At 37.4% G+C, this 119,993-nt stretch overlaps 11 protein-coding genes across 16 annotated transcripts in view; 4 read left to right on the top strand and 7 right to left on the bottom strand.

The window, feature by feature from the left end:
• Positions 1–645, top strand: part of LOC137941045 (lysM domain-containing GPI-anchored protein 1-like) — a 2,860-nt gene extending 2,215 nt beyond the window's left edge. Inside the window, exon 5 of the mRNA XM_068786274.1 lies at positions 194–645. Within this exon, the coding sequence (XP_068642375.1) occupies positions 194–459 (266 nt within the window). The 3' untranslated portion in view covers positions 460–645. The remainder of the gene's footprint in view (positions 1–193) is intronic.
• A 15,072-nt stretch (positions 646–15,717) lies between these two features.
• Positions 15,718–22,063, top strand: LOC137941503 (inositol polyphosphate multikinase beta-like). Of its 5 annotated transcripts, none has more exons than XM_068786947.1 (6): positions 15,718–16,720; positions 17,022–17,160; positions 20,630–20,702; positions 20,895–21,091; positions 21,345–21,524; positions 21,615–22,063. In XM_068786947.1, exon 1 carries the CDS (start codon positions 15,748–15,750, stop codon positions 16,636–16,638), a length of 891 nt encoding a protein of 296 aa, XP_068643048.1. In that variant the 5' UTR covers positions 15,718–15,747; the 3' UTR covers positions 16,639–16,720; positions 17,022–17,160; positions 20,630–20,702; positions 20,895–21,091; positions 21,345–21,524; positions 21,615–22,063. The 5 variants fall into 5 exon arrangements, with proteins under 5 accessions (XP_068643048.1, XP_068643045.1, XP_068643046.1 ...); XM_068786944.1 differs by having other exon boundaries at positions 17,019–17,160; XM_068786945.1 differs by having other exon boundaries at positions 15,718–17,160; positions 20,639–20,702.
• Positions 22,064–28,069: 6,006 nt separating this feature from the next.
• Positions 28,070–29,642, bottom strand: LOC137940444 (aspartic proteinase nepenthesin-2). Its single transcript, XM_068785511.1, has one exon. It carries the CDS (start codon positions 29,479–29,481, stop codon positions 28,141–28,143), a length of 1,341 nt encoding a protein of 446 aa, XP_068641612.1. The 5' UTR covers positions 29,482–29,642; the 3' UTR covers positions 28,070–28,140.
• Positions 29,643–30,812: 1,170 nt separating this feature from the next.
• On the bottom strand, positions 30,813–60,653 carry LOC137941192 (uncharacterized). Its single transcript, XM_068786499.1, has 20 exons — positions 60,510–60,653; positions 59,370–59,492; positions 59,191–59,251; positions 57,857–57,893; positions 57,502–57,632; positions 57,264–57,344; positions 56,803–56,881; positions 52,808–52,941; positions 47,068–47,207; positions 46,864–46,914; positions 46,640–46,722; positions 46,201–46,255; positions 45,995–46,109; positions 43,699–44,194; positions 42,481–42,694; positions 42,042–42,112; positions 32,871–33,039; positions 32,669–32,798; positions 31,665–32,068; positions 30,813–31,440 (listed from the first exon to the last, which is right to left on the bottom strand). Exons 2-20 carry the CDS (start codon positions 59,481–59,483, stop codon positions 31,177–31,179), a joined length of 2,829 nt encoding a protein of 942 aa, XP_068642600.1. The 5' UTR covers positions 59,484–59,492; positions 60,510–60,653; the 3' UTR covers positions 30,813–31,176.
• A 4,034-nt stretch (positions 60,654–64,687) lies between these two features.
• On the bottom strand, positions 64,688–67,973 carry LOC137941899 (pentatricopeptide repeat-containing protein At1g18900-like). Its single transcript, XM_068787512.1, has 4 exons — positions 67,951–67,973; positions 65,174–67,851; positions 64,872–65,027; positions 64,688–64,766 (listed from the first exon to the last, which is right to left on the bottom strand). The coding sequence occupies exons 2-3, from the start codon at positions 67,846–67,848 to the stop codon at positions 64,910–64,912; spliced, it is 2,793 nt and encodes a 930-aa protein (XP_068643613.1). The 5' UTR covers positions 67,849–67,851; positions 67,951–67,973; the 3' UTR covers positions 64,688–64,766; positions 64,872–64,909.
• A 1,721-nt stretch (positions 67,974–69,694) lies between these two features.
• Positions 69,695–78,672, top strand: LOC137941926 (uncharacterized). The gene is made up of 9 exons (XM_068787540.1): positions 69,695–69,833; positions 72,778–72,883; positions 73,671–73,948; positions 74,800–74,905; positions 74,996–75,301; positions 75,469–75,548; positions 76,315–76,439; positions 76,919–77,164; positions 78,317–78,672. The coding sequence occupies exons 1-9, from the start codon at positions 69,754–69,756 to the stop codon at positions 78,337–78,339; spliced, it is 1,350 nt and encodes a 449-aa protein (XP_068643641.1). The 5' UTR covers positions 69,695–69,753; the 3' UTR covers positions 78,340–78,672.
• Positions 78,673–78,835: 163 nt separating this feature from the next.
• On the bottom strand, positions 78,836–91,430 carry LOC137941743 (general transcription and DNA repair factor IIH subunit TFB4). Its single transcript, XM_068787300.1, has 11 exons — positions 91,397–91,430; positions 91,207–91,310; positions 90,826–91,093; positions 90,683–90,729; positions 89,622–89,659; positions 89,498–89,543; positions 88,898–88,951; positions 88,721–88,789; positions 81,493–81,569; positions 80,843–80,938; positions 78,836–79,296 (listed from the first exon to the last, which is right to left on the bottom strand). The coding sequence occupies exons 1-11, from the start codon at positions 91,428–91,430 to the stop codon at positions 79,224–79,226; spliced, it is 906 nt and encodes a 301-aa protein (XP_068643401.1). The 3' UTR covers positions 78,836–79,223.
• A 189-nt stretch (positions 91,431–91,619) lies between these two features.
• Positions 91,620–98,868, top strand: LOC137940415 (uncharacterized protein At1g10890-like). 2 transcript variants are annotated; one of them, XM_068785470.1, is made up of 6 exons: positions 91,620–91,750; positions 91,849–91,915; positions 92,080–92,220; positions 93,739–93,957; positions 97,963–98,182; positions 98,406–98,868. In XM_068785470.1, the coding sequence occupies exons 3-6, from the start codon at positions 92,099–92,101 to the stop codon at positions 98,670–98,672; spliced, it is 828 nt and encodes a 275-aa protein (XP_068641571.1). In that variant the 5' UTR covers positions 91,620–91,750; positions 91,849–91,915; positions 92,080–92,098; the 3' UTR covers positions 98,673–98,868. The 2 variants fall into 2 exon arrangements, with proteins under 2 accessions (XP_068641571.1, XP_068641570.1); XM_068785469.1 differs by having other exon boundaries at positions 92,011–92,220.
• LOC137940416 (uncharacterized) lies at positions 98,849–104,080 on the bottom strand. The gene is made up of 6 exons (XM_068785471.1): positions 103,670–104,080; positions 102,776–102,887; positions 100,828–101,039; positions 100,595–100,622; positions 99,426–99,534; positions 98,849–99,151 (listed from the first exon to the last, which is right to left on the bottom strand). The coding sequence occupies exons 1-6, from the start codon at positions 103,925–103,927 to the stop codon at positions 99,070–99,072; spliced, it is 801 nt and encodes a 266-aa protein (XP_068641572.1). The 5' UTR covers positions 103,928–104,080; the 3' UTR covers positions 98,849–99,069.
• A 3,523-nt stretch (positions 104,081–107,603) lies between these two features.
• LOC137940242 (uncharacterized) lies at positions 107,604–108,059 on the bottom strand. Its single transcript, XM_068785190.1, has one exon. It carries the CDS (start codon positions 108,057–108,059, stop codon positions 107,604–107,606), a length of 456 nt encoding a protein of 151 aa, XP_068641291.1.
• A 9,231-nt stretch (positions 108,060–117,290) lies between these two features.
• On the bottom strand, positions 117,291–119,602 carry LOC137940577 (WAT1-related protein At1g44800-like). The gene is made up of 7 exons (XM_068785720.1): positions 119,379–119,602; positions 118,983–119,045; positions 118,761–118,877; positions 118,413–118,656; positions 118,140–118,298; positions 117,840–117,991; positions 117,291–117,761 (listed from the first exon to the last, which is right to left on the bottom strand). The coding sequence occupies exons 1-7, from the start codon at positions 119,588–119,590 to the stop codon at positions 117,527–117,529; spliced, it is 1,182 nt and encodes a 393-aa protein (XP_068641821.1). The 5' UTR covers positions 119,591–119,602; the 3' UTR covers positions 117,291–117,526.
• Between the last annotated feature and the right edge of the window lie 391 nt (positions 119,603–119,993).

Below are 119,993 nucleotides of genomic sequence, written 5' to 3'. Positions count from 1 at the left end.
AACCCCTTCCTCATGTGGTCATTTGTTTGATTTTGGGCTTGAGTTGCCTTATATGCTAGCTTATAGTGTGCAACTGTTGCTTTTTCCAATAAGTTTTTTTGTTGGGTCGGGTTTAAATCTCACAGGGGGAATGGGTGTAATCAAAGACCTTAAAAAAGACTGATATGTTATCTTCTTCAAATTTCTAATGCAGGTGAACACCAGTTTCCTCCTCTCATGGCCCCTCCATCAGCCCTCAGTGACGTATCTCCTCTTGCTCCTGCACCTTCACCTTCCCAATCAGGTGGTATTGGGACTCCAACACCAAAATCTTCTACTCCCGGATCTTCAAGTTTTTCTGGTTTAGCTCCTGCAAATGGTCCCTCTGGCAGTGCTTCTAATGCACCTTCCTTGGCAAAACAATTACCTGTATTCTCTATTGTGCTGTTTTCTTGTCTGGCGATTGTTCTAGTGTTGTAGTGGCCACATCTAATTGGGCCAATTTGCTCTTCACTAAATTAATTTGGAAAGTGGGGTATTTTTGTAATTGGAATCATCATTTCTGCTTATTCCTTGTTACCCTGTAATTTCAAGTTTGGGCAATTGTCCTTGGTGTAATCGATTGTTTGATCATCAATGAGAATTCGCTTTGTGGATTGAGTGGGATCCTCTTTCCTCAGCCTGTTTATTACAACTCAAAAGTTGAACAACTTTAAAAAAGTCTCTCTGCACTTGAGGACTCGCAGTGAGCCTTGAAAATCTTTGGGATTCGTCTGGTTATGTCTTGTTGACAAAGTTAATATGGCAATCGGTCTTGACGTCCAAGAAGGAGAGAGACAAGAGAGGATGGATTTTAACTAAGGAGATAGGAATTGAAAATAACCTCAATGCAATGGTTTAGTTAATTGAATTGTAAGCCAAGTAACTATGTTTAACCGCTAGTTAATATTACGATAATGCCATTTAACTTCAAATTTGATCAAAAGAGAGTTATCTCCCTTAATCTCCACTATGGAGGAGGTAAAGCCTGGCCCTCTCCACTATCACTATGTAGTGGGGAAGTCAGAGGATCCCTCCCTCATTGTTGAAGTGCAAGGGGGGAGGAGGGGCATTGAGGTTCTCCCTTCCCTACACAATATGTAGAGAGAGGGTAAACATGGCTTAGTCAACCAGGTTCGGGTTTGATTACATTGGGTATAAATCCTGCAAAACAGGGACTAGCCCAACTGTTGCCCTTTCCGTTGGTGAGAATTTTCAAGTATCTTCGCATCAGTAATCCGAACCTGATCCCTGTTCGACTGATTTTGAACCGGTTTGGCCAGAGTTGATCCTATTCAGTTTCAAGGAAAAGGAAGTTACTGGCGGTAAGAGATGCAGCAGAGGCGACTCGCAGCAGGGAGGCCACAAAATTATTTATTTTCAAGTATAATTCATATATTATATTATAATAATTAATATTAGGTATCTAAGTAATAAATCTTAAACTCTCTAACTTAGTTTAGTTTTATATTTTTTTAGATCTAAATAGTCCAATCCTTCATTGTTACTAATTGGATGGTTGTCACTATCTTAGTTTCACAATCTATGCCATCACCTTCTAAGATGTACTCAAAAACACTTGCAGCAAGAGGTTAAATGTAAGAACAAACTATAAAAAAGGAAAATCAATGGCAAATCCACATCCAAGTATAATATAATATAATTACTCAGATCAGATTCCATATCAAAACTGCATAGATTTGGATACAAAATCGGCCAACCTTCTCTTGCTAAATGGCCCTTCCCTCTCCCTTGAGCCCCTCCACACCCAAGCATGCAAACAGGTTTGACACAGATACTTCTTTTAAATACTCAAAAGAGAGACTTGATGGATCCCTTTGAATGCTGAAAGGGGATTTTCCTGTCTTTTAGGTATTCATCCCTTTCAAATTTCTGAGTGGAAATCTCTTTTGTCGTTGTTGTTATCTGAACTGAAAAAGGAATTCAAGCTCCCTTCAGCCATTTTGTCAAACTACACCCGTCTGGTTAATTTTAAAGTGACTCTTGTTGAATTTAGGAATATAGATTGCTGTGATTATTATTGATCAGGTGAATATTATTTATAGAATTACAATAGAAATAATAGGCGATTACAACTCTATAATTTGAGTTTATCTCTGTTTCAATCACCTTTTATTTTTATCTCAATCATTATTAGAAGATTTGACACTCACCCATTGATTATTTCATCTTCCACCTCCAGAAATTTCTGTTCTTACAGAACAATACCCACCCAGTTCGTCACTGTCTTCCTAAAGCTGCAAGACATGATTAATATATCTCAAAGATATCACTTTCTAATGCCACCCTTCCCATGGTTCAGGGACCTTCTTCCTTACACCTCCACTACAGCTGTTGTAATTCAAAAAATGAATTTAGAAAAACCAGTACCTGGAATAGATTAAACTCCGGTCTCCATCACAGTGTGGACATCTCTCCTTTTGCCCATCTGTCCTCCATCACATTTAAATGAATCAACACTGATATCATTTTTTTCCCCCTTCTTGTTGGAATTCGATATCGTACACATCCCCACTATAAGATGTACTCCGTCAGCTTTTTCTGAAGCGAGAGATATCCCATTGTCCTCACCGGGAGAAGCTAGCGGATGAAGGCGAAGAAGGGCTTTTTGGCCGTGAGGGTAGGGTCGGATGAGGAAGACGAGGGAGAGTTTCGAAGGTTTACCATTCCGATATCTTATCTCTACCACCCAGAATTCCAGAAGCTTTTGGAGATGGCGCAGGAGGCTTATGGGTTTCATGTGGCTGGACCGCTGAGGCTCCCTTGCTCGGTAGATGATTTTCTCCATCTCAAGTGGATGATTGAGATAGAAGCCATGGGTCACCACCATCACAGCGATCATCATCTCACTCATGCCTTATTCTTCTGTCCATAGGTTTTTTTCTGTTTTCTTCTCTTGTTTTTGCCAGTTTCAGGATTAACAACCCTTTTTCTTCTGTTTGTAGTGATATTATTAATCTTTGCTGTGAGATCCTTGATGATGTCGATGGGAAATCCATTTGTGCTCTTGAGAACGTTTAACCATTTAGTCGTGAAATTCAAGTTGACTGACTGTATCGTCTCTAAGCTCATTCTAGAGTTCTCATTCTTTACTTTGCTAAACTTGCTGGTGCATGTTTGAAGAAGAAGAAGAAGAGAGGGATTTAAAAAACTCTCCCACCCGTCAAATCTGATTGTTGTGGATTAAGCTGATAGTTGGTCTCGATATTGATTAGTTATTGTGATTTAAATTATCGGTATATTGTTGTGGACATATAAACGGTGTGACCCTTTAAAACACAATAATGCAAAAATAAAAATTACAAGTGATTTTTTAGGCCTATAGACGTCCTCTTCAAGTAGATTGACAAGTCTCAGAGCATTTTTTTTCATTTTTAGTCTTTTTTTACAAAAAAATTGAGATATCCCAACTCTCAAAGTCTAATTCAATTCCCCTTTAAATGACAAAGGGAATGTACTATTTATAGAGGGGTGAGAGGTGGTTCAAACACCCCACATTTCCCAAATTCAATCTCTTTACTAAGTCTCCAAATGGTGAGATTGCGACATGTAATGGAGCCAAGTCTTCACTCCTTGAGATCGTGACGCATGACGTAGGTAACTCTCCATTCCTTGAGATCACGACATATGGCTAGACCAATTTTTTTGCGTATGTCCGATGATGTAGACAATGTTATGCCATGTGGAGCTCTTGTACTATGTGTCACCTATGTGCCAACTTCTCTTCTTGACAGACAATTAAGTTGCATTTTCTTAAAATTTGATTTTGGTGGTGGCCAAGTACAATCTACTTCATCTTGATCGTCAATCTGGTTTTGATCTCGGTAATCGATCTATATTTTTTTTATCAAATGTCCATTTTTAATAATTGATGGACATTTTGACAAAACCTATATGTTTTGACCATCAAGAGCTTCGACTTTGACCATCTTTCAATCGATGATCAAGTTCCTTCAATCTAAATCATCGATTGGGGTTCTAATTTTGGCAATCAAATTTTCATCCCTACAAATAAAAAAGAAAATAAAAGATTTAAGGATGAAAAATACAGTGAGTAGTAAGTTGATTGATACCCAGTCCATTAAAGAAAAATTACTGTTCTTCCAGATGATTAACGGTTGCCAGGTCCATTTCATACAGAAGCTTAAATGTAGAATAATGAAAAAACACCGACATTGATTTTTGATTTAAGAGTACTTTGATATTGACTGTGGAGTGAGAATTGCTCCGTGAAAGAACCCCAAGCTATTATTTTCGATTACTCCACTGAAGCCACCTATGAACAATCCTGTCCATGAGCAGCAGAAAGGACCTTTGAAGCTCTGAGATGGCCGCACACAGGGATTTTGACCACCCCAACTAGAATCTCTTTCCATCATGAGTCAACTTCGATCACCACGGAAATGGAACCAGAAGGAAAATATAAAACAAAGAGAAGCTTCAGAGCTGGAGAGAAGTTTGTCCAGAAAGGTACTTGCGTCTAAAGATATCTTCTCTGCAGTATCGACATGAACATGAACAAGTCGGCCTTTTAATGGCTTGAATTGGGATTTGTGGATGAAACCAATTCCTTCTTCTGATAGTGATTAGATATTTCTTGCGACATCCTCTCCTTCTCATAAAATGACCCAAAACGAACCCAGAAAAAAAAAAAAAAAAAGGTTTTGGTAGGACCTTTCATGGAGAATCTAATATTGCAGAAGAGACAGAAACACCCATGATAAGATTGTTGACCAGAGCACTGTGAAGGAGAGTGGCAGTGACTGGCTGGGTGGGCATAAGAGAGAAGTTAGTTTAATTTGGAGAAGGGTTTGTGGTGGGGTGGAGACTAGAGTCTTCTTGCACTATAAACCAACTGGAAGCAACCTTTGGTACAAAGATAATGCATCTCATCACTTTGATAAAGTGAAGGGACACTAAACATTGCTCTTTCCACTACTCCTTCCCAATCTTTTATGTCTCTTGTTGACCTCTTCCAAATCAACTTGGCCTTACTCCTCTCTTTCTCCTCCACTTTATCTCATTTAACATCTCTTCATCGCGATTACTACTCTTTATCTCGATTATAACTACAAATTTCTTGGTGACTTAGATTTTTTTTTAAAACTTTTATCTAATAATCGGAAGGAGGACCGACAATATCTATCCCTCATGTGAATAGATCACCTTAATGTCCCCCGTCTTATTGATTAATAGCATGACTTCTTACACAATGGAGATGGAGAGCAATAGGCCCCAACTCTTTTTTCTTGTGGTTCAATTTAAAAGCTATACTTGGAAAACAAAAGTTAAAAGTGCCCAACCAATTGAGAGACAAAAGAAAAGGTGGTTCATATATGCATGGTCACAAATCAAAGTAATGTTGTCACATATGAAGGTGGTTCAATTTATTTGCATTCATGAGAAGATAAAATTTTGAACTTGTCTTGGACAAAGGGAAGCCGTCTTCTACAAATAAATGAAAAAGAAAGAAACGGGTGGAGGATCGAGTAATCAGTACGTACGGATGAAGGTACCTCACTGTAAAATTATTCCACAACAACAGCCGGTTGCCTCTGCCATCTATATAAACCTTCGTCACTTGGGTTTTTCTCATTCAATCCAAGAGGAGCCCTGCAACTTTAATTCAGCTTTGGAGAAGAAGATGAAGGCCAAGAAGGGATGGCTGGCTGTGAGGGTAGGGGCGGAAGATGAAGACGAGGGGTACCAGAGGTTCTTGATTCCGATTTCTTACCTGCATCACCCCCAATTCTTGAATCTCCTTGAGAAGGCGCGGGATGTTTATGGGTTTCATTCCGAGGGTCCGCTGAGATTGCCGTGCTCGGTTGATGAGTTTCTGCATATCAAGTCGCTCATAGAGGGGGATGAGATGAATCGCCATCGCAGTCATCATCATCACCACCATCAACACCACCACTACCACCAGCAACTCTCTGAGACTCTGCCCTTTCTCTCTTGTTAGAGAAAGTTGCTATGGTTTTTTTTTTTTTTGTTTTGTTTCTTGGGCATAATCACACCCTTCTTTCTTCTTTTGTACAAGAACTGTAAACAAAGAAAAAGGTTAGAAATGAAATTAGCTGACTGCAAAAGCTTCGTCTGAAAATTTTATTGCATCTTTCATGTTGGTTGTGCTGAATTTAGCTGGTTATGAAATTACTGAAGGCTTTTCATAGAAAAAGAAGAGGCCAATCCATCATCGGTCTGGTTATCATCACCGTCTCCTGTATCATTATCTTTCTCAAACCAAATTGCCGAAGAAAGCTTCTGCCACAGAGGTTTCATTTCCTACCTTCTTTCTGTCATCCACTTGTTTCTATACGCGGTTAATTTGAAGATGCTGAATGAACTGATTACACATTTTCTGCTATGGGGTGATGGGATTTGAAGATTTGGTAGAAAAAAAACATATTCATCTGTGAGTGTCTTTATGTAGATTTTCTCCCCTTCTTGTGGGCTTTAAGTAAAAACAATTTCTTGTGACCTCAAAAGCGAAGAAGAGAAGGTCCTTGTGGCTATTCAGTTGGTGGAAGATGTCTTCGTCTTGATTCCAGTGTGCCCTTTTCGCGAGAAAGCCAGCAAAATGAAATATGCTGAGCTTCTCCCAGGTGGGAATGTAGTACCAGAATAAACGATGGCATATGTCTTTCTGTGCCTGGAGTAGTAAAGGAGAGAATGGAATTAGTTGACTTTATAAAGTTGAGCCAAACTTTGCAGTTCAGGCACAGAAAAGAAATCAGAGATACATTGACAGGATTGATGCTCTCGTATCTAATTCACATCTCTATGGAGATGTTTTCCTAACTCTGGAAAGTCGAAATGCAATGAATGTGAATTCCTTAAATTCTCCACGTTTCATTAACGGGAGCTACGTTTTGATAGACCAATCTTGTTTCTTAGCAACTGAAACACTATAAACGTGACAATGATTTGGTAAGGAGATCAACAAGTTGGTCAACAAAATCAACATGAGCCACACGAAGTAGACCAAATTGAACATGATCACAGATGAAATAGTAGTCAACTGCTACATGTTTCATTCTGGAGTGAAATACGGGATTGGCGCTTAATTGAGTGGCACCAATATTATCACAATAGACAACAAGAGATGACTACACAGTCACACTGAGTTCAACAAGTAGAGAACACACCCACCAAAGTTCTCAAGTAGTAGTCGCAATTAGCGATACTCGACCTCAATAGAAAAACGAGCAACAATATGTTGCTTCTTTGAACTCCAGAAAATGATATTACACCCAAGATAGATCAAGTAAACACTGGTAGAAGAGTAATCATCTTTATTGCCAACCCAGTTGGCATCCGAGAACCCATGAAGTTATATAGGAGACTCATGATGTAGAAGAAGCCTTTTGTCCAATGTACTATATAAATACCGTAAAATTTGTTTAACAAGTACCCAATGTTTGTCAATTTGTTGATGTATAAATTGGGACATCTTATTGATTACAAAGGAAATATCAAGCCAAGTGAGAGAGAGATATTATAGGTTACCAACTACTGCACGAAATTGAAAAGATCAGAAAGAGGAGAGCTTTAGGTCATGGCGAGTGATGCAGAGTTCGGTGGCAATGGGTTGAAAATAGGTTTAGCATCTTCCATATGAGTTCTTTTGAGCAGGTCTTTGATGTATCTTTGTTGAGAGAGTAATATGTCATTGTGATGTGAAACAACTTCAATTCCATGAAAGTAAGAAAAACAGCCAAAATCTTTTAGAGAGAAATGTTGAGTAAGGTAGATAACAATTTGGAAAATAAGATCATCACTATTACTAATAACAATAATATCATCGACATACACAAGAAGAAACAGAACATGCTTGCCAGTGTTGAAAGTAAATACAGAAGTATTAGAGTGAGAATTTTTGAAACCTGAATTCACAATAAATTGACGTAATTCATGATACCAAGCTAGTGGAGCCATTTTGTGACAAAACAGGAGAAGTTCATACATCAGAAAAAATAATTTCAAGTGGTTATGTAGAGATAAGAGATGAAGTAGAGAAAGGTATCTTATAATTTTTATTGCAAAGGACATGCATTACATGAAAACTCTTTTAGCATATGAGGAGAAAATTTTAAATGATAACTAGAAAGAATATATTTCAAAATGAATAATGAAGAATTGACTCGAGAGAAAACATAGATTTACTAGTCGACTACTCATACACTCCATCTCTATTGTTGCCCGATCAAACAAGTTATCTCCGTGCGAATATTCTTCCCATGAAATGACAATAATAAAAATTCAACGGAAATCTCTAGTCTTTAAAAATCTCATGTTTCATAAATTGGTCTTTCTCAACAAGACTACCTCCGTCTGGTCCCCCAAGAAGTAAGAAGAAGAACAATGGAAACTTGAACCACGATGACACAATCATCCATGACTAGGTCTTGATAAAACCAGAAAAAAAAAAAAAAAAAAAGATAGTGGCATAAAGAGTGGTGGAGAAGAGATTTGAGTTGGGCCTAGCCAAGGATGCACGCCTCTGTTTTCCGTGCATTTTGATCAACTTTGGACCTCTTCCGAGACTAGTTTGCATTTGTGCCTTTTAACCAGTCTAGGGTGGTCCAGATATGTAACAGGGTCAACCACAGTGGACCACTGCCGACCTCCTGCCACACCGCCACTCCACCACGTACGGTAAAACGTGCAAACGGATCTGGGTCGTCCTCATTGCTGGCCCCCGAAATGATTCTAGTGTACCGGCGGGGCTGCCGACCAAATCTCCCCCTGCTTACGTGTCCAACCTCAAACCCAAAATTATTTCTTAGCCCAAACCCGGTCCGATGCTTTCTACAATAAAGGAAATATAATTCCCAAAGCTGAGAGTATTAATTCTATGTAGTGGGAAGTGGTGTGTGAATGCACTATCCTTTTTCATAATCTTCCAAGAGACTCACAACAACATACCCATTTCTTAATTAACATCTGATTAGGAGAAGAGAATACCGATTAGTATCAAATAAGGAAGGCAATGACCCAGATCAATTTGTTCGGCAATCGCCACCGCGATGAAATGCCCGCCGATAACCCAATCTTCCAATTGAACCTGGATCAAATTCTTATTTTCTTTTCTTTTCTGTAATATGTCGAACCAGGCTGAACCAAAGTGATGGGTAGGGGTGTGACATGATTACAAGTCAATGGAATCAAACCAGGCCAAGATAAGTACAAGCACGATCTCTGAATCTTTAGGGTGGGGGGAGTCGGCCTGAGCCATCTTGGCATTGAAAAAGTTGAAACCAGATTCCGTATTCAGTACCGATGAAGGTACCACATTATTTTACTCACTGCCACCTTCACTATTCTCTTCTATAAAAGCTCGCTGCTGCTCGCTTACCTTTGTCTCAAACTCTCTACAGTGACCTTCCAAACTATGCAGGAGGAGAAGAAGATGAAGGTGAAGAAGGGTTACCTGGCCGTGAGGGTCGGCCTGGACGACGATGATGCCGGCTTTCGTCGGTTTACGATCCCGATATCCTACCTCCACCATCCTCAATTCAGGAAGCTTCTTGAGAAAGCACAGGAGGTTTATGGGTTTCACACAACAGGGCCACTTAAGTTGCCTTGCTCGGTTGATGATTTTCTGCAGCTTAAGTGGCGGATTGAGAGGGAAGGAGGAGATGGCAGCCATCATCCCCACCATCACCATCTCCACTCTCTGTCACATAGCTTTTCCTTCAACTCTTGTTGAGTAGTCCATTTTTTTTTTTTTTTCTGGCTTGCATGTTTCCCCTTGACAGTCACCCACTGGTTTTTGTTGTTGTGGTGAATGCGATTTGTATGGGTTACAGAGTTTAGACAAATACAAGTGAAAAACACTGCTTTCATCTTGATTTATTTTGCTCTTATGATCTAACTCGAAAACTGCTCCGCTGCAAGAAGGATCAAAATTTAATCTAAACCAGCAATTTGAATGAACTGTCAAGAAGTCTCAGGAGTATAACCAGAAAAACCATTTTGAGTTAGTTTTTTCTCTGAACTTTGCTTCCAGAGAGAGAGAGAGAGAGAGAGAGAGAGAGAGGATTATTGTTCAAAGTGAGAAAGAGAAAGAGAATCGGTTAAAGTTGATTCATGCATTGTAGGCCGTACAGAGCGATGAATCAAAATTGAAAAAGCAAAGATATATAAATGAACAACAAACAGTCATGAAATGATTGGGGTCCACAAAAGTGAAGCACTAAGTTTTCTTTTCTTGAAAAGAAGTGGCTTCTCTCTCCTCTCCTCCATCAGTGCTTCTTGTTGATAATCTCCTAACTTGGATAGACGATCAATGTACTGTGTTCACTAACCTCAGAAATTCAACAAATTTATATAAGAATTGAAGTGTCAACTCATGAGATGCCAAAAGAAATGACAGCTTCTTATCTGTCATGTAGGTGTTCTTCTTAGCCTCTCCTATCTGCTACTGTGAAAACACTTGTGTTGTACAGAAACAGCTTTTTTTCTTTTTGTTTTTTCACAAATCCATCGATGAGGTAACCAGTTCAAACTCTCAATGATTCTGTCTTAGCACCCAGTGATTTGACCCATCTAGAAGAAGAACAGAAACAGAAAGAGAGTAAAATTTGACCCATCTAGAAGAAGAACAAGAAACAGAAAGAGAGTAAAATTTGATCCATCTAGAAGAAGAACAAGAAACAGAAAGAGAGTAAAATTTGACCCTTCTAGAAGAAGAACAAGAAACAGAAAGAGAGTAAAATGTAGATGTTCTGAAACTCAAGCAGAAAAGGAAGAGAGAAGAGTCCCGCAAGCCTGTAGCAGTGACCAGAATCTTGGAAGAATGTTGGAAATCATGTCGAGCTGAGTGGTGAGTGCCCTTTCTTTCGGCTGGTGGGGTTGGTGAAACGGATTGATTCCCTTCAAGGGTAAGGCTACAGATAACCTGACACAGTCATTCACTTTGGTTCTCTATCCCTTTCTGATTCAACTATTGGATGGGCGGTGCCAAACTCTCACTCCCCCACTCGTTTTTTTCTTCCCTTTCTCTGGTTAATGTTTGGTTTTATTCATTTTCTCATGATCTACATTCTGGGTGGCTTTGGCTTAGACCAACTTTTGAATAAAAACGAAAAATCAAAGTTCACCTGCCTCTTATAAGTGTTCTTCAGGCAGGATTCTCTTACACAAGAGAATTCGAAAAATACTAATTTTTTTGATCTCCTATACCATCTGTAGAGTGAAGTTGACTCTGATAAATCAAATTAATTTCTAAACACAATATGAAATTCAAAATCTGCAAATTGAAAGACTTACCTCCAGTTCTAGAAGCAGAGATAGACTCATCTATTCAGAGGTTCCTCTTTTCTCATCAAAAGAGTAAAATTGTAATTGATGGATAGTTACAACTGTCGACTTCACCTATGTCTAAGGGAAACCACTTCCTAAAAGAAATGGCCAAATCTAAAACGTGTCTAACATGCTCCTTTATTTTGACTCCTTTTTTGTTCGACTGGTTTAATATTTATTTACGGCTTGAACATTTAATTTAAATTTGATGATAAAATTAAGAAATGGGTGTTTGAGTCCATTAGAGGTCAATCATCATGTTCTTCCATCCAATGTTTTTGGACTCACTTCCCTTAGTTGGGGAGAGAACTTCAAAGCAACTAAAGCAGCTTTCCAAAGGGAAGATGCAAGATGAGAGAATATGTCGAATGTGCCAAAGTTCACTACAAAGACGTATCATTGAAACTTCACCATGAAACAACTCCCACCACATGGAATCTCTACAGAAGAATATCACTTTCTTTCTCAAATGCGTTTTTTTTTCTTCTTTAAAAAGTTCACATTATTTACAAGAATACCATTTTTTGCATTATACTGACAATAATATTGTAATTTCTATTTTCTTATTAAAATTAATAAAAACAAGAGAAATCTCAAATAAACATCACTTGTGAATGTGTAGGACTATAAATAAATATAGGATAAGTGAGAATCAAGTTTTAAGTCAATCAATTCAAATTTGATGATGAAATTAAAATTTGGGAGAATCTAGTATACATGGACTAAGGTCAATGTCCTCTTTTCCTTAACTAGTGAGATGATCTTGTTGAAGTTATTGAATGTTTTATAGATGCTAAGGAAGTTGATGCCTTTAAGTTTGGCTAAGGTGATAATGATTTTGTCTACGTTGTAATTTAAATGTTTCAAAGAAAAAATTTAGAAAGAATAAGATCGCAAAAGGTGCCACATGCACCCTTAGGCTCTTTTTAGAACCCATATAAAAGAAAAGAAAAGAAAAGAAAAGAAAAGGGGAGAGAAAATCACGCTATTGAGAATCATTGAGAGAAAAGAAAATAAGAGAAAAAATCAATTCCCCTGACATTTTATGTCTTTTTGGCAGCAAACAAGATCTAAGAGATGTCAATGTAAGAAGAGAAACAAGAGGAGAAAGTGGTGAGAAAGTTAGGTCATGCACTTCTCCTTCATTTATAACATGATGAAAAAGTATAAAATAACAATATTACTCTTGAGAGGGATAAGTAAGAAATAAAAGAAATAAAACTAAGAGACTTTAAACAAGAATATATCTTGATTTATGAGGGTATGCAATGACCATGACCCTTTTCGAAGTTTTCACATACTTTGAAAACATCTTTAATGGTTGATTTGGGGTTTACAATCTCATTCCATCTTTCTTTTTTCTACAATTTAGCATTAATTTTTAAATATTTTTATATCTTTTAGCTTAAATTCATGCTAGAGCTGATCCTAGTGATTGTTATCTATTTGAGCTTTGACTTTCAAATCTTGTAACATAAAACTTTTATTTCTAGTTCATTGACTATCTTTAGCTTTTAATTTGTTGAAATTGATGTTCCTAGACTGTAAAATCGTTTCAATCATCCTACAAGATATTTGGAGTTATATTTTTTAACAATTCATATGATTGAGTTGCACTTATAAGGCCAAATACAGTAGTGCATCTATTTCCAAATCCATGATTTTATTTGAATGATCTCTTACTAAACTTGAGCCATTGAATTTTCAAATTCTTAGTTATAGTTTAGCAAATCTACTTCGGGCTTTTGAATTTTAGATCTATTATTTAACTATTTTCCATAGGAGCTTTATTTTCAAATCATTATTTGGCATTGTAAACTGAACTTGGATTTGAAAAATAATTGAATTTTCTTACCATTGAGTTACTATATATTTTGCGGGTGTATAGGTGGAGTGTATTTTTATTTATACTTTTCGTTGTTAGATCAACCAATTTAAGAGGTTTTCGATATTTTGAAATTTTAACCCTTGTATTATATTGGGTCATGCCCTTTTTAAATTAGATCGATTCTTAACTCATATTCTTGCAAAATCTTTTTTTGCAGTGTCGTCGGGGGTGCTAAAAGTCCCTTTGTCGGTCTAAGCTTATGAAGACTACTTGAGTTGCTATAAATCCCCTTTGTGAGTCTATGTTTATGTAGCCTAGTATAACTATTGTAAAGTACTTGTTGTGGACAATTTTTATAACACATTATTGGTCTCTTTGTTATAAGTGTTGTTTGGTAAATTTACATATTAGACATCAAAGAGTGGAGGCACTTTGACATTGGATTAATAACTTGAGTTTGGGTTATGAGCCACTATAAAAATTCAAAAGGAATACTTTAGATTTGGCCTAACAATTTGAAAGAGTTTGAAAATCTAATAGTAGTGCAAATAAACTTATTCGCCCCCCCTCTAGGTTTATACCCTTCAGGATCTAATAAAACACAAGATTATAATATATAAATAACCACCCTAAGTTTCGAGGATCTAATAAAACTCAAGATTATAATATATGAATAACCACCCTAAGTTTCAAGGAAGTAATAAAACTAGGGTTGTTTTTGTTCACTATCTGCAAGTTACTTTGATGCATTAACTAAGGGTATTTTTGTTATTTTTTATTTGAATTATAATGCTAATGTTCTATTTTTATAATAATGAAGTAGATGATGAACATTATTTGTTTACATTGATGTTGTTAGAATATTATAAATAAATAAGTATGTAAAGGAAAGTCTAATTCAAACTTTTAAAGCCTCTTATTTTAGTAAGAATATATAAAAATAAAATAAAACAATAAGAAGAAAATCAAGATTGGAAATGGAGGAGGCTGAACAGTTTCCCCTTCTTTTTAAAATCTAAGCAAGCAAAAGTGTGGACATGTTTCCACCTGCTCCCCTCAATGGAGACCCCTATCACACCACTCTCTGTCTTACTTAAGAATTAAAGAAAAGTTCAGAAGTATAATTAGAAAGCTTGAGAATGATATTTAGTAGGGGTGACATCAAACTAAGCCAATTCGCTAATACCTCGAGCTCAACTCGGTTAGATTCAAATAAACCCGATCTCGAATTGAATTCAAAATCATGTTTTCAACTCGTTTAAGTAAACAAGCCGAACTCGAACGAGAATTGGTTCGGTTAGCAAGCTCGTGAACCATCTCGTTTACTTAAACCTTGGGTCAGGAGTCGAGATCAAACACCAAACTTTCCATCTATGCAATTTTCAACTGTCACAACCCTAGCTTCCATCGTGCCGATGTCGACCTGTCGACAAACCCATCTTCCTGGCACGACTGAGACAGGCGCTGCATTGGTTGAGCACTGGTCGCAATGTCGATGGTGGAAGATTTCACTACACGTCGTCCGTTGTGCATCACGATCAGAGAGATGGTGAACGATGGGGATGAACATAAGGGATATGGGTTCAAATTAATGTTATTGGTAGGCAGAGGACTTGGACTTGTTCGGATTCTTCAAAAACAGAGAAACACCTTTATGGAGAGCACCCATTGGAGTTCGTTGAGGCATCCCAGCAGTGGAGCCTCCGTCATAAGTTCTTAGCTCTGTAGGTTTAAAATTTGTGGAGGAAATTTCTATTTCATAGGTGTGCCATCATTGATTATGACGATGGTCAGCGTCGAGGTGGTGACGAAAGCCGACATAGGGCTTGAGGTTGAAGACGATCTCCAGGGTTCGAACTGAGTTGATTCAGGCTCACCCGTTCGACTCGAAAATCCTAAGAAAAAGCAAAACAAATTTTTTATTGTTGAGTGTGGGATTGACCTCAACTTAAAATTTAAGAAAATGACCTCTAATCCATCTCACCTTGAGTGATATCTTTGGATACATTTAATAGATATTTGAAAAATCAGTATATTTGTGTTGTATGTTATTTCTCATTTACTTCATACTAATTGAATATGAATTTATAAATGCATATTTATGAAAAAAATTATTTAAGCTTTTATCCATACTTAATTTTTTATACATATTTTTGGTTGACCTAAATACAAGGAATTAATAATTGGCATCAATTTTAGTTAATTATCTTGATGTCACATTTTTGTTTACATTTGAATAATTGAGTAATAGCCACAACATTCTTAATTATGAAAATATTTAGTGACATTAAACTTAGTCACATAAAGTTAATGACATAAAATTTTGTGATTAATTATGAAGTTATAATAATTTGACCGGTCCATGACCAAAGAGACCGGATCAATTCTCGTCACATAAATCATGTGTAGCCCCGCTGTTGGAACAAAATCACGAAATCTATGTGGCCCCTGGTAGTGGTCCCGATGTGCAGACATCCCTTTTGCACCTTCATAAATCTCTGTCCTTGCCCGCAATTCAAAGCCAACTTACAGTGCGGCGTCTCCGGCGCGTATCAAACTACTCGCCACCAGCGATGCTGAAAGCCCCAGACCACCAGGTCGCCGGCCACCATGCGCGCAGCGGCGCTCTTGGCCCCCTTGTCGACGGCTCCGGCCGATTTTACAAGCCGCTCCAGACGGATGACCGCGGCCAGCAGGAGCTCGCCTTCTATACCTCGTTTTCATCTAACCCCCGCGTTCCGTCCCACATCCGCCGCTTCTTTCCTCTCTTCTTCGGCACCCAGCTCCTCGACGCGTCCGACGGATCTGGTCTGCATCCCCACCTCGTGTTGCAGGACCTTATTTCGCATCTCCCCCGCCCCTCCATTATCGATCTCAAGATCGGGTCCCGGACCTGGTACCCTTCCTCTGGGGAAGACTATATCCGGAAATGCTTGAGCAAGGACCGTGAGACCACGAGCCTGCAATTGGGTTTTCGTGTCTCCGGCTTGCAGGTCGGTTATGGGGATTCTGGATTTTGGAAGCCGGATAAGAATGTTGTGAAGGGCTTCAAGGTGGCGGATGTGAGGGTGATTCTGAGGAAGTTCGTCTCGTCTAACCCGAGTTCGGGTCCGGACTCGGAACCGGATTGCGCTTTTGCGTCGACTGTTTATGGTGGTTCTCAGGGAATTTTGGCGCAATTGCTTGAGCTCAAAGCTTGGTTTGAGGATCAAACTATTTTCCATTTCTATTCGTCGTCGGTTTTGATGGTGTTTGAAAAAGGAGAGGTGGAGGCAACGCGGGGTGGGGCTCAAGTGAAGCTTGTGGATTTCGCGCATGTTGTGGAAGGGAATGGTGTGATTGATCATAATTTTTTGGGGGGTCTCTGTTCTTTGATTAAACTCGTGTCTGACATCCTTACTGGTCCGGCCGAATTTGACTTTGCTAATGGTTTGAACGGATCGGAGAGGCACCCAACTGCTTAATAAATGGGATCAAATAGAAATTTTTGTTAATTTTTTTAGCTTGGCAACGTTTCGTCTTCAATCACTGTTCGGGGTTATAAAGGTAGCAAATTCTCATTTATTAAAGACATGGAATGATTTGATAAACCTACGAGAGCCTCTTTTTGTATCCTTGTACTGCTATTCTTTCTACCCTGTTTATCATGGCTGAAACTGGTTTTGTAATCTCCATTTAGGCTTGTTAAAAAGGACAAGAACATTCTTGTCTTTCTGACAAAGCTGATTTTTAGATGCTTAGACGTGGATTAACGAGTGAAAGCTGATAATGCAATCAACATGTGCGGCGGGTCTTCATTGAGTTTTGATTTGTTTTGTTTCTGACACGTAAATTGCAATGCCAGAAGTGAATGGAGGCTGTTTCAAGTGTTCTGAAAGAATTATGCTGCATGAGAACTGAGATTTGAATGGATCTCATAGTGCTGCTGTTGCTGAAAAGATGGGAGTTATATGCACCACAGGAGAGAATCGTCTTCTTCTTTGCAGGTCTGAGTCATCTTTTAATTTGTTTTCTGCGGTCAATTTGATTAAGTTTTGTTGTGTTTTCCAATTGTTACTTGGATGCTGTCTATCAGTTCTTCCTTTCCAAAAACTAGCATACTCCTTATCTTTCAGTCCATTATAGACTTTATTGAGAAAAGGAGAACAGTTCTGTCCCTTATGGCACCTGGAATATGTGAGTAACTGGCATAGTTGAAAACAGTTCACTCGTTAACATTTAAGGAAAAAAATTCATTCCTTCGTATCTTAAACTTGTAGATGCAGTCCAATGACTTCTCCATTCGTTTAATCTGACCTGCAATGATTAGCTGTATGAAAGGAGCCACTTGCATGAATAATTTTGTGCCCAACCATTTTTTGCTTACTTGACTCATCCCCCCCCCCCCCCCCCCCCCACAAAAAAAATAAAAAATAAAAAAAATAAAACACTCACTTTGAAATCTGCTTAAGATGTCTTTTTGTTATTCAGAGGATTTTAACAATACCTGGGAAAAAGGCAAAAAGTACATGACTACTACAGTAGTGGATGCTAAATGTGAAGTTTAGATATGGGAACCTGAGAATCCTTTCAAGTTCATGTACTGTCTGGCATCGTTGTGATGGTATTTCTAGTTGACATAACCAATTTGTTGTCATAGTCCCTCTTGTGTACCACGATATTAGTTTGTTAATTTTTTCTTCTTGTTCTTAATAAGATTTAAACATTTTTCTTAGATCAAATGGAAGTTTTCCAGCAGGGTGTTACGACTAGAAACAGGGACTGACTCAGGCTCGTCAAATTTCACATCCAACTGCCCCAGTTGAATCTAGACATATTTGAAAGGCACCGCTCAAAATTTTCAATAACTGGATCCAGAAGAGATCTTTTAACTCCATGGTTCAAATACCAGTTGCAGTATAACATTATAGTACATAGAAACTCAAAAAATAGTTTTTGTTCTGTTGCTATTCAAAAACTTTTACTAGATAGTTTTGTTTCTTTGTACCTGAGTTTTTCTGTAGACGTATCAGTCTGAAACTCCTCTATTGTAGAAAATTCCACAGCTCTCATTTTATAATTTGATTTCTCTGTTTTTGAAAAGGTCAATTAAAAAAAAATTCAGCTTAAAAAAAAATGGGATTACAGGGAGCCCCTTTGTAGGGGAATTTGAATTTTGAAAATTCTGAAAGTAGAGGATCTACCTTACTTTACTGGACCAGACCACTTGAGCCAGCTGGTTTTCCAACCAAACTGGTCAACATGTCTGCATCTGCCATCTTCGACAAGAAAACAGGTTTCTGCATGTAATATCTGGAGTGAGCTCAGTACCAGCCCAAACAGATTTTATCTGGCCGCTTCATACTGGTTTTTATTTTATTTTTTTGAGTAAAAGGTGTGTATGTATTGCAATAGGAAAAGAAAGAGAGTACAATACTTGGTTAAAAAGTACCTTCCTCCACAACAAGATGTTGGTGGGGAACGCCTAATTTAGCCTATATATCCACTAGGTGATTAGCGGATCTAGTATTTCCAATTACGTTGCAAATGAGAAATTAAATTACAGATATCCTTGAACAAATCCCAGTGACGCCAAGGAGGTTTAGAAGACTTCTTGCACCAATTGATGACAATTTTTTAGTCTCCTTCAATTCAAAGAGGGCCCACCAGCCATTGTTTGAAAAGTTTTAAACCATTATACAACCCACAAAGCTCAACAGTAGTTGAGTCAGATACTCCAATCGGTCCAACAAATGAAAGAAGAAGATTCCCATTCTTGTCATGGATGACCCCTCCAAATCTAGCAGGCCCAGGGCATCCAAAAGCACTACCGTCAAAATGTAACTTGAAATGTCCCATTGGGGGTGGAGACCAAGTTTCCATAGCCGGGGGGCGAGATGGGTAAGACATTTCTGCTATAAGTCGCCAATTCCCTTGCAAATTTGATCCTTTTAAAATTTGAAATTCTTTCCGCATGAGTATCCAGGAGGATACTTGCCCCACAATTCTATCAATCAAGATATTCCTTGGAAGAGTAGACTGGTTCTTATCAACACTGGTCTGGACAACCATTGTCATTTGCTAAGCTATTGTAATGGAAAACTAAGTCTCAATATTGACTTCTTCATTTGGACCTTTTTATGCATTACTTTCATGTTCAGCTGGAGGGTTTGAGTAATGGTGCTATGAGTATCTCTTAGTCAAATCCTTTGTTGATTTATTCTTGGTTTTGCTAGAATCTGTTTTTTGCTCTTACTTTTTCTTTTTCTCATTTTTGTAGCCGGAGAATGCTTTTTCATATGGTGACCTTCCAATGATCAATCAGCATGCATTATTCCAACTTGGAAATATAATAAACAACGTTAAAAGAAAGTTACAAACATTATCAATTCTACTAAATATTCCAGGTAGTTCAATTTCTTCAAAATCTATGACTCGTATTATGATACATGAAATCTTTAAACAAATCAAGAGAAAAAGAAAAAATGACCTTTAAGAAAAAATTGGTTTCTATGCTCTCTAATTCATGTGGGCTGAGTGCAGCCACTCACTCAGTTCTTGCGATGCCTATGGATTTACATCTACTCTACATTCTTCATTATGTCTTTCATGAGTGCTAAGATGGGGCTTCAATTCTGTATACCGGCTGATCTGCTATCTTTTAGTAAGTTGCTTGTTGGTACCTCCTTCCCTGGGCTTGGAAAACTTATGGTCTCTACCTGCATTGGCTTCATCTCTTGGGGGATTTGGAATGAGCGCAACCGCAGACGTTTTGAGGCTAATGTGATTCCGCGGAGAGAGTAGCTGAACTTGTCTTGGGTCAAATCTAAGTATGGCTTCTTACCAAGAGACCGTTCTCCTCTTATGTGGGCACCTCTATCCGCGAAAGTTGGAGCGCAATGGCAAGAATAAGGTTTGCTTCCAAGGCCCAGTCATGTAAGATTGGATCCCCCCAAAGCACGGTTTCCTAAAGTTGAACTTTGAAGGTTCTTCGCTGGGCAATCCTAGGATCGCAGGTTTTGGGGGAGTTGTCCCAGACCCCTCTAGCAACCAGCTTTTCTCGTATGTTGGCCCATTAGGCATTGCTGATTCCATGTCAACTGAGTTTCAAAGTCTTCTTGATGGGCTACGCATTTTCAGAGACAATTGCAGTGGCCCTTTGCATATTTAAAGAGACTCAAAGGTGGTAATTAGTTGGTGCGAGTATGTTTCCTCTCCCCCATGGCGCCATTGGGACTCTTTTAGGGAGATTTTCGAAATTGCTTCTCAATTTTCTTGTATTTGGTTTCACATTCCAAGATCTGCCAATTCGGCAGCAGATGTGTTTGCTAGGACTGGAGCAAATCTACAATCTCTTGTTGTTAGGGATTTGCTCCTATAACTTCTGTATTTTTCTTGTTAATATATATATATACATCCTTTTAAAAAAAAGTAGAATTATGCTATCTCCGCTAATTTTTATTTTCTTTTTTCCAGATAATACAGCATATTGCCATTGTATATCTGTCAAATTTCTACTTGACGTTGCTAAAGATAGACCTTATTGTGGGTACGTCTTCTTTCTCCATTACCAAGATGATTACTTTGTATTTATTTGAGATTTTCTATGTATCTGTTGTAGTCTGTACTTATATTCTTCTCTAGTGTCTCAAAAGTACAGAAGTAACCATCTTGTTTCCAAATTTTCAAATATGTTTGATCAAACTGTGACTAATATTACACATGTTGGTCGGCGACTCAGTGGGGGCAGATACAAGGAGAAGTCAAACAACTCTTTCTCATTTGGCAGAGGATGCATGGCAACGCCTACCATTTGAGCATTTGCTCGATGATGGTTCTGTTGCCAAGTTTGTGTTCGAGTCAATTTGGCCAAATGTTGATGAAAGATGGCTGGTACTGCCAGTTGTGAGTGTTGATTTATGGGGAAAGATCCTCGAGGTAATACCTCAGTTTCCTTTAAAAGGAATATTTTTCATATATATTGGAATCTTTCACTTGGTAGCAAAACAGGATGATACCTGCATTTTAGATGAGGTGCTTTGGTTTATTAACTAGGTATTCTAAAGACATTTATGCTTAAAACCATTAAATTAAGACCCTTACATTTCTTATGCTTAAACCTTGAATTGGTATTTGCTAATTTAAACTGCAACAGTATTACACCATTTCTGAGTTTATATGTTTTGTACAGTTGGGAACAGAGGTGAATTAGGCTCTAGGAACTGCACCCATCACTAAGCTGATTGGATCCAGTTTAGAAGCAAAGATTCATCTTCACTCAGAAGATGCTGCTTTCTCTAGTGCTTTACAAGAACTGTCTGCCTCCAAGCATGACATAGACAAGCTGCATCGCAAATTTATTACATCTGAGGTATGTGTTTCTTTTTTCTACACTAATTTTCTCTTTTGATCATTCGGGTGTAGATCGCTAAAGACCACTATTGATCAATGGCCTCCACAGGTGGAGAATCTCTCTTTCTCTTGGAGATGAATTACCCGCAAGTATTTCACACTCTAGAGAATATATAATTGATGGAAAAGGCAAAGTTTGGATTGGAGTATCTTGTGCAGATGGTTCAAAATGTGAGAGATGTTATAATTACTCTTCTCTAGTTGTTTTATTTGCGGAGGAACAAGAAAGGAACGGGAAGGAATTCATTATTTTGCAGTGGCAAGTCTACTGCTTAAACCAAAATAACTTCGTGGTTTGGCCTAGAATGAAGTGAAGCTCTGATAATAGTCTTCTCAATCAAATGGAAGGGAGTATTCTTTCTGATAGTAACAAATATATTACCTGAAAGCTTTGGCCTTCTTTCATTTGTAAAACTCTAAAGTGATAGTCGATGTATACAAATGATTATGTAAAAATTGAGGAATAAGAGTGATTGAAAGAGAGACAAAGAAAGAGAGAAAAGATCTCTCATGATTAGGGTTCTAGTAGGCCCCTAATTCCTTTTTATAATTTTAGAATATGTATAAGGATAATTATTTCCTTATTCACTTAAACCCAATTAAACCTTTGTAACTTTTACATTACACCTCTTAATTACATGAAACTTGAGTTACATAAATTATCAAATATATTGATTAAGATAAGACTATATTTAGGAGGTGCAAATAATGAGAAATTATCAAACTACCTTTTATAGTATTTTCCAATATTCGAAATCCATTCTTCCTTAGTGTTTTGGTGAACATGTCAACAATCTCATCATTGGAATGAATATAGGGAGTAATTATCTTTTTCATAACTGTATCTTTGACAAAGTGATAATCCACGTTTGTGTTTGGTTTTATTTGTGAAAAGCTAAGTTTCTAGGCATGAAAATAGTTGTTTGTTCTTCTTAGTATATAGTCATAAGCACATAGTTTTGTAGATTTAACATGCATACAATAGTTTTCACTCACATCAATTCACATGTTGTATGAGCCATAACTTTATACTCAATTTTGACATTGGAGTAGTTGTCATATTTTTGTTTCTTACTTCTTTAACTTATTAGGTTTTCACTTAATAACACAATACCTAATAGTTGATTTTTTTTCCAATATTCTATGTTAAGATGGTCATGAGGCTTAAAAAACAACCTTTCAGATATCTTTGTATTCTTTGAGTGGCTTTTAGATATCTTAGTATTCTCTGAGTGGCTTTAAGATGTATCTTTCATGGCGATCCATGAATTGGTTGACCACATGGACTGAGAATGACATGTTAGGACGACTAATTTTAGTTTTCCAACTAATCGGCAATACACAGTTTTATCTTTGAGTTTATCATTGTTATTACTGTGAAGATTATGACCCACTTATATAGGACTCTCTACTAGTTTTGCTCCTAATAGACCAATCCTGTAACATATCTGTGACATTTATTCTTGGAGTGAGTACAAGTCCTACCTTACTTTAGGTTTCTTTTATGCGAAGGAAGTACTTCAAGGGACTCATCTTTTGTCTGAAAATATTATGAGAGATATAACTTTACTACTTCAATCCATTTTTATCACTCTTACACAAAAATAATATTGTCCACATACACTAGCAAGACAACAACACCAGATAATATCTTCATTACAAGTAGAGAGTGATTACAATGACTTTTGAGAAATCCATACGATATAATCACCTGACTGAATGTCTCAAACTACACCTTCAAACTCTTTTTAAGTCTATAAATTGTCATTTTGAGTTTACATAATTTCGAGTCTCCCCTTGAGCAACATACCTAGAAGATTACTCCATATACACTTCATCAAGGCCTCCATACAAAAAGGCATTCTTGATATCAATTTGAAATAACAACCAACCTTGGTTAACTACAATAGAGATTAGATTACATACCGAAGAAAGACGAACCACAAGTGAGAAGGTCTCGAGAACATCCACTTCATATGTATGTGTATAGTCTTTAGCTACTAGTAGTGCCTAATATCGTTCAATAGAACTATTTGCCATGTATTTGACAGTGTATATCCAAAGGCACCCAACAACAGTAGCTCTTGAGGGCAAGTCACACAACACCCATGTGGCTTTATCACTTAACTCCATTTCAGAATCTATAATTGCTTCCCACTAAGTTGTTAATAGAGCCTGCGAGACAGAACATGGAACATTACACGGGGATAAAGACAGAGCAAATTTTTTGTATTTGTGAGATAAGAAATCAAATGAGACAAAATTGGAAAATTGGTGTCTAGTGTACTTATAGACACCTTGTTGAAGGGTAATAGGGAGGTCAGAGTCACTGACCTCAGGATTATCAAACGAATAGGATTATGGGTCCAGTAAAAGAGAGGGAGCTTATGCAAGATGCTCAGAAGTATGTGTTTTATGGTACAACTGTAGTGGTTTCTCTGCAGGAATAATTGATGAGTGGGTAGGACTATTATCTTCAAGAGTTGGTGTAACAACTTTCAGATTTGGAGTGAGAGGATAAATATCTCTAACATCAGTAGAAAAAAAAAGGGATACTTTCAAAGAATATCACATCAGCAGATACAAAATATTTGTATCCGTTTTGTGTATGAGAGTATCCCAAGAAGACACATTTCACAACACAAGAAGATAATTTATTTATGACTGAACCAAAAACATGTGTAAAACTTATATACCCAAAAACTCGTGGAGTCAAGGCATATTGGTAAACCGATGGCATAAACTCTTGGATGGAAATTTCCCCCAAGGATAGAAGAAAGCATTTTGTTAATAAAGCAACTTGCTATCAAAACCTTATAGAATGAAGGAGTATAGTATGAGCAACTTTCAACATGTGGTAGTTTTTATATTCAGCTACCCCATTATGTTGGTAAAATGTATCAACCTTGTGATTCATGTACTCTAACCATTGTTAGAGTGAAGGATACAAAAAGATGCACTAAACTAGGTCTTTATTTTGTTGTAAAAGTTTTGGAATACAATGAATACTTCATATTTTTCTCATATGAGATATACTCAGGTATATCTACTAAAATCATCAATAAAGGAAAAAAAGTATATATGACCAAAGATGTTGGACAAACGACATGGAATACATCTAAGTAAACAATTTCAAATAAACTTGTACTTTTTGTTTGGATTAAGGGGCACATACTTGTTTTATGCTTGCCTAGCTAACAAGAGTCACACTGAAAAGATAAAGTGAAAGGAAAATCTAGAAATAGCTTAATCAACTTTTTTGAAGAAGGATGTCTTAACCGTAGTTGTTACTAAAGTGGTGATACTATAGTATGTAGAGCATGTAAGAGAGGTTGTGAGTGTCCCTCCAAATGATAAAGTCCACCCTTCTCACAGTCAGAACCAATTGTCCTCCTCTTTGTAATATCGAAATACACAATAAGATGGATAAAAGGTTATTGATCAGTTCACAGACTTTGTAAGATGACTTATTAATACAAGTAAAAGGGAAATTTAGAATCAAGTAACACTGACTTGAGGTGACATAAAAGTAGTAGGAACTAGTGTACCCCTTCTCCGAACAGATGACCACTGATTCATTAGCTATGAAACTTGACATCATGAGACTCTTTTGAAGTAGAAAACATGGAAAACATATCTGACATGTGTGTAGAGCAGACATACCTGAATTAGCCAGTGTAGCTATAGGAGAAGAAGACTAAGCCGTAGAGGTTGAAGAGGAGGCAACAGTCAATTGGGACATGTGTTGAAACAACTCTTGCATTTCATCAAATGCTCTAGGTACAATATTTCACTATAGGTTGAGGGGGCACATCCGTGGTCTCATGAACAAGAGAGTTGACCCATGTGGGTTTAACAAATTTAGCCCAACACTTGTTAGAAACATATGGGTATGACCATAATGAGTTTCTGTCCAAACTAGTATCAGCTCTTCCTCCACCTCTAGTACTTCCACCTTAGCCCCTAGATGACTCTTAGGAACCCAGAGTATTAAATACTGATACATAAACACTAACCACATCTTTACTTCCCTAATCTACAATAGCATTCTCTACTTGTAGTACTCTGCGAAAAGTTGTCGATAAGGATTGGACATCTTTTGAAGCTAATAGTTGTACCCGGATAACATCAAATTCTGGTCCTAAACCGTATAGAAATTTTACAATGTGCATTTGTCTATGTTGTTTTCTTGTTTCCCTTTTATCCATAGTAAAAGGATGGAAAACACTTATCTCACGCAGGACATCATCCAACTCACTGTAGTATCCCGTGACAGACCTCTGACCTCTCTTCAGGCTAAACATCTTGGCTAGAGTTCATAAATACAAGACAAGTTATTCTCCCGAGCATAAACAAACTCTAAAGATATCCACATTTCCTTATCAGTGTCACAGTTCATAACCCAATTCCTTCATTTGGAATCCATGCTGTTAATTAGACATATCATAACCTAATTGTCCTCAGCTTGCCAGTCGTTGTTCAAAGGGATAGTAGGGTCATCCTATATGAATTTAGACTTCTTCTTAGCTTTTAAGTATAGTTTAACTAATCTTGACCAACTCAGATAGTTCTGATAATTCAGTCTCTCAGAAGTTATCATAATTGTATCTTTCCCTTATGAGTTTTCAGAATCCTTCGAAGGGGTAATTACCTCACTAGAATAAGTCGTCGAATTAGGATACGATCCAATTCAACCCTAATTTCACTTCCCACACATTTCTACAAATCACAGTTATGTGGGCCCCATTTTAAAAATTAGGATAGGGCAAAGATTTCAATATGCGCCAACCACAAAAGTTCACTAATCCACTTCTATGCAATTAAAATTGCATAAGCCACAAAAAAAAGTAGTGTTGATGTCAATAGGGTTCAAGATGATGTAGGCAAAGGACTAAATATGGGTTGCACACAATGCAAAAAAAGAGTGTTTTTTTCACTCAATAAACCCTATGGGGCAGTAACTAATCTTAGAATTGCTCAAACATGAGTAGAGATCATCAACTCTAAGGTTATGGCAAAACCAGAACATAAATGTTCAGATTTTTATCAACCAGTGAGTGCAGATTTCAAACTATCCATGTTCTAAAAAATCGCTGGATTCAATTGAAGGAAGAGAAAGGCTTCATGAGTTGGTAACCATGCCTTATTTCTCTGATACCATGTGAAAATTATGGAATAAGAGGGATTGAGAGAGAGAGAGAGAGAGAGAGAAAGGAGGAGGAGATGGCAACAAGAGAAAAAATCTCTTGTGATTAGGGTTCTGGTCGACTCCTAACCTTTTTTATAACTTAAAAACATGTGCAAAGATAATAATGTTCTTACTTATTTAAACTCAAACCTTTACAACTCCTACATTACACCTCCTAATTACATGAAATTAGAGTTACATAAACTATTAAACATACTGAATAAGATAATATCATACCTAGGAGGTGCACACAGTAAAAATTACTAATCTACCCTTTACAATATGTTCCTATTGATGATTATCATTCCCACCTTACTGTCTGATAATATTACTTATAGGTATTTGTTTTTCATTTTTCTTTCAATGTTTAGGGTGTGTTTGTACCAATCAAAAAGTGTATGAATTTTTTTCTTTTGATTGTTGTTGATTCACCTAGCTTTTAAGAGATGCTCAAATGGAGAGGAAAATGAGTTTCCTATTGCTACAATAAAAAAAAAATTATGGGAAAAATAAATCAAGAAGTTCATCATTTTTTCTTACTTTAACCTTATTTTTTTACTATTTTATAAAAATTATTTTATTTCGAGTGTAAACACAAGCATCATAACTGATTTTTCTCTTATTTCTTAAGTTGAAAGTAAAACCCTTGCCCCTTGAAGGATTCATCACATGATTCATCGAGTTCGTTGGCTAGGACCAACTGGTTCAGCAAATCCAAATTCAGCGAGATCAAGATCCATTTTTTTGGCTGAGGTAGAATTTTGGGACCTGCTTCCACTACATTTGATCTGATAGCAACGCTCTAATCATAATTAGGTTTCTTTCTTTTTCATCCATGTCAATTATGCCACATGCAGCTATCTCGAAACTTTTTTCCAGAAAACAAGACAAGAGCTTCTTTCTTCAGAAAGACCAGCTACAGAGATATCAATGACGGTCTCTGAAGTACAAACAAAGCAAAGGCCGTGTTTTCTTGGCGGTAGCTTTAGTTGGTAAGCAATCATATCTTGCTTCAGGAGCAAATATGTCACTGTTTGGGCTCTCGTTTGAAGCGATCGATATAGATCAGGAAAAGCGTTTCTTGGATTTTCAGGTGTCCCATCCTTATAAGAACGAAGCTAATCCAGTTCTTCTTATTCTTCCTTAAGAAGCAAAAATGATCCTGGGATTGTGGTCTGTATGTATCTACTCAAAACAGCATTTCACGCGTAGAAGATACCGGCTAAAGAAACAAGAACAAACGATTATAATGGATAAAAATTCCAAACTTCTGTCCTAGCTCCAATCAATATAGACATAGTTTGTGATCTCAATCATAAATCGTAAAAGGGGTAAATATATAATCCACAAAAGGATAGCAAACGAAAGAAAAACGGCAGTTTGCGGATTACAACTGGGCACACTTGGTGGGAGCAAAGGTCAGCGTCTCTTTCGCTAAATCATAAAGGATTTGCATATTCTGCTGCTGCATATTACCTAAGATCGATAACCCACTCGAGTCCATAATCATCAAACACAGCAAACCACTGCCTGAGTCTAATATCATGTAGTTGTCAGCCGGCAAATCCAAATCACTCCCTTCGAAGTGGAAAACTAATTTTGGGACGGCCAACGACGTGATTCCGGACGGAGTCGAGAAGCAAAGATCGAGTCCAGTCGAAGAATCATCAGCAACCGGAAGGTTGAGTTGATCCACAAAGGCTTTTCTCACAAGCTTGTAGCCTGTTTCTTCCAAGTATGTGATTGTGGTTCCAGAGTCTATTATGAAGCCACCACTCCCATCTGACTGCAACTCAAAGGTAGATTTCGGGATGTTGAGGCGGTTCCCTCCGACTGAAATCCCTTCCAAGCTAAGGTAGTAGAAGGATGGTTGTGCAGAGTTCTTGATTAGTGGAGTGGAGATCACTCCAGTTTGATTAATGGAAGCAAGAGATCCAAACAAGAGAGGGCTTGTATTAGTGTCATCAATGGAGGTTAGACAGTATGAAAACTTCCCTGATCCAAGCTGAGAAATCAGTGACAAGGGTCCACGCCCAAGACCCACTAGACCCCCTCCTTGGGCAAACCCACTGCCCTGGTTTGATTTGCCACATCCAAACCCAATTTTGGGTACTGAAACTTTGTTGGATGAGGACTCAAAGGTGAAGGTTTCACTAGCCAAAATTCCTTGGGAAGAAGAGTAGTCACCATAGGAGTAAACATACTCACAATTCTCACTGCAAGTTGATGTTGGTAAAGCCTCACAAAGTGGACTAGTGCAAGGGATCTTAGAGAAAGAAGAAGATTTTGAAGGATCAAAAATGGGAGTTGGCTGCTTATAACAATCCTGACATGGCTTGCACTGGGTCCAGATTAGATCACTTCCAGTGTCTAAGATAGCTGAATATGCTAGAGGTGGACTGCCTACGGAGATGCTCATGAGATACTCTCCATTCCCAGCATGAGTTGGAACCTGAACATTTTCATTTCCCTCTTCTGCTGCTAGTACCATAGAAGTGGAAGCTCTCAAGTCTTCAACCCGCCGGTGTCCGCGCTTGATCCCACGTTGGAGAAGTTGGATTTTGGAATAGTTTTTGCCTGCATCTATGTGAATTAGATCAACCCGAATCCCGTCTGGAACAACTGGAGTAGGACCTCGCCGTGACGTCGAGCATACCGGTGGGACAAAAAGGGAAGCTGTGATCAGGAATAGGATCAGCTGTGGAGGGGATGGAGGAGGTGTAGGCATTGTGAAGGCACAAGATGGAGATAAATTCTTAGCAAAAATGGAAGTTGTTTTGAAAGAAATGCAACAAGTTGCTAACAAGAAGACATGAATATATATTGAGAAGCTACAGGTGGGGTGCCTGAGATCAACCAGAAGGAAGTTGAACCAATGGAGAAGAAAGACAGAAACCGAAGTCCCTTTTTGAGTTCGGAAATGTGTTGTGTTATGATAGGAAAAAGCTGGTTGGTGGACTACTCCTTTTGCTTAGAAGATGGGAGAGTCAGAGAAAGAGTGTCGACTGCTTTCGTTGCTCACACGCTTTGTTCAATCAAATACATGGTGGGTTGATGAATTGAAAGATTATTCGTTTGTTAGGTGTGGAGTCTCCAACTATCCATATTTCTTCATCATCTACCTCATCATTAATATAAGAATAAAAACGATAACAATAAGATTAATCTTGGCTCCTACAGCGAAGGATCTCAATCTTGTTTTAAAACTCCCTACTTTGTTTAAGATCTTACGTGATATCATGCTCGTAAAATATGCTGCAGGCCTGGTTAGGTTAGAGAAAAGGCAAGAGAAAATATAAGAAAATGAGAGATTTCTACCTTTCCTAATCAAAAGTTTTTGTCACCTTGATTTTGAATAATTTAATGTTAGTACTTTGTGTTTCCTCTTATCTATCTTGGTGAGTTTTGAGACTTAGGAGGCCGGCTTATCTGCCCCTTGTGCCATCACTTAATTCTTTAATCTCTAGCACCCAATCAGTTGCTTCATCGACAGGTTTTACATAGAAAACCTCTGCAACGTTATCCACCAGTGAAGTTCGAATTTAGACAATTTGGGTAAACTAGGTTTTGGGTATTTTGATGAAGAGGTCAGGTAATCCTCACATGTCAGTTTTTGGTCAAGCATTAGCTTTAAGATGTTGGTAGGAGCGGACATATCAACCGATACTCGGTATTGACCATTATTATTCTAAAAAATAGTTAATAAAAATAAAATAATGATCAAATTCTTGTTTTCTTTTCTTTTCTTTTCTTTCTAGGGGTTCCAAACAGACCCTAAGGAAGGTAGGGGTTCCTCCCCCAACAATATTAGAAAAGGGGGAGGGATGCCTCACCCTTTCGAGGTCACAATGGCAGCGGAGGTGGAGCATTTTCCTTATCTGATGATGATGGTTATAATGTTCACCCAAAAATACCCAACTGCACAACCTAACAAAGTCAACACAAATAAATTTAAAGGTGTGATCAGGGACTTTAATCTCTTATTTGAATATGATTGATTGGCCCTTATTTGGATTTTACTTATGAATTTTGCCAATTCTTTTCGTGGGGTAGACGTCTTGAGCATCCAACAAACTCAGATCTTTAGGGGAATAAGATATTGATTGTCCCCTTACAGAAATAATGTTATAAGAGTAGTACATGAGAGATGTCTCAGCTTATACATCCAAAATATCCCATATTTGAAACACCCACCCCTCATAAATCATTTCCTCAAGACATCCAAAAAGCATCACTGATTGTGAGAAAAGAGCTACATTATACCTAATACCAAGATGAGACTTGACCTCAAAAACCTGAAACAACATCCCTGTGGCCATTGAGCCAAAGCCTTAATCCACCAGAACAGGCTTCAGTTACCATCAAAGTTCTATAACATTCACACTTGAAATCCCCATGGCCGGAGCCGACGTCCAGCTCTGTATCAAGACATAAACCACCTTCTGACCCCCTTGGTAGCTTGTTTACTGCCTTCAGTTCTATCATCTTTTCGCTGTGAAAACTTTGATTTGTACTGTTCGATTAGATGATCGAGTTTGTCTTCCAGCTCCTTTCTTGATGATTTCTTCTCTTTTTTCCTCTTCTTTTCCAAACTTGTGGGATCCTTTTGGTTTGACATAGCATCTTCGCGTACCTTCCTCTTTCTAAGCACCTTCCCTTCTTTCTCTGTGCCAACACTTGCATTCCCCTGCATCAGGAAAAAGGCAATCAAAATTCAGTAAATCCTTGGTACAATGATCGCAGCTCCTTAAGGTAAGCCCAGTAAGGGAAAGAAAAGGGAAACCATGGTAATTCATTCATCTTCTGTTCCAGCCCAAGGGCAATCAACATAAAGTCAGCATCTGGAACATCCCCAATATGCATAAATACTTAATACAAACATTTAACAGCTACAGAATAGATAATACATACCACAACTTGTTTTGAGACTGGAGCTTTCAGAACTTCTCCTTGACTATTTTGTTTCTTTGCTTTCTTCTGATGCTTTATTTTGGAAGGAGACTTCATGTTTCCCTTTTGTCTCCCTGGCAGGCTCTCTTCTTCAGTTGCCCTTTCTTCATCTTCTAGCCTACGTTCAGCTGTCTCAACTAATTTATTTTCTTTTCTGCCCTTAGGAGTTTTTTGGATCTTGTTGTTCTTTTCATTTACATAAACATTTGCTGTTTGTAACCCTGGATTTCGATGTAAACCCATGCTTTGACCCAGCCTCGTATGGTCACTTTGCTGAATCTTCGACTTGCTTTCTCGCAATTTCATTTTTCGAATGTCATCAAGAGCGAACTCCACAATTGGCCGATGTTCAGGATCAAAGGTTTCTGTTCAAACAAAATTATAAATCAAATGAATATCTTATCGGAAATTACAATGCATGGCCCTTTCTTGGTCCAGTTTCATTATCCACTCCCCTCAAGTATGTTTTACATTGATAAATGGATCTGACCCAACCTAGTTGTTCTACAAAACCCAGTGTCAAGCCAACCTAACCTAGCTGCCCATGTATCCAATCAAGAAAAAAAGAACCTGACTAAGCTGAAGCTAACAAGTACTGCAAAAAATAGTTCAGGAATCAAAATAAAGACCAGAATGGGAAAATTTTTACAAGAGGTCAGAATAGCCTAGGAACTCCTAATAGATACCCTCAATGTTGAATTAGCCTTAAGAACAAAATAGCCTAAAAGAGTGTCTCAAGCAGAGGAGTATCAGCTTCAACCTGTCAATTTTATGCATTCTAAGAACAACATAGTGGTAGTAAGGTTCATACAAACTATTTCAGTAGCAAGAGAACAACAGTAAGACCACCCAATTGGTGGGTTAGAGACAAATAAGTGATATGCACCTCAAGCTGATTACCACTCTTAAAATTCCTAATTGTAGATCATAAAGAATAAGAACACAAAAAGTAACGAAAATTTTACCAGGATTATTGTTAAGCACCCTCAGGGCCACTAATGCATGCTCATGCTCGGTGAGCTCCACAAAAGCCACCCCACGTGAATAGTTTTTAGCAACAAGCTTCCCTTGCTTGACATCCTTCAAAAGTTTTATCTGAACGCAAAGCATATAAATCAAGAATATATTTGTAATAGTCAGCATAAATTTTAAGATAAATTCCAATACCTGTCGAATCACAGGACTTTGTTTGCAAGCTCGGGATATTACAGCATCAATACAGAGCTTCTTAAGTTCTTTCTCTGTCATTGACTTTGGCAAATTGTATATAACAAGTCTCGTTCTTGAAACATGCCAATTTGGTGACTGAAGCTTGACCATCTTTTTTTGTTCCAAACTATTAAACATGCAAACCTCAATGTGTATTTGTCAAAAGAATCAAAGTCTTTTTTAAATTTCTCTTTAAATGGTACAAAACCAAAAAGGAATGGAGAAAGTTTACACAAAAGTTAAAGCACATTCAGAAGCACGATACCAAAAAATCCCAAGGCAGCACAAAGAATAAGAATTTTACTTTGACATTCCCTTCAAATCAGAAACTAAGCCTAGTCAAACCAGATTGGTCATACAATTTGAAAGGTTGAATTTATTAAGCCTGAAGGCAAGAACTACAAAACAGAGGGGTCCCTAACAATGAGGGATTGGAGGGAAACCCCTTCTCTAGCAAGAAAATCAGCCACTATTAGCTGCTCTAAGAACATGATTCTAGCTACAAACAACAGATTTTTTTTTTTTTGAAATAGTGCTGAGAATTGTATTAAACAGAGAAAATAACATAAGGAGGGGGGGAGACCATCCCATACAGTGAGAGATTGGAGGGAGGTCCCAGATTTTGCTAACTTGTAGGCAAAAGAAATTGCCGAATGGATTACATGGTTCCAAGAGCATGAAATAAAATTTACAATATTGAAAATGGACTGCAGGGAAGACCAATGGCGCCAAGGGGGGGAAGCCGATCTCGACCCCCAGCTAATAACGACACTAGAGTCTCCTTTAATGAGAAGATGCCCGGAGAGCCGTTCCTTGAAAATATTCAGACTGTGGAGGAAAGCAGAGACTTCGGCTGTGGGGGTGGGGGGAAATCGATCTCGACCCTTAGCTAATAACGACACTAGAGTCTCCTTCAATGAGAAGATGCCGGAGAGCCGTTCCTTGAAAATATTCAGACTGTGGCAGAAAGCAGAGACTTCGGCTGTGGTAGAGTCAGCAAGATCCAATGAACCCGCATAAGATAAGATGGGCTCCCCCAAGAGTTGTGGAAAACGCCTCCAAATCCAGCCAGGCCCGGCCAACCCAGGGCACTACTGTCAAAGTTCAGTTTAATGCTGACAGGAGGAGGGGGGGGACATTAGACTACAAACAACAGAATTTACAAGACCCATGATTTCAAAATAACACTAGTGATGCCAAGGGGGCATTTTCATCCTAGATCACCGATTGATCACACATTTTGAATCACCCTCAATGAGGAGAAAAACTTGAAATTTGCCTTTGAACAATAGAAGACCATGATGTAAAGCTTGAAGCTCAGCAGTTAATTGGTTATGGAATCAGTAAAACCAATGGGGCCTGCGTAGGATGCCAAAATAACACCTGCTAAAATTCTGAAACAATCGCCAAACCTAGCAGGACCCAGAATGCCAAAAGAAGAGCTGTCAAATTATGCTTTGTAATACCATAATCTGATGGCTTCCATGCTTCTATTATGGGAGGTCTGAAGTGAGATAGCGAGAAATCTGACACCAACAGCTTCAAACAAAATCAGTCCCAGGCTCATCAATGAGGGAAAGAGTACCAAGCCAAGTAACTATCTGCGAGAGAGTTCTTTCAGCAACTTTCTGCCAAAGTGATGCATCATTCTGGACAATCTTCCTAGCCCTCTCATACCATACACTCCAAGGAATAATGGTAAGACAAGCCCGATACAGGATCTGGCCAAAAGTAGGAACTTGAGGCCCTCCAAACTGAATGAGACGAGAGAGAGAGGCAGGAAGACAAACTGGAGTTTCAAACCCATTGAATAAGGAACACCAAATATGCCAAGAGAACTGGCAATGGAGAAGATGGACGATTGATTCATCAACAAGTTGGCAAAGGGGGGAATTCTTGTGAAGGACATGGATTTCGCAGCGAATTAGATTATCCATAGTGAGGATTTTTCTATCAATAGCACTCCAAAGGAAGAATTTGGATTTGGGAGGACTCGTGAATCCATGAAATCACCGCCGAACATGGAGAATTGTGCATTATTATTAATGTTGCATAGCTTGTAGCAACAGTGTATGAACCCTGGGGATCTGGACGACATATAAGCCTGTCTGGATGGCTATGCATTAGGAATTCCTGGCTAGGTTGTTACTTAATTCAACAGTCTCCCGATCATTGACCTACATCTAAAAGCAGGCTTCAATTTAGTGTCACTGAATGAACCATTGATGAGAAGACTGGATAGAAGTGCATTCGGATGTCTGTAAGATTGAACACAAGGGAAATTGATCTTTTAAAGGTGCAGCACGAGACCAAATATTGAGACAAAATCAAATGCCTGAGCCATCTTCAGGAAATAATATGTGAGGTGAAGTGACTTAATGTTTTATGGATGTACCTCCAAATAGAATGAGAGATGAATAGAAGAACCCTGTCCGAGGAGCCAAGGTTCAATTATGCCATTTTTTCAGAACTAGGGGAACTTGGGGAAGGTTTTGCTGAGTGTTTATTCTTCAGCACCATTTTGTAAGAAACGCCACATTAATCTCTCATATTTTTCTCATTCCTAGGCCTCCTCAATTCTTCTCTTTGCAAACATCGGCCCAGCAAACTAAGTGTTGCTTGAATTATTCACTAGTGCCTCTCCACGAGAATTTTCTCATTAGCTGATCTCCTTGACCATTTTCACAGGGCAATGCAAGAAAGAAAGGTAATATGCTGGGATGCCCACCAAATAAGCCTTGATCAAAGTTATCTGACCGCTTTGGAGATCATCTTGCTTTCCAAATATATAGCCGAGAGCGCAATTTTTCAATTACAGGATTCCACAAACTTCAATCAATCTGACCATTAAATAGAGAAAGCCCCAAGTAGGTTCTAGAAGTGATGCTGATCTACATCCCAGCTGAGTGGCCAAAGTATTCACAATGCCTTGTTCGAGATTAAACTCAAATAAACTTGATATTGCCTAATTTATTTTCTGACATGATATGAGCCTGAATCTATGAAATAACACCATGATACGAATAACCTGTTCAACTGGACCTTCTCCAAATAATATCGTGTCATTCGCATATTGAAAGATTGGGTTCTCAATCCAATCATACGAAAAGAGAGGATGAAGCCTGTCAAGAATCCATAGCCAGCTTAAAAGGATTTGAGAATCCTGCTACAAGGTAAACTAGAAAGGGAAAAATAGGATTCCCTTGTCTAATGCCCCTTGAACTCCAAATATAACCACACACACAACTATTTATGAGGATTGAATCGAACAGAGGAGATGCAGCTATATATCCAATGATGCCATTTGGTCCCAAATGCCATGCTATCCAGCATAGAATATAGGAATTGCCAGCTAACCCAATCAAATTCTTTTTCGAAGTCTAATTTCAATAAAACCTGTGGCTGAATGTTTTTTCTTAAAGTTGTCGATCACTTCATGTACACTTGTAGCAGCACCCAATATGACCCTTCCCTTCATGAATGAGCATTGTTTTTGACTGATAAGATGATGCATGACAGATTTGAGCCAGCTTGCCAGGATATGAGAGATTAACTTCTAGTGGCTAGATATAAGGCTAATGTCTAAAATCAGCAACTGTCTCAACATTCTCTTTTTTCTTTTTCTTTTTTTGGAATTAAAGATACCAAGGACGCATCAATGCAATGAAAGGCGACGCCATTGTTGTATAAATCATTTAACATTGTCCAAATATCATCAACCTTGACACACCAAGCTTGTTGGAAGAACTCTCCATTGAATCCATCTAGTCCTGGGGCCATATGAAGGGTATTAAAGCAATTGTATCTTCAATTTCTTTTCTAGTGAATGGCCTCTCCGACCAAGCCCTTAATCTCCCCCTCATTCTACCATTCTTCTATTAACTTTATACAATTCTTATCTTTTTTTTTTTTTAATGAGGTGTATAAACTGTAAAAGAGAGTGAAGAGTACAAACAAACCTATCTGCAATTCTTATCTTCCAACCACAAATGTTCTAATCTAAACGGTTTCTTTCCTCAATTGCCTAACTTGGTGTCAAGGATGATAGGCAAATGGTCAGATACAACTTTCCCTGCAATGAAAGCATAAGCATCATTATAGATTCTAAGCCAATCACCAGAGCCAAGAAAGCAGTCCAATTTATATAGCACTAGACATGGGACACTGTTGCAAATTCCTTCTAGTAAATGATTTGCCAGAGGTTGGAATTTCACCAAGCCATAAGCACCACTGAAATCACTGCAAGAGGCCGGATGGGATTTCTCACCACAAAAAATTGATTTTATTGAAACCTCCAGCAAGAAGCCAAGGAGATGCCCAGTTCTCCATGAATTGAGAAAGCTCCTCCCACAATTCAGTCTAGTGCTTGTAATTACTAGGCTTGTAAACACCTCCCAAACATCAATAGACCCAGCCTCTCAATCTTTGAATTTAACAGCGACAATGAAGTTTCCAATCTTGCAATCCAGAGCTTCTAGATTGGTAGTATTCCAAGTAACAAGAATACCAGCAGCACCACCACAAGCATCACGAGCAACCCATCAAGGTTGGGTAATAGTGTAGAGGTCCCTGACTAAGAAATCTGCCACAGAATCGATTTTTTTTTCTTGCAGAATAACGATGTTATCCTTTACAGAATCAAGAAAGGCTTGAAGTGCAGCTCTCTTTATTGGGTTTCCAACTCCTCAGATGTTCCCAAAGCCAATGATAATTTTTCCCTTTCGTTTTTTATTTACTCCTGGCTTTTGAACCTCCTTGTTCATGGTTGACGAACTTTTCTGCAAATTCTAATATCTTCTCCCGAGTTTCACTGTTGTACTAATCTTTTTGATTGATGATTGATTCAAACAGGGATGCTTGCTAATGGGTTGAGAAACTTCTGAGTTTTCTGCTGGTATCGGAGCAATTCCTTTGCCTTTCCTCGCCTTACTTGTTGCTTCCTCTAATTGCTCTATGAAATTATCCCTTTCAATTTCACCAAGTGCCAGGTTAAGAGCACTAGTAGTTGATACTTCTTTTTTTTAACGGTGATGATTTTATTACGAAGAAAAGCAAGAGAATACATCAAGGGAGGTCTCCCCTAACAATAAGATTGCAGGGAGGGACCCAATTTAGCACACGAATCAGCAGCCGAATTGGCTGATCTAAGAACATGGGACCAAGTACAAGAAGTAGTGGAAACTATGTCCATAATATCAAGAAAAAGTTGTTAGTGACACCATGGGGGGAAGGAGGCGGTGGAGCACCAGCCAATGATGACTTTGGAGTCACCCTCCACGATAAGTGGTCCTTTGAAGCGATCATGGTAGATGTGAAGCCTGTGGAGAAGGCTAGATAGCTCAGCAGTGGTCGAGAATTTAAACAAGTTGAACTCATCCCTTTTGATGAAAAGGATTTCTTTTTAGAGGATTCATTGCTTTGGGTTGGGTAGGCATCCATAATGTGGCCTAGTTTTGTATGGGGAGATGGATTTGATTGATCTATGGGTGGTTTGGTGATTTCAGGAGAGTACTAATTTGTACATTTTTTCAGGTATAGTTAAAAGAGAAAGCTGAAACGTTAGGTGTGATTAAGGAGGTGTTGGTAATTTTCTAATCATGTGTTTCTAATTGGGGAGTTAGGCGTTCATCCGTTTCTGATACAAGGACTTTATCAATGGTTTGGATGTCACGTGATGTGTTGATCAGTGTTGAAAGAAGAGTTATTGGGTTATTATGGTGGTTGTCGGGGTGGTTTTTGGATTTGGGTGGGTATTTAATGCATTGGAGGATTGGACGGAAACATTAGGTGAAGACAGGTTTCTCTAAAAGTCTTGTCCATTTTGATCAATGGGTAAGTGAGGATTGTCTGCCAAGACAGGATGTAAAGTTGTCGTTTCTACATTAAGGCCAAGTTGATAGTTTGGGACAATTTTTGGATACCAAATCAGGAATTGCCTCCAAGGTTTTGAATCTTGAATTTAGCTCTTGAAGATGAATCACACAATGAGACAAGGACGGGAGAATGACTGGGTCCAAGACTCCTTCACCAGGTGTTGGTAGACTGATTCCATCATGATTCGCTCCAGCCCTTTCCGTTGCCAAGCTCCGCCAATTGTTGTGCTTCCTCCAGAGACTAGAGCCAGATTTAGATGAGACTAAGACAGCAATGTTTGTCATACGTGAAATATCCAAGTGAGTTTTGGTGATGGTGAGAGAGGGATGAATGTCCAATCGAGCAATGTCAAATCACAACTTCGAACTAGTGGAATCATCAATCTTGATGAGCTTGCCAAACTTTCTTGCAATGGCATGAAAAACTTCATCATTCCAAAGCTCAATTGATAGATCGAACACCTTCAGCCAAATTCCAAAGGGCCCTGTAGGGGTAATTATATGCCACTCTTCAATGTTGGTGAATGGAATCAGACATTCGGTACTCCAAGTAGAAGAGAGGATTTCTTGACATTCATTTGGGCAACACATCTGAATAAGCCATTTACCATTGGCCAGAAATGAAGGTTTGAGTGAGTAAGACAGCTTCCCGTGTTTTGAGATTTAGTCTCTCAGAAATTCTGACTTTCGTAGACTCCATTTGATTGATGCAATCAAACAATGAGATCATTTTTTATCTTCCTTCAAGAGGATATTGGGGGAGATGAGCAATTAGCTGGTATGAGGGTGATGAGAGTGATTCTGATAGGAGGTGATGCGGATGGCGTGGATAGAGATGGATGATATTTCTCAAACCGGAGCTTCAAGTGGTGGTTTTTGGATGGTCTGTTTCACCGAAATTAAGGGGGATGGCAAGAAGTATTGTCTATGGTGGTTTGCAAGGTTTAGGGAAGGAAGACTTTAACGGCTATTAAGAATTAGTGCCAACTAAAGCCTTCATCGATGATCTGCGGAATATAAATTCGAGCAAGTACCTTGTTTGCGCAAGTGGATGATTTTACACTATTCTTCGGAAGTGGAAGACAGAACAACATATTGTGAATCTCGTGAATAGGCCTCCTTGCTACGAATTCTTCCATTGGTAGCACGAAAGAGTGATTCCATCTGTTGATATAATAGGTGACCAATGTCCAATGGAATCAAAATGAAAGAGAACTGGTTCCCATTAGCAACTGAAATTTTGATCTTCCTTTGATTCTTCAGTCCTACCTCCTCGATCTTCAAAACTATACCTTCATAGTGAAAAGTTTTTCTATTTGTCTGCCACAAATCTTTCTTTCTTCTATGTCTCCTTATGACCACATGTCACCCATTCCTTTCATCCTGCTCCTTGTCAAACTCGGGCATGCTAGTGCCTGAAGAAAATCCATGCGAATCAGCAGCTCCTTTCTCTCGATCTCCTCTTGGACACCTCCTTGAGAAACTTCATTTTCTTCCCCACTCTCTCGTTCATAGTTCTCTTGTTGCTCTTGCTCTCGCTCTTCCCTATACTCTCTCACATACCTTCCCACCCTTGCTCTTCTATTCTCACTCGTTCTCCCTTAGTCCCTCACTCTCTCTTTCTCCCTCTCGCTCATTTTGCTCTCCTTGGACTGAAAAACCTTTTGAAAAACCTTTCTCCCTAACATGTATATTTACTATTATCAGATTGGTCATACAATTTTTTTTTGAAATAGTTGATTGGTCAAACAATGGCCATCCATTAAATATAAAAACTGAGACTTGGCTTATGAAAGTAGACAAGTCAACCATGTTCAGTGAAATTTTACCTGCTTTGATAGATTAGATAGTTTGATAAGACAATCAAGATGGAATTGGAAATATTCTCACAGTCATAACAGTCAAAAGCTCAGGGTCCCTAAAAAGATGCATAATTGCGATCATCCAAAAGAGAATACAAACCACAACATAGCTGGGGCAAGACTTAGACAATGAAGATTATGAATCAGAACCTTGTCGTAGAAAAATATTGTAAACATTATGGAGGAAGCACCTAGCCATGTATTTAGTACAAGAACCATTGTAAACTACTATCTCAATGTTCAAATGTTAAGATAGAAGCATACCTGGCTTCAGACATATAAGTTGTTTACAAGGAAGCAGAATAAATAACAAAAATAAAATACACAAGATATAGAAACATCATCGCGACAATGATGGTCAAGGGAACTCCTGACAGCAAGATGTTGCAGGACTTGCACACCCAATCAGAGTCAGCCAAAGTGCCTGGCTACCCTCAGCCTGTGAATCCAGGAGATTAAAAGCCTGAGCAAATAGTTCTCTCCCATTCTCTTCTACTACCCTTGCTTTGTGTTCTCTCCCATTGTCTTCTTTCTTCTTCCGTTTTTTGGTAGCAATTGCCTTTATTTCTTATGCTAAGAACAATCTCCTTGTTTTGTTAGCAATTGTCTCAATCTCTTATGCTAAGAACAATCTCCTTTTTAGGTAGCAATTGTCTTAATTTCTTATGCTAAGAACAATCTCTTTTTTTAGTTATACTAGCTACTGTGGTTACAGAACAGCCTCAAGAAGTCTTGAGTTTTACCCACTAAACATGAGATGTTGGACCCTTACATGGTTGAGCAACTACTAGAAGTGGATAGTTGCTGACTTTCCAAATATGGGGAAAACTAAAATAGGCTGTTCTTCTTTATTCTCCTTCTTGTTTTTCTTTCTTTTTTTTCTAGACCTTTATTTGTTTTACGTGGTTCTGACCTTGCTCATATTCTTCAGCTATCAGTACCACATTTGAACTACTTACTGCATTCACTTTTTAAATGCATTCATTGCGATTCGATGTTAAAAGAGGAGGATGGAAACTGGTCGAAGACCAGTTTAACTTTCAACGGTGAAGCTTCAAGATCCCAGAGGGTTCTAAAGACTGGCAAGTGAGGATGGGGTGTATGACTTCAACCATCAAAAAACATAGCACTGAATGGCTTGATCTGATCCCAGATATCTATGAAGTACCTATCAATTAAGATAGCATGAATCCTGACAACATAACAAACCTTATGTACAAATTGGATATGGCATGAAGTACCGTTTCAAAAAAACAATTGGATATGGTATCAAGAAACCTAACAAGAATACTTTTGTCATTGCAAAAGGATCTTAAAAAGTATTTTATCTGCTCGTCCTTGGATTCTTATAATCAGACCTAGAAGCAGTAGCACAAGGTGAAAAAGTCACTTACTCTTGGCGCTTTGACATATCACTTGCTGAGACACCTTCAGCAGCTGGTGATCCCACAACAACAACACCTTCCTATCATGAAAAAAAAAAAAAAAAAACGTGTAAATGCTGCCAAGTAAAAATGCATGTGAATGAAGTAACTCATTAGACAAAATATCTAGAAAAGATTCTGAGGTTAAAAGGTCTAAAGTAATGGACCAAAAACCTGAACTATCAATAGGATGTAGCCAAACTGACTCAGGCAAAAAGAACGTTTAATAGTTGACTTCTAGGCCATCTTTAAAAAAAAAAAAATAGTAATGATCTTATTTAGAAGAGGCAGAGAAGGTCAGAAATAGCCATACAGCAAGAAAATAAAATAAAATGGCCGCCTCCAATTCATTGAAGGTATAAACGAAAAACAAAAAAACAGAAAAAGGAAAGAAAAGAAAAGAAGAAACCTTGGCCAGGTAGAGGTTACGAGGATCATCATTTTCACTCTTTTTTTTCTCCTGCTCTTTCTCAAGAGCCGATTTCTTGTCCAAAGCCTTCAAAACAGTGAGCGTCCTCCCTCTGAGTATAATCCCTAAGCCAGGTGCAGTGTTTGCAGCTGCAATTGCAGCATCAGCAGCAGCAGCTGAAGAAAACTTGAGAAATGCAGTTCCCCTAGGCCGCCTACCCACAAAACAAGGAAAAAGATTATCACTGATTGAGAACTTGGTATCACAACAAAAAAAACTTAGAACAGTTAATCGGTTGCTTAGTCATTCTGAAAGTGTGTGGACTGCCTATCCACAAAACAAAGAAAAATTTATAATGGATTAAGGACATGGTATTTGTTAAGGAATAGTCTCACATGGATTAGTGAGTACAAACATCTTGAGTTTATTAGTTGGGAAAGAGGTTTCCTAAGGTGGCTAATCATTTTGGGATAGGGGCTTGGACCCAATTTAACATGGTATCAGAGCAAGTACTCATATGTGGGTCTACACCTAAACTATTTACTTGTAGAGCCACAAAAGAGGGCCTATGCCTAAACTATCTACTTGTAGAGCAACAAAAGAGTGCCTACACATAAACTGCTTACTCCTAAATTATCCACTTGTAGAGCCACAAAAAATAGAGTCTACGTGAGGGGGAGTGTTAAGGAAACATGGATTAGTGAGTACAAAGATCTTGAGTTTATTAGTTGGGAAAGAGGTTTCCTAAGGTGGCTAGTCATTTTGGGATAGGGGCTTGGACCCAATTTAACAGTATTACAACAAAATAGGCTTAGAACAATTAATCAGTGGCTCAATTATTCCAACAGTGCATAGAAATTTCTCACTAATTAAGTCCTTTATTCCATTATTTGAGCTCTCTAGGCAATGCCAAAATTCTGTTGGCTAACTTCATATTTTGGATACCCACATATACAATAGTGTCCAAGAGAAAAGGGCATGGGGGAAGCAATTTTTTCTTCAAACGTACAATTGTGTTCATGCAAGTGAACACACCCAACTCCCGGACTTATATATCTGTCCAATCAAAATGAAGTGAGTGGACCATCTTTGGTGTCATTTTTAGATATCTTAAAATAGGTCTTCTCTTCTCTATGCAAATTACAATATAACTTACAGAACAGATAAATCCCTTTTTGAAGAAAAACAAACAACTTAAGAGGAGTTAGTTCTCCATACTTGGTCACTGGATGAAGAACTGGAAGACACGATTTCACTTCTCCAAACAGGGAAAACTTCTGCTTCACTTCCTCGCTATCCGCATCAAATGAAAGGTTGCTGATGAAAATAGTTCCATCCAAATTATCCTCTTTTTCAACAGGTTTCAGATCATATGTTTTGGATTTCTTCTCTTTAACAGCATGACCTTGCTCCCCAGGCTCAACAGATAACTTACTGTTGGCAACGTCCGACAAACTTAAATCATGATCTGGTTTAGCAGCTTCAAAAGCATCAGCAATATCAGAATGGGCTCCTTTAGCAGATGAGTGGATCAAGTTATTAAGAACTTTCTTCATAATATCTGTCTCATCAAAATCTTCAGTCTCTTTGACACCAGGTTCTGGAATCATATCACTTTCACCATGAGTAACAGATTTTCTGGTACTATCATCCACATCATCTTCCAGGTCTATATCTTCACTACTGTCATCTTCCTGTGTGTCATTCTGTTTTTCTGTAGAACAAAACCGATTAGATGTGTCATAAAAAACAAAACCAATTCCGTTTGGTATTGGTACTGGTATCATTGCTCATTGTTGGCATGTATCAAATGTAGCATTCAATCATTCCAAGACAAAATGTTAACTTTGGAGGTCATAGGCGAAATCACATAAGCACAAGATCTTGTTTTAACTATAATATTAAATAATTTAACATATCAAAATGTATACCATATAAATCACAAGAATAAAGATAAAATGTGCATTTTGCATATCAACGCAATCCCTTTAAAAAAATGGACAAAGCAATCTAACCAAGTTGGCTTTGGTTTTGTCACTAATAATAAAGATAATTTGACAATAATAACTGGAAGTGGGAATAATCCCGCATAGGCTAATGTCAGGAAAAATAGTTAGCAAACGACATCTAACTTCAACAAGCCTTTTAGGAATAGACATAGACCTAATTCTAGTATAGTATTAGAGCAGAATTTCAGCACCTCTCCTGTGCTCCCTCCACACCAACTGGAAGGTGATTGCTCAGATGTCTACTCCCACCCTATCCCCTCGGATGGTAGCTTGGTCCCCCCCCCCCCCCCCCTCATTCAAGCTCAACTTTGATGGGTGCGCTCTCGGATGTCTTGGTTTGGCGGGTTTTGGCAGAGTGATTTTCGATGCTTGTGGTACCGCTATTATTTCCTACTCGGGTCCTCTTGGAATTGCTGATTCGACTACGGTAGAGCTATCTAGACTCCGTATCTTCCATGATCATTTCAGCAGGTTACTCATAGTGGAAAGAGATTCTCGGGGCCGTCATCAGTTGGTGCTCCTCCACCTTCCCACCCTGGCGTCATTGGCAAAATTATCTTGTACCCTCTACTCCTTGTACCTGGTCCCATGTTCTCATATCAGCCAATTCGGCTACAGATTCTTGTGGAAAATTGGGTCCCTCCCTTCAATCCCTCATTGTAAGGGAAGACCTCCCTTAATGTTTCTTTTTCTTTCTTGAATTAAAATCATCATCACTTCATTAAAAAAAAAAATCATGGTATCAAAGCAGACACCTATTCTACAAGGCCTAGTTGGCGCACCATTTAGTTTGTCCCTCATTTGGGTTTGCCCAAGTCTCAGGCTCATTGTTCACTTGTGAAGGTCTGAACGTGGCAATGTGTTAGTAGGAATTGTATTACATAGGATAATGTCAAAAAAGATGAAGTGGTTATTAGGGGGAAAAGCCTCTAACTTCAGCTAGTCATGTTGGAATGGATTTTGACACAACTTTAACAATATCTAAAAGAACATAGGTCTCTATCAGTCCCTAAAATTTTTCTGCTTCACTCTATTTAAGAAGCATAGTACGTGTTAGTGCTCACTATCTTAAAATCTTCCAAGATAAAAAATTTAGCTTCTAGCTTATTTTCTATTTTACATCTAAACTTGTTATAGCTTTTCTTTCTCAGGACAAGCATCTTAGTTGCTACAAAACCTGGTCACCAAGGCAAGTCGCTGAGAGCATTGACATCTAGCAAACTTATTTACTTTTCTCTTCTTCTTTTTTTTTTTTTTTTTTTTTTTTTTTTTTTTTTGTGGGTTGGTGGGGAGGTGGGAGTACTTTTCTGTTCAAAAAAGAAGCCACAAAATCAATCATGAACCTTCTTTCTCTTCAGAAAAAACTATTCACTGATGTCATTCTAATATTGAATATGATAAGCAAACAAAAGAGTCCAAGAAACATATGAAGAGACTCAAAAAAAAATACAATTTTTTTTAACAGTCAAAAGTATAAGGTATAAAAAGAGGATTATTCAAATCACCTTGGCTTGCAGCTATCTGAGAAGCTGAAGCAGTTGTGTATGCCTTCTTTTCAACAGCCCAATCAACTGCAACAGGCCTTTTGCCAACCTTTTGCCCATTAACCTTCTGAATGGCCTGAGACATAAAAAAAACTTTTTTTTGAATGCTATATAAAAGAACATACCATCGCAAGAATAAATCTGTGATGGAATTCAAGCGCCCATACATTTTCAGCATCTTGCTTACACGTGAATGAAACAAATGCAAATCCCTTGCATAATCTGTTGAGAAATAGAAATAAAGAAACTTTAAGGACATATCAGAAAGAGCCAAAGGAAGCTGGACTCGAATCCAGCCAATCATGGCTGCAAAAAGTTGTTTTATTACAAGAATGCTATTTACTTCATTCATTTACAACAAAACCAATATCTCCATTTTATCATTAAAAATTAATAAAAATAAGAAAAAAACTCAAACTGACATGAATCATGAGTGCATGAGATAATAAATAAACATAAAATAAGAACTAGTATTAAGTCATTCAACTCAGATATCATGGTTAAACTAAAAACAGGGTGCACCTAACTTATATGGACTAAGGACCATATTCCTTTTTTTTTCTATTACAAATTTGAACAAGATACTGGAGATCAACAGAGACATACCCTTCATTGGACATATGAGGAATAAAGACTTCCCACACAAAACCTGTAGGGGCAAAGATGTTTTTAATATCTTTCAACGTAACCTGCACAAGATTTGACACCGTTGAAGGAGCAAATAGTTAACATAAAAAAAACATAACAGACAACAGATATAACAGGCACAAGCAATACTTCAAAAAGAAAATTAGGCGAGCAACAGTAATAGTGTTACTGCACTTGGTGACCTTGAATGGCAGGTTTCTCACTATAACTCTCCATTTCCTTGTTTTTGAGCCCTGATACAGTGGTGCCAAAAAAAAAAAAAAAAAGTTATATTAAACCCCAGAAACATCTGAACAAAAGTAAATAACAAAGTTTTTTTCATAATAAATGAATAACAGTAGTAATAAAACAAAACGTATATAATGGCCAAAATAAAGAAACCACACCTCCCCGCCTAACTGGCGAGCCCAAACATTTCCCCCCTTTATCTCTTGCTGATGCAACAAAGCAACAGAAGCCCGGGCTGCTTTAACACTTGCATAAAGCACAGCACCAGCATCCATTTTGCACCCATCTCGGCCAAGTCCTGCAGCAGTTGACATAATGGCAATCAACTAGATGAGAATCGGAAAGAAATTATTATAGATGGACAGGTGAGTGGGTGAGTGAGCACAAAGAAAGAGAGGGAGGGGAGGTGTGGGGAGGGGAGTTTTTCCCTTTTTTACAAAATCATCCTACTAACCAGATTGCACATGATCTAACATGTTTAAACAAAAATGTCATTTTGTAATTCATCATTTAAAAAAATATGAAAACATATAAATATACTAAAGTGGATATCAATCTTGAATAAATAGATAAGAAAAAAGAGAAGAAAGAAAAGGACGCAAAGAAATAAATCTTAAGCCATTAAATTTTAATAGCCAGATTATAATAGTAAACAATTGTAACATCAACAAATACTAACTAATAAGTTCTACATAGTGAACCATAAAATGAAAGGATGTTGCCCCAAAACCAAAATTTCACAATCTTTCAAGCAGCTCAAGGTATTTTGGATATGCACATGGAATGAAACATAAATTTTTTATCACATCATAACACCTTGAAGCGGATCACTTTGGTCTCCAATAAGTGTCCTGTCCCAATAGAAAGGATAATGGGGAAAAATCATGTTGGTAAAAGCTCTTCCTGCAAGGTTCATGAGAAAAGATAGTAGGGCAATGGCGAACTTCCTAACTGATTCTGTTGAGCCTCAAAAGAACAAATATGATGAGGCCTCCGAGAAGATGATGATGGATTTCGCTGAAAGGCTCTAGGCTAATGCAAAACAGATTGATAAGAAGCAAGGAGCAAATGCAAAAAAGAAGGATAAGAAATGATCATTGTATTTTGGAATGTTAGAGGAGTTGGTAATGCTAAAAAGAAGGCATCTACAAGAGCACTTATGGAAGCGAAAAAATCTCAGTTAGAAAATGTGTGACAGACGAAACGCTAATCTATGTTGGATTCCCTTGTTCGAGACTTATGTTCTATCCCTCAGCCCGACTGGCTTTCATTAGATTCTTGTGGCTCAGCGGTGGCATTCTGATCATTTGGGATAAACCTGTGCTTGAACAACTGGATTGTAAGATAGGAGAATTTTCTCTTTCAACCAAATTCAAGGATAGAGAAGTAGTTGCTAGTTGGTGCCTTGGTGGTGTCCATGGGCGTATTGACTATAGGCAGTGGTCAAACTTTAGAGAGGAGCTATGTAAATCAATTCATGATTGGAACTTGCCATGGATTATTGCAGGTGATATCAATACTATCTGTTTTAGTATTGAAAAGCAGCCTCCAACTACTAGTATTACATCGTCCATGAGGAAGTTTTGTGACTTTATTGGTGCTGATGGTTTAGAGGAAATTCCAACGTCGAATAAATCTTGTACTTGGAGCAACAGCCAGCATCATCCAATTCTCACTAGATTGATCGGTTTTTACTAAAAAACAATTAGCTGCAAAATTTTATCATGATGCTTCTAGGAGCATTTTGGGGAAGGTGGTTTTCGACCACAAGCTGATTTTCCCTGACACAAAGACTAGCATCTGAATGCGTAAATCTTTTAGGTTTGAGAATTATTGGCAGGAAAATAAAAATTGTTGTCAGCTCATGGCAGAATGGTGGAAGGACAACTAAGTGGCTGGTCGGAAAAGGGCTATTCTGGAAATGAAGCTAAAAATCCTTAGATTCAAACTGAAGATTTGATCCAAAATAAATCTGGACTCCCTCTCTGCCCATAAAGATGCTTTGCACTTGCAAGTCAAGGCTCTAGATCTCCTTGAGGAAGGTAAACCACTCTCCTGAATTTTCAAAAAGAATTACTGCTTCTGTGAATCGTCAAAATTTAATCAATCATGATCAAATCAACGAGGTATCATTGGTTAAAAGGAGATGACAACTCCTCTTCCTTTCACTCTTTTGCTTCTGCTTGTAGGAGGTCTAACAAAATCAACTCTCCTAATTGGGGATGACCAGATGTCTGATAGATCTGCTATAACTAATGAGATTTTGAGCTTCTACTCAGGGCCATATAAAGAGGAATTTCATAGCAGACCCGTTCTTGACCTTCCTTTAAAGATCTCATCAACCTTACAACGTAAAAGTCTTGATAGTTCTTACACCAAAGAGAAAATTGAAGTTGTTGTCACCCAAGTGCCTCTAGATAAAGTGCCAGGGCCAAATATAGGGCAGTAAACTAACCGGATTCGGTCCGAACATTAGACTCCCAACTCCAATTCGTTTGAATATATTCGAATATCCAAAATCCAAATACCCGGGAAACTATCCAAAAAAGGATAATCAGAATCCTATCAATCGGATAGTATTTGGATTCGGATAATATCCAAATCTGTAAAATTATAACAGGATATCAAATAAATATATTAAAAATGCTAAAAATTTGAAAAATTCTATAAAAAAATAATAAAACAACAAAATATTGCAAAAAAAACTGGTGTCAGGGTCAGGATTGGGAGTCTCGGCACAGGTGTCAGGGTCAGGAGTCTCACAACTGGGGAGAATTTCGGGGGAAATTTTGGGGGCATTACTAGGTTCTGATTCCGGATATTTACGAATCCAAACCTTTTTTATTCCGACTCCAAATCCACAACCTTTTATTTTGGATCTGGATACCCAACTAGATCCAAAATATCCGAAATTTTGAATATTATCTGATGTTTCAGGTTTGGATCCAGATCTTATCCGGATCAGTTTACAGCCTAGCCAGATGGTTTCAATGGGTAGTTCTTCTGAGCAGTTTGGCATTTCATCGCAGATGATGTCAAAAGTATGGTGAAGGATTTTTATTTGAATGGCATTACATTCAGAAATATGAGAGCTTCTCTTATTGCCTTACTCCTGAAGAAAGATAATGTGGAGAAAGTATCTGATTTTCGGCCCATTAGTTTGACATCTAGTGCTTATCAGATTATTTCTAGAATTTTTGCTAATAGGTTGAAATGGTCCTCCTTCAAATCATCAGCCAGGAACAAAGTTCATCCATGAAAGGCAGAGTTATTGTAGATGTGGCTATGCGGTGCGCGAAGTAATTGACTATTTTAAGGGCAGCACTCAACCAAGAACCGTATTAAAACTTGATTTTAAGAAAGCATTGGTCTGGTTTGCTGGAAGTATTTGGACCTTATGATGGAGAAAATCAATTTGGGATCAAATGGAGGAAGGGGATTAATAGTTGTATCTCATCAGCAATGTTCTCTGTTCTTAACAATGGCAGTGAATGTGGTTTCTTCAAAAGTTCAAGAAGTTTGCCCCAAGGTGACCCCATCTCTCCATTGCTATTTAATACTATCGCTGAGGAGCTCACTGGTTTATCCAAGTTAGCCAAGGATATGAACTGGCTGCATCCTATCTTCTTGGACAATCAGTTGGAAAATCCCATTGTCCAATTCGCAGACTATACAATGATCTTTAGGGACAGTAATATGGATCAGCTTCTTCTCATCAAGGTTTTATTGAATATTTTTGAGCTTATATCCAGTCCAAAAGTCAATTGGCACAAGTCTATGCTCTATGGTTTTAACATTCAGCAACCTCACTTGCTCTCCATGGCTGATAGGCTTGCATGTACTTTGGTTTGCCTCTTTTCAATGGAAGAACTGATAATACCCTTCAGAATCCAGTTATTGAGAAGCTTCAGATTCATCTATCAACCTGGAATGGTAGGCTGATTTCCAAAGCTAGTAGACTAGTGTTAATCAAGTCTTGCATGGCAGGTATCCCTGCATATTACCTCTCTTTTCTTCATTGCCCTGCAAGTGTGGCTAACCACATTGAGAAATTAATGAGGAACTGTCTTATGAAGGGGCAGCTCACATGGTTCTGGTTAGAGCGTTCTAAGATCAGAGACCAATTTGGCTCTCCTACCTAAATGTTGCTGGCAGTTGAACATGTACTCTACTCTTCCCTGGTGTCCTTTTGTTCAGAATAAGATGGGTATGCCTAATGCTTCACAGTGGTTAGGGACTGTTCATCTAGCCGACTATCGTTTAATTGGAGGCATATACAATACACATCGGGGCTGTTTGCATCAGTGATTTGTTACTCTCCCCCACCCACCCCGGCAGAGCAAAATCACCTGCAAAGGCAGGGAGAGCCTGCCCCTACTCTTTGCAGAAAAAGGTTGGAGTCCTCATCATCGCAATAGCAATAGCATTTCTTGCAAATTCGAGGTGAGGCTCTCCCATCCGGCAACGAATCTCTCATTCCCCAAACAAGTGTCTCCACGACACCAACCCTCTCCTGTTCCTTTTCACTGTAGCAATGAGAAAAAGATTCCCACCACAGCAGAGCATCCCTCACCTCATAGCAGAATTGGTGCGGAGGAGGAGAGTAGCCCAGCTGATCTTCCTTTCATTGCCAACGAGGGGGTAGAAGCCACCCTCCACTTTCGTAGGAGGGCAGGGACCCTTCCAAGTAGGTAGATGAAAGGGTGAAGAGAGGGCTCCACCCCCACCTCATGTAGATCATGGGAGAACTTGTCCCCACATTCTTTTTTTATAGACTTTCAACTTTTTTAAAATATGACATTTGATGACATCAACACCAGTTCAACCAGACCCTGGTCAAGTTTATAACACTGTAGCACCCCCCACCCACATTCCATCCTCTTCTTGTAAAAGCAGTAGCAGGGGCCCCCTTCCCCTGCCTTCACACATGACCAGAGAGCCTCCCCCCGCCAGCACAAGGGCAGCATTCTCAGCCATCGCAAGGAGGAGGAAGCCCCCAATTGAGCCCCCACACCTGCATAATACAGATCTTGTACTTCTCACTCTTATTTAAATTAATGAATTGTAATCATGTCTTTTTGCATACCAAAATTGACGGAAGTTTGCTTAAGGGACTTGTAGGCATTATGGTTAAGATTAAAGACATGTGAGCATCATTTTGAATCCCAGGGGTATATAGACAATTATGCCATATCCTGAGAGCGCATAGGCAGTAAACCCTAATATATGGAGAACTGCTCCATCCAATTAATTGTTTCAAACCAACAAACAAGTTCACATAAAGGAGACCAGGACAAAGAGCTAAGAGGAAAACGAATATCAAAGCAGACCTGGACAACAAATGATCAGTGGCTGATACATGATTTTTAGGATCCAGCTCCTAAATTTATGGAACCAAATGATAGCATCAAAGGAGTCACAACAGTGTAGTGAACAAATATAATTCAAACTCAGAGAAGTGGAAATTTCATTATCAACAAAATGACACAGGTAGATAGACATAGGCTATGTGTCAAGTTAAAAGTATTAGTTTAAAATTTGGTAAAGTTCTTAGTAGGATTCAAAGAGATATGAGGGTTTAAGTTGTTGCAAAACCTTCAATTCAGTTCTTTAATAAGAGAAGGGGGGTTGATTTTTGCCTCCCAATTGAATGATTTCTCATGCACTGGTCTCTCTATTTCTCTCTTTCTATCTTCTTCTCTCTCTTTCTTCACAAAGTTCATATTTTCACTCTGTGTATATTTTCCACACTCCATCACATAATAAGCAGGCGTTCTTCTCAAACTTTCTAGATGTTTATTTTCCCATTTGAGTAAAAACGACATTAACACAGAAACTGCCCAGTGGAGATAAACTGACCAAGCATAACTTAGGAAGAGAACAGTAAGAATAACTAACCATGGAGATTAAGTTCTTCAGCAGGAAGAGGGTACTTTATAGAACATACACCACCATTTTCTCGGGCTCGACGGAACACTTCGGCTGCCATGTCAGCATTCAGAAGACTGCCAAAAACTACTGTTCTAGCAACCCTATTTAGAATCATAAAGAAATAAGAAGTCAATGCTAATCACTTCTAAGTTTCCTAAATCAGAGTCATTAACCAACAACAGGATGAGACAATGGTCTTCGGAGGGGAAAATCCCAAAAAAAAAAAAAAAAATCAAATCAGGAAACAGTTAATAGAACATATTTCCAATCGGTAGTCAGATCCTGTGAGAATACAACAAGCTGAAAGTGAATCTTTAGAAATTAGAACCACATACAGAAACTGCAAAAATAACCTTTCCTGCATAAGCTAACAGTAGCATGACCAAAACAAAATATAACAGTTCCAAACAATCACAGGAAGTAGTTTCCTAGAGAGAAGCATCTACTTCAAAACTTAAAAAAGCCAGTTCTTTTTTTTGGGGGGGTAAGAAGAAGGTATGTTTTTGTTGCATCTAAATACAAGGACTCGAAGTCGCAGACACTATTAGAAAATAATTAGCTTCAAGATTCCTTATTCACACATTTTTTTATTTTTTTTTGAAATGATGTTGAATTTCATTTAGAGAGCTCAAACGAGCAGATTACAAGAGGGGAAGCCTTCCCAAACAATGAGAGATTGCTGGGAGGTTCCGAATTTTTCCAATTTATCAGCCAAAGAATTGGCTGATCTAGGAACGAGGTTCCAATTACTTATTCACACATTTCAAAAAACAATCTTTAATCATTATTAAGGAATAGTCCCACATGGATTAGTGAGTACAAAGATCTTAAGTTTATTAGTTGGGAAAGAGGTTTCCTAAGTTGGCTAGTCATTTTGGAATAGGCCCTAGACCCAATTTAACATAGTATCAGAGCAAGTACTCTGCTCCTAAAATGGTTATGGAAGTTCAATACCCATTCTTCAAATTTGGAAGGAAATGGTTCATGTCAAAGCTTGGTGGTGACACTCATTGGTGGATGTCAGAGGTAATCGGAGAGGTCTATCTTCAATAAGGAGAGCATTATACCTATTGCTTCCAAAATGTTCCTCTGCCAATAGATTCTATGTTGGAAACGGCAGATCCCTCAAGTTTTGGGATGATTTGTGGAGGGGGCAGGCGCCGCTATAGATTGTTTTAAGAAGTCTTTTTCTCCTCTCTACTCATAGAGAGACATATCAGTAGCCAATGCTTTTGAGGGGGGTGGTACGCGCCTACACCCTAGAAGGGGTCTTTCGGATATTGAGGCTATGGAGGCCAGCCGTTTGATGGATTCTGTAATATCGGTTAAAATTCGACCTTCGGAGGCAAACAAGCTCATTTGGTGGCCAGACAAAAGAGGCACTTTCTCTGTATCATCTGCATATGGATACATTAATGGCTGGAATCCGTCTCGAAGGGAGCATGAGATCTATTTTGTATAACGTCTCTGTGCTCCTCCAAAGATAAAATTCTTCATGTGGAGTGTCTGTCAAAGCAAGATTCTCTTGGCAGACATGCTTAGAAGAAGAGGTCACCCCTCAATCGACCCCCTGTGCCATTTTTGCACCACTGAAGCTGAAACCACAAGTCACATTTTGCTACAATGCATACTCTCATGGAAAGTGTGGACTTCCATTCTTAGTATGTTGGGCTACAATTATGCATGGCGGCTGATCTGATCTCTTTCAGTAAGTCGCTCATTGGTACACCTCTGCCTGGCCTCGGAAAAGTGATGTTCTCTGCTTGTGCTAGTTTCATTCCGTGGGGGCTTTGGAATGAACGCAATCGAAGACGATTTGATGCAAAAAGTGAATCTTCAGATCGGGTTGCAGACCGAGTGGTGGGACATATTTCTACTTGGCTTCTAACTAAGAAATCTTTCTCCTCACTTGTGGGTACCCCTATCCGTGAAAACTGGAGAAATTTGGCAACGATGCACTCTGGGACAAAGGTTCCGGTTTTGCAGGAATGGATCCCTCCTGAACCCAGTTACCTTAAGTTGACCTTTGATGGCTCTTCTCTTGGTAATCCCGGGATCTCTGGTTTCGGAGGGGTTATTTCGGATCATTCCGGTAAACAGATTTTCTCATATGCCGGTCCTTTAGGCATATCCGATTCTACGTCAGCTAAGCTTCATGGCCTCCTCTCCAGGCTCTATGTTTTCAGAGACAAGTGCAACGGTCCACTTCGTATCGAAGGGGACTCAAAGGTGGTCATTGGATGGTGTGAGTGTGCATCCCCTCCCCCATGGCGACATTGGGATATGTTTCGGGAGATTTTAGAAATTACCTCACTTTTATTTTGTATTTGGTCTCATATTCCGAGATCCGCAAATTCGACAACCGATGTGCTTGTCAAGCAGGGAGCTACCTTACAATCGCTTGTAGTCAAGGATTTACTCCCTCCTCTTTTGTAATTCTCTTGTTAACATAAATACATTTTTATCAAAAAAAAAAAAAAATACTCGTATGTGGGCATTCCATCCAAATTATCCACGTGCCTACACGTGTGGGCCTCCACCCAAATTATTTATTTGCCTACACGTGAGGGGGAGTATTAAGGAATAGTCCCACATAGATTAGTGAGATCAAAGATCTTGAGTTTATTAGTTGGCAGAAGAAGATTCCTAAGCGGCAAATCATTTTGGGATGGGCCTTGGACCCAATTTAACATGGTATCAAAGCAAGTACTTGTATGTGGGCCTCCACCTAAATTATCCACGTACGTACACGTGAAGGCCTCCACCCAAATTATCCATGTGCCTACACATGAGAGGGTATGTTAAGGAATAGTCCCACATAGATTAGTGGGTACAAAGATCTTGAGTTTATTAGTTGGGGAAGAGGTTTCCTAAGTTAGCTAGTCATTTTGGGATAGACCTTGGACCCAATTCAACAAAGTTGCCCCTCTTCAAGAAATCCTTTTTCTCTTCTATTTTCTCCCCAAATCACCTATTTTTCATAGTATCAGAGCAAGTACTCGTACGTGAGCCTCCACCCAAATTATCCACGTGCCTACACGTGAGGGGGAGTGTTAAGGAATAGTCCCACATGGATTAGTGAGATCAAAGATCTTGAGTTTATTAGTTTGCAGAAGAGGTTTCCTAAGTGGCTAGTCATTTTGGGATAGGCCTTGGACCCAACTTTACATGGTATCATAGTGGTGAAAAATAACAACTTAGTTGAGCCTGAAACATGATATTACTTGCGTGATGCTTTGACAATGACATTTCCAGTCAAGGCATTTGTGTCAGTAGTAGTCTAGGCTTACAATTCTCAATACCGTACTTGGCTAACAAAAGAACCCACATAGATAGAAAAAAGAAAGAGCACAATGCAGCAACACATGATTAGCATATACAATTTAAGATTCTCATCAAAGATTGGTGGTGGATTATAGCAAAAGCAAATGTCTGAAGCAGCCTTTCAAATTCATTCCGGTAAGTTCTCACGTAGAGTATCAATATAGGTTTTCAATTTTACCATAAAAAAAAGAATCAGAGATTCGTGGCTCATTTCACCATCTACAATAACAAACCTTTCATGTTTTAAAATTCATTAAGGTTAATGTTTTTAATAACATTTTTCAAGGTTAAAATTCAAAAGCATAAGAACTCATTAAGAAAATGTAGAATAAATGATAGGAGTGAAAATAAAATACATAAGAAGAAATACTCTTACGAAAGGAACAACTTGAAAAGCTCATGCACATATCAAATAAGACACGTTATCTTTTGAATTTGCCTTTTTCATCTGCTTTCCATCAATTTTTTTTATAAAGTTTCAATTTTTTTTACTTTCCATCAATTTTAATAGTTATGATTAATATATCCACAGAAAAAAATTCAAAGATCATGCTACTGACAGTTTGACATGCTTCCATTACTGCCTCCCACTTAGTAAAAAAAAATTTCCCATGCTTCGAAAGATAAGGGTCTAGTACCTTTGTTTTTCTGAAAAGTCCTCTTTATCAGCAAGCTCCGTGCATAAAGCACTTTGATTTCTCATCCTCTGCACTTTCCCTAAAGTTTTATGTAAACAATAACATGAATAAATATTTCTTTCAATAATGATGAATTTTTATTTGAAAAATAAAAAATGATCAACATAAAAAAAACCACCAGAAACAATTACAACAATCAGGAGATTTTCATTTCAAAAACAACCCATAGGCCCAATGACTACATCAAATGTCTGAGACATGACACTTTGTTTTGCACTACACCTCTAGAAAGAATTGGGCACTCAATATGCAAACAGACAAATATTAGCATGATTCATTCCTTGAGATAGTTGTGATGCGAGTATGTTTTTAACTAATGCCAAGACACCACATTGACAGTACTAGATATAGCCATGAAAAAGGGGAAAGCCACAACTAGTTTTTGAATGATATGCATATACCTATTTCTTGAGTTTGTGAAGCATTCTCGTGTTTGACTTCTACATGAGAATTATCATCCTTAGTCTCAGCATCTTCAGCACCTGTCTCCAATAAAAAAAAAAAAAAGGGATGAGAGGACGAATATACTCATCTAGTAACTGAAATTTATATGGAAGCCAACAAATAAGAAAAAAACAGAAAGGGTAGTTGTAGATACAAAGGGTAGTTGTAGATACAACAGAAAGAGAAAATACTAACCTTGGTTCGGCTTTGACTGTCGTTGTTCCAGAGGGCGACGATGCATAGCAAGTTTAACTCCAATTTTTCTTCCATTGACAAGATTACCATTTTTTGATTGAATAGCTTTTTCAGCATCCTCAGTCACAGCACTGCAAATAGAAAGAGTTAACAAAGTGCCAAATTTGTTGCTCAAGAAGAAAATTGTACTACTTCAACAACTATAATGTTTCCATAGCTGTATTTTAACTTTGTAGTGTGATACTATATAATGAGGATAGCTTTCCAAACCTAATCTGAACAAAAGAATTTCTGTCAAATTTAAGATGAAATAGTACATAGAGGAACCATACAGTTTATAATTTTCGAAACTTACAACTGGACAAAACCAAAGCCACGGTGTTCACTTGATCCTGCAAATAAAATGATTAAAGAAGTATAAGGACACCCTGAAATCTCCCAAAACTACCAAGCAAACTAATGAACTATAAATAGCACCAATAGACTAACAACTCCAGGAGGTAGCAAAGGTGCTCAGAAAGCCAAACCTCGGATAGAAAGATTAACTATATGGATCTTCAAACTCTATTGCTAGTAATTAAAAGGCTTTTTCATATGTTATGCCAATATCAATCACCTCAATAAAAAGGTATGGAGCCACTTCCATAATTTTTTAGTCCGGAAAATAACCTCAAAGAAGCACAGGCTAGGAGTCAAGGGGCATGGAAAGTTGTCAGGAAAGGGAACTTATTGCAGCAATTTGTGTTGTTAACCAATGCAATGCCCAATTCTTTCTTAAACATTCTCTGTGGTGATGCTGGGCTGGAAATGTCTTGAGGACAACTTTCCTGCCATTACCTTTCCCACCTCTTTGAAACCAAATTTTCCTCCATGACATATTTAAGAATATTCCTTTCATAACCAAACAATCCTATTGCACAAAAAAATTTAGAGAATGGAACCAAATGACTAACAGTTTTAAAATCCAAACCATATTCTGAACAGATAATATTCAATTCAATATTTGAGACAGAACCATACTTTAGAAAGACATCAGTATCTATTCTCTTTCAAGGAAAAAAATAAAAAAAGAAAAAAGTGGACACCACCAAGCTAGAAAAACAAGCTAGAGTTGAGAGCAATCCATAGTAAAGATCCCACTCCAGCTATCCAAGCAAAACGAAAAAAAAATTAAAAATGAAAAACAGATCACAGACTTGGATATTAAATTAAGGACCATAAACAAGACAAACAACAAACCAACATGCACATATTAGAGAAAAGTGGAAAAATCTTAGGAGAAGTATATACATATTCAAACAAATAACAGATCTCCATGAACTTGGTAAATTTTACAGTAGTCTTACGTGTCCCCCTAAACTGAGAGAATCTCAAAGAGTTTCCGTTAAATTTTGAGGTTAGAACAGTTCCCAGCACAGATTGTGTCTTCGAAGGAAGCAAAAGAAATCTAATCACCCCTCTCATTTTCTTTTTCTTTTGCATTTACATATACTCTTTTGCTTGACAACTTCACTCAATAACACTTGGACAAAAGACACTTCAGACTTTAACAATATACATTTTGTTTAACAGTAACAATTTAGATCTTTTTGGTATCTAGCAAGTTTTGATAATGAAAGTAACACTATGTCATTGGGTGCATTCTCATTTTTGCATGTCATTGAGCTGCATCAGTGAGTCTCTACTTACCCTTCTTTGTGACCAAGAAGCAGCGCCTTACTGGTCCCACTTCACTGAATGCTTCTTCCAACTGAATTCACAAAATAAAATAAATAAATGAAGCAAACTGTCCCAACATGGAGCAGATAGAAGCTACATGATTTCCACATTGTTAATGAAATCAAGATCATTAAAAGAAGAAAAAATACCTGAGTAGACGTGAATGAGTATGGCAAATTACTGACAAAAACAGTTGATGGGCAATGCTCAACACCTCCCTTCTGATTGATGCTACCTTCACTAATCGTTTTCCTTTTCCCCATTTTTCTTCTCTGCAAAATGAAATAAATTGTATTGAAAAAGTATGAAAATTATTAAAAATAACAAAATAAACAAGAACCAGAAACGTTGAGTTGAAGAATATGTAGGATAATAGCGAACTCTTAAGACAATGCAGGGTTGTACAGTCAATGAAACCTATACAGCGGAAAGTGTTTGTAGAAGAGTTGGTCCTGAAACTAGATATTTTCCTAGATTTCATATGCAAGATAGGTACGAGATTATGTACGATTAGAGAAACAGGATTTTCAAAGTCCACGAAGGTTTATAAATCCTCATGAAAATTTTATAAGTGTAACGGATTTGGGAAGTTAGGTGTTACTGAAACTAAATTAAGGTGACTTGAGCCTTTGGCTCAACATACATTGCATAAATTAAGATACATTAAACAAGATATATCGCACAAAATGTTGATAAAAACAGCAAACAGATTGTTTGTTTAAGAGAAAAACAATAACCAAGCTACAGAAGAATTAATTAAACACATTGCGTAATTAAAATAATAAAAGAGTGACTTGGGCATTTGGCTCAATGATCGCATGGGTTTCTAGTGTGAGGTCTCGAGTTAACCGAGGGTAAGAGGTGCATGCGTGTGTAATCAACATCTAAAGTACAAATAAAAACAATTTTATTATTCTTATTATTATTATTATTATTATTATTAAAGAATAAATATCAAAAAGAAAAAAAAATAGACCATAGATTCCGAAGGAGGAGGAACCTCCCCATCCCAACGCAAGGAGGATGGAACAGCGAGGAGAGGAGACTCCCCAGTCCCATCTCTTTTACAGACGGAAAGGCCTCTGGGCCCCTCCGCGCTGCCCCTTTTCTGTGCCGAAGAGGGAGGGGTGATGAGCTGGGGAGGTCATCTCCCTCCCCATTTCCGTAACAGAAAGCTTCAGCACAGAATTGGAGCCTGGGGACGAGAAATACCCCCGCCTACTGTATTCAATGGATGTAAAAGAAGAGAGAGAGAGAGAGAGAGAGAGGGGGGGGGTGAAGGAAGTCACCTGAGATGGTTGGAACTTGGATGAAGAGAGCCGAGAGTCTGAAAAAAGAAAAGAGGCAGGAGAGTGGCCAAAAGAACCAGAACAAAGAAGAAAGCAAGTTAACGAGCCGGATCCTAAATCCTAGTACGAAATCCTAGAGGGAGAAGCGGATCCCTAGCTGACTCTTTTCTTTGTTGGATAGGAAAAGCATCATTTTATAAACCTCTATTAGTTTATAACCTATATATTTTAAAGAAAGAAAAAAAAGGAGAACTCAATTTTCATTTTAAAAATCTATTTTTATATTTATTTATTAATCTCTATATTCATAATTACATTTATTTGATATTTTTAATTAATTTTATATATTAAAAAAATATCAAACTAATTTGTACAATACTTGTAGTCCCAAGTCTTGTTTTCTTCTTTTTTGGTTGAGTATGGTGAGGTCCCTTAGCTAGCATGACAATAACTCCCTTCTCCTCCCTTACATTTGTCACCTTATATTATAATAAAAGTCGATGAAAATGGTAGAATTATAGTTGTAAACAAGTGAATATGAGACATTTTTAGTTATTCCATATTAAACTATAATTATTATTTTCACTGTTAAAGGAATTCTCGTAATTTTGTAGATCAAACGCATCTTAAGTAGTTAGTTTTATTAAGGGAACAATGAAATCGTTTATTAGAATTTTTAATTAATATATATTCAATGAAATCTCAACAATATTTACTTGGATTTGGATAAATTCAAATCATTCATAATATTATACAATATGAAGGGGTCTCCCTTGCATCGACCTCGTAATCCCACACTGTGGCCAATAATGTTTTTCATAATCTATGCAGCTCCTGGGTGATGAGTATACACAATAGATAAAATAACACAAAACAATCAAGATAAAGTTATAAACTCCCACTTGAGGGGGAGTGTTGAAAAATAGATATAGTAGAGTCTTACATGACTCTCACAGAGTCAGAATTAATACGATGGAGTCTTACCGGATGAGGTTCACAAAAAAGTCTCAATTCATGCCAATGCATAGAAAGATAATAGGAGAGAAAATAGGAAAAATGAAATATTTTTTTATAGAACTGACCTTTAATACTTATAATATCAATATCTCCCACAATATATATTAGAATAACAACCCATTTATCTTCGAAGAAACTAGAATCAAAGAGCTTTAATTTGATACCTAATTTGACACAAAAAACTTCATTCTTAAATCTGTTATGACCTATTTATTTTCTTCATTTTATAGTTTCATGATTGGTGACTCCAATGCGAGGGCATGAAATTTTTTCATTATGAAACAAGACTTCAATACATTTCATTGAATGATATATTTCTTCATAAAATATACTTTTTTTGAGAGAATAAATCTGATAATTTTTGGACTTTGTAATTTGCCCTAACTGAGTACTTTTTCTTCTTTGGACAACATGACCATTGACTCTTCCGAAATTGATATCTCCATTTTGAAAACTCAGATTGAGAATTGGTTTAATAGGTAAGAAGATAAACTTATAGTTCTTTTTTTTTTACATATAATTTTCCATATAAAGTCTCATTCTTGATGGCATCAAATGCCTCAAAATTTGAAGGTTTCTATTGGTACTCGAACTTCTCTTTCTGTTTTGCCTTTGTTGCTTCAAATATTGATTTCTCTTTGTAGAAAACTTCGATTTCAAAAATTCTTCTTGATTTGAAAATTAGATTTAAAGATAATTTCATCAATATATAATTTTCAATATGAAGGTTCATTATGGAGGTGCAAATGCCAAGAAAACAATGGGTATTGGAACAAAAAAGAAAGAAAAAAGATAAAATATAACCTAAACTTCACATTATCTATATGGATAGACCATGTCAACTCACAACACTCACTCTGATACCATTTTGGATTTATGGAAAAGATAAATAGTTTATTGACTTGTTGTAATTTGAGTATAATGAGCCTCTATTTATAATAGAAAAAACAAGTAGAATCCAATTATAATTAAACTATCTTTATCCCAGTTACACCCAAAGTTAAACACTAAAATATAAGTCATAGAACAATTGAACAACTGAACATAACTAAAACACCTTCAATTCAGACTATTTTGTGAGACCTCCTCCTGTGAGGTTCCTATAAGACTCCACCATATTAATTTTGGCTTTATGAAACTTCTCACTGTGAGAGTCATTTAAAACTCTTCCACATATGTTTTTCAATAAGGTTGAACCTTGATGAATATGTCAACAAGAGATTAATTTCTGTCACAATCAAATCCCTTGGTAAACAAGTTTTTAATTGATCATTGATAGAACAAATAATGTTTGAATAGTTTTGTTCTCAATTTGTTGATAACGAATTAATGGGAAATTTCAATATACTCCATTAACTCGTGAAACCTCAACTATAGTACTACTAAACCTATATTCAACTTTAGTACTCAATTGGGCCATAATGCATTGTTTTCTATTTGTCCAAGAAATTAAATTGGGACCTACGATGACACAATAATAAAAAATCGACTTTTGTGTCTCAAGCTTACCAACCTAGTCCAAATTTAGGTAGGCAACAAAGTCATGACAATAACAAGAGAAGATGTACCTTTGAAAAAGGAAATCTCAAGGGTTGGGAGAATGAACTGCTTGTTAGGAGGATTTTGGTCTCAAGGTCTCATTTTGTCGAGTTTTAATGATAACAAATACCAAGAAACTAATCTAATATGTTGAGATATTTTGGATAGCATTCAAAGCCCATTCAAAAATTGGCAAAACAAATGTATGAATTGTCGGCATGGTCCAAAATCTTATAAAAAAAATCAAAAGGCAACTCAAAGTAGGCAACACTCAGCTTGAATTGCCTAGCAACACCTGTTCAAATGATTAGCTGAAGAAAAAATAAAAAGTTCTCAAGAAGAAATCATCTGTCTCAACGACTAGAAAATCACCGAACATAATAAGTGAGATTGGGGCAATCCATCTAAATAACCAGGAGAGTGAAAACTCTCTATTTGGATCAATTTGCCCAGATGTTCAAATGCCTAGCCCAACAAAGGTTGTAAGAAGAAGAAGAAAATAGTGCATTGTCAAGGAGACCGCTCGATTAGAGAAAAATTATCCACACAACATGAGATAATAAGAGAATAAGCCTCTATGTAGAGTCATCTAGCCCATCATTTGGATGATTGAAGAAATTGAAAGAGCAAGTATTGAAGATCATTTGAATGGACCATCAACAATTGAATGACTTGTCCTGGAAAAGTTATGGATGAAGATTCAAAGCTTCGTTTTGGCCACTACAGGTGTTCAAAATCACTAAGTATCCTATTATTGTGATCGATAGATAAGAACAAAAATATTAGGTACTTTTCATAATAGTTGACCTTCAATTTGGCCAATTTTACAAATAGGAAAAAAGGTCATTTTTAAAACCTAATGACTCTATTTCATGTTAGAATCGATCCTTGTTATTGTTAAATCATATTCCATTGCCTAGCAGGGTTATTTGAGTTTTTATTTCCAAACCTTGTGTTGATTAAGCTGATTTCATATACTAAGCAACATAGAACCCTTATTTTTAAATTATTGGTTGCCTTAGCTTTTAGCTTGTGTTGGTAGTGATATTCCTAATTTATAAAATTATTTGCAATCATACAACAACCAAGCTTGAGCCTTGAATTTCATATTCTCTATTTAATTGAAGTTCTCTAGAGAAATCCTAGTACCCTTAGAACTCTTATTTTGAATTGTTTACTAGTACTTGGAGATTTTCAAGTCAACTTATGCTTAAGGCTTTAAAGGGCAATTATTTTCAAATAAATCATGATTTAGGCTATTTACAATTGATCTCATTCTTTGACAAGGGTCATATAAGAATGGGTGTAATTATTTGTTTGTACTTGTAACTTTAAAATAGGCAAGAACTTCCCTCATCTCGAACCCTAAACCCTAAAGTTCTCTTGCAAGTTATGGTTGAAGATGATCTATTGACAAAGCCCTTGGTAGGTCTAGGTTAACGTGTTTAGTTGATTTTTGATAAGCTCTTTGTAGGTTAAGGTTAGAGAGCCTGCTTGGCTACTTATAAACCAAACCCTGTCTATGCTATTGAGCTTAGTTGGTTATTGATAAGCCTTGTTGATGACTTGAAATCCCCTTGAGGGTCAAAGTTTGGGCAATTAATCAGAAATCTGGTCAGGAAAGATCCGTTCGCAACTGAGAAAAATTATCTTTGCAGTGCTGCCACTTCACCTGCATCATTGAAAGTTCCCAACACCACACTGAAACATTGCAGAGAAAGGAAACAAGTATTAACTCACAACATGAGTAGCCAAGATATAAAAGAAATAAAAAAGCAAGATAGAAGTGGAAGCTTCAGCCATTACCAAGAGTAAGGTAATGACACCGATACCCCTGATCAACGCTAAACACAATCAACAACTCCAAACTGGAACTCTGCTCGCAAGAGGATGTAGTGCTTAATTTTTATAATTATCAAAACTAGCTTTGTCATGAAAAGATCCATATGTATCGATGGCTCACTGAAAAGTCACAATACTAGTTTAATACAGAACACCAGAACAATCATAGAAATCTAGCTCCTGCAAAATGGTTTCTGCTGAAGTTTCCGAGAGAACTGCATTATCATACACGTGAGAATAATAACATTAAAAGAAATGCTACTTACAGCAAGTGCATCCGCTCAATGCAGGGCTGAAGCAGCCATGCATTTAGAGGCTCCCCATACCCAACAAAACAACCTGTATTTCCATTTTGAGTGAAGAATGGAAATTTAAACATATCCAGCAAGTCCTGAACTGTTTGCCGAACCAAAGAAGAACCTGTCACCCTACTCCTCCGGCCCCACCCAGTCACTATGTCAATCCTAGTTGGCCCAACACCTGATGAAAGCAATCTTTTGCGCAACCACGCAAGTGTCCTAGAAAGTGCAATGACTGCAGTACCATCGGACATCACATGGAGATTGATGAGCCAATAGCAGGAGCTTTTCTCTTTCACTGCATCTGGGTAGACATTCTTTTGTGCCACCACCTCCCACACAGAGCCTGCTTCTTCCTTCAGGCCTGCCTTATGAAGGAAATCTATAACAGCATCTACTAGTCCTCTCTTGCTCTCCCTATTCTCACTATGTATTAAATCAAAAAACTCACTGGCATGAGCCTGGACATTCTGCCCATCGGGTCCGGCTGCAGGCATAGTCAATAAGAATCTATGGGCTGGATGCCCAGTAACTGCCATGAGTTCACAGCATAAAACCATGTCACCATGATAATGTGCATCTGTACAACAGCTCAGAAGAAGAGTATACGTCTGCAAAGAAGGAGAAAGACCCAAGCTTATCATGTTCTGCAACAGACCATAAGCCTCAGAAAACAAATTTCCCCGAAGAAAAGCACTGAGAAGAGAATTGCAGGTTGGCACATTGGGCTTCAAGCCTGCCCCAAGCATTCTCTGATACCATACTCTTGCCTTGATAACATTCCCAGCTTTACCCCATAGATCTACCAAGAGGCCATATACAGGTTCATCAGGAGCATGACCTTCGCGTTTCATCTCATCAAACAGAGCTTCAGCTTCATTAAGGTATCCACAATGACCAAGGACTTCCATCACAATACTATAGGTCACTTTATCAGGGTGAAATCCTGCATTTTGCATGTCTCGATAGAGCTTCAGTGCACAGGGGTAGTTCCTGGCCTTGGCTTGCAGGGCTATCATTATATTATACGTAATCAGATTAGGAATACAACCCTGAGATGTTAGCTCACAGAACAGCTTATATGCAGAAGAGAGATGGCCAGCTTTTCCTAGACAATTTATTATGACACTATATGTGAATGTGTCGGGAGAAAGACCGACTTGCTGCATCCTTTTGTACAGATCCAAAGCCACTTCAAGAAACCCTGCTTTGGCATGGATATCAATTAGTGTACAATAAGTCACACGGTCAGGCACACAACCTTCTTCTTGCATTTCATAGAAAACATTCATTGCCTCATCAATGTAATTTGCACTCCCATAACCATGAATCACACGGTTATATGTAACCACATTAGGCTGGCATCCATCCCTGACCATCTCATCAAGAAGTCTCTTCACAGCACCAAACTGTCGTGCCTTACCAAGGATGCCAATCATGGTGGTATAGCTATGCCCATCATGCTTGAAGCCAGGTTGACGCTTCAACCAGTAAAAAAAACCAAGAGCAACTGAATGGTCTTTAAGCATTTTAAGAACCTGGTTTGCTTGATAAGCATTAACTTTACAAACAAATTTTGAGAGAGCTTCTTCAGCAGCGGCTCCCCACTTCAGCTGAAGCAAAATTTGATGAATTTCATCCATCAAGCGGCTAGATGGGGTAAATCCTCCTCGGACTTTGACATATTTTGCAGGCTGAGGCCCCTTCTCCACACACCTAAAGTTGTGACCAGCTTTCCTTTCAGATACCCTACCACCAGACCTTGAATTTGCAGCAGGGGATGGATGATTCGTAGCTCTCTGTGGAATACACTGCCTGAATTCCTGGTAAACCGAATTTATGCTCCCAGTAGCTTCTGAAGAGCTGACTTTAGTAGTTGAAATCTTTTGGAGACAGTCTTCAGAAACCTTGTTTCTAGAACTGGAGAAATGTTGAGGACCCGCTTTGGTATTCCTAGCTTTTGTGCTCTGCCCAACATCAAAACCTTGTTCTGAACTCCTACCTCTTGTACTTGACACCTGTTGAAATCCCTCTGCCAAACTCGAGCTTCTTGTTTTACTTTTTGGACCATGATAATTAGTATTGGCAGAATTTGAGTCTCCTTCAATCGCAAATGATGACTTTGGACTAACTTTCATAACATGAGCTCTTCTCTGGGGCTGTTGACTTAGAATAGTATCAACCACATGATTTTGGGATGTGGCGACTACGCCACCACCATCCACTATTGGAAGCTTGTAGTTTACAACATCAGACAAAAATATAACAGTTGCAACACCGGCCTTAACCAAGTGGTCAGTGATTGTCATGGATGAAAGACCAGGACCGTTTGGATCATCATTTGCAGGTCCAACACAAACTGACAGTAAAGGAGATTTGGAGAGAGGAAGACCTTCCGAGATAGAAGAGTTGCCGCTGTTTTCAGCTTTGTGGTCACCAGTAAGCTTCGTTCCAAGTGGTACAACCATAGGCACCACATTAGAAGATTCCTTTTGACATAAAATTGTTGGCTTCTTAGAGATGCAGGATTCATCTTCTGGGCAAGCAGTGGAAGCACCATCAGCAGTGCCACTCCGTGAACCACCTAGGAAAAATGACCGAGCGCACTGTGAAAGAGTACCAAGCTGCTTTGTTTTTAACATTATCTGCAAAAGCCCCAGCCATATAACATCAGTAACATTAAAAAAACTTTCATTTTTTTTTTTAGTAAAAAAGAAAAGATTTCAACTTGAAGAGAAACATACACAACAAAAATGTATAGCAGACTGTCATTTGAGAACGCCAGTAACTAACAGCTCTCAAACTGAGAAAGCATAATTGTTATTCTAAAACAATTGAGTAGCTTCCAGACACGAGATTTAAAGCACAAGTGGAATCATCTCGATCCAGAGGAAAAATTCTAGCTCAGCTACAAACTTGAGAGATCTGAGTTACCGCAAACAGAACCTCAAAAGTAATATCTCCCATCATCATTGTCAGCATTATTAAATGACAAGAAACATTCACATCATACATTCCTATATATAGTAAAGAACAAGACAGAAATGAGTCTAAAAAGAACCTAACAGCCAGCACGAAAAATTGCATTGTCTACTTTCATCTAATAAAAAATCAGTAGATTCGGTCAAAACTTATTCGATGATTCACCGCAATCTACATGACAATAAAATTAATATACACAAGAATGTTCATCTGGCATGCCTCGCAGCGAAGCCATCAAGCCAGCGTCCTTTCATTTATTGTTCAAGACACTAAGATTGTCATGTTAGCAGCCATGAGAGACATGGGAAAGCATAAGCAGCAGATAAACTGAACAAAATCTTTAAAAGAAATGAACTAATTAAAGAAGAGACACGAAAAACACATCACAATTCCAGAAGATCAAAACATGATATTAACTCACTGAAAAAAACCCCGAAAACTAGGACACTTACATGCTACCCAAACACACCCTCAAAGCTTCCGCAAAATTAGACTCTTCTCCACGCTAAATAATCTACAAGACCCACAAAAACTACAGTACAAAGAAATTATCTCCAAAATATGAAAAAATACCTCGACGATAACACGAGCACAATCACACAAAAATGGGTACGACAGCTTCTGCAAAACCCCGACTCCAGCAAGTTTACGCCACCCAAAAGAAGGCGATCTCTCTTATCTCCCAATATCAAAGGGAAGAAAAACAAACAGCCGCATGTCACTAAGGAGCGGTGCTGTCTACCGTAAGGTGGAAACTTTTACCTGAAACGAAGAGCCTCCAGCGTTGAATACAGGCAAACAAACAAGAATACCGAAGAAGAAAAAGAAGGAGGTTGAAAGAGAGGAAGGGTGGTCAGAGAAAGGAGCTTCGGGGACGGTGTCGGCTGTCCCGGGCTCAGCTCAAGAGAGTTTCCAAGCAAACGGGGAGGCGTTAGAGGGGTTCAAAGTGCGGCGGAGTCCAGGGTCCAGGTGGTTAGCTCAGCCCTACCCCTTTTTGATTTATGATTTTTGAAAGATTTTTGACCTTTTTGAAGTTTTATGGAATCCACGCTTCCAAACTCTGAACGACGAACCCATTGGAGGATGGCGTTCCGAGACGTGGATCGAAATTTACGAACAGCGGTCAAACCTATTGAAATGGACATTTTTATGGATAAAGAGAAAAGGAAAAAGTTAACATTCTAGAGAGAAAACAAACGAAGCTTGCCGCTCAAGCCACATTTTAAGTCCAACAAGGTTAAGAGTAAGAAGCGTATGAGACGCTTGTTCATATGAGCACAAAGTGGTACTTTGAAATTATACACATTTTAATAGGGAATATGGCTCTCTCATGAGTCATGAACATGCTTGGTCCGGGTGCCATCTACGAACCGGGTCCTTCTCCAAATCCGGTTACGTTTTCTGACGCTTCGACCGGGACTGGGCGACGATTCTTCCCGACCCGGTGAACGTGGTGCTGTTTGGAGTTTGGGAGTTTGGAACGATCGCGTCCGAGCGGAAATTTTGAACTTCGTAAAATAGGAGTTCCGAAGTGAGAACTTTTTCTTGCTTTGAAGGAGGGAGAGATGTCGGAGGCGCAGGACGTGGAAGAGCTGATATCCCGCGGCTTGCGCGAACGCGTTGACTATTTCAAAGAACAGGCAGAGTGAGAACCGATTTTTTTGGTTTCTGCGTTTCAAATTATTTTCTTTCGTTCCTTTCATATTTTACTCTGTGCGACTGATTTTGTCCACTCTTAGGTTTTGAGACCAGTGACTGGTCATTCTTTGGTTTATCTATGTAGAAGTTGTATTTCCGAGACAACTCGTGACTTTTGTTATGTTTGAGACTTTGAGTACTTCAGGAGTTAGTATCTATCCTTTTGTTTTTTTAATGTTGTGATTGAGTTGGTGGAGCGTTTGTTAATCGGTGCTTGTCAATGTTTGTACATTTATTTAATATATAGATGATTTTCTGGACTTGAGAATTTATTTTGAGAAATCTGGCTTTCTTGTGATCTGTGAATGATGAAATCAAATGGGTCACACTTATGGAGAAAATTTTCCACGGGTACCGTTCGTGATCCATTTTTGGCAGTTGCTGAAGAAACCTTTTTCTTTTTCTTTTTAAGGACAACTTTCTAGAAAAGACGTTCTCAAAAGAATTTTGAGAGACAGTGGCCTGCTTTTCAATTTCATTGATTACTATTGAGGTAACATTTGTCTCCTTATTGCATTAGAACAATTGAGTTTTTTTAAGTCAATAATTTAGTGTTTCATTTCAAAGAAGGACAGGCAACGGTTTAACCGTTAGACTCTAATTCTGTCAAGAGTTCCTGTCGTTGAATATGTGGCTTATCATTCAAAGGAACGCGTGGTACTTTTTTCCCGCATTAATCACGTTTTTGAAAGTCTTAATTCGTTTTCCTCACGAGAAATTCTAAAATTGTTGTGAAACTCAAGAATGTGTACTTGTTTTCAAAAGAATCTTTAAATTCAATTTCTAATGGTAAACATTAAATACAACACACATTTAACCAAATACACATATAAATGCTAAACATGAAAAGTAAGAGTGACAACATTTAATTTAATCATAAACACTATACAAGCATTCAACTTTAAAAATATGACTGATTCTTGGAAGCTGGTGGTTTTCCATACGCAAGAATCAGTTCTAATTGATGGTAGGAAATTAAGGATAAACACTCAATCATAGATGCAATTTCTTCTTCCTTCAGGCAACTTTTGGGAAATCACTAAACTTAGGAATCTGATACAACGTCTTTATTGGTTTGAATGGACATATGCTATGATTAATGCAATGTTTTCTTTATTATATTATAGGAATAAAACATTCTTTAGTCTTTTCCAGCATTCTTACAGAACTTCCTGTTGCAGAAATTGAAATCTTCAGTATATTGTAGTAGGTTTGTAAAATATTTTAGATTCTCTGAACTAGCATGTTTATATTTATGAGTGTTTTAATAGTTAAACAAGTTTTTGGTATGGTTTAGAATGTTTTTCTGTATCATAGGTGTTGTTCTAGTTTCTATATTTTCCCTATTAACCGATTACAAAAGCATAAAGAGTAACCTTTACTTGAATGTAAATAAAAATAGGATTACTATCATCCTTTAATTCATTACATGTTTATAATCCTTTTCTTGTGACTACTCGGAGAGCAATGGGCTGGGGCTTCAGGTTTCTCTGTTTTGGGACTTTTTGTGAATGAACTAACTACTGATGGTATAAAGAGATAAGCTTTGGATAGATCCTGTTTTTGGATGATCTGCCAATTGACAACTTCAAAAGATGGTCTAAAATAGTAAACAAGCTGGCATATGTTAAAAGATGAAAAAATGTTGGCACAAGGCCTTAGATTTGAAGAGCTCCAAAATTGGCCAATCTACAACTAAATGCACATTGCAACAATGGTGGGCAAATTGTGGATGTGAGTTCTGTGCAGATTGAGAGCTAAGCTATATTAAAAAGAGACTCTTTCAACTCCACGTGATTGGATGATCTATAGGCACGGAGACATTTGAAGAACATGTAAATCATGAGTAAATGTTGGATGGTTGTAGTGGACTTTTTTAGAGAGTTATTGTATATGCATCTGTGGAAGGAGGTGGAATGCAATTTTATGATGCAACTATTAAACCCAAATTTAATACGAAGAGGAGTGTCAAGCATTGAGAAAGTGATGTATTCACAACTGACAAATATTATAATATTTAGATGAATTCGTGGCAACAAGGGTGGCTAAATAAAGGAAGAACAGATGTGCCCCACTTAGAAAGTTGCACAAATAGATGAGAAAATAAGAGAGCACTCTAAGATGCATCGATTTGTTCAACAGAGCGTTTTTTGTTGACTGTCGGTGGATTTAACAGGGAAGCAGTACAGGGTGCCAAAAAGACTTGAAAATCTGCGTAGTCATGGAGATATCAAATGATAGATGAGAGTGGTAGATACTTTATTTATCTATCAACCTTCTGCATATTTAGAACAAGGCTTTGATGATGTTGATGATGATTAGATATCTAGAGCACAAAACATGGAAGTTACTGAAAATGCTGTAAAGTTCTATAAAAAGGAAGTTGGGATTATGTTTATCGTATAGCGGGTGGGTTATTGGGCCTCCGCTTCTGGCTTATCCATAGAAACGATGGAAAAGTGTAATTGAGAGATGTAACGATTGTTTGGTTAACATCTTGTTTGTCCTTTTGAAGGTCAATTTACCTTTTATTTCTGTATCCGAATTTGCTTTAAGTGATCTGGATTATTGGATCCAGCACTATCCCCATTGAGTAGATTTGCATGCCATGTTGATGGGCAGCTTAACCGTAATCTTGTGGTAATGGGATCTGTGCAACCTCACTTCATACAGTTGTGAACATTTGTGCAGAAAAAATAAAAAAAAAGAAAAGAAAAAAGAAAACAACATGTTTTGAGTGTCCTGTGCTTTTTGTCATGGTCTCCAGTAATGAAAATTAGTCTTGAACTTTTGACTTTGGGTATAAGCTAATATGTTTTTATTCTTATTCTTTTAAATTACATCAGTAAGCTTAAGAACTTATTTGTTTTTCTTGTTTCTCTATGTTGCAGTTCATTGACTTTGGAAGGGGTTCGACGGGTTTTGGAGAAGGATCTTGGGTTGAAGAAATTTGCATTGGATGTTCATAAGAGATTTGTGAAGAAGTGCTTGGAAGAGGTAATTGTACTATCCTGTAATGTTTTTTAAATACATTGGTGTTGTTAACTAGTTTTCAAGTCTTTGTTCTTTTTATCAGTCTTTCTGAATGCTTTATTTCACTAGTAGACAATTAAGCTGCTTGTGTTGCAAAGGGAGTGGGTGGGTGGGGGGATGGATTTAGTGTCTAATTTTGGTTTTACTATGAAGAACTTTTATGTGGAAGAATTTTTCATGTCGCCCATCATTGTGGAAGGAGATTCAGCTGTAGTTATTATAGTTGCCTTACATCTTTGGCAGAGACCTTTGCAACTTCTTCATTTTTATGATGAGGTTCATTCTATTTGTCAGGGACTTTCATTTACTGGGAATCATGTTGTGGAAAGTGCTAATAGTATAACTGATTCATTAGCACATCTCGGGTTTCTTTACAGCAGTTATTAATTGTGAGAGATTCTTTCCCCTTGGATATAGGTTGTGCATCCGTGGGCATGAATCTGCTCTTTTTTGTTCTTTCTTTTGTATTTTCTTCTTTTTAATTATTTTTCACACTTTACTAATAAAAGTTTCAAACAGTCAGTTTGCCTTCACCAAAGTGTTTTTTAGCCCTATCAAGAAAACGGTGTCTGACCTGTGCCTGAAAGAACAAAAGGAAATTTGCCGTTCTTGTCCTTGACTTGAAAACTTCTCTCTGAATGAATAATGTAAACATACTGCAAATTGCTCTTGCAATCTAGGTTTTGAGTGGTCTGACTATTTATATTCTATTGATTGCTGTCTTGTTCTTTTGGCAATTACATAAAACTAGTGCTTTGCTAGTCTTGGTGATGAAAACTCCGCCAAGAACACAGGGGAGAAAGGAGAACAAGCTGTCACTGAACCGGAAAAATCAGAGCGGAGTGTTGAGCCACAGAATGAAGAAATGGAAAATAATTCTATAGATGATGAGAAGGTGTCGCAAGCTTTGCATAAGGAGGTTAAAACTGAACAAGAAACTGTGGAAACAAATACTGGAGACATCATTAGTGAGGACACAGTAAAGAAGGCTGTGTATGACCGAGCTGCATATTTCCAAGGGCATGCTGCGTATGTCTCATTTCTTTTTATCTAAATTTGTCCTCTATCAGTTGCCATGGCCTCATGGTAGTGCTTAAAGGTTTGAGTTAGACCTTCTTGTAGCATGGACTTTCCCATTCAACATTGAGTTCTTAACAATGCCTTTGAAGTAATAATATAATCATAGCTTTTCAAATATATATATTCGTGATATACAAATTTGTCCTGCTAAGAGGGGTAGGTATTTACTTCAACACATGCAGCAGGCTTCTTTTTTTGTTTTTTGTCTTTATATGAGTTTGTAAGTTACCTATGCGACATTTGAAGTCCTCTATATCTTTAACTTTTTGTTCATTTAGAATTTATCATTTTATTATGTCTGTAACTGGTGAGCATAGTGATAAGACTTACGTGGATAGAAGGGATTCTCAAGATCAATACTGATAGTGCTCAAACTTAGTTGATCGTGACAATGATACAATGAAAAGAAATTAATGTGTTCTTAGTTACCTGTTAATCAAGATGGACAGGTATCTCATCTTCCCAAAAAAATGGTGACAGATTGGGTCATCCACACATTAGATTGTCCAGAATATAACACTAATTATTTTTGCATTCAAATTCATTTGGTGTGATGAGCCATCTCTAGTATGTTACCTGAATAGTGATTAGATAGTTTTCGGTTGCTCTTAATAGGACACACAGATGTATATGTGCTGCCTCAGGACAAATTTGATGCTTGTGTTGTCTTGTGCTACTCAAAATAATGCATCATGTATACCGCTGCTCTGTCTTGTTGCTACTTGAGCACATCATGGACCCCTCAAGGAAACTGTGTACACTATCTCACTATTTTTTTATATTATTTTTGAAAATTTCAGGACAATTACAATGGTTGGAGTCCGTCGGTTGTTGGAAGATGATCTTAAACTTGAGAAGCATGCTCTTGATGCCCATAAAACACTCATTAAGCTGACAGTAAATGAAGTTCGTGCATATTCTCCAGTGTTTTTCTATTTACTCATTTGGAAATAGCAGTTTTTTAACTTTAATTGCAATCTATTTTGGTTTTTCAAGGTAATTGACGGTACTCAAGCTGAGGACAAAGAAGTTGATAAAAGAGACGGAAGTTCAGATTCTGAAGTCCCTGATGAAAGTTCCTGTGATGAGGCAGAATTTGAAGATGAGATAAAACCTAAAAGACCAAAAGCTGCTAAAAAGGAAAAGGCTACAAACTCTGAAGGGCAGAAAAAGCGTAAAAGGTTGGAAGAAGAAAAAGATCCATCTAACATGCAAAAGAAGAAGCTGGTGGCTTCAGAGATGCAGAAAACTGATGACTCTGAGAAAGACAGTTCCCAAATGTCTGATGAAGATCCAGTCAAGGTCTTTTAAGTGTTTAACACTTTTGTTGACATTAATTAATGATCTTTTTACTATTAAAATTTTGTTAGATATGTTTTTTTATCTTCAATGCTTTAATTTTTTGTTCACCTAAAACATGCTTTGATATAGTGCAAAATTTGTGTGTTTATTACCTACTTTGGTCGCAGAAGAAAAAGGAAGCATCAAGTCAAGTGTACGGAAAACGTGTGGAGCACTTAAGATCAGTGATCAAGGCATGTGGGATGAAGTAAGTCTTTTTTTTAGGAAAATATTTAATACACCTCTCTATAAATTTTTAAATCTAAAAAACCCATTGACTGAATTTTATTTCAATAAAATCCACTACGGGACAAAATTTAACCCCTTTTTTTAACTCAATCCTCTAACACCATTTACTTAATAAGAGAAAATACCTAAAATGACCTTATTAAAAGAACTAAAACCCAATTATAATTTTTTTACACAAAATAAGTAGTTAAATATTTAAATACCCTTGATTAGTAACTAAAAAGATAAGATTGTATTTAACTATAATTTGTAGTTTTACCTCTTCTCAAATGATTTTTTTGAATTTAAATGGCTAAATTTATGATAAAATGTTATAATTAATAAAATAATTATAAAATTTTTAGAAGGAAGTAGGAAAGTATATTGTTATTTCTTAGTGGGTATCATGTGATAAAATTCGCTAAAATAATTTTTAGTTATAAATATTCTATAATTGGATTATTAAATATTTTAATAAGGCTATTTGAGGTATTTTCTCTTATTAAGCAATCGGAGTTAGTGGGTTCTGTTAAAGAAGGGGTTAAAAGAAATTATTTTATCCTTTAGTGGATTTTATTGAAATAAAATTTTGTCAGTGAGTTTTTTAGACATAAAAAAATTATATGACGGTGTTTTAGATATTTTCCCTTTTGTTTTTTCCCCACATGCAGATTCTCAAAAGTTATTGATCAATGGTCTTAGTGTGTTCATGTTTCTCAGACCCACTCTCTTTTTGTCTTTTCCAGTGTTCCTCCGTCAGTTTACAAGAGAGTAAAACAGGCTCCTGAAAACAAACGTGAGGGCATTCTTGCAAAGGAGTTGGAGGAGATTTTGAAAAAGGAAGGCTTGTCTACTAATCCTACTGAAAAAGGTGATACTTTTTTGTTTTCTCTCTTATTATTATAGGAAAGGGAGTGTATATCTCAACTCTGGACCCTGATGCCCAGTGAGCTTTTCTGTTCCTGGCTTGTATAGATTCTTCCTGTTGTTAATAAAATCTTTGCCTCATTTGTAACCTACTTCCCACCCCAAAAAGAAATTTTGTAAAAAAGATGAGCCTTATTATGATGTTTCGTTGATAATATCCACATGACTGTATGACACTAGAAATATTTTGGCTAAGGTTAGCCTCGGTTGGCTTGAACTTTTGAGATTTCATGTATGTTTAAAATTCCTTAATAAATTCCTCGGTTGGCTTCTACCATTTTCTTAATAAAGTCACGAATTTTCTTTAATTCATGTCCTGAGTCTCTTATCTATGTTTTTACTTAGAATCGTTTTATGTTTCATACAATCAGTTGATATGTGCAATATGAAATGAGTAAGTTCCTTTTCTCCCCCTTCTTTTAGAAATCAAGGATGTGAAGAAGAAAAAGGAAAGAGCAAAAGAACTTGAAGGCATTGACTTGAGTAACATTGTTTCAAGATCAAGGCGGAGGTCTACAAACTTCTTCACTGTGCCACCACCACCACTATCACCACCACCGAAAGCCAAAATTCCAGATGAGAGTGGTGAGGAAGAAGAGGGTGATGAAGAAGAAGAGTCTGAAGAAGAAAATAGTGATAGTGGAGAATCAAGTGAAGAGTTTAATGAAGGTAATATTGTTGGAACTTGAGAATTTTCTATTCGCCTGTCTTTTAATATAATATATTTGGTGAAAATGGAATTAGTGAGACTGAAATGAATTAACATTCCAATATTATACTGCTAAGTATAAGATGTTGATAGCAGTTAACCTCATAATTAGTGGTTGGAAGTATCTCTCTCTCTTTCTTTCTCTCTCTCTCTCTCTTTCTTAACTTATATTCTAGCTTTGTTTCTTGATCTCTTTATTATTTGAACTTGTTATCAGAACTAAAACCTTCAATCTCTCTGTCCAAAACTTTTATTCTAGCTTTGTTTCTTGATCTCTTTTTTATTTGAACTTGGCACCAGAACTAAAATATCCAGTCCCCCGATATTAGAGCAGAAAAAAAAAAAAAAAAGACATTCTCTAACTGTTTAAGCAACTAAATTTTTTTATTTTGAAGTAGTGGTTGCTGAGCAATATACACCCTAACTCCCATGAGGTTTGGAACCATGACCAGTAACCTCCCATCCATTCCACAAATTACTGGTAATTTTATGAATTTATATCTTTTTTGGCAGAATGACTTATGAAATCATAGTGTAACTAATTTTCTACCTGTCCTTTTACTTTCTCCTTTCTGTTCTTTTTTCTTCGTGCCAAACTTGCGGAGGCGTTCTATTTCTTTTGTAGGTAAAAACAAATTTTTAGATTTTTGGTGAATGAAAAGATGTCATGCTTCCTTTCAAAAAAAAAAAAAAAAGCCTTTAAAAAAATGTTATGTTACTTCAACTTTCTTGTTTGTTGCAACCGGCTGCATCATATTGTTTGCTGCAAAATTTTCTTGTCTCTGAGGAGAAACTAACATATTGTTTGCTGCAAAAATTTCTTGTCTATGAGGGGAAACTAAAAATTGGCCAAAAAAGGGGGGTAACTAAGAATAAACCATAAAAAAATAAGTGAAATCTTTCTCTGTCATATTTAAAAAAAAAAAAAAAAAGAAATCTTGTCTATGAAGATTGTTTTTGAGTTAATCACAATGCCTATTTTACAGTTTAATGTTCTTCAATCCAATTTATGCAATTTTATTTTTATGGATCAGTTTAAACTTTCTTATTGTTGAGATTTACACCATCAAGAAAGAGAATACTATGCTTATTTCATGTTTGTGATAAACCAGATGCCGATGATGAAAGCGACTAAGTCTATTCAACTCCGGAACCAAAGGCTAAGAACTGCTTCCCTGTGGCCTGATCTTGTAACCTTCTAGATCATGTGAGTTTAGTGGTTTGGTGGGTGATGATCACTGAGCAGGTAGATGGAATAATATAGTAGCTTCTTATATTGGTCTTGGTGCCTCCCCTTGAAATGGGTGTGCTAGGCACTCTTCTTGCCCTTTATTCAGGGTATAATATATCTTAGTCCTGTGAGACCCATTCTCTGAAGGAAATTGTACTATTCATGTGAGCTGAGCTCAATTCCTCCAACATTTTTGCTTCCTATGAAATGAAGAAAAAGTACCATCTTTGCTTGGTATTGCCGGAGACAAAAATTAGCTTCAAAGCCAGCTCGACTTTGAACGAAGTCCCAAAGGACCATTATAAGGTAAGAAGATCACTGACAACACAAGAAGGTATTATAGGGTACGAGAAAAGTCCCAAAGGACCATTTGTTCTGAAGTATGACTAAAAGAAGTGAATTAACACCATAAACATTTGTCATTAAAACTAGTCGGGATATTAAACAGAGTATATATAGAAGAGATGTCAAGTCGCCTGATGATCACTTGTAAAGAGCCTGCTTTCATAATACATGAAAAAATAAAATAAAAACCCTCAGCCTGTGCTAACAGAAAATCAAAATTCTTGAAACCGCTTTGGAGATAACGAGGGACCTTTGCAACTTTTTCCTCACAAGAGTTTAGTCCAAGATCCATGATCTTCAAATTGCGTCTTCCATACTTGTTTAGCTCATTCAACGGTTACCTGGAACATTGTGTGAAGTCCACTGCTGGAAACCAGAAAGCATTTTAAACAATGGTTATGCCAATTCCCCTGTTAAAAGTAAACATATGTTGATGTAAGATGTCAAGCTTCAGGTGTCTTCCTCTTACGATCCAATGTTGATGTGGCATCTAGATGGGACTGATTGAAATCGGACCTGAATCATCATCAAACCAACAGTTTCAATACTGGAGAGTTACATATTGGTGCAATGACCGTAGAAAGCCTCAAAACTAGAGAAGCCAACCACAACTTTTTGCTTCATCTCCATATGTCACAAAAAAAATGTAAAAATAATCACACTGAAGAGTCTAGGCAACATAATGGGGTTTCTGAGATTGAAGTACATGGTCTTGTTATTTCAAATTCTAGTCTGAGGAACGTGTTTAATTTATTGTGTCAAACTAAAAATGTCAGTAATACTATATATCACTAAAAGTTTGCTACTGAACTTTCTGCTCCAGCTGAAAGGCAATAGGATGAGGATAGGGTGAAGAGGGAGAACATATGTCCTTATTGTGAGGTCTCTAGTTCAACCTTCACTAGGGGTTGCTTATGCCAATAGGAAGTAGGAGGGGAAAAGTACTAATGGAAAATTTTCTAATATTTGTGGTGATTATGGAGGATGGAAATTTTTTTAGCTCAATTATTCTTGCTCTACAAAAAAGTAAAAAGGAAAGGGAAATGGATTTCCTGTTGCTCCAATGGAAAACAATATGATAAATAAACCAAAAATACACAAATAAAAACAAACCAGTCAAAAGGGAACAAATTTGCCAATAGAAGAATTTCCAAAGGGAAAATTAGTTACAGGGAGAATGATTTTCACATCATTTAATTTTCCCATGAAATCTGAAATGGGGTGCAGTATGTGTAATAAACATTAGAAAATTTCTACTTATTTGTCTGAGCAACTGTATTTTAAATGGTACTACATATACGCATTCTGAACCTAATGCTCTGAGCATTAGTTTCCAATGCAAGATACAGAGTAAATGTCAAGGGATATAATTTTTTTTAAGGAAAAACTAGAAATAGAAACAACAAAAATCTATTCAGACAAAGAAAACTAATTAAGCTGCTTTTTTTTTTTTTTCGGAGCCAGATAAAGCATTTCGGTGAAGAGTTAATATTCATTTATCACAAGCAGCCCTGTCAAAGCAGCTCCTCCCTGCATACCACTCCTTTTCTTCAAAGTCATCATTACTCGCAGAAAGATTTCAAGATGAACACATTATTCTAAACACAAAACTTTAAAATTAGCAATGCAGTTCTTTCCAGCAAATATCCTTGGGGACAAACTATTTCTCCCTTGCTTCCTCTCAAAGAAAAGCATCCATGCTCATATGCACAGAAGCCACTGATTTTAGATAAAGACAGCAGACAGAGGAACCAACCATGGAATACAGCAATAAACCATACGTTTTAGCAAAGAAATTTGAGGGAGCCTGATCTTGCTCATCGTTTCCTCTCTCAGGCATACGTTATAGTTTAAAAATCAATGCTGAGAGTCAATTGTGACACAATGATGATGCATAGCAACACGCATCACATCGAAAGAGACAGTAACATACAAAGCAACTTTATTAAACAGAAGAATTCTTAAACATAATATCAAATCAAATCATCTAACAATTCCATAGGTCAGAATAGAAGAATGCTCTTAACATAACATAAACCTCGTAAGGTCTAAAGGTACTGACCCACAGGTGGAACATTTTCCGTGATGCTTGCAAAATATTGATAAACACACTGAACATATGTATCCCATATCAATGGTCTCCTTATGACAGAAACACCTGCAAATCATGGTTGTTAGCAACCAGCATGAACTGTCCAAACTGTATATCAAAGAGTCTTCATTTTCTATTGATATTGGTAACGATGATGATGATGATATATTTCAATGCAGATAAAATAATGGCAGAAATCAGGTGACAAAAAATCCTGGGTGAGTGGAAAGTTGAAGATCAACACTGTGTTCAACAAGATTAACCTGGAAACAACCTGGATTGTTGTGAGTCCATAAAACCAACTAGCCAGAATCTGGGCCAAAACAACCAAAATATAATTTATTGAAAAAAACAGTGATAAACTACTTTTTCTAGTGTTTCTTTAAGATCCAAACTCAGGTCAGTGTCATATCAGTTTGATATTTCCCTAGTCAGTCCATGAAAACAAAGACGAGAAATAAAGGATTTAACCCACAACATTTAAGAAGAAAAAAATCCTCTTTTCAGGGTTACAGGAGACCAACCCAGCCTTGTGGTTGTAGACTGCAGAATTAGCATTAATTAAGTGCTTTAGTTACATATTATGATCAAATAGTTCTGGCATGTGAAGAGGAACTCACGATGCACGGAAATCCACCCCAGGAGGCTTTGGAAGTCGTAAGAAGCTACGAGATTGTAAATCAGTAGCAAACACTGCCTGCAAATAAGATACATGTATCTAAGGAGTGCTAAAACACAATAAGAGGCTCCAGAGGCCCAAATCCACATTTACAAATGGAGTGACATAAAAGAAATTAAAACTAAAAAACAGATTTTTAGAAAACTCTATGCTAAGTTCAACTTTTTTCTTCAAGTGGCAGTTAATGGAAAGTGTTAGCATTGGTAAAAAGTTCGACATCTAATCATTTTGGGATAGAACCATGCCGAAACTTAACAAAAAGAAATTCATTTCAATGTAAAACGAGAAGAAAAACTTATTTTTTGCTTTAAGAGGGTGGATCAGGACATCTTTTCTTGCAATTAATTTCCACTATTATCTCTCAAAATTGAAGAAAAAGCATTTGGATGTGGTGAAAGCCAAGCTAAAGAAATTAGGTTTATGTGCTGGAGCAAACATATAATTTAAGAGAACATAAGCATCATATTTGCTAGTCCTCTCTGAGAAACTTTTTACCCAAATGTAGAAAAACAACAAATGGCACCAAACTTACACACGTTAGAAAGAGATAGGAAACCAAAGCTAGTTATGGAGAACAGACTCTCCTCTATATGGCTTTTCATGCAAGGATGTCAGATAGTGAACTGGATATTTCTAGTGTTACTAAAAAAAAGCTTTTTTTTTTTTTTTTTTTTTTTTAGAAAAGTCAAGTTTTATTCAGCAAACAAAGAACAACAAGCAAGCTAGAGGAGCACACCCTTTACAACAAGGGATTGGAGCTTAACAAGCAAATCAGTAATAGAATTTGTAGACCTAGGAATGTGAGACCAGGTACAAACAATATGGGAAGGATATCCATCATTTCATTGAAGACATCCCAATGCCGCCGAGGCAGAGCAGAAGGGGAGGGGCACCAACCAATCACCACCCTGGAGTCACCCTCAATATAAAGGGGGTCGCTATGATGGCCATGCAAGACAAGGAGTCCATGATGGAAAACCTAAAACTTGGAAAGGTGGAGTCAACAATTCCCAAGGGACCAGAATAAGTAATGAGCTGAGTGCCTGTTGAACAACAGAAGACACCACCATAGCTAGCCTTGCCGGGGTTACCCATGGAGCTTTCGTCGAAGTTAAGCTTGAGGAAGCCCGACTAAGAATGTAGTCATTCCTGAATGATAGAGGGTCTAGAGGGGATGCTCATTTGGGCTAAAGCTCGCCAATTGTTTCGGAGAGAGAAACTCGAAAAAGGAAGCAAATTCCTTCCTCGTGTGGAGTAAAGAAGAAATCTGACCAATGATGACGCAAGTGATCCTCTCAAGAGATTTGAGCTTTCAATTGCATCTTCTGTTGTTTCTTTCCTTCCAAAGTTCCCATGGAATACAAGCAGCACAAGTTGAAATAAGCAATTTGCCCATCGCATCCTGTTGGCAAAGATGAGGTCCAAAGGAATACATAGCTGAAGACCAATTTGGCTGAGGATGGATGACCACACTTGCCAAAAGAAGGGGCAAAAGAGGAGAAAGTGGTTAACTACTTCATCCTCAGAGCTGCAGAGAAGGCAAAGAGTGCTCACATTATGATTACCATGTCTTCTAAGATTGTTTGCAGTGAGAATATTGTTGAGGCAGACATTCCAAAGGAAAGATTTGCCCTTATGAGGGGCGTTGAGATGCCAAAAAATGGTTGTATCGTACTTCGTACAACTAGGGTTCCAATCCTTGATGATGCTATAGGCAGAGGAGACCGTGAATGTGTTGCTCATGTCTGGCCACCAAATCTTGTCACTCTTGTTGTCTTTGAGCCTTGTACATTTAAGATCCTCTAGCAGGTGAGAGGCATCCAAGGTTTCAGAAACATCAAGCCCTCTTTGAAAATGCAGATTCCATGAACCATCTCCCCAAGCATTGGCCACAATTATATCTCCTGATTGGTAATTCCCAAGAGATTGTTGAAGGTAACCTTTAGGGGCCCACTACCAGTCCACCAATCATTCCAAAAACTGATTTTCTGACCATTTCCAACATGATATTGAATAGCTGAGTTAAAGGTTGGGAGGAGAAGAAAAAGGGATCTCCAAATCGGCGAAAGGCAGCCACTTCTCCCTCTGAGGTCCACCAATGATCTCTCCAACGGAGTTTCGAAGCAATCATGGATTTCCATAAGTTTGTGGATGGAGAATTAAATTCCAGATCCACTTGAGGAGCAATGTCCAATTCATGTCTTTAGTGAGACAAATTCCCAATCTGCCCCGAGACTTGGCAAGGCACACATCATTCCATGCCACAAGATGGTATTTGAAATCTGAGCTAGTGCCCCTCCATAGAAATCTCCATTTGATTTTTTCAATAGTCTAGCATATGGATGCAAGGCACAACATAAAAGATAGGTAGTGTTTTGGACTACCAGCAATACATGATTTGAGCAAGGTAAATTTGCCAGCCATTGCTAATAGTCTGCCATGGCATGTGGCAAGTCGCACTTCAAGCTTTCAACCATCGTGAGGTTCTTATTGAGGCAGCTGATGATGAGGGGGAGAAAAAGTTAGGCGGTGAGCGGAGAGGAAAGTGAGCAGCCCAATAAATCAGCCACAAATCATAGAATATCAGAGTTGATGTTGAAGCCCATCAGAGTGTTCTTTTGCAGGTTAACTTTTTGCCCAGACGCCATCTCAAAGAATCCAAGGAGAGCCTTAATCTTCTTAATATGCTCGAGCGTCACTTCTGTGAATATGATTGTATCATTGGCAAATTGGAGAAGGGGAATATCGAAAGCCGCGTGATTACTAACTGATCCAAGCCAACCAAGGTCTCTTGCCATGTAGATCATGGACGATAAGAACTCGAAATGATATTGAACAACAAGGGAGAGAGGAGGTTGCCTTGTCTAATTCTTTTATTACCCTTGAAGAAGCCACAAACAGTACCATTTATAAGGAGAGAATATGACGCCGAGGATAGACAACTTCTGATCTAGAAGCGCCACCAATCACCGAATCCCATATGACAGAACGAATCATCCAACAATTTACCCGGTCGAAGGCTTTTTCAAAATCAAGTTTGAGTGCAATCCATGGGGCATTGGAGCGATTGAAGTGGTCGAGGAGCTCATGAGTAGCCATAGTAGAATCTAAAATGTCCCTTCCTTTGAGAAAAACACCTTGACCATGGTGTATAACAAGGGGGAGGAGAGCCATGAGTTTGTGGGCAAGTAGTCTTGCAATAATCTTGTAAATAGGGCGAAAATCTCGAGGATGCTCAACATTAACTTTCTTTGGCATGAGGGTGATAAAGAAAGCACCAATATTGTGGAAAGTTAAGCTATTGCTGTAGAAACTTTGAACCATAGCAATCACATCTTGTTCAGCCACCCTCTCCTATAAAAACCACCATTAAAAGCATCAGGACTAGGAGCTCGGTCACAAGCCAACACCAGAACTACATTGTCAATCTCTTTATTGGAGAAAGACAACTCCAAGAAAGAAGCGGCCGTAGAGGATAATCTAGCAAATCGAAAGTGCTGAAGTTTGGGCCTGTTATGACATTCCTCGGAATATAGATATTGAATTTCTAGAAAAGAGACAAACTTTTTTGACTTGATGTAATTTGAGTACAATGTGCCTCTATTTATAATAGAGGAACCAAGTAGAATCCAATTACAATTAAACTATCCTGGACCCAGTTATACCCAGAACAATTGAGCAATTGAACATAAATAGAAGACTAACATAACTAAAACGCTTTTAACAGACACTCTTTTGTGAGACCTCCTCCTGTGAGATTCCTGTAAGACTCCACCATATTAATTCTGGCTCTGTAAGACTTCTTATTGTGAGAGTCATGTAAGACTTCCAAATCTACTCTTCAATACTCCCCCTCGAGCTGGAGTTTATAACTTCAACTTGCAATGAAAAGATTTTTGGTCTTCAATCTTCATTGTCTAAAACTTTTTTATAGATGTTGAATTTCATCATCCATTCCTCATTTTCTTGAATATTTTGGGCACATAAAAATTACCACAACATGTAGAACAAAATACCTCTTTCTTGTACTTCTTCTTCTACTGCTCCCCTTCTAGTTGAGGATAAAAAGGACATAGAAACCCAACTTGGACAAAACACAATGTGGGAGAAGAAAAATCACTCCTAGCCTACGACAAAGCTCCATACACTGGTCAAAACTTTCATAGTCTGAAACACACTCCGTTCAATTTTAAAGGTAAAAAAAACAACCCAACTTTAGGGCTTAACAAAGAGACTACTCACTTTTTAAGTTAAGTTGAAACACAAATCATCTCTTGGGTGAATAACAAGACTTAACTCAAGCTGGATGTTTGGCACACTCCTATACTTTTAGGTAGTGGGTCTAGGCATTGCTCAGTGATAAAAACACAAGATGATAAACTAAAGAAATACTAGAGGAAAACAACTTTAATTGGAAGGAGGCGACTATACAATACTCATACTTCCAAAGTGATCTTTTTTTTCTCAAAACTAGGGGAGACTATAATGGTAGAACTTATAAATTTGACCAAGTATAACTTTTTGGGGTAACCACAATTTTTTAGAGTTAACTATGCGGAAGATACACAACCAAGCAACACAAACGCAAAACTTGAAAGTAACATCGAAGCATGATACATTGCATACCTTGAATGAGCATACCATAGAGTGATTAAGTTTGACCAAAATTCTCTGATTAGAAGAGAAATTTGAATAAAAAACTCGGATTTTAGGAGAAAAAGAAACTCAATTCATGTCAATGCATGGAGAGATAATAGGAAAGAAAATAGAAAAAAAGAGAGATTTTTGGCAGAACTGACCTTTGGTACTTCTAAAATTAATATCTCCAAAAATATAGCTCATAATCACAAACGGTTTGTTGCTCAAGGAACTAGACTCAAATAGCTTTAAATTGATACCTAATTTGACATAAAAAGTTTTGTTCTTGAATCTTTTATGACCTTTTGATTTGCTTCATGTTGTAGCATGACCTTTGTCAATTCCAATGCGAATATCTCCTTAAATATATATCAGATTGACATGAAATTCTCTCCTTAAGAAACTAGACTTCAATACCTTTCATCCAACTATAACTTTTCTTTATAAAATATACTTCTTTTGAAAGAAAAAATCTGATAGGTTTCGGACTTTGTAATTTGGACAAACTGTACTCATTTTTCTTTGGCCAACATGATCATTGACCCTAGCGAAATTGATATCTCCAACTAGAAAACACAAATTGAGAATTGGTTTGATAAGGTAGAAAATAGATTTACAAACTCTTTCTTTCGTCATATAAATCTCCATATAAAGTCTCATTCTTGATGGCATAAAACGGTTCAAAAGTCAATACCTTTTTTATGTTGCTTGAACATCAGTTGCAATTTGACCTTTGCTACTTCAAATATCGATTTTATTTGTAGAAAACTTTGATTACCAAAATTCTTTTTTGATTGGCAAGTAGTCTCAAAGACCTTTTCATCAATATATAAGATGCAATATGGAGGTGCGAACGCCAAGAAACCAACGGGTAGTAGGACAAGAAAGAAAGAAAAAAAGATAGAATACAAACCTAAATTACTAGAGATGATAGATCAGAAAGAGAACACATTATCTCTACGGGTTGACCCAGTCAACTCATAGAATCCGTTCTGATACCGTGTTGATTTTTTGGAAAAGAGAAAAACTTTTTGACTTGATGTAATTTGAGTATAATGAACCTTTATTTATAATAGAGGAAACAAGTAAAATCTAATTATAATTAAACTACCTTTATCCTAATTACACCCTAAGTCAAACACTAAAAGCCAAGTCTTAGAACAATTGAACAACTGAATATAAATAGAAGACTAATATAACTAAAACACCTTTAACTGAGACTCTTCCATGAAGCCTCCTCTTGTGAGACTCATATAAGACCTGCCCCTTATTAATTTTAGCCTTGTGAGACTTCTTACTATGAGAGTCATGTAAAACTCTTCCATATTTGCTCTTCAACAATAGATTTACATAGAATTTGAGCAAGGCATCAGTAATGGAGGCTCTAACTAACGCTACTTCATTATCAATGCATAATGAGGTAATTCAGTTAGTTCTCCGCCTTGTCCAAGCAATGGCATGAAAAAAATTGCATTGGCATCCCCTTCTGCTAACCACCTAAATCGAGCTCTTTGCTTCCATTAGACTCTCCCGTTGTAAAATAGATTGAAGATTGAGTTGGAGAGTAAATCTAGAGGAGAATTCAACTTTTCTCATTACAAAAGTGAATTGAATTGAAGTTCCCGGCTAATAGCCAAGGGAAAGTCCAGCCCAGAATGAGATCTAGGAGTTCATCCCAGAATCGATTCCTCTTTTGGAACCTTGTGGGCCCATATACCCCAGCAAGACACCAGTGACACCTAGAAGCACAATCAAGAATTTTCAGCACAATGGAGAAGTTACCAGTGCAACAATCCAGCATATTAATGCAATTTGAGTCCCAGAGAATTATCAAGCCACCCGAGTGCCCGGTTGCATCAATTGCATGCCATTTAAGAGAAGGACATTGCCATAGATCCCCAACAATCATGTCATTCATATTTCGACATCTAGTTTCTTGCATAATTACAATGGAAGGCTTGCAAAGGGAGAGAAAATGACAGATTGTAGCACATGTTCTCAGAGTGCCAATTCCTCTCATGTTTCATGATACAATGATCATTGCTGGCTCGGTTTGTGGACTCCTAGATTCTTGTCGCTGCCTGGCAAATAGCAACTTTAGACAACACCCATGATTCAAGCAAGGTTCATCATCTGTTGCAAAGTCTCATCATCATATCGATGACGTTCAGCTTGAAGCTCCTTGACAAGCCGATGTGATCTCTCATTTGGCAAAGGGAATTGAATACGCAGGTCCAAAAAAAGGATTTTTTCTTGCACCTCAACTTTTGAAAATGGCCTTTCAAAATATGGTTAACATTATACACATTCCAAAACAACCATTGACCCAACCATGAACCTGACAGTTTTGCTGTAAGGCATGCAAGTTGAAACATAATGTGAAGAGCACATCTTCATATGTCAATTTAAATGGCTACATAAGCAACATTTAGCCATAAAAAGACACCAAGAGCAAGCACTTTGACCAAAAAAAAAAAGTTTGTCTTCTATTCAAAAGAAAAGAACAAGCTGTAAGGAAATAAGAAACAAACCGAAAGATATTGGAACAGTCCATCAGGATATGCCGGTTTTTGATAGATACCGCCTGTTATGTGAGAAGCCTGTACTTCAAAACAAGGTGGCTAGTAAGGAGCAACTATTTTGAAAGCTCATATATGACTATGCTTCACATTAATTAACAGCAATACCGAATTATTTTTATAAACCACCTGTTGAAGGAATGCAGAGTTCTGAGTTCCTAAAACACAAGAATCTATTGGTACCTGCATATTTTGTTAAATCATGCACAAGAAGTTAGAAATGAGAAAAGGGGACTGTTAAAACTCAGATGAATGGGATACATACAATTAATCACTAAGGCACATATGCAACAAGAAGCATTCTTTGAAATTAAAAATTCATTCCTAACCAGTTTGTTTACATAGATTAAATAATCAGATCACTGTGGAGTTTGTGAAAAAGCTGTTGACTAGATTTAGTAGCATCATTTTAAAAGTATAAGCACAGTACCATCGTATCATTTTGTACTCAGACAATTTTTTTACTAGTTTGAGTATTCAACAAGAAAATCCTACGCCAAATGGCAAAGCAAAATACTAAATACAAGTTTGAAGACAGGCTTATATCTAATGCCAAACCTTCCAGACATGAGAAACCCCTACGATGAAATTCAATAACCAAATGGAAAAGCACAAACATAACATAATTATGCCCTGCAGGATTATTTTAATGAATGTAACTTAGAAGAACAAGGGCATAGATAAAACATAAGAATACTAACGTTGTCCTTCAAATTTATGACACCTTACCATGGAACGCTGAGCTGAGAATATGGCATTCATTATGGCTACATATCTGCCAAGTATAAGCTTTCAGAGTGGAAACTCAGTCTTAAGAAGTTGCAAATGTTGTAAACTAAAGATAAAAACATACTGTTCTGGTCCATCTGGGGAACCCTGCAGGCATAAAATCTGTCATAGATGTCAGTAAAGGTCGCACCCAAAATAAAATCCCATGGTCAGTGGGGCAAAATCTGAGCCAATTTTTTATTTTTAATTTTTTACTAACGAACAGCAACAAAACAGAGGGATACAGATTCTACAGGCATCTAAAGGTACTGTCTTTTGTTTCAAAAAGTCCATACTCAGCTAATTAAGCAGACACCTCATCATCAAATAGATAAGAAAACTAGTCATTGCATGTTTTCTTTCTAAGGTAACCCATGTAAGAGATTAATCAAAGAGGTATAAGTGTCAAGTTAAAGGAATGGATTCCATAGTGATTGTCAGGCAAGACAGGTGACCCCAAAAATCAGATGACAGGTTGTATCCATGATTAGTTTCATAATTAGTAAAAAGCGAATAAGAACCTCTGGTTTATCAGCATATTTTCCATGAGATTCATTTCAATAATAAGATAAGAGAGGGATTCGCTATGGTTGCAAGATATAACCATTAGCATCACAAATGGTGCACTATGAGAAGAGGAGTTTCAAGTATAAACCTCAAAAGGAACAGATAACATAGTATTTTTTTATTTACAGCGGGCATATGTTGAGCAAGTAGGAGTAAAAAATGGAAGGCTAGATGAAGAAGCTAAAGTGCCTGTCAGCACATAAAATATCTCTCGTTGAAGAAGAGAAAATAGAGAAACCAAAGACCCTTGTTAGATACTCTAAGACAGCAATGGAACACGGTTCAACAGACGTTAATGTTTCAAGGGGATGGTGAGGATAATGGTTGACATGATGTTACTTGATCTTCTCATAGACAACACGATATTTAAAGAAAGTATTTAAAAAGAAATAGAAATTAGGGTAAAAATTTAGTTCGAATATAAGGTGCAAAATAAAAGCTACGCTATTATCTCAACCTCATTGGTAGTTAGTGAGGCCTATCTAAATTTAATTGGTTTATCTCAACTTCATGGGTGGTGCTTTAATTATGAAAGCACAAATATTACAAATATTAAGCAGAAAGACACTAAACACTCACTCTAGGCTGAGGATGGAGCGGCCCAGCACGGAAGACCCTCTGTATATCTATAGTCGTGTTAAAGAAGCAGAGATACCTCAGAATAATCATAACATTGGTGCAGATAGATGTTAGTTAAGCAGAGCCGGATTGGAAAAGGATACAGCAAAGGGCGAGAGACAACGACCCGGATAGCAGTGACGAGATCCTTCCAGAAGTTGGGTCATTTTTGGCCAGCCGTTGATCTTTGCTCACGAAATCTTCCAACCTCGTGAGAATTTTCGAATAGAAAGCTGGCATTTTCTCATTAGCAGAGGGCGGGTTAGGCAGAGAGGAATCATATATGTAATCGCACGAATTCACGCCAGTGGAAATTAAAACAACTTGGTTGAGCTGATTGAGAAGCAAAATTGCGTTCAGAAATGGAAGAACCTGCGCGAGAAGAGAAGGAAAATAGTACAGAAACAAGCATTTGGTAGAAAGCGATAAAGAAGATAAACATTCTTATTATACAGAAAAGAGAGAGAGACAGAAAGAGCATGTACGTGGTTAATAAAATGGGCAAAGGTCAGAGAGGTTGAATTGTTTTCACTGGTAGTCCAATAAAAAGGGTTAGTGTCGATCAGGACAACGACAAGACTAACATCGTCTGTAGAGTAAAGAGAGATGAGTGGATGTCAGTTGCGAGAAAAGAGATGCTGCAGAGCTGAAGGAGGAGTGAACGAGAGGAAGTACCTGAATAGAGCTTTGTTGGAGCTGCAGACGCCATTGAAGAGCTACCAGGCATGAGCGACTAAATTAGTTTAAAGAACACGAAGGCGGGTAAACGAAACGGATTCCCGTTTAACCACACTAAGATCCGATTAAAGGAACACGAAGGCGGGTACTCCGATAAAATTTCGTTATTCTATTTATGAGATGGAAGGTTGAGATGTTTTTAAAAAGTGGGGCCCGTAATTCTGCTCCTCCTCATCCAAACCCTTCCTCTGCTTCTCTAGTTCTCTGGTTCTCTCGTTCTGCCACTTCCAAAGCATCCCTGTGTCCTCTCCCTCTTGTTCTCGTCCTGCTCTCAGAGACAAGATTCGCAAGGTATTCTTTTTACCCGTGTTCTAGGACTCTGGGGGGTTGGATTCGTCCGAATTTTTTCTGTAAAAGCTTATTTTTTAAACATTGCTTTATTAATGCAGTGGGAATCAGTTTGTAATTAAATGGACGCGAAGTTGTTCTCTCCCCGGTTTATCACGTTATTGGGAGGTATATATAGGAATCTCTTGTTCGTTTTGTTTCACTTTCTTGATTTGCTAGAAGAAGTGAAGGCAGAATCTCAGTCTGTATTGTATGCTGTACAGGGGAATAGTCTTAGCAGAGGAGTTGGGACGGGATAATTTATTGGTTTTGTGGGTTGGAATCCGGTGCAGGGGTTTTGATCGATCGGAGATGCCTAGGTCAGTCTCGCGGTCACCGTCTTACAGGAGGCGGCATTCGCCGTCTCCGGTGAGCCGCAGGTACAACTGGAGAAGCAGACGGGATCGAAGCCCTTATTCGTCTAGTCATAGCAGGTGATAATCGCTTGGACTTCCCTCTGAGTGTTCTCAGTTATCGGAGTTTCTTATGGCTATTTGAGTAAATTTCAGCTACAAAGTCTCCTTTTGTCTTTCATTTCTACCTTTCCTGGTTTTAGTTCGAAAAAATATCTTTGCTTGTTTTTCCACCTTTTGTGAGTTAGCCACCCATCTTTCGAGCTAGTTATGTCACAAGTCTGTCTTTGTATCAAGACGAAACGTATATAGTGTTTTGTTGGCCGTTCGAAAAAGGAAGTTCTTTGTTTTTCTTGCCTATAATATAGATAGTCCATTGTTGATTAAGGAAATTGTTATCTTTTTGAAGAAGCTGCTAGAAATCAAAAGTTTCGGAAGAAGGTAAACATTGTTGAGGTTTATGTTCACTTATTATTCTGATGGGACCGTCTCTAAAATGGATGCCTCAAGTTTGAAAGAAGGCCCAAAATGATGCAAAGTGTGTAAGCCTCATATGATGCACTCCTACTTTTTTTTTTTTTTTTAACTAGCAAATATTGCTTTTAACTTAATAGTGGCTGCTTCAATGTTACTAAAGCATCACATGGAGTGTAGCTTTCCAACTATCTGATAAGAGCCCCTGATAAACGGGTGGTAAGCATATATGCAACATCCAAATTTTTATTATTAGTTTTTGCAAGTGTTGTGTGACATCCAATTGAAGGAACTTAACTTAATCTGTTGGATGCTTGTTTTTCAGTGCTGTTCTTGCCTAGAAACCACTTATCATTTAGTTTATGGTCTTCACAGTGTTTCATTGCACATGTCCTCAACAGAGAAAGAATTACTGAAACTGTATCAGTTTAAGAGGCCTGGAGTGACGTAGTTGATTGTTCTGCTTTTCACTTATTAGTTCATATTGACAGCATATTCTTCATTTTACTCTTCTTGAATTTTATTTATTTTTATCATTACCTCACGTTGTAAATTTTTTGTTTGCTTGATTTTTTTCATTTTTTATGTTAGAAAGAATCAACAAGATTTCTGCATGTAGGGTTCGCTAGGGAGCAGGACACTTGCAATTTACTTGATTTTCAAGTCCTTTATTCAGTCATCAGAGTCTTCTCCTGTGTACATATTTATCTTCATAGTAATTCCTCTTAAGACAACAAGCTTGAAAATTAATTGTTCATACAAGTGGATGGGAATTTAGCTCAACATAGAAAAGTCTTTTTTAAACACTCGAGCAGCCTGAAAGATTGGCGGTGGAATGTTTCTTCTTTGAGAAATTAAGAAATGTAAGTTGTTCCCATCTACTGGGAAGTAAGCTGATGATGGCTGCTGATGATTGTTCTTTACTTGCACAATTGCGACATTCATGATAAAAGATGGAGCACAGACAGGTTACAGTAACTAATATATAAGGTAACTTGTACATATTATATTGCAACAAAAGTAGCATGATCTGTCTACTTGGTCAGGTAACCAGACAATTTTTTTTGATAGTTTTTATTTTCTCTTTTTAATGTTTTTCTTATTTGATTTCACTTTATTATACAGGCGGAAAAGTCGTTCTATCTCACCAAGACGACATAAAAGTCGTTCTCCAACCCCTAGACGACGAAAAAGTCATTCTCCATCACCTAGGAGACCCAAGAGACAGAGAAGTCGGAATATCACAAGGTCTCCTATTGAGAAGTCTGACAGTCCAAGTCTTAGTTCAATAGAAAGAAAGAATGAAGCTGAAAAGTTGAGAAAGGGAGAAGAAGAAAAGAAAAGGTAGAAGCCACATGTTCCCCTGCTTCTTTTTTTGCCTTGAAATTATGTTGCTGATTTATTTATTTGGTTTGTCTTTGTGCAAGTGAAAATAAGTTTTGCTTTGTATATTCAATCCTTCATTATAACTATAAAATTTATCATTATAACTGTTTAGAATAGCTTTATAAGAATGGATGTCTAGGAACTTCAAATCACTGTTCTCTGAATTATGTAGCAGTTGCTTTAGCCAAAGAGGGGGCTGGGTGTCAATCTCTTGTTGTTAGCCCATTTCCCCTCCCCCTTCTTCCCTTCCACCTCTTGTTCTTGTTTTTTAGTTTTCTGTCTTTTAGGCAATGTCATCCTCTGCCCCAAAAAAAAAAGGAATAAAAAAAAAAGGAAAAAGATCATTTAATAAAAATTCTTTTGTATGGGAGGGTAAGTCATCCTTACAGTAACTTTTGAGTGCTTTAGTGTCTCAAGTTATTGCCGTGCTTTTAAATTATTTATGGATAGATTTAAGGAGAAGTAGAAATGATCTCTGTTGTTTTCTGTAGCATAATTATTAATGAAAAAAACTTCTATTATCTTTTGACAATTTTTTAGGAAAGCTTTGTGAGTCACGATAAACCATTTTGGCTTATTAGCTATATGTGTTTAGATTCCATGATCTGGCCTTGTCCTTGATTAGTAGGGATGCTAGCAGAATGTGTCTAGAGTTTTCTTAAAGGGACCCATTCTAGGTGAATGGTTGTGGCTGGAGTAGTAGTTCATTACTTCTACGGAGTGCAACTTGCAAAGGTCTTGGAGGAGATCTAGATGAATTAATAATTTGTTTGAAAGGGATATGTGTTTTGTTTGCTATTGGTGGTGGGGCATTTGAGTCTCACATGTTATACTGGCAATACTTTAGTTGCACTATTCCTAAGGTGCAAGGCAGTCCTCTCATCATTGCAGTTAGGGCTACAGTGGCTTTTTTCTAAATATATTTCATTTGATAGTGTTGTCTAATGTATTTGTATTGCCTCTTTCCTCATCTGAGCTTGGGAGTCTTGGACTCTTTGAAAAGTATGGGCAAATGCATGATGTAATCTATTAATTAAAAAGTTATGTCATACTTACCCTTTGGGTATGCTTATAGTTTATTTTATTATATGTGCATTTTGGGTTTGTGCTTTTTCTTTTCTTCTTCTTCTTCTTCTTCTTCTTCTTTTTCTTCTTCTTCTTTGAATAGCTTGGGTTTGTGCTTTTGTTGATAGTGTGTTTGGATAGTCTCATTTCATGCAAATAGGTATCTTGGCAATTATTTATACTTTTATAAACTAGTTATTTTCTTCAGCATAGTTTTCATGAGGCAATCTATTTTGGCAGTTGGGTACTTCATTTACTCGCCAAGAAATTGCTTAAGAGTTTTGCCTTGTAAATCTTCTAGCACGTGTTATTGTTTTCCTTTCTTCCCTGCAGTCTATAAGGGTCTTCACATCTGCTTCTTTTATGATTTTGTTTTAATCGTATGTCATAATTATCTTCCTATTAAAAGCTAGTGCAATCCTTTATTAGGACCGCATTATGTGGATGATAGAAAAGAATAAGAAAACGTTGGTTGGAAAATTTTCCTGAACTAAAACTAAAATATCTTTAATTTGACGTGAGTAGTTGCATAACTTGGAGTTCAAATTGGGAAATTAGTTATGGGGTCCAGTTCACCTGTCTCTTTTTGTTGTTATTATGGGTATTATTAAAATAAACAATGTTATCAGCTTAACAAGTTGGCTTCGTCGATGCTGATTTCACTGAATGTAACTTGTTTTATTACGAATTTTGATGTCAATCTAGCTTATAGGTGTATGAGTCATTTGTTTTTTTTATCCGTTGTGGTGATTTTAGCTCAGAATTGACATATGATTGCTTTTAAAGTAATCAAACAAGTTAGATATATGTATAGTCAGAAGTTCAAGTCATGACTTTCTAAAATGGAACTGAAACTAGATGACAAAGATGAGTTCAGAACCCTAAAAAACGTCACACAGTTTATAGAGCTATACCAGATAGCATTAGGGTTGTTTATCCTGTTTATAAGCTTATAACTGATGAACTGATTCTTCAATTAGATTCCCACTGATAAATTATTTAAATCAGCTGACAAAGCAATTAAAATTATGAGTTGACTCGAAAGAAAAAAAAAAGGGTGAATAAATCACTTGCAAATTAGAATTTTTTCAGGAAACTCACACATTGGCATGAGGTTTACTTGATATTCAGCAACTTTGCCTCCATTTTGGAGCAGTTTTTCCTAATTTGACCATATCTCCTATATAGATTATAGAATAATGGAACTATGGCATTTTCAAAAAAGAAAATAATGGAACTGTGGCATTTTCAGAAAAGAAAATAATAGCACCGTAGCTCGCGGGATGGCTAATTAGATAAGATTTCCGGTTGGACCCAAATTGATTCTGAAGCATTCCTGCCATTTCTTAATCACCGCAAGAATCAACTGACGAACTTGTCTTTAACTAGTAGGAGATATCATTTGCACAATCGGATTGTACCTATCAACTGTTGTATTCTTCAAATTCATTCCATAGTTTAGCCTGAAGGCTAGTTTTTTGTTCAATTCAAAATTTTAAATTCAGGAAAATTCATTACCCTTTTTTTCTTCTTTGCAAATTCATCTTCCCAATTGAGAGTGCATTTTTACAGGCATGTGTTCTTGGTTATGGATTTATGGACAGTTGGCAACTTTCCTGTAAAATATAAATGAGATTCTTTTTTAAAAATTTCTTGTTTTCTCAAGCAGGGCTTTGATTTTTATAGTATTTTAAAATTAGACTAATTTTGGACTTCTTTTTGGTGTGTAAGGTTTTAATTTTCTTAATTAAAGAAGGTTTTTTTTGTTCTTTTGGAGGAGTACTGTTAGAGAGTTGAGAAAAAAATGCCAGTCTGCCCTGACAAAAGAATCTTAACTTAATCAATAATCAGAATGAAATCATCTCATGTCAAATATCTGGTCAAGCAAAAGATCTTTTGCTTTTGCAGTTGAATGATGATTCTTATTTATTTATTTATTTTTTGGGTTGGTTTTTACAAAAATCATTACTCAATCTTACAAAGATTTCATTTATCCTTTTGACCTTAGTGATGTGATCTCAAATTTACTTGGGCCAAATATTGTAAATTACTATAGTGAAAATCCAAGTCTTGTCTATAGTAGTTTATGTCGAACTTGAAGCTTTGATTTCAGTGAAATTGCTCATTTACATTGGATGGCTAATTCATTGAGAGTGACAGATTCTGCTGCGTGATGGGTTTCTATTTCAAGTAGGTCTTAACTGGTTTGTGGCTGTTCAACTGAGAAGTTGAAGCTTCACTGGGAAACTGGCCTTACTGTTATCCTTAACTGATATCACTATTTTTATTGGGTCATTTTATCTTGTCGCCAAAGATTGTGATCTTAACATCGATAGGCAAAACTTCTCTACTTTAATTGACGTTAGAGTTCATGGATGTTTATGGAGTGTTCCTTTCTGTGTGGGCTTTGCCCCTTCGGATTGTGTTTTTATGCCCCAAATAATTGATAACTCCAATTATCTGTGATTTGAGTAGTTTTGAGATATCTTGTGTCAAGACTGTCATTTAATGTGAGTTTGGTGATTAGTTTCAAACCTGCAACAGGTTACTCGACATTTCTCTCCACAGGCTTTTTCTGAAGGGAAGCTCTACTGCTATAGTTCCAACTTGTTATATTTGATGATCCAATTGGGTGCCTGCTTTTTGTCTCTACTGTTCAACAAGTTTGAAAACTTCATTTGTTTCGCTCTCAAATCTGTTAGAGGTATGCCTTAAAAGCATAAGCCTGTAAATTTAGTCTCTTTAATAGATGAAAAGAAAGGATAACAGAAAAGGCTTGTTTGCATTGGTCAACGACCGAATTGTGCTCAGTAATCTAGCATTGAAGGCCCTTCTGAACTCAACATATTGCAGTATCTTGTTGCAGTTCATTAGCTAACTGTAGTTATGATACACCAGGCGTCAAAGGGAAGCAGAACTGAAACTATTGGAAGAGGAAACTGCATGGAGAGTGGAAGAGGCCATACGCAAAAAGGTCGAAGAGAGCTTGAACTCTGAGGAGGTCAAACTGGAGATCCAGCGAAGAATAGAGGAAGGTAAGAAGAAGTTACTCGATGATGTGGCTGCTCAACTTGAAAAGGAAAAAGAAGCTGCTCTTGCTGAAGCCCGGCAGAAAGCGGTAATCTTTTAGATGTATAAGATCACAATGTTTTGAGAAATTTCAATTGACTGATCTAATTTGCATCCTCCGCCATGCTGCAGATCCATATTCTTTAAACAATTGAAATTTCCATGGGACTCTCAAGATATTAAATTTAGTTCGGGAGAGGCTCTTTTAACTTTTTTTGGCAGATGTTTTACATTTCTATTGGTGGTTAACATGACTTTGATATGGGCCACAGGAGCAAGCTCGTAAGGAGAGAGAAGAGCTTGATAGAATGCTGGAGGAGAACCAAAGAAGAGTAGAAGAATCACAAAGGAGAGAGGCTCTAGAGCAGCAGCAGACAGAGGAGGAACGCTACCGGGAGTTGGAGCGGCTCCAACGACAGAAAGAAGAAGCTATGAGAAGGAAGAAACTGGAAGAAGAGGAGGAGCGCGCCAAGCAGACGAGGCTGCTGGGTAAGAACAATTCTCGACCAAAACTTTCATTTGGACTTGGTCTGAAATGATAATAGCAAGAAAAGGCTCATGCTTTCATTCTTTGGAAGCTGTATTAGGTTGTTGGACCTGTGCCGGTATGAAAATGCGTTATGGTTTAAAATGTGCAATCTTTATTTTCACCGTCTGCCTTACGAATTAATTTGAGAAATGCCTGTACTTCCATCTTTTTGTAAGATCGAAGGTATTTTTGTAATTTAATTTTATATAATTATAGAACAGAATTCCTTTCACATCCGTAAAAGAAGATTGGTTGAGCACACAAATGATTCGTGCTATTCTGTACTATCACCAAAATACGGGAAATGAACAATTTCTGTACAAATGTTTTAAATAAAGAAGAACATTATTTACAGAGATGCAGCTTCTGCTTCCATTGATCCAAGAGAAAGGCCAAAACGAATACTCTCAAATAGCCTTCAAAACAACCTTGCTTGTTGTTCCAATCCCTTTAGCTGCAGCTTTTAAAATGGCACGATGGCGATACAACCTAAAAGAGCAGCTACATATTAGCAAACAACTAGTGATTTAAAAGTTCAGTTAGGTTTCCTTCCGACTGCAGCCCCTATTATTCATTCTGGATTTCAGTTCACTGAAAAGGTACCTAGGAGTGATCATAACCCCCTACTCCTCGGCTCATGGGTAAGCATTTCATTTCAAAATGGGGTAATTGTAAGAGTGCCATACTAGGGTGGGTTTGTTGGAAGAAGGTTCATACGAGTAGAAATTTTGGTAAAATCTAAATTTATCAAGAGACGACTCACCCGGCGAGAGCAAGCCCCCATGTTGACAAGGCATAGAATATCTGCCCAGCATGCCATAGTTTTTCAAATTTGTCCCACTTGCTCAGTCCACCCAAGGCTCTAGCAACAGCTGCATGTTTCAGAGCATCAAGATAAGTTTATTACTTCAAATTTACTAACTGGAATGCATTAATCAAGGAAAATGAGAGGAAAAAACTAGAATTAGAAATGAAACTTTCAATGCCTCCTCCATGATGGGGGGAGAAACACAAATCAACTTAAAAACGTGCAAATATTACCATTAGAATTAGGCGTCGGTCTTTCAGTAGTTAAAAAATTGAGAATGACCTCACAAAGTTAGTACACATCCATCTGCTTGATTGTATAGGGATATTAGGTGCATCAGTTCCCAGACGACCCAATGCAGTTGGTTACAACATTGACCTAGCTTGGTTGGGATAGAGCTAGCAACATGACCAAAACAAGCTAAAGAGTTATTTATTTGTTTGTTTATTTTGGGAAAGCCAAGCCTACCCAAAGTGATTTTTTTTTTTTTTTTGGAAAGCCAAGACAAGCTAAAATTAAGCCATGTTCTAACTCACCTCAATTTGAGCACCTCACCTGCTTGAGTTGCTGATGTTTACTAACTGAAACGATTTATCTTGTTCCCAAAATAATTTAATTTGTAGATACCAAAAATAATAATATGTCATTTTAACATGTATGGGTCCCTATAGCCGCACTTAGCAATGCTCCTATTAAACAGACCCAGCTATCTAAATGAATGCATCGCACCTACTTGGCAACAGACAGGAAAAAATGCCATGTTTACTACCAACTAATATAAAACAAATTATCTATCAGGTACAGCCGGAGAGGGGGGTGGGGGCACATAGGTTTCATGTGGTAGACAAAAATTCGATATGTTAGAAATGATATGCATCCCTAATGCCTTGAATGGCCCTGTAACATGTAACCTCCGAAACACTTGAAGAATAGTGTTTCTAACCCCAAAACAACTTTAACGGGGGTAGTACCATTGTACCATTATGCCCCCTTGAAAACCAGAGATGCTTTGGACGATAAATGTACATGCTGATATGCTCACAACTGAAAGTACAGTGTAATGCCTTTTAAGTAAAAACTCCACTTCAGAATGCCTGCTTAGAAGTTTTAAGAAAAAAACTTACTTTTATGCAGCTCCTCTGGTGACAACTTCTGCAAGTTCAAATCAACACATAATGAGATCCACCTTTTTTTTAAACAAATAAAACGGTTAAGATCCATTGAAATGAAAAAATAGACACCGAAATAATAGAGAAGCATGTCCAAATCAACATTTAAACCTTGTTTTAAACAAATAAAACAATAAAAATCCACTGAAATGATAGAGATCAAAGTAAGAAGCTTAAAATCACTATACCTGTGCTTTGGGGTTTGAGATGATGCATCTAGCAACAAAATTTGCAAGCCCATCAACCACTTGATCCATATCAACAATCACATAACTTTCATCATCAATTCCACTCAACTCTTCAGTTGTAGAAGGAACCATTTCATGTGTAACCCACACCCACAAACTAGGTTTATCTTGATCAGCATTGATTAATACTTCAACTAAATGCAGATCAGCCCCTAAAATAACCAAATACAAGAAGTATTCAAAGATAAGTTTCTATTACTCTTTCAGTAGAAGAGCTGTTAATAAGATAACTTGTTATATTACTTACCTTACAGCTTTGCCAAATCTTTTAAGTCCTAAAACCTACACGTGTGGTTCCATTCTATGGTGGTCAAAGATGAATGAATTAAAAATGAGTGATGAAGAAGTAACAAATCTAGACAGTGGTCAGGATAAGCGCTCTGTGCACAAGAGATTACCACATGTTTGGGCAACTGGAATAAACTACTTGCAAATCAGATATATTCTAATTACAGAGAGTCAGGCCACAGATCCACCTTCTCCTTGAAATCATTCAGATGTCAACATATTTGATAGAAAAAATATGGGTGTTCTAAAAACAGCTCATGTTTCTTCCACTGTCACAGCTTTGTCAGGTATCGGGTTATGTTGTTCCACTTTATTCTCTGGATCTTTTCTTTAGAAGCTGAACACATGGCATGTAAGATAACAAATCTTGTAAATGGAACCGTGCTACGCATAAATATTACTCCTGATGACTGATCCCTTCCCTTCTTTCACTTCTCTTTGTATTGTTAATTCGAACAGAACTATACATACTAATTATCTACTACATCTCATTAACAAGAGGAAACTGTATTGAAACTAAGGCCAACCCAAGATTATCTGCATAGAAGGGGGAGTAGAACAAGAATGCCGCTTGCAAGTTTTGGCAAGGTGGAGAATGAATCAATTGAGCACCTTTTAAGTTGCTTCTTTGCTCATCGGAATAGGGTTTTATAATCTCAAAGTTTGGCATCAGCTGGTGTCCACCTGCTTTATTTAAGGATCAATTGCTTAGTTCATTAACATGCCCTTGCAAAGCCTAGGTGAAACTATGTGCATAATTGTCCTCTGCTGGCTGCTTGACATATTTGGAAGAAAAAGAACCACTGGATTTCTTCTGGTAAGAAATGCACCACAGGAAGCTTAAAAATTTGCTTCACTCAGTCCTCTCATGGCTCGCCTAATCGACAAGTTCAGAGAAATTCCTTGTGCTCATATCTAAGGGAATTGAAAACATTTCACAACTCTCTCTTCCATACAAGTTACCATCGTTGTATTGTGGATCCTTCCATCTCAAGATCATCTTAAACTAAATTTTACGGAAATTTAAAAGGAAATCTTGGTGTTGCCAGTGTTGTGGATTGATTAGAAATTTAGACAAACATATTTACTTGCTTACAGGTGTACTCAAGGTTCCACTCACTGAAACGAAGCTCAGATAAGATCCTTGCTAGCTGGAATTCATCTCTTTAAAAAGAGGTTCTCAGGTTCTTTGATTATTGAAAGCAATTCTGGGGATGTGATCTATTGGTAAATATCTAATGTCTAATGCTGATGATCTTTGGAGACTTTTGAGAGTAGTAGACAAATTTTATGCCATGACTACAGTTTTTTTTTTTTTTTTTTTTTTGAGACAACAGATTGGTCTGTCGTATGGTTCATACCCTTTCAGCTAATGGTCTTGCAGATAAACTTGTGAAGGTAGAGCAAACCAGCAATTTCCTCGATACCTGTGATCCAATTCCTAGACACAATGCATCTCTTGTAATTAGCTAGGCCCTAGATCGGTTATATTTGTTTATTGCTTTAAATAACAAATCCACCTTTCAAAAGAAAAACCCAAAGGCACCATGTAAGACCATATGAGGCAGTCATAAAAGTAAAAAACTAGAAAGCAGCAAACCTGTCGCTTTTGAGAAAGGGAAGTTGTTGTTTGAGGAGATTGTTGATGCGTGATTTTCTAGTTGACCCAAGAACTTTGAAGAATTCACTGCAGCTTCAAGACGAGAATAAAGCTGCAAAAGCATAAGAAATTTATATGGACTTTCCCTAAAAAGCATGACCTATAACGCCTACAGTAAAACAAATTTTTGTTTTTTCCATACATGTTCAACAGTTTCTTAGCCACCACTAAATGGCTAGTGTATAATGTGATTAAAACAAGTAATAGTGGATCCAGACACATGTGACAATATAAATATATGAGTAGTCTTAGTTGCTAAAGTGATTTAATTAGTTTTATAGCTTTCAATTGACATATTATCAATTTTGGAAAATTATCAGTTCTTTAAATTTGTATTTGAATCCGCCAACAGTTAGCCTAACAATAATCTGTGCCAAGGAGCTATGCTTAGCAACCACTCCTGCTGCGATAATTAACTAAATTTTGAATTTATCACTTTTCTTCGTCCCCAATTCGTGTTTTCATTGAACTATAACAATATTCTGAGAATCCAAGTTGCAGCTTTAGATTTCAGAAGAGTTATACGAGAATGACAGTTGCCAGGTTTCGCTATTAAACAAGAATTGATCCACTGCACCGGAAGTTTTGCAACACAAGTCTCTTCATGCATAATCCATATTCTAAAAAAAACATGCACAATCCATATTCTAAACAAAAACAAAATAAAATGCATAATCCATATGCTCAGCTCAAGCATCAATACTAAATAATGGTTGCAGTCCTCTAATTTTCCTATTAAAAAAATTTAAATTTCCATTTCCCAAGTCCTAGTTAAACCGATAATGATACTTCCGAAAGCGCAAAAAGGTAATTATAATCTCAAACTTAACGTACATCTGGAGGGCAATCTTTGCGAAAAGCAGGAGATCCGGAGAGCTCTTGGAGCAGATGGAGGTTCTCCTCCAACAGAGCTCGTAAACGAAGATTCTCTGACTTCAGGCAATCGACCTCCTCGCCGTCCGGCAAGTGCTTCGATTCGCCTGCGGCCTTACGATGGTGCTCCATGGCGTTCCATGTCAAATCAGCAACCTCCAGAACGGTCTCCACAACCTCCAAGGGGTGTTTAATTCCATGAACGCCGTGCCTCGCCATAATTCCCTCTTAAGTTGGATGAGTCGCGCTTCTGTGAATTCAGATAACCCTAGCTAGCTTCGGAAGAGGAGAAACGTGTCGGAAGAGAGTCGAGTCGAGATGATTGCGAGCCGACAGCCTGAGGCCGTAAAGTTATATAAAAAAGGGAGCTTTACTCTGGCCAGCAGGGCCGACGGTTCACAACACGGTTGCGTATATTAAAACGGGCAGTTTTATACTTCGATACCCAGGTTCCGGTGGCGATACGAAGGTCTGTCCGGAACCCAAGAAAATATATATTTTTAAAATTAATTATTATTATTTCTAAAAATAGTTAGTAAAAATAGATAATGATAAAAAAAATTTCACTAATTATTTTTTATAATAATAATGAATAAATTCTCTTTTTTTCTTCTTCTTTTCTATGGGGTTCAAAACGTACCCTAAGGATTGGACTCGAGATCTCAATTCAGAATAGGATTTCTAGCCGATGATCACTCGATTCGAGTTCATCTAATTCTAGGCAAATTCCCCCAACTCACTCCTACCTATTTGTTCAAAAAGGGGCATCCCTCTTCCTCTTTTTATTTAAGATGGTGATTAGCAGCAAAGGATGGCTTATCTTTGGACCTCTCCATCATTGAACTTCGATATGGTTCTTTTAACAAAGACAATCACAATTCCAATTAGTCAAAAGGCAGATTCCAACCTCTTTAAGATGTCGATATTTTCTTTTTAAGATATTATTTTGTTGAGGTGTATAAACACATGAGGATTGGTGAATGATCCATTTTTTTTCTTGTAAAAAAATTGAAAGGTAGAGGAAATATATTCTTTTGTGTTATTAGACCAAAAGATTTTTACCCTGATGTTGAATAAATTTTCCACTATAGCACAAAAGAGGTGAAAATAGAAAATACTTTTGCCCTGTCTTTCATCAGATATAATCATGTACCTCTCGTGTAATCATCCATAAATTTTAAAAAAGTACTAGGATTGTGAAATATTCGGGATATTAACAAATCCCCAAACATCTGAATGAACTAAAACAAAATGAGTAGAAACAATATTGTTTTGCCTGGGTTGAAAGATAGAGATTTATGGTCTTTTCCATGCTCACAAAACTCACATGACAATTGTGAAATATAACAAAAGGGAAGGAACTAAACATTTTAAATTTGCTAAGTCTTTTGTTTCTCACCTAGGAGGTGATTTGTGAAGTATTTCTCTTTTCCAGAAATTGAACAAACCAGAATTCTAATGGGCCAACAATCACTGTTAATTAGCCAATCATTTTTTTTATATATACAAGCTTGTCAGATGAACAATTTGGTTGTTGCCACATCTTGTTTGAAGTAATTATATTTTATGGTCTATATTTTCTTTATTGAGTTTTTGTATGAGGATCAAGACAATATCAAGGACTTTAGAAAAGGCAGAACTATTAATTTTTGTCTCACTGCTCTTGCAATTTAGGGTAATAAAACCCTCTTTATTACTTGCATCATCTTGGAACACTTGAAGTTATTCGCAATCATTTGCTTAGGATCTTCTTCAAGTAGATATCCATAAATTTTTGTTTAATATGAAACATCATATGAGTATGGTTGTTTCCATCTTCTTTGCTTATCTTAATGAATAGATTATTGGTAAATTATCCAATCAATATTACTTATATTTGAACCTATTAGAAAATAATGTGAAGGGTAGTTTGATCATTTGTACAGTATACACCTCCTAGATATAGTCTTATCTTGTTCAGTATGTTTGAGTGCTTATGGAGTTAAACAATTTTATGTAATTTGAAGGTGTAATATAGGAGTTCTAAGAGATTAAGTGTATGAGGGTATATTAGTGTTTGTATTTTTTTCACTTAAGTTATATAAGTGAGTTACGGGAGGATTTAGAACCCTAATGAGAGCTCTTCTTGCTCTCTTATAGCAGCCACCCTCTCTCTTTCTCTCTTTCTCAACCCTCTTTCTTACCTTATTTCACATGGTATTAGAGTAGTCGGACCTGGTTACAAGTGAGTGGAGCCCATCTTCTTCTCATTGCAGCCAACGATCTCTCACGATGGGAAAATTAAGGTTTGATTGTTGCTGGTTGACAAAAATCTAATCTTTTGTGCTCTTTCTCTATTATAACCATAGGGTTAATGATTACTGCTGCCCGTAGAACAGTTTGATGATTGTTTAATACCCTAAAGAGGTTATTAACTTGGGACTTTTCCCATCCGCCTAGTGTGCAACCCATTGTTGGGCTCCTTTTCCCTACATCACCACTAGATTGTGACTGGGTTAATTGATGTCCCATTGTATCGATGACAATGTATTGTGATAATTAGACTATCATATTTATTGCTAGCAACCCAGAGTTTCATGAAAAAAAATCAAACACATTGAGGTGGATTATCATTTCGTTCAAAGTCTAGCAATGAAGAAGGAAATTGATACTCCTTGTGTAGGTGATCAACTTGGTGATGTATTCACTAAAACATTAAGCAGGTCAGAGTTTGTGACTTTCTATAACAAGTTTGAGGGGGAGTGTTAAATGTATTGTAGGGTAGTTTGGTCATTTTATAATATTTTGATTGTATCTAGAAAATTAGCAATAGATTTAGGAAGTTTAGGAGTGCATATGGTCCCATTTGCATGAGTTTTTTTTACCTGTATATAAGGAGATATAAGGTGTACATATTATATGAGTAGAGGTGTCTTTTCCTCTTAAGGGAAATTAGGTAAGTTATGTGTCGACTAGAAGAGGACTGAGGATAGCAGAGGAGAGGGCGCATCAGGAGGGTAGCTAAATTCACAGGTAGAAATCTTTAATTAATAAATTTAATTAAACTTTTAGCAACAAATTTTTATTTATCTGGTAATGATTTTTATTAAAAAAATTAAATAATTTTAAATGTTTTATTATTTAAGATTAAAAAAATAAAATTTTAAATGTACAAAATTAAATTAATAAAAATAAATATAACAAGAAAATATACAAAAAAAAAAATTATAAAGTGTAAAAAAAATACAAAATTGCCCAATAAATTTGTCCTAGAGCTAAGACTGCATAACCCTTATCTTATCCTGATACTCCTCTTGTAGAGATTGCCACCGCTCATTTATCACATGGGAGACATCCCTCAATTGTTCTTGAGTCGGACTTAAAACCTCCCAAGTCTACCGCAACTTATCCTCCATTTATCTTATGTTCATCTTATATTCACATTATGTTCATCTTATGTTCATATTATGTTCACATTATGTTCATATAATGTTCATATTATGTTCATTTTAGGTTCCAATTATATTTGTATTATTATTAGGATTAAATTCGGCCAAACCTAAGAATTAAAACAAATTACCTTTTTGGCTTTTGTAATATTATATTCGTCCATTTAGATGCGTTTTTCCTCTGGTTATATTGTGGTGGCATGCAGACAGCCACCAACCACAATGACCCACCACAGCTCCATTATCAAAAGTTTCAAGAATCACACGATATACTTTACCAAATCGAAACAGCATTTGCGATCACGAAGCAACCAAAATTGAAATGGATCTCATCTTCGAAGCTTCAAAGTTGAGAAATTTACACGACGATCTTAATTCATAAATCCACCAACATTAGATAACAATTGACACAAGCTAAAGTTGAGCACAATCACAGAGATACCAGATTCCATACAGAAGAAACACATTCAAGACGGATGCACCTTCGGGGGAGTCAAGGAGAGACGCTTCCGAGCAGATTTCATGGAAGCAGTTGCAGAGGACAAGGCAGCTTCGATGTACTTGTTGGAATAGGTACTCGCAGCTTTACCTATCATTTCGCCCATCTTCTTCACCGCACTGGCATCACGAACAAGCCCATCCAGTTCAGCCTTGGACTCCTGCTCCGCTTCCTTTTCCAGTTCCCGGAAATCCTCCATGGAAGACTCCAACAGGGACTCGAGGTACTCTTCAGCGTCTTTCAGAGAGATCTCCGCATCGTCCACGGCTTTGCGAGCTTCTGCGTCCATGAAATTCCACGAATGATACACCTCTTGTTCGAAAAGCTCCATTAATTGTTCAATAGTAGCCGGATCGAAGTTCTTGTCTTGCATAGCGCGGTCGGATAGGAAGGAGAATTGAGCAAGGAGGGCTTCCATCTTCATCTAGGGCTACGCCGGTGGCCGATGCTATTGCTTTTATATAGAAAGAGGGAAGACAGGGATGCCGCAGTCAATTTTTTCTTTACTAGGAGGGAAAAGGGGTGCTTGGAACTTTGAAGTACCTTTGAAGCACCAAAATAGAGCGGTGAAAGAAATTTTTTACTTCAAAGTTGTAATGTAATTTAAAAAAAAAAATTATTTGAAAGTGTTTGTGTAAAGAGTAGCCACCAAAGGAAGACATGACAGTCACAAAAACCGTTAGACTAATGGTAAAATCATATTCGTCGTAATTATTTCGATGATATTCAAATTGTGTTACTAATGGTGTTATTAGTGTATTTTAGACACAAACCTTTCGATACAAATATTATGAGGTTTTGATAAAAAGTAAATACGTAAAAATTATCAATTAAGTTGCCAAGTCAAGTCCCAAAACAAAAATTATGTGTGAGGAGAAGAAGCTCATAAACTTACAATAATCAGATTTTGATGATAGCAAACATACTCATTTGATGATTTCACTCAAGTGTGAAGAAGACAATTCAATAGGAGTGGACTCTACACTAGAGGAGTCGAACACATATGTAAGAGGAAACTGCTCCAATTCAAAATTTTAAAGTTCTAACACCTTAAGGAGTTGAACCCAAAATATATGAAGTCGAGTACATTGTAGTTGAACCTAGACAGAAAAAGGTAATAAATCAAGTTTGCAAAATCATTACAAGCAACAATTGGAGTTGAATGCATATTGGCATGGACTCAGAGTACACCCATATGGAGTTAACGACATACACAAGGAGTCAAACATACAAGCAAAAGTCAAAGCTCAAAAATTCAAAATTTTGAATCATATTTCAGCAAAATCTCCAAGAGGAGTTAACCCATAAGGAAGGAATCGATCCCATATAGTCAGTGACAAGCAATAAGGAGTCAAACCCGAGTTACAAAATATTCTAATTTATTTAAGGAGTCAACCCTTGTAGAAGTTGCTTGATAGAAGAATTCAACCCTTGCCAAAAGGAGTGGACCCCTGTAGTAAACAGAGGATATAGAATTCAAGTCAATCAAAGGATTCAAACCTCAAAAGAGCCTTTGCAACACAAAGGAGTCAACCCCAAAGCAAAATATTTGACCCTAAGATATAAAAAAAGAAATTCAAGATGTGCCAGAAACCATAACTTTGGCTAAAAGACTCCAAAATAAGTGACCTATCAAAAGGACAAGCACCACCATGAGAATTTAATAAGTATTTTTTACAATTTTGGATTTTTCTTTCAAATATTTTTTACGAGAGTTAGGAATGAGCCTAATTTTTTCCCACAACTAGATTTTTTTAACTTGGATTTTTGCTATAAATACTCATTTTTGTAGCCTAAACAATAGCTTCATCCACAAAAATTCCAACCTTTCTCCGTCATATCCAAATGGTTTCAAAGGGTCTGCGTTTAAAATTTGATTGTCATATATCTTGAATATTATCTCCAAGTTATCTGAAGTTTTGATTATTATTTTATTGAGCTTTTATTTTCAATTCAAAACTTTTATTTTGATTAGAATTAATTATTTTATATCTGCAATAGTATTGCTAATCAATTTTAATAGTTTCACCTAGGATTCGTTGTGTAATTATATCACTATTTTGAATTTGTATATTTACCTTTTAAAAAGGTGTTGTAAGGCAAGATCTTCTTGCTCTTAAGTCAATTGGTGTAGGTTGACTTACTGTTTTGTTGTAAATCCTTTTGTGGATCTAGGTAGTTGTACTTAGAGCTTTTGGCAATAAGTCCCAAAGTGTGTTGGATAGGTGTTGTAAAAGAACTAGTGAAGTTCAAAGTTGTAGATATCGTTTATGTCATAGTGGATCATTTAACTCCAAGGCAAGAGTTCTCTAGGAGTAGAGTAACAATTTGAAATAGTGGTTATGAACCACTACAAAAATCCTGTAGTGAATGTGTGCATGAATTTTGTTAAATTCTAAAAAGGTGTAGTAAACCTATTCACCCCCTCTAGGTTTACTTGAACAATATCCTTTCATGAAATATTTTTCAAAATCATGTTTTTAATTATATATAAATATTTTGGAAACTTCTAAAAAAACCATGTTTTTAATTATATATAAATATTTTGAAAACTTCTAAAAAAACCATGTTTTTAATTATATATAAATATTTTGAAAACTTCAAGACCTCATACATGGCCAAAATCATGCATAGAACTTATTTTGTATTCTATTGATATGCATGATCGATCATCATTTGTATACATGATCAATCTTTATTTATATGCATGATATATCATCCAGAAGGCATCCAAATAGGATTTATAATGAATGATCATTCATCCTTTATATAACATGATTAATCATAGAATGCTACTAGGCATGATTTATAAAGCATTATCGATTATACTACAATGATTGATCATACAAAATATTGTCAAACACATTTATAAAGGATGATCAATCATTAGTTTAGAAACACGATCTACCAACCAAAATGCAAAGTGTCGCAAAATGGTTGATTGGTGTCATAATTGATCATATGATCATAAGAACTAAATAAATATACCCCAATGATCGATCATCCCTTGTAGATTTTTGAAAATGGTAAAAATGAGTTTGCCAAGAAACTTATAAATATGAACCCAAACTTGTCCCTAAGCGAGAAATGAGAATATATTGGAAAATAATGAAGAGGATAGTGATGACTATGACAAAGAGGGAAGATCTGGTGATACACCCACCAGACGACGTTCTCTCATGAACTTAGAAATCTCAGAAGTTGAGCCTGAAATGAGAAATGAAGAAAATGAGGCCAAGGTAGATAGAGCTAGAGAAGGGCAAACAAATCAAATTTTAGGAGAAGAGATGGACTATACAATGGAAGGCTCTAGGGATGAAATAGAAAGAGTAGATGAAGTTATTGACAAAATACGTAGGAACGCAAATATGAATGAAATAGAGATCAAACACCTTGCTAGTGATTTGAGCACTAACCCTCTTGAAACCTCCATTTCAAGATTTTTAAAAATGATGTAAAGTAATGTAGGAAAGGGCTTTGAAGAAAAGGAAGTTGAGGGAAATGTGTCCCCAAATAAGGATGACAATCAAGGTAGCACGCCCGGTGAAGAGAACGGGCGCTGCTGTCGCCCAAGGGCCACAATAGTGCTCCTGACGGGCACTGTTGTCGCCCAACGGCCACGACAGTGCTCCCAACGGGCGCTGCTGTTGCCCAAGGTTCCTCCGGTGCCCCTCCCCTAGTCTCTTGCTGAACGTCGCTGCTACAACACGGGTTTTGTTTTTTCATCGCTCCTTTCCCCTTCCAACGACGGAAAAATGCTGCCCAACGGACAACATTTTGCCCAACGGGTGTTGTAGCGTGCCCTAACTTCCTCCGTGACCTCACCCCCTTTTCTGTCAGACGTCGCTGCAGCGTCGGACGTTGCAGCTGTTTCCGTCACCCTCTCTTCCTGCTAGACGTTGCTGCAGCATTTCCCAACGGACCCTACAGCTACGCGCAGAGAGGGGGGGGGGGGGGGGGGGGGGGGGGGGGGGGGGGGGACGACCGTTGCTGCAGCATTTCCCAGCGGACGCTGCAATGCGAGCCTCAAATGTCGGACATCAGCCTCCATCTTTTGACGGCGACGGCGACGACAGATGCACAGCCCCGAGACGAATTTCGTGGAGAAATTAAACTTTTCTTCTCCGTATCGCTCTCCACGGAATTAATCCAGAAATCCTAATAATTTAACAGGACTGCTCTAATACCACTTGATAGAAAAACAGTAGTAAATCCTAATCTAGAATTTACAACATGCCAGAAAATTAGGATTGTGATAAATACTTCGATCCATTCTGATTTTTTCGTCTTTTTGTTGCGGAATCACTATGACGAATGATATGAACGGATGAATAGTGTTGTGATCTTCCTTAGCTAAATCTCCTTATTTCTCAATGGAACCATAACCATATTGTGTCTCCTAATATAGGGTTCCCATAATTTTCTATGGTATCTACTCAATTGGCCCATATTCATGACCCATATCCATGGCACATTCCTTAATGGGCTTAACAAAATTAGATCACTTAATTTCAGCCCATTCCATTAAAAATAGAAAATATAATTACATAATAAATATGTTACCTAAATTAGAATAGGAAATGTGAATTTCCTAACAAAATCTACTGGCTACATTCTATAGGGATTAAGAAAAGGTAAAGAAAAGGGGGGAGAAGCTGCATATGATAACATAATAGGTTAGATGAGAAAGCACTTGAAAAATTGGTTCAAATACTATGTCAAGAACTAAATGAAGTGATAGTTTTTTTGGCCTAGAGTAGGAGAAGGAAAACAATATGGTCAGTCCCACACAAGGGACTATCACTTACTTGGAAGATGATACCAATCAAGATAAAGGTGGAAATACATAGTTTGTTCCCATATCTATAACAAGGCCTAGTAAGAAAAGGTTAGCCAAGACGAAGTTTTGGAGAAAGAAAATACCTACAAAAGAGCTTGCACCCATTTAGAAAAGGATATAAGTAGAAGATGGAAAAAGCAAAGAGAAAGAAATCATGCTCCTAGAAATCTATCGATAGAGAATCCCTTATTCTTTTTAGTTGACTCATCCAGAACAAACACCAAAATCCATTAATAGAGAATCCCCTATTATTCCATTCTACTTCATGCCTACCCCTCTTAATTTTCCTACACCCACTAACTGAATTGGAGAAAGAAAAAAAGCCTAGAAGTTTGATTTGCTTGCTTAAGGGAAAAATTTAAGAGAACAAAAGGAATCATTTTATGCTATTGAAGTCGCCCGATCGGACATGTACAATCAAATAGGAGAGTTAATTTGCCCCACTAGCTAACTGGGCTGAAGAAAAGAGAACAAATGCTTTATGAAAGCCATTAGACCAAACCTTAGCCATCTAAAATAGCTCGTTGGAGAAAATCGAGAGAAAAATTTCTAGTGACCATTATCATTATCATCTCAAGGATTTAATTAAACATTTGTGCCCTATATTGTTATCCAAGTCTATTACACTGAGAAATAAAGCTCTCTCTACATCCTTAGAACTCTATGTTTTCAAATCAATTCGAAAGTGTCAAATCAAGAAGCTATTTTGAAAGAGCAAAGTAGTTATGTCTATGATTTTGAAATTTTAGTTTGTGCTTGTCATTTTTCATGTTAAAATTAATTGAGCTTATTCTGAAATCATTAGATTTGAGTTTAGTTGGTTGTAACTCTACCCTTGATTTGGGACATTTTTCACAACTTTTCAAACTCAGACCTTCATACACATTGAAATCATTTTTGTTAGGTTAAATTGAGCTACTAAGTGTTGAGGTAGAATCACCTAGGATAGGGAGTACTCTTATGTGCTTTGTTACTATAATATCTTCCTAAATTAAAGGCTTTGAGCTTAAACATAAACCAAACAATCCATTGTTGTATCATAAACCAATCAAGACTTGAATAAGGTGATTGATAGCTACTAAAAGTCTATTGTAGCTTGAGGTACCTAGTTGTTGTAGACCATACCTCCAAAGTAGGGGTGGCTTCGAACCGAGCCGGGTCATAAGAGATTCGAGCTCGGCTCGGTTCTATTCGGTATCTCTCGAGCTCCAGATCCAGAATTGGCTCGTTTAAATTAACGAGCCGAGGTTGACCGAATCCAGGTTCGGCTCAACGACTCGCGAGCTGACTCGTTAATGAGCTGAGTCGGGAGCGGGAGCGGGAGCGAGAGAAGGATATGGGGGGGGGGGGGGGGGGGGGGGTAATTCTTCCTCTCACCGCCTCTGTCGTCGGCCGTTTGACTTCTTCCTCCCCTTGCCTTCGCCTTTGTTTCCGTCGCCGTCGCTTTCGTCACTGCCACCTCAGTTGCAGCAGCCGCCGTCTCCGTCGCAGTCGCTTTCATCGTCGTTGTCGTCATCCCCGATGACACCGGCGCCGTAACTCTCCTTCCTCATGGCTCTTGAAGAAATTAAAAATAAATTTTAGTAGAAAATAAGTTTCTAGGGACTATTAGTGTCTCATATTTTTGTAAACATTTTTCTAATTGAAAATTCTTATGGGCTAGAAAATCGCCAAGATGGGCAAAAAAATTTTTGAATAAGTATTTGACAGTTGATGTTGTAATACTTTTAGCATAAGGCAATTTTTATTGCAATTTTGTGTTTGAAATTTCATTTGATTAAAAATTTGTCGATAAGTATAGTAATATATTAGATTGATTATTAATTTTTATTTATTTCTCTCGAAGAGGCAATAAGAGGTCCATTTAACTTTCCTAAGAAAATTTTAAAGTATTTCTTGTAATTTTCTAATAAGTCAATAATAGTAATAGGATTTTATTTAAAGTTTTTTTTAGAAATATGTATCATAGGAAAAACATTTATAGTTTTTCCTAAAATATAAGTTTCAACCAGGGGCACTAAGGAGGCCATGGTAAATTTATGGCCAGATTCAAAAATTACAAAATAAGCTAAACAACATTTAGAGTAAAAAAGATTTATATTGATGCGTTTTAATCCATTATTGAAATTCAATCATGAACCTCCCCTATGATTCTTTTTTTAAAATGTATGCATAATTTTATATATAATTTATTTGACATATATTTTATATAGAGTATTAAATGTAGGTTAAGCTTGAACTCAGGTAGAGCTCGAGCTCGAACTAAGTTAAAATTATTAGGCTCGAGTTCGATTAAAATCTTAGGTTCGAGGCTAGGGTCAGCTCGAGCTCGAGTTCAAAATATTTAAATCAAGCTCGACTTGAACAAGGTTCGAACTCAGCTAGATTCAATGCCACCCTTATGCCCAATTTTAGGTAGAGGTCATTCACAATTTTATGTAAAATGTATGCATAATTTTATGTACAATTTATTAACATTTATTTTTTGAAAAATTTTAAATGTATGTTGAAGCTAGAGCTCGGCTTGAACTCGGTTAAAATTATTAGGCTCAAGCTCGATAACTATTTTATGCTCGATCCTAGCTCAAGTTCGAAATATTTAAATCAAGCTCAACTCGAACATAGGCAGGTTCGGGCTCGGCTAGGCTCGATGCCACCCTACTCCTAAGTGTTTGGTAGGTGTTGTACTTTGGACCCTTTGAGTTTGTTACTATAGATGTCATTAAGTTGATAATTAGTGGATTCAACTTTGAGGTGTAAACACATTGGGAGTGGACACAAAACCTGATTTTAAGTTGAGAACCACAATAAATTGATTGTACTTATTGTGTAGATATTTTTAATGTATGACTTGATCATTATAGTAAACTTAAAATTTGAATTTAGCCATACAAAGTTTATAACCTACTCACACCCACCTCCCAAGGTTTATACTTATAAAACCTAATATGCCAGGTCCAATATGGAAAAAACCTAGGGGGGGGGGGGCGCGCTAAGATTGACTCATCTCTATTTTAATCTTAATTTTATGTGTATTCAAAAAATTTATTTGAAATTCAATGTGAAAAATCAATTTAACAATCAAAGGATCATATACGAGCATTGCAAAGAATATACAAAATTTTATAGTAGTTCGTAGTCCTATCTTAGATTACTAATTCAACCCCAAGATGTTTTGCATTGGAGTTCCACTCCTATGTTTGGGTTGCCAAATTGACACTTACAACAAAACCCATATACGGTTTCCCATATGTTACTTTTCTTATTCTCAATTTATTTTCCCATTGTTTCATATCGATTAGAGGTTCCCCGAGTCAAGTCGAGTTTCTCGAGTTTGAAATCCCAACCTAGGGCAAGTGTGGGGTGACTTAACGAGGACAATGGTATCTCACCAACAAAGTTCAAAACTGAAATATTTGAGTAGATGATTAAGTGTGAAATACTAATTGCTTGCCAAAAAGGAGAAAGTGCAAAGAGATATCATGAACATAAAAGTGCAAAAGAAAGGAAGGCACTGATGAATATACCTACCTTGAAAGATGAAAGTAAAAGTGTTTGTGGAATTCAGAATCATTGTGTCATCTCATTTGAATGAAAAACAAAAAAAAAAAAGCCACAACAAGATTGCCAAATTCATTGTGAATACCTTCATTTCAGTATTTGGAGACTTGAAAGACTATTCGATTTTTTCTGTTGTCAGATTCTTGCTCCTCATATAAAAAGAGGCGCACTAGATGCTGGAGATTTGATGACAAAAATCAAAGTGTGGCTACTTTCTTGAAGTGGGTTGTTGGCAGGTTTCCCCACCCATAAGACAAAAGGGATTTCTCATGTGACAACAGTTATAACTTTTGTTTGCCATGCCCTCAGCTTTTGTGAGTGGAGTATTACTAGCTTTCCATGGTTGAGAGACAAGGCCTTGGAACTCAATTTTGTGTTTCAGCTTTTGTTCACCATTTGGCTTCATCTGAACAGGAAGTGGCACTCAGGAGGTTTCAGGTGGAGACGGAGACGACACTAGCACAATCTGTATCAGGAAATAGTTACTACTTTTCCACCAAGTCAGATCAAATGCTTCATTTTCTTCTCTTGATCCCACTAACCTGGTTTGCTCTCCTTGGTTTTCAGCCATGGGTCCATTTGATATCAATCTAACTCACGGCCGATCTAATATAAAAAGTTATTTGGTACGAAACACGGGAAACGATTATCTCAGCCGTTCGATCATGATCAAATGATTGAGATAACCATTGATTGGATGGTTGAGATAGTGTTTTACATGTTTTGCACCAAATATTTTTTCATATTGGATCAACCCTCCTATCCAACTGGCATTAGCCTGATCTAATTATTCATTTAACTTGATTTGAAAATTATTCAGAATAAGTATTATCATCATATTTTTTAAATATTTCTTCTTCTATAAAAGATGAATATATATTTTTATTCTTATTCATTTCTTACAAGTTTATAGATGATTCATAGAAAAAATTCATCATTTTATGGTCTTTTTTTTGGGCAATTCGATGTTATCGATAAGTGTTATGAAATTTTTTTGATTTCTAAAGTTAAACAATACGTTTTCAAAGTGACCGATCGATTTGGAGTAACCAATAAGGCTATCTTAACATGACATTAGCCTTATGTTGCTAAGGTAGCACATATTCCTTTTTATTATATTTTTAAAAGTATCGACAATCGACAATAAGACTACACTATGTCATGTGTGCTACAACTTAGGCCAAGGACTTGAGTAGGGTCCATTTGCATAGAGGATCAACAAGAGTTCATGTGCAAATCTCAATTCCCCACAAATATCTATTATCTTACAAATCAAAATTACAAGTTGGTCTTGTGGCTATAATTCCAAACATCATTTTACTCTCACTACTCACTCATCCATGTAAGATTGAAACAAATTGGAAACATCGACTATTTAGTTATTTATAAAACCAAAAAGAAAACACTTCCAAGATGTAAAGCAGATTTGCATGAGGCCATACACAATTACACATCACTTCCCACTCGGTGACCACAAAAACAAAAACATCTCATTTGGGAAGCACATCATTGGCTCCCTTTGCCGGAACCTCATGCGTCACCACCCCATTCAAAGTGTAATCTTCGCTTGAATTTGTCTTCTCCGAGTTCATCGCTGTCATGGGAAGCTCCGACGAACCTTTCTTCTTGTCAATTGACGGCGACTCCGGCGACCCTATGGGATCCTTGCTCTTGCCCCACACCACTGCGTAGAGGCCGACTACTATGATAACTGCTCCAATCACCCTGAAAGAAATAGGAAACCGAATCACGATCGTGAAACCCGATTCATTTTCTTAACGAAATTACCACTTATATACATACCTTCCTAAGCTGATCTCGTCGCCTAGTATGATGGATCCAAGGAACGCCACGATAATCATACAGAGAGGATTGAAAGCTGTGACAAAAACTGGGCCTCGTTCCTTCATTACCATCCCTTGCATGAAGTATGTCAACCCAGAATTCACTATGCCCTGATAAAAAAAAAAAAAGGAAATCCTTAAATAGACTGACAGATTCCAAGGAGGACAGACAGGTATCTGGATTTCGGGTACCCTCAACTCAGGGTGGTGTTGAAAATCTTACAACCGGAGAAGATGACGGAAAAGAAGAAGATTGTACCGAGTAGATGGGAGCAAGGAGCCTGGTGTCCCAGCCAATGGACCATGCAGCAGCATTCCTTTCCATGACAAGCGCCACTGCACCGCCCTCTACAATTCCCATGACGCATACTAATGCTGCCAGAGAAAGCTCCGCGGGGTATGAATCCAGTGTGAAAGACTAAACCAAACAAGTAGGATCGGAATCGTCAGTGGCACTGGGTAGCTAAGAGAAATCCGTGTGTTATTAATTGATGAAATCAAAGGTGGTGGTGGTGCTGTAAATAATTTTTACCTGAACAATGAAGAAGACGGCCCATGAGAAGCAGCTGGCGAAGAGCATGATTGTCCCCTTGACAAATTTGTGTCCGCCGCCACCACCACTGCTGCCGGTGATGTGGTGCGTCTGGCCACTGGACCACACCAGGTCCAGGACGGGTCCCTTGTAGAGAGTCATTAGCATGGCTCCACCCAGGGTCACCACCGTGCCCAAAACCTTAGCCTGGCTTGGTATCTTCTTAATCTGAATCGTCTCACGCCTGTACACGAGAAGACTCAGATATTCATAAACTCGTTCACGTTGCAGAGATCATCAAGAACTCAATAAAGGTAGTAGCCAGGGTTAGTTCCCAGGATGACCCACCTGAGAATGATGGCCAGGATGAAGGTTATGGCAGGGAGGACATTGTACATGGCGGAAGCAAAGGTTGCAGAAGTGTACTGCATCCCGACATAGTATAAATTCTGATCCAGCACTGGCCTACAGATTGGGTTGATGGTTAGTCACCGGTAACTGTAAACTGTAAAAAAATTATTGAAAACATTCTCCAGTATACGAGTCTGAGCAAGGGGTTCAGAGCATTACTCTAGAAAGCCAAGGATTGCAATCTTGATAAAGATGGACAGTGTCATCTTGGGCCTCACTTTCCTGCAGAGAACCGAATGGAAACAGTCAGAACATCACTCCTCCGGAGACTATGAACACTGTTAATTTTTTACTCGTCAGCATGCATGCATGCAAGCAAGAGAGAAAAAAAAAAAAAAACCCATCATGCTCTTCGATGGAAAGAGGGAAAAAAGAAGAAGAAGAAGAGAGAGATGGGATCACTGGACCAAGTTCCTCTACTCCAGTCAATCACCGGGCCGGACATGAATGAAACCTTATACAAGATCCGTTCAAAGCTGGCCAGACGATTGGCAGGGTTTTAGGAGTTTCTAGACCAAGTAGTCCTGGAAATCCATATTCGAAAGAGAAGGGTACCTCTCCATGAAATAGGCGAAGGGACCAATGGCAATGGCGGCAGCTACATGCCGGTAAACAACCAGGACATAGTGACTGAGGCCCTTCTTGAGACACAGGGACGTGATAACGTACATCCCTGCAAACCCAAACTGCAAGGAGATCATGGCAGCATAGGGTTTCGCCTTGCTCATGAACTTCCCCATGGAACCACTCCCAGTCTGGCTCTCCATCTCTCTTCAGCTCCTCTTTTCTTCACTTGCACCATTAGCCCCAGAAGAAGGCTTGTTTATATAGGCGGAGCAGAAGCGATGGCCACTGCCCCTGCTTTCCGACTGAATCCCACCAAGATTCCCTTATCCATTAACGAAGGGCGAGCCTCCTGACCCACAAAAAACCCTTTCAGTGTATGGCTATGAGATAAAGAGGCCTATTCTCGTATTACGTCTCGCGTTCTTTTCATTAATAGACTAACAAAGGAACCCGTCACTCTAATGAAATTATCAGGGTTTTAGTGCATGCTGATGTCTTATACTTGGTGCAGTTTGGCAGGTTTTGGCTGGTGCGCTCAAATTAGGATCGCAAGGTCGAATTGGCGTAGCTGTTGAGATACCACCTTATCCGACATAAGAGTTG

Source organism: Aristolochia californica, unplaced genomic scaffold (assembly GCF_029961685.1).
Source record: "Aristolochia californica isolate CCGP_79_NKW_82.1479 unplaced genomic scaffold, dmAriCali1.0.hap1 SCAF_9, whole genome shotgun sequence".
NCBI lineage: Eukaryota > Viridiplantae > Streptophyta > Magnoliopsida > Piperales > Aristolochiaceae > Aristolochia > Aristolochia californica.
This window is presented reverse-complemented; position numbering and strand designations above follow the sequence as displayed.

What these genes read in the sequence shown, in the direction of transcription:
- LOC137941503 (XM_068786947.1), top strand. Translation starts at nt 15,748, where the DNA reads ATGCTGAAAGCCCCAGACCACCAGGTCGCCGGCCACCATGCGCGCAGC.
- LOC137940444 (XM_068785511.1), bottom strand. Translation starts at nt 29,481, where the DNA reads ATGCCTACACCTCCTCCATCCCCTCCACAGCTGATCCTATTCCTGATC.
- LOC137941192 (XM_068786499.1), bottom strand. Translation starts at nt 59,483, where the DNA reads ATGGGGAAAAGGAAAACGATTAGTGAAGGTAGCATCAATCAGAAGGGA. An exon ending in ACTCATTCACGTCTACTCAG is followed by an intron (nt 59,252 to 59,369) that starts GTATTTTTTCTT and finishes TTGTGAATTCAG; the next exon opens with TTGGAAGAAGCATTCAGTGA. An exon ending in GTAACCTCTACCTGGCCAAG is followed by an intron (nt 42,113 to 42,480) that starts GTTTCTTCTTTT and finishes TTTTCATGATAG; the next exon opens with GAAGGTGTTGTTGTTGTGGG.
- LOC137941899 (XM_068787512.1), bottom strand. Translation starts at nt 67,848, where the DNA reads ATGTTAAAAACAAAGCAGCTTGGTACTCTTTCACAGTGCGCTCGGTCA. An exon ending in ATTGAGCGGATGCACTTGCT is followed by an intron (nt 65,028 to 65,173) that starts GTAAGTAGCATT and finishes GTGACTTTTCAG; the next exon opens with TGAGCCATCGATACATATGG.
- LOC137941926 (XM_068787540.1), top strand. Translation starts at nt 69,754, where the DNA reads ATGTCGGAGGCGCAGGACGTGGAAGAGCTGATATCCCGCGGCTTGCGC. An exon ending in TGAAGAAGTGCTTGGAAGAG is followed by an intron (nt 72,884 to 73,670) that starts GTAATTGTACTA and finishes ACATAAAACTAG; the next exon opens with TGCTTTGCTAGTCTTGGTGA. An exon ending in TACTAATCCTACTGAAAAAG is followed by an intron (nt 76,440 to 76,918) that starts GTGATACTTTTT and finishes CCCTTCTTTTAG; the next exon opens with AAATCAAGGATGTGAAGAAG.
- LOC137941743 (XM_068787300.1), bottom strand. Translation starts at nt 91,430, where the DNA reads ATGGCGTCTGCAGCTCCAACAAAGCTCTATTCAG. An exon ending in CGCTCCATCCTCAGCCTAGA is followed by an intron (nt 89,660 to 90,682) that starts GTGAGTGTTTAG and finishes CATCTATGACAG; the next exon opens with ATTTTATGCCTGCAGGGTTC. An exon ending in TCCCCAGATGGACCAGAACA is followed by an intron (nt 89,544 to 89,621) that starts GTATGTTTTTAT and finishes TATACTTGGCAG; the next exon opens with ATATGTAGCCATAATGAATG.
- LOC137940415 (XM_068785470.1), top strand. Translation starts at nt 92,099, where the DNA reads ATGCCTAGGTCAGTCTCGCGGTCACCGTCTTACAGGAGGCGGCATTCG. An exon ending in GGAGAAGAAGAAAAGAAAAG is followed by an intron (nt 93,958 to 97,962) that starts GTAGAAGCCACA and finishes ATGATACACCAG; the next exon opens with GCGTCAAAGGGAAGCAGAAC. An exon ending in CTGAAGCCCGGCAGAAAGCG is followed by an intron (nt 98,183 to 98,405) that starts GTAATCTTTTAG and finishes TATGGGCCACAG; the next exon opens with GAGCAAGCTCGTAAGGAGAG.
- LOC137940416 (XM_068785471.1), bottom strand. Translation starts at nt 103,927, where the DNA reads ATGGCGAGGCACGGCGTTCATGGAATTAAACACCCCTTGGAGGTTGTG. An exon ending in ACCAGAGGAGCTGCATAAAA is followed by an intron (nt 99,535 to 100,594) that starts GTAAGTTTTTTT and finishes TGAAACATGCAG; the next exon opens with CTGTTGCTAGAGCCTTGGGT. An exon ending in TGGGGGCTTGCTCTCGCCGG is followed by an intron (nt 99,152 to 99,425) that starts GTGAGTCGTCTC and finishes CTGCTCTTTTAG; the next exon opens with GTTGTATCGCCATCGTGCCA.
- LOC137940242 (XM_068785190.1), bottom strand. Translation starts at nt 108,059, where the DNA reads ATGAAGATGGAAGCCCTCCTTGCTCAATTCTCCTTCCTATCCGACCGC.
- LOC137940577 (XM_068785720.1), bottom strand. Translation starts at nt 119,590, where the DNA reads ATGGAGAGCCAGACTGGGAGTGGTTCCATGGGGAAGTTCATGAGCAAG. An exon ending in GCAATCCTTGGCTTTCTAGA is followed by an intron (nt 118,878 to 118,982) that starts GTAATGCTCTGA and finishes CCCAATCTGTAG; the next exon opens with GCCAGTGCTGGATCAGAATT. An exon ending in CCGTCTTCTTCATTGTTCAG is followed by an intron (nt 118,299 to 118,412) that starts GTAAAAATTATT and finishes TGTTTGGTTTAG; the next exon opens with TCTTTCACACTGGATTCATA.